The sequence below is a fragment of the Akebia trifoliata genome, chromosome 2, assembly GCF_017979445.1.
Source record: "Akebia trifoliata isolate Shusen 1 chromosome 2, ASM1797944v1, whole genome shotgun sequence".
In the NCBI taxonomy this organism is placed as follows: domain Eukaryota; kingdom Viridiplantae; phylum Streptophyta; class Magnoliopsida; order Ranunculales; family Lardizabalaceae; genus Akebia; species Akebia trifoliata.
Window position 1 is genome coordinate 3,298,894 of NC_141376.1, and position 141,911 is coordinate 3,440,804.

Below are 141,911 nucleotides of genomic sequence, written 5' to 3' on the forward strand. Positions count from 1 at the left end.
CATTAGGACAGTCTTAATTAGTGGTGCATGCACAAGTGTAAGGGAATTTCCCTTGGTCCAGACAAGCAGCTTGAACTGAAGTTCTAAGAACACCCAGCTCATAAATGATTGGATTTTAGTAACTGACAAGAGGAGCACTTGGTCTTGTTAAAACCAAATTTCAGAACTTTCTGTTCGACACTCCTACTTAACCTTGCTTCCTACTCAAGCTTGCTTTTATCAGAAAACATACCACCTTTAGGTCATGTTGTTGATGGATTGGTCCTAGTCAGACTGGTTGAATCACTTGTAAATAACACTTTATTGCATGAAGTTGATCTCGTAATGCTGAAACCTGTGTAGAGTTTTTTTTTTTTTTTTTTCCATCAGTATTACTCCATTTACTCGCATGTTGCTAAACTTTTTTTACTGACTTGTGCTATTATTCTGAAGTTAGTTTCTACACAGCAACTCCACTATCCTTTTTCAGCAATTGTGCATCAGAGGTGTTATACTTTGCAACTCATCAAGTAGCCGAGTTCATTGTTAAAGGTCGAGATAGAATGCCAATCATCGAGTTTGATTGGTGGGGATGTGTAAAGCCTCTTACAAAGCTTGGATGGTTTCAGTGGATTGGTTCAGCTATTTTTATTTGGGGTTGGATACATCAGCACCGTTGCCATGCAATTCTTGTAAGTGTTACTTGCTTGTAGTTCATGGCATAGTTACATGACTAACAAGTAGAATTGCAAAATATGTGTCTGCTTGGACCCTTTTTTTGGCTAGACACTGTTAAGAGATCGTGTTTCGACCCTTTTCACCAGCATTGCTGACTGAAATTCCAACTCTTGAGCAGGGTTTGCTGCGAGAACACAAGGAACAAACTGATGAATATGTAATCCCGCATGGTGACTGGTTCAAAGTTGTTTCATGCCCGCACTATCTGGCAGAGATTGTAAAATCTCTCACTCAACACATATACTAAACATCTTCATCTTCTATGCAACATACAAAATCAGCTTAATGCGAAGAAATTTTACTGCTGTCAAGGGCCAACTGTTCTCATGTTCTTAATTGTTTCTCTCCCGTTATGTAGGTTATATATGCTGGTATTCTGGTTGCTAGCGGAGGGTCAGATCTCACAATCTGGTTGCTTTTTGGATTTGTGGTATTTTCCCCTTCCCCTAATTCGGACCTTGTTTTGGAAGTTACTTCTATACAATCATACCCTGTTTCAATGAAAAACTCACCTTCCGGGTGATGGCAGGTGGCAAATCTCGTCTTTGCTGCAGCCGAAACGCAGAGGTGGTATCTTCATAAATTTGATAACTACCCACGTACTCGGCGTGCCATCCTCCCCTTCATTTATTAGGAATACTTCAACTTGAAATGTATGGTGGGAAATGCACCGAAGTGTGTATAAGATAGGTGCGTGTACTAAGTTACAAGGTTTCAATTTTTTCCTGAAATTGCTGGAGATCGTAAGTCTTCTGTATCAATCTGAGTTAATAAAGATGGTGAATCTATGATTTGCGCTGTTTTCAATGTAACATAGAAAATGAGGAACATTTATGAAAGATCACATTCGCGATGGGTCTAACAATGGAAGTTTCAGATTTCAGAAAGAAGTGTATGAGACTACAATAAAATGTAATATATTTCAGTTCTTCGTACTTTATAAGGATCCTTTGTGTGCTAACCGAGTTTTTAGTTTGCATTCATGGTTCTAAGAACAGGTTTTCGGGTTTGGATTGATATCCACTTGGTCTAGTTTAACTGGACGATCCAATGAGGCCTAGAAAAATCCTTCCTTATTGGTTCATAATAATAAATTAATATTTATAATTCAAAAATATGATTGGCTTTTTAGTGTTATTACATTCTTGATTAAGTGTGTACTCTATAATCACCAAATCTCATTTTGTATCAACGACTCAGCCCCGTTGCCTGAATCAAATGGATCTTGATTCAGTATGGCAAACTTGTCCAGTGTCGTTCCAACTCGTTTGTGAGGTGCTTCCATTGTACATAATTTGTACCACAACAAAGCTACGTCATACCATTGTGGTGATAGCTGCTGCCCAATGGATCCTTAGCCATCAATTTTGCTATTTAATTTTTGTACCACGAGATATTGTAGCAAAAATCATGCAATTTTGAGGTACTTTTGACATTGTCATATAAGAAATGAAAAATATAACAAAACAAATATGAGTCCCGCTGGCGTGGCCTCAAGATTGTACCTCATATCACACATGCTTTTTGATTCCATGGTTCCTACACACTTTCACGTCAAGATATGTGATATGAGGTACAATCTCGAGGTCATTTAATCCATCAAATCAAGATATAAATAGATTAATGCAGGAGTGGAGTGACCCCATTGAGGGATACATGGGGGATGTGGTGGCGTGCATGCTGGTAAATACATTTTCTCCGAGATACAAGTAAAACGCATCTATGGACATGAGCATGTCGCCACATTAAGGTGTCTCTGCTGAAGTCACTCCAACAGGATTCATATAAATAAGAACAACAATGCTAAAGTGACCTCAGGCTAGAACCTCATATCGCACTTCATGACGTGAAAGTATACCCATAGATGTTTTTCATTAAGATACAAGTGAAAAAGCATCTATGGTTCCTATCCACTTTCATGTCCAAGAAGTGCAATATGAGATTCTAACTTGAGGTCTCTTCAGCACAGACTCTATAAATAATTACCTTATAGCAAAGTAATTTTTAAGGGTCGTGGTAGAGTGACCTAAGGCTGGAACCTCATATCACACTTTTTGAAGTGAAAGTGATACTCAGTGAAAAAGCATTTATAGTTCTTATCCACTTTCACGTCAAGAAGTGTGATATGAGATTTATAGTTCTTATCCACTTTCACGTCAAGAAGTGTGATATGAGATTCCGACCTGTGGTCACTTAAGAATTATTCCATTTTCAATTCACTGATCCTATTTTGGAAATTATGCAACATCCCATGAAATTTACATTATTTTTACATAAAGAAACAGCTTTGTTGGCTAAGAAATATTTCATTGAGAAATCATTTGCTCAAGCCAAGCCCATTGAAAGCCAGGTTCAAACACAAAATCGACCATGTTAATGCATCAGAGCCATCCACAAATTTTCTTTCCATGGGAAATTCATTTTTTGAGGGGTCATGAGAAAATAGTTTCCACAATTATAGGAAAATCAGGTTTCAACAAGCAACCTATTTCTTAGCAAAAGGCCGACAAACTTTTTCCAACATACAAACAGACCATATGGAGAATGCATTAGCTGAAAATTATTGTTGATAAAATCCCTGTAAATTTTTTCAAACTTGGTCTGTTTCTTTTTCAAGGTGACATAACCTCATCATGAAATCAAAATTCCAAAGGCCTTGGGAGGGAATAGAGCCCAAGCATTGAGGAAATAAAGGTCTCAGTTTCCAAACATCGGTACAAACAGAGAGGCACCCTATTACTCTCATTTACATTTATTGTCCATTTTTTTTCTTCTTCGCAGAAATGTACCTTTTGCTTACCCAATTAAGACACACCCCTTATGCATAAAGATCAATGCCCCAAAACTTGGCCGGCTGATTGGTCCGATATTTCTGGTCCAAAGACTTAATCAGGTCCATGTCCTCCTTGCTTAATTCAAAATCAAACACTTCGAAATTCTTGTGTAACCTCTCCGATTTTGATGATTTTGGGATGACAACTGTGTTCCTCTGTATACCCCAGCGGAGAACAATCTGAGCCACGGTCATCTTATATTTCTCAGCCAGACCCTGATGTCATAAACACGGGCAAGATTAAATCATTTATGTAAAGCAAGGAAAATTCTCAACCATTAGTATCTTATTTACATAAAAATGTTAGGATTAACATACTTTGAGAACAGGGTCATCCAAACATGAGACTGAACCAAACCATTCAGTGTTAGCTGCAGCACCTCCAAGGGGGGTGTGGGCCGTAACACTGATTCCATGCTTTAGGCAGAACTTGACAAGAGAATCACGTTGGAAGTAAGGGTGTGTTTCGATCTGATTCACCGCAGGCTTCACCTTGGAGTAAGCTAAACAATCTCTGGTAAGGAAAATGTCGTAGTTGCTGCCACATAAACTCAAATCATTCAGAAATTACTATACTAATAAGTAACATAATAGTAAAATTTAAATTGGGCGGGGGAGGGGGGGCACTTAACAAGGAGACCTAGTTTCGAAGAACACTTTGTCGTAACCACTTGTTGGACGCATGCTGGCACACTTACTAAATAAATTCTTTTTTGTTCAAGTGCTCTGTTTTCAACAATTACGTCTAAATCAATTATGTGGCTTCAATCTATCTCAGCTAATTTAAAGTTTTAAACACATTATTCTTACATAGAATACTTAAAATAAAATGAAGTATTAAAGAAAAAATGTCCCACAACACATGAAATAACTGTATTGATGGATAAATTGGAGTATTGGGTCAGTGTGGGGCACTGACACACAGGCTGTTTCTTTGATAAATAAATGAAAACAATTCAATTCATCCACAGCTGCATAAGCCTGCATTATCCTTTTGACTGTCCAAAAGAATGAAACAACTTAGGATCAATGGATTGGTTCCTTCGTATTATTATTTTTTTCTGGAAATTAGTCTGTATTTTTCTTTTTCTACGAGTCACAAATTCCCTCCATAATAGGGGAGGAAGGCCTCATTCAGTCCGGCCACCCTTTTTTATTTATTTAAGTAAATAAAATTTTATTAAAGAAGAAAGGGGAGGTCAAGATGAAAAACCTGAATACAAGAACAAACAACGTAGCCTAGAAATACTATACACCATTTCCCTCCGAACTAGGAAGTCCTAAAAATAGACATCTTTAAATTCTTTAAAAATGTTACACCAAAAAAATAAAAGCCCAAGAACCGCTAAGAAGATCTCTGGACTAGTTTCCACTTTTCCTTAAAAAATTCTTGCATTCCTTTCCTTCCAAATGCCCCAACCAGCCTGACTCCATGTGTTATTCATCTAAATGACTTGTGACTATAAAGAGCAAAACATTTTAACAATGAGTATTTGCATCACATGGTACTGTCGAAAAATGAAGATCTTATGACATTATAACTGAATCCAGATGGAAGCAGTCATAATGTAGAAAGCAATCACTAAAATGAGCCGGATCCAACAAACAAACAAAAAAACAAAAACGGGCAGGTTTACCTTATTCCGATGCTCCGAACAATACCCTTGGAAACTAGATCTTCCATAGCATGCCAAGTAGTTTCAAGGGATATGGTTGTGTCTATGTCCAGTACACCGTCTTCATCAAGAGCACTGGAAGTTGTACCCACACCTAAATTTATGGGAAATGAGAGAATTTATGCCAAATAACCCATGGAATATAATTGTCGTGGATCAACTCTCAATCATCAAACCCATTGTAAACACAAAACAAAAGGATCTAAATCATGAACTAAATACTGAATGAGTGAAGCTACATTGGGGACCCAATATTTACCCTTCTAATTGCAACTTTAACCCCGTTCCATTACGATTTAGTTTCAAATAGCATGAGCTGCAAAGGTTAAGATCCTTCACTTAGTCTGATTTTCGGGATGTACCCTATCTATGAAGTAGACCTTGGATTGAACATTCAGTGGACCACATGTACAGTATATAGATATGGGAGTAGGTGCATTTTATAAGTTATTTGATAAGTGGGTTCATTACATACATCACCAACTACAAAAATACAGCAATTAACTCTCCAACCCCCCCCCCCCCCCCACACACACACACCCACACCCACACCCACACACCAAAAAAAAAAAAAAAAGAGGTATAAACTACTGCACATAATCATTTATACAAATAAAAAACATATGTGATGGCAAGTAGGAAATCACCAGTATGCCTCGTGGCTATAGGAAAGTGGATAAGGTATAAATCCAGATAGTCTAACTGAAGTTTCTTCAAACTGTCTTTACAGGCCTCTAGAACATGTCCATGGTCTGAATTCCAAAGCTACAATCAGAACAGAATGTAGGTAAGAATTTGATATTGGTTGGGATAATGTGAAGTAAGAGATACAACAAGACCAAAAGACCAAAGAAGATTGGAAACAAATTTGTAAAGCTTTAAACTAGCCTTGGTGGTAATGAAAAGGTCCTCTCTCTTCACAAGGCCAGACTGAAATGCTTCAGCAAGTGCTTCTCCAACTTCTACTTCGTTTTGGTAATCAGCTGTAAGTAGCAATAGTTTATCAGACTTGTTACGTCATGCAGATTACTCAAAATGTAAATGGAAGAAAGAAATTTATAAAACTATTAGATCAAAGGATCATCCATGCCCCAAGCTTCCTAAACTTTATTTTCTATAGCAGCTTCATTACAGCATGCGTATTTTTGATTTGTCAAGAAATTTTTGAGTTGATCAAAATAGGACAATAGAAGAGATGACAGTTCATGAGGATCCCTCCAATTCTTCCCCCCCACCTTTAATTTTTTGTTGATGACATTGCCTATTGACCGGGCCTTCTCATATAGTAATTGAAAATGACCTAAATATCCTTTTCTTCAACTTCTAATAAAAAACCTCTAAATTTCTCCCTAAAACCATTCATCTTCAAGTTCTCAACTATACAACTAACCATAGTTTGCCCTCACTAACAGAAAATCCTGGCTCCACCCCTGGGTACCACACCAGTGCTTTGGAACAAATTTTCCATGAAGGGTAGGTGTTTCCATGCATCTCCAGGTATAGGATAAGCCGGAAATTACCCTCACAGTGGCGATGGGTTAGTTTTCGATGATTCTCTTATGGAGAAAAATATTCTGACCATGTCAAAATAAAGAATGGTCTCCCTTCTTGAATGTTCAACAATGGGTGAAATCCCGATTCAGCAATATAGCATCAAGCATTCATAAAGCTCTCCAATCTAGTGTGTGATATTGACCTACGTTAAAGTATAATCTATATCTCTTGTCTCAAATATTAGGCTCAACAATATGAATCCCATTTATCCATTCAACTCTATTTCCTTACTACTTCCATCCATGTCATTTTTGGCGTTCTTTGCATATTTTCTTTAGAGATAAAACTTTAATCAAATCTCCCCGTCCCACTCCCCAATCCAAATAATCTCAATCGAATTTCCAATATTCTACCCATTATTTGGGTAATTGGTGGAAATGTGGAGTGCTCACCAAAAAATAAAAAATAAAATAAAATCTGAGAGTAGAATAAAATAAATATAAGAGTGCAAATATATACAAATTTCTAACAAACAAATAACAAAAGTTGAAAGTTGAAACCAGAGAAGTCTAGAGGTAAGTGGGTTATCAGTTACCAGCACAGTCAAAATGACGATAACCAATCTTGATGGCGTTGATGAGAAGGTCTCTGATGGATTTCCCTTCCATCCTCCATACACCCAACCCTATTATTGGCATCTTGAACCCATTGTTGAGTGTGATCGCCATTCTTGACTTCCACTACCACTACACAAGATTCTCTCTCTCAATCTCTCTCTCTCTCTCTCAGTCTCTGTGGAAATGGCCGAATGAAGAGATTATTATTGCTTTATAGGCTAAATATTTTCCTGGAGCTACAGTCCAGAATCTTAACTGTGGTCTGTACTTTATTTCGAGTGCTGAAGTGGCTGATCTAGACCGTCCATCAATAAAAAAAAAACACTCCGGGCTTAAATATTGGGATAGTTTTCTCTTTCACCCTACCTATGGTTTTAAACTCGATTTTGAGTCTCGTCTCATCCATGGTAGTTATCGAATTGTCTCGGATGAGTTTTTCGATGCGTTCGAGACGTCTCGTCCAAAAATTTTAAAAATAAACATGAAGTATTAAATCTCGTTCAAAAAATTAATTTGTTCATCCGTCTCGTTTATACCTGATATCGAAATAACTCGAATGATACGTTTCAGTTCAGACGAGTTTTGAAACTATGACTCTCCCCAAACGTTGGAACTCTAATGTTCAAAGCATGTGATGTGATGAGGTGGCAAAACTAATAGTCTCATTGGACCTCCATGTCAATTTCACCAGTAAAGAGAACCCACAACTTTTAAAAATCTTTGAGTGTAGATCCAAGAGACAAACCCCAAATCTTCATGCTCCATCATTTTATGGTATGAAAATTTTGCCTTGTCTCTATAGGATCAGGTTTTCAGAATTTTAAATAATTTCAAAACGATTTTGATATTGAAAATAAAAAATCGATTCAATTTCGAGATGAATTAAACTCAAACCTAACCCACCTCGGTGTCATCCCTATATCATCTGTGACTATGTAAGTGTTGATCATGAGTAGCGTAAAATAGGTCGAACCTAAGTTTTATTAAGTATATTTTTGAATAAAAAAATATGAATCAAACCCAATTTTAAATGCGAGTCTTCACTAAGATTATATCCAAATCTATCGGACCAGTTAGCCAAGTTGGATTGCATTGAATTATATTTTACATTAGAATTTCTAAATTTGGAGAAATCATCCCTAATTTTGGGTAAGGAAATTAAATCATATTTGACCAATTTTTTATTAGCATCTACTCTAAGCATCCAAACCCTTAAATTAGATTTTTGCATCACTCGGATTTCAGGTAAAGTTGGAGTTTTTATGTCCAATAGATGAGATACAGCCCATGGTGCAAAAGTGTGGTACCCACTCTTTATTGTATTGTAAAGCTGATCTTCAATTACTTGTGTGATGATCAAAACATACAAAATTTCTTATAGGCTGGTGGCAACACATACAGCCCCCCATGGATGGTATTCCAACTCCATACTTTATGACGACACCTGTGTGGCCAAAATGAAATGGACAACCTCTGAGCCCAACTCGATAGGGACCTTTGTCAAAATAATTAGTCTCTTTGGATTTTATGTGGCCGGCCTAGAGCATCTTTATGGGAATTATGCCATGTTTGTCATTGTTAAGGAAATATAAATCTGAAATGGAGCGGGTAAGATCCGAAAAATAGTTTTGTTCCGCATTTATTTTTCATTGATTTGGATCCCCCATATGTAGGGCTTAAAATGGGTTGGATTCAGTTCAGATCCAAGCATATCTATATTTTGATCAAAGGATACTCCCTGGGCTATTTTTATCCGAATTTCTTTTTTCAATTACAGAGATATTTTTATAATTTATATTTTAAAAATTAAATAAAGTGATTTTATGTAACGTTGGAGCATTTTTGGGAAAATATGAATTTGGTGTGTTGGCACCACTACTACACCTTCTCTTATACTAGTAATGTTTAAATTTAAAGTAATAATTAGAACGATTTAATGTTTTGTGGGTCGTAAAGATATGAATTTGGTGTCAACGCAACTCTACTTCACCTTCTCTTATTATAATATAATTATAAAAATAAAGATAATGTTGTATTTTTAGTAATGAGGAACATATTCACAAAGTAGGAGTACAGGTTTAAAACGAAAAGGGAAAATTTAGTATAAAAAAATAGATTTTTAAAAAAATATAAAAATTGTGTATATACAATATAACGTGTGCTTCCAGGTCATGTCTTTGATTCTCTACACGCCCCTCCACAGAAATGTGACTACTTAAATGTCATAACACACACACACACACACATATATATATATATATATATATATATATTAAACGTGTGCTCAAACATAATTATATATGTTATGATGCTAAAAAATATACTCATCAATATTTTCTTTTATCAAAATAATACAACATTGAGAAAATTAAAAATTATAAAATCAAAAGATTATCATCAAATCTTATATTTCTACATTTATGAATTATCAAATTCTATTATGTTTCAAATCCCACATTAAACAACATTCATGAATAAAATCACAAATAACCATGAGGTATAAAGAAGGTATTTCATTTTATTATTTTTTTATTTTAAACGAAAAAAATCCGACTTTTTCAAACAATAAAAAATGATTTTGTAAAAATTAAAAAAAAAACACTCATTTTATATCGTTTTAATTGTCAGAAGTATAAGACATGTGTTTAATTAAACACTAATCTTATTTTTTATTTTTCAAATAAGTGTCAGCTTTTTATTACCACAATGAAGAAGAAAGTCCTAAAGGACATGGATGTGGATGGAGGCAATAAAATCATACTAAACTTAAACTCAATAACGGAAGACATGAGACTAGACAAAGTGGAAATGAAGAATAAGATTCCCGTAACCAACTTCAAATCTTTGGGATGAGGCTTTGTTATATGTTGTCCTTCTGATAGATCCCACAAGTATTAAAAGTGTCTCAAAAAATTTAAATGGAGACTTCCCATAGAAGTTCTTAATTAGCCAATAAATAACTTGTATAGTTGAAAAATCAAAGTCGAGAGTACTCTTCTCACACATCACGCCACATCGACATAGGCTTGATTTCAAATTTGGGTCATGGAATGGGGGATGACTCCATTCATCATGCAGGATGAAAAAAAATTCGAGTATTTATTGACATTCTTCTTTCAATTTCCTTAAGTGAATTTACCTTAATTTTAATCATTGATCTAAGGTAAAAATTAGGACTGCAACTTGGGCGGATTGCCCTGAGCTCAATCTGTTCGATAGGCGAGCCTGGCCAAGTTATGTGGCACACGACTTAAGCCTGAGTTAGAATAACTTACTTGAACTTAATTCAAGTTGAGCTCGGGTTGAGTGTTCAAGCAACCTAGCTCAACCCAAAACCAATTATAAATATTTTTATGTTAACTGTATTTTGATTTATTTTTAGAGTATTTTTTATTTTTCTTATTTCTTAAGATATAAGAGATTTCTTTGTTAATAAAAAAAAGAATAAACTCATTCAACAGGTCCAACCTGTCCAAAACTATCCATCCCGGGCTAACCCAAATTCAACTTGAGTTTAGAAGTCCAGGCTTGGGATGAACTTGGGTTAATGAGCTCAAGTTCAATGATCAAGTTGAGTTGAGATCAGGTTGAGGGCTCAACCACTGAGTTAGCCTGGGTTTTTACCCTTCAACCCGCACAAGTTGCCTTTGAAGGGAATCCTAATTGGCAACGTTTGAAGGGTGGGAGGATGTTTTATAGCCTTCACCCTGGGTGCATAGGATCTGCACTCACAGTAAAACTAAGTTGCTAGTTGGAGCAGATCCTAGTGGTTGGAGTGTTACCTTCTTTTTGAGTCCCAAATACTATTGAATCACGGGGTAAAAATCCAAGAGCCTTGTAAGGCATCATCTTTCAGTGGAGGGGAGTTAATTGCGTTAGGTCCAGGTATTCAACACATACTCAATCTATAAATTTTCTAATAAAATAAGATTAATGATGGAGTGACCTCAGTAGGGGACAGATCGGGGACATTTTGATGTGGTGGCGCACACATGCCCATAGACACGTTTTCTCGAAGATATGAGTAAAACGCATCTATGTACTTGCACGCGCCACCACGTCAAGGTGTCCTGAAGTCACTCTAGCACGACTCATAAATTAAGTTGATTTCCTCCCTTATATTCACAAATCCATTTACTAATACTTGTTGGTAATGTTATGCATTGGGTTATGATATGGGAATAATGCCTATAAGATTTGCTTGTTATTTGTATTTGTCGAATTCATTGTGTGTAGTTTTTTTTATCAGTATGTAAATTTAATTTTTATTGTAACAATACCCACAATTCCAAAATTGAGAGTGTACGTTGTGTTTGCCACTTAATCCAATGTGAATTTCTGATCTACACTTGTTTATCGATACATTCAATTTAGTTCATTAGTGTTAAGAGATGGTGAAGTCTACAAAATTATTCATTTGAAAATTTCAAGACAATAGAAAAGATTTATTTAAATAAGATCTGATCTATATTTGGTCTTAGACTCATAGTTGGTTGACATACTGCAACCTCAACTTTGTAATCATGGGATAAAGTCCAATATAGTACTCCTTGGGATCACATACTTTTACTTACTTGAGTCTTGTTATCTAAGAGCATCTCCAACGACATCTCAATGCAAGTACAATATGATCTCTCAAAAATAGAATATATGAAAAGTAAGAATCGTACTGGAGTGACCTCAAGATTGTACCTCCTATCGCACATCCTGAAGTGAAAGTGTGTAGGCACCATAAATGTTTTTCATCAAGATACGTGTCGAAAAGCATCTATGTCCTACACACTTTCACGTTGGGATGTGCGATATGAGGTACAATCTTGAGGTGACTTCAACATTATTGTTAAAGTGGCTTTTGTGTTGAAAAAATATATTTTAGACAAATGATTAATTGACACACTAAAATGGACGTAGTGATAATGCGGTTGACGTGGCATGTGCACAGAGTCACATATCTTTTTTATTGTGTATCTCGAAGAAAAGATATTTGGTTATGTGCACATGCCACGTCAATCACTTTAGTTTATCATGAGTCTTATTCTTTTCTACCAAATTACCATTCAAAACATAAAAAAGTGTTATTTTAGATTATTATTAATTTATTAAATTACTATCTAAAACACATCAATATCATTTTATGAAGCATTGGAGATATATGTGTCAAATATGACATTTTTTCACTTTATTATATCAAAAAATGGAATCGAAAAAGGCAAATATAACATTGCCATTGCAGATGATCTAAGGCCTTAATTTATCTCATTTTTAGAAGTGATATACACATAGATGTGGATTTCCTTGAAATTCTAAATGAGTAATGTTAAAGGCACCCCACGTAATAATAATGGTAATCCCATATCATAGTCAAATTGTTCTCTTATATAAGTTAAAAGTTTCGGAATGAATTGATTTTTTGTGATGATGATCTCTATGGTGAGGAGATCATTCCAAAAAAAAATCAGTAAATTTCAAAACTTCTAACCTCATCAAAATAAGTTTAAGAATTGTAAATCATCCATTTTTTTTGTAAGAGAAGTTTCGGAATGGGATGATTTTAGGTGAGGACGATCTCCTCACTATAGACATCATTCTCACAAAAAATCATCTTATTATAAAACTTTTAACTCATGTATGACAAAAAATTTGGTTATGATAGGGGTGCCCTTGGTAGTAATTGGGGGTGCCTTTAACATTGCGCATTCTAAATTTATGTCTTTTCCTTTGTGCAAAATAAGTCCAAGCCTATCTTAAACGTTCGCTTTTGCGCGCATTATTCAGAATAAAACGGCCCAAGTGCCCAACAACAGTTCTAAGACTCTAACGTGCGCATCCCTGACTTCGATACTTCCATTAACAAGGCCAGACCAGAGCTTCAAACACAGTTAGCCAGGTACAGTTCTTCGCAATCCTTCTTCTTAAAATTATACTTTACGCTTCCCCCAATTTTTATAAAAAAGAAATGTTATTAAACTCGATGTAGAGCAGTAGAAGTGAAATCCTCAGGAGCACTTTGCATGAAAAACCTGTGATTAAGAGGATTAGTTTTTTGAGAAAATTTTGCTTATTAATTTATTTTCATGAAAGATACTGTCTTTCTTGTTTTTATTTGAATGAATTTCGTTCTTTAAAAAAAAAAATTGTTTTTGTATTTTCAAAGAACGATGGGGTTTATTTGTTTGGTAGTGAAGGTTTGCGTTATCAATCAGCTTAAAGCTTGAAACTTTACATGTTGAATCAGATAGTAATGCTGAATTAGGTTAGTAGCGCAGTTGTTTCATCAAAACCTAGGGCAGACGATGCGAAGATGGATGAGGAAGATAAGAAGTCTGGTTTTAATAAGAGGAGAAAACCAATTAAAATTCACGCTAATTCTGATGATGACGAACCTATAGGGTCTCTGTTCAAGTTGAAGAGAAAGAACCCTAAAAGGGTTAAGTCTAGATTAGATGATGGTAAGGTTGAAAGGGTCGAAGTTAGGGCAGAAAATTTGATGGTTAAAGATGAGGATTCGGGCGAGATGGACGATACCTTAGCCAGTTTGAGAAAGAAGTTGAAAGCTCCTAGGATTGGTAAAGATGGTGGATCTGTTACAAGAAAGGGAAAGGGTTCTGTGTTGAATGCGGCGGAGTTGCAGTTAAAGAAGGTGGAGGAAAGTCCAATTTGCGGTGGTGATGGCTCAGATTTGCTTTCCGATTGGGCATTAAAAGATAGGGCGAAAGACCGAGGTAAGAGATCTGGGCTTGATGTGTTGCCAAAGAAGATGGAGGGTCACACTGACTTCGATAATGGATCAGATCGACGTTCTTGTGGGTCTGGTGTTCGAAGATCTATTGGAACGCCCATGCAGAAACAGAAGGAGAGGGTGTTTTCAGTTGGGGAAAGCTCTAATAACTCTTTGGATGAAAATATGGACTCTTCGCTTTCTGCGTTTGTTCGGAAGTCACCTCTTCCAAGATCTCGTGTGGGTTCTATTACAAATTCAAGAGAGAAGTCTGCAACACCACACGATGAATTTGACAGACAGACCGAAATTCCTGAGGAACCCATAGTGGTGACCCATAATGGGTTGAATGAAACTTGTGATGGAGCTTCCAAGGATTTGCTTTCTCAACAGGTCCAGGAGTCCTGCTCTGCTTCCATTGAAAAGCTCACAGAAGAAACACAAAAGTTCAAGAATGGGTTAAAGCAGTGTTCCAAAGGGCAGGAAATTAAGATTTCTGAAAATGATGGGTCACATTTGGTTTCTCTGCCTTCAGATGTAGTTAAAATATCTGATTGTTATTCTCCCAAGAAGCTAAAGGAGGAATCAACAGCCACTATTGATGCCTCCAATCAATTTTCTTGTGAACGACTTCCAATGCACTCAATCACCTCAAAAATTGATGCTTTAAAAGCGGCATCTGTTTCAAATCAAGTTCCTCTCTTTGTTGAAGAAGTAGAGGCAACTTTTTCTCACTCTGTAACCTTGAATCCAAAAGAAACTTATCCTGAAGATGCAGAAAAAGCAATTAATATTGAAAACAAGGAAATTAAACTATCGGCAATGAATAAAGCTCGCAAGGTTAAAAAGCATAGGCTTGGGGACATGGCATATGAAGGGGATTCTGATTGGGATTTTCTTATGCATGAGAATGGGATTTTTGAAAATGACCGCTTTGTTGTTGGAGATCGACCTTCTAGATTGAAAGACAAATTTGATTACCCCATAAATATGGTTGTAGAGGCTGATAATGGTGGGGCAGCGGCAGTAACAGCTGGACTGAAAGCAAGTGCTGCTGGCCCTGTTGAGAAAATTAGATTCAAGGAGATCTTAAGGCGCAGAGGTGGGCTTCAAGAGTACCTGAAATGCAGGTTTGCTTCTGAAACCATGAACCTGTTTGCAGTTGTACATTTGCCTGCATTCTTGTTTGTTTTTTTTTTTTTTGCATCTTCAATTTTCCTGGTATAGATAATTTTTTATTCTTTTTAGACATGTATAAGTTTATTCTCTTAAAAAGAATTCAAGGGGAGCTGACTAAGTTCAGGCTTAAATTACCAATTATGACCTTATTCTGCACAAATGAGATCCAACTTGAACAAAAAGTTCTCAAAAAATATACCTTAAAACTCATGACACGTCTTGTTGCAAAAAACAAGGAGACATAGGAGCCAGAGAGACCAGTTTGGTGCGATAAATTGGATCCTCCAGACATTGAAATCTCTCCTAAAATCGAAATCCAAAGGCACTCCTTCCCCAGCATGAACCATAAAATTGATAACTCGCATCCTTTTTTTAGTAGACATGGAATACAACTATACAAGCTATGGAACTGCATTGGAAGAGGACGATTACCAACTCAACATTCACTAGTGATTATTAGCATTATGGGGATAATAATGTTATACTAACTCAAGCAATTTCATACTTTAAGGATTTTTTTTTTTGTTGTTGTTGTAGTTTTTCTTTTTAATTGGGACCTTGTTCTTTGTTCCTTTCATATTTTTTCGTGTTGCTCACTCTTTTGTTTTTGTTATGATCTGGATTATAGGTAGGTCTTCTCAAAACCTTTCTTTTGATTTTATATCTTTTGTTAATAATAATAGTAATAACAACAAAACAAAACAAAAAAATGATGTTTCAATGTGTTCAAACATGTCTTCTCCAAGAAGTTGTAGCTTGTATGAAGAATGGATTCACAAATTTCAGGGAATATGGACTCTTTCTGGTCTTAATTTTATAAATCATTGACTTGCCTGCTTGGAGACCAACAGAGTAAGCCGAACTTCCTTGGAATTTATTTTTCTGCTATGTAGGAATCTGATCTTAGGCCTTTGGAGTAAGGACGTGAGCCGTCTCTTGCCTCTTTTAGACTGTGGAGTCAGCAATGCTCCTTCTGACGATGAACCACCACGAGCATCGCTCATTCGGCAGATTTATGCGTTTCTTGACCGCAATGTAAGTTTTCTATTTTAAGATTAGTACACAAATATTGATTTGGATTCTTTGCTTTTTCCTCTTTTGTTTTATGGGTGTTTTCCTGTCAAAGTTATTTTTCTACACTGATCTTTTCTTGCGCTTAGATTAGTCTTTCAGCGACCTCAGATTATTGAACATGTTCTTCTTTTATGAGGGAATTGATTATCCTTCTTTATTCCCACCCCCCCAATTTTCCAATCCCTTATCCCTTACCGTCCTTCAAATTTTCAACAGGGTTATATAAATGTTGGCATTGCTTCTGAGAAGGAGAAAGCAGAACCTAATGCCAAGGCCTACTGTGAACTTTCTAAAGTAAGCACTACTGAGGAAAATTGTCTGTCCCTGGTTGCTGATTCAGAGGCTGGAGCCACTTTCATCCTTGGTCAAGTTAAGAGTTCTGAAAACCTCTCTGAGGTAAAAAATGATATCTTCTTCAATGATAGAAAACCAGTATCCGAAGCCACAGAAAACAAGAAACTTGTGCCAAACACAGGATCAGAGTTATCTGATTTGTCAGATTCTGACAAATGCCTTGTTGATAATAAGCAAGAAAACAGTGGGATTGATGCAAAACTGCCAAACAGAATTACTAATTTGGATGTTTTGGTCACTAATCCATCTAGCGAAGTAGTGGACCGTGGAGAAGATTCTGTCTTAGATCCAGAGCAGATAAAAAACCCATATGGGATTCAATACGCTGTAATCGATCCTGTTGAAGGGAATGGTTATACACAATGTGATTTGAAAGTTCAGAAAAGAATCATTGTCATAGGAGCTGGTCCTGCTGGCTTAACTGCAGCTCGTCATTTGCAGCGCCAGGGATTTTCTGCCACGGTGCTGGAGGCTCGGAATAGGTTGGGGGGTCGTGTACATACCGATCGTTCATCTCTTTCTGTTCCCGTGGATCTTGGTGCCAGCATTATTACGGGTGTGGAGGCCGATGTTGCAACTGAAAGAAGACCAGATCCTTCTTCTTTGGTTTGTGCTCAGTTAGGCCTTGAACTAACCATTTTAAACAGCGATTGCCCTCTCTATGATACTGTGACCTGTAAGAAAGTTCCAGCTGATTTGGACGAGGCATTGGAAGCTGAGTTTAACAGTCTCCTTGATGACATGGTGGTACTTGTTGCACAGAAGGGTGAATGTGCAAAGCAAATGTCTCTTGAGGATGGGTTAGAATTTGCATTGAAGAGGCGCAGTATGGCTCGGTTGATTTCAGATACTGAAGAATTTGAATTGGATACTGGATCAAATGGTCTTTATAAGAAGGTCCCCAATAGGATTAGTTCTGAGGAGATTTTGAGTCCTCTTGAGAGGAGAGTGATGGATTGGCACTTCACAAACTTGGAATATGGTTGTGCTGCTCCGCTTAAGGAGGTCTCTCTTCCTTATTGGAATCAGGATGATGCTTATGGAGGATTTGGAGGAGCCCATTGTATGATTAAAGGTGGTTATAGCACTGTGGTGGAATCTTTAGGAAAGGGGCTCTGTATTAACTTGAACCATGTGGTCACAGAAATCTCCTATGTCACGGGGGACTCCGGAGAAACAGGAGAACGGCAGAACAGAGTCAAAGTTTCCACGTCAAATGGTAGTGAATTTGTTGGAGATGCTGTTCTTATCACAGTGCCACTTGGGTGCCTAAAGGCAGATACCATAAAATTTTCTCCGGCTCTTCCAGAATGGAAACGTTCTTCTATCTGTCAACTTGGTTTTGGCATTCTGAATAAAGTAGTCTTGGAATTTCCAAACGTGTTTTGGGATGATTCAGTGGACTACTTTGGAGTGACTGCAGAGGAAACTGACTGGAGAGGCCGATGCTTTATGTTCTGGAACGTCAAGAAAATGGTGGGAGCTCCTGTTCTCATAGCACTAGTGGTTGGTAAGGCAGCCCTAGAGGGCCAAAGTATGAGCGCAGCTGATCATGTAAATCATGCCCTAAGGGTTCTCCGTAAACTTTTTGGGGATGCTTTTGTATCTGACCCAGTTGCGTCGGTTGTGACAAATTGGGGAAATGATCCTTTCAGCCGGGGAGCGTACTCATATATTGCTGTGGGAGCGTCAGGGGAGGACTATGATATCCTCGGGAGGCCTGTGGAGAACTGTTTATTTTTTGCTGGTGAAGCTACCTGCAAGGAGCATCCGGACACAGTTGGTGGTGCAATGATGAGTGGCCTCCGAGAGGCAGTTCGTATAATTGACATATTGAGTACAGGCATTGATTATACAGCTGAAGTGGAGGCAATGGAGGCTGCACAGAGACAGTTGGACAGTGAAAGGAATGAAGTTAGGGACATTATTAAGAGACTTGATGCGGTTGAACTCTCAAATGTGCTCCACAAGAACTCCTTGGATGGGGATCACGTGTTGACCAAAGAGGCTTTACTACGGGATATGTTCCATAATGCCAAGACTACTGCAGGTCGGCTACATCTGGCTAAAGAGTTACTGAATCTTCCTGTTGACGCTTTGAAGTCTTTTGCCGGAACCAAAGAAGGACTTGGCACACTCAATTCATGGATACGGGTACTTATTTGATCTTTTTTTAATTTTTTTTTAATATGTAGTTTAATTATGTTAGTAACAGCCTTGCACATGGTCTCCTCACTAGTATCCACTTTAAAACAGGATTCAATGGGGAAGGATGGGACTCAACTCTTGCGTCATTGTGTTCGTCTCCTTGTGCTAGTGTCGACCAATCTACTTGCTGTCCGTGCATCAGGTATCCATCTCTTTTTGTTTTTGGCTGCTGCTTTTTTTCCCGTACATTCAAAACCATGAATCTTGTTAGCATGTCAAGTTGTTCAAGAACAATTGGTAATTTTGTTTCGATGCCCTATCATCTTCTCTGGACGAGTTTTTTTTGCTTATTTTTCATGGCTTTTTGTGTGGCTGCACGGCTTTTTAAATGTCATGAAGTCAATTGTAGGGTGTGAAGAATCTTTTATTTGCATATTCTGAAAATGCACTTCTGATTTTTTTACTCACACTATTATCCAATTGGCCAGAGAGTCGATTCTTGACTTACTGATGTCCATCAAATCAACGGTTTTTTCAAGAGCCTTTCTTACACTATTCCTGTTGGTGTAGGTATAGGGAGGACAGTAAAGGAGAAAGTCTGTATGCATACTAGCCGTGATATTCGTGCTGTGGCAAGCCAGTTGGTCAGCATGTGGATTGAAGTATTTCGGAAGGAAAAAGCTGCTAATGGTGGCTTGAAATTACTGAGGCAATCAAATGTATCAGATTCATCAAAGAGCAAATCTTCTAGAGTCGTCCTAACCTCGGAAAAGCCATTAAGAACAAATTTTGGTCCAACATATGATGGCGGAAATGTGCAGGTTCCGTCTTTCCCTCAAAAGAGTTCACCATTAGATGCAAACCATAAGCAAGCAAACTGCAATCCGGTCAAGTTGGAAACTGTTATTGACCCGAAATCTGAGGCAAATTCATTATGCGACCCTGTTGTTGCACAGAGTGAGGCTTCTAAGTTGGAGGACAAGAATGTTGCCATGTCTAAAGAAGCTCCTGCTGCTTTTGTTGCTGCCGAAACAGCACGTGCTGCTGCTCTTGCAGTCACGGAGGTTTGTCTTTCTTTAGAACCATAAACATAATCACATATTTATGTTTGAGAAATATTATGGTAATTACCATATATTAATGGAATATCAGGATACATGGCATGCTTATGGATGCTTGTAACAACCATTTATTGGTCCCTAACATAGGAAATCAAAGCTTTAAAATGAGAAGGGCAAACATGGTAGATCTTGTTATTCACTGTTATGATGTCTCTTATAGCAACAGTGGGTTCTATAATTTTTCACTACTTTAATATATTTTTTTTAAATGATCCTTTGGTATATTGTTCTCAAGGAAAAGTAGACTAATAGAATAAGAATAAATTGGTTTTATATAAATCCTAAAACAGCAGGATAACCACAAGAATTAATAATGGCAATTATGTTAGGGGAATTTTGTAACATATAACTAGATGGGTTATGACTGGAAACTGTTGATATTATCATATAATGGTTGCTATTAAACCATGACAAATAGGTCAAGTAACAGCCTAACAGATGATTTCAACTTCATATTTATAGATCTCTTTTGGAAAATTCTTTGATCCTTTTTAGTGTCTAAAAGAATGCTTTAGATCGGATAATGGGTGTCATCTGATTGTTCATTTTTACTCCGAGATTTTCTTGTTGCGCCTGATTCCTTGCGTGTATGTGCCACTTTCATTTTATTTATACAATGTATGTTAGAAACAATGTACCATAAACAGTATATTGTTTGGTTCTTAATTCCTCTATAATTGTCCTCCCTCCCAACAATTGTCTTTTCTTCTGAATGTTTTGTGGTTGGATTGATATTTAAGACATTGGTGTTTATTTCCTGAAGGCATTCGCATCATCAGAAACATTACCTGAGCTTCCCAAGATACCATCATTTCACAAATTTGCCAGACGAGAGCAGTATGCACAAATGGACGAGTCCAATCATCGAAGAAGGTGGTTAGGAGGTATTTCGGGAAGGCAAGATTGTATTTCCGAAATAGACTCCAGGAATTGCAAGGTTAGGAATTGGTCTGTTGATTTTCCTGCCGCATCCGCCAACCCTGACAATTCAAGAATGTCAAGTGATAATTACATGCAGCAAAGCTACTCAAATGAGGCTGCAAACAACCTCAGAGAGCATTCAGGAGAAAGCGCGGCCACTGATGATATATTAACAAAAGCATGGGTTGACAGTCCCGGAAGTGGAGGGGTGAAGGACTATCATGCCATAGAGAGATGGCAATCCCAAGCGGCAGCAGCTGATCCTGATTTCTACTATCCAGTAATGCACTTAATGGATGTGGAGGATTCAAACACGACTTCAAAACAACTGACCAGGAAGTATGAGAGACGGGAAGAGGAAAGCTCCGCTTCACAAGCTGCAGAAAACACAGTGTCGATTGGAAATCAACCAAAAGGAGCTGATCGGATTAAAAGGGCCGTTGTGGATTATGTGGGATTGTTGCTCATGCCTCTGTATAAAGCTAGGAAGATTGATAAAGGAGGATACAAGTCAATAATGAAGAAAAGTGCGACTAAGGTATGTTCTGATTCTGTTCATGCCACTTTACATACCCATTAGCCATATGATTATAACTTGCTTTGGTTTGGCGAAGCAGGCGGTCTCAACTGTTACCTTCTTCTGTTTTTCTTTTGTTCCGGTTATATCAGGTCATGGAGCAGACCACAGATGCAGAGAAAGCGATGAATCCTCCCGAGTTTCTTGACTTCAAGCGGAAGAATAAGGTCTGTACTCAATCTATTTCCATGATTATTTTGAATTTTAAATGAGATTGTCTATGTTTCTGTCGACTTTCCATACTAAATACTATTTTGTACTTGGTGGTTTATAACTTTTCATTAAAAAAGTTTAACTAGTTTTCTCTGTATGGAAACCTTGACTGTATGTCATAGCAGATTCGTGCTTTTGTGGACAAGTTGATTGAGAAGCATATGGCAATGAACCCAGTTGTTAAACCTTGATACTTATCAGGATTATTGGCGATGCCCGTTGCTTTTTTGCTGTCCTGTATTAAACATACAGACATTGGCACCTTGACTGTCCCTGCAATAGTTCCTTCCATTGATTGAACCAGGCGTTGGGAAACAATCCATTACAGTCGGGTGACGGTTTGGTGGAAGTTCACAAGTGGGTAAACAGCCGATTCCTTGTTAGTAGTGAATGTGTTCAAGCTGTAGTGGTGGGACATTCATGTTGGTGACATTCTAAAGCTGTATATGGCTTCTTGGTACAAGTTATTCTTAAGAGAAGTCACATCGGATGCGGGCTGCTATGAAAATGTTTGCATTGGGATCTTCATTGCAAATAGGTCCAAAGAAAATGCTGGAATATTGTTCATCTGGTTGAAAAACACCCGTCTCAGCTAAATTTTAAGGCGAAATCAGATAGTCGGCATCATTTTATTTCTGTCAACCTCCGGTTTTATTCTTGACGCCACAAGATCAACCCTCTCCTCCCTCCATTTATTTTTGTTCAGAGATTCCCATTGGTGAGATACTAGATCAGCATTTTGCGTTCTCTTTCCTTTAATTTTTGTACAGGCCTGAATTGTTTTTGACATCAACAAATCAATGTAACATATTCTTTCTTCTTCTTCTTCTTCAAATTCATAGTGTCAACTGCATTGACAGCAGATTAAGCGTCGTACTTCTGACTACATTAACAGCAGCCGTTTGTTGGGGCTTATGGGAAGAAATGAATGAACGAATCTTCCAAAGAAAGGAGCAATCCATTCAGAGAATCATTTTTAGTGTTGTAGGCATCTTGTTTCATTGGTGTAAACAATTTAAAGATTTTAAGGTATATATTTTTTTTTCAGATTTGCATGGATGGTCAAATTTTTGGCATATTGATCTGTATTTGTGATTAATACAATATATTAAGGGAAATGTTCAACACCCTAAGCTTTACCCTACACTTTAACAAACGTGTTTTGTCCTACATGGGTTAGAAGTTTTGGAATGGGCCGATTTTTGGTGAGGATGATCTCTATATCATCCTCACCAAATATCATCCTCACCAAAAATCGGCCCATTCCAAAACTTCTAACCCGTGTAGGACAAAACTTAAAGGGTAGGGTAAAGCTTAGGGTGTTGAACATTTCCCATATATTAATGGTAGGATTTTATATCAACAGATATATGGAAATATATTGAAAATAAACAAGTTAATATTAATAATATGTATACCTTAATGCCAAAACTGTGGATGCGCACAAATAGACCCAGTTCAGAACTGTATGCCAAAGAAAAGTGACTCAATGACATGTATCTTATATTATAAGACTAATGATAAATCGATGTGTCAAAACATACGCGATTTGTATGTGGCAAGGGCACAAAATTGTTGATCTTATTCCTTGTGGATCCCGAAGAAAAAGATCTATGGTTCTGTACCCTTGCCACATCAGCTACGTATAGATTGGGTACATTTTGCCGTGTCAATTTATCACGGGTAATATATACGATATAATATTGTATTTTATATACCTAATAAAAAAAAATCTATTTACATGATAGCATATATCTTAGTTAATGACCAATAAAGTTATAATTAGAGTTTATGGGTTCTGTAAAAGAATAAAAAATAAATAAACATGAGTTAATCAGTGAACTAAGTGGGAACCACTGTTCCATTGTAAATCAGAAATAAATTATTAAAAAAATGTAATTAAATTCATAAAGCTTGAAACTTATGCCAATCACAATTTGGGCGTCTAACAGGCCTTCTTAGCCCATTAAAAGCGTGCAAACTATTTTTTTTTTTATGACTTTTACGACATAAGTGGGATGTACAACGTAATTTGACCCATGTAAAGTTACCCATTAAAGCCCATACACCATACAACCACCAAAAGCCACGTCGAGGGTAATAGTTGTGTGATTATAAAATGTGCAATGTGATTTTTTCCATACAGAGAGAGAGAGAGAGAGATCCGATTGAAGTCTCCAAATCTCTCTGCAAAGCAAGAAATCTCAGATCCGATCGAAGTCTCTGTAAATTTACACTCGAAAAATGTCTACGGCGTTCAGCGGTGATGAAACAGCTCCATTCTTCGGTTTCCTTGGTGCCGCAGCTGCCCTAGTTTTCTCATGTAATCAAACCCTAACCCTAGATCACTTCAATCTTCTTTTATTGATTCCTGGTATTGTATAGAAATCGATTCGATTGGATTTTCTAGGGTTTTTAATATGAATCTAGGGTTTTCGTTGGTGATGTTTCAGGTATGGGAGCTGCTTATGGAACAGCGAAGAGCGGTGTTGGTGTGGCCTCAATGGGTGTGATGAGGCCAGAGTTGGTGATGAAATCGATTGTTCCAGTCGTTATGGCTGGAGTTTTGGGTATTTATGGATTGATTATCGCTGTTATCATCAGTACTGGAATTAACCCTAAAGCCAAATCTTACTACCTTTTTGATGGTTATGCTCACCTTTCATCTGGTCTCTCCTGTGGTCTCGCTGGGCTTTCTGCTGGAATGGCGATTGGCATAGTTGGTGATGCCGGTGTTAGGTAATATTTGATTGGCATCGTTTGATACCTCTATTGTGTTGTTCATTTGTTTAATAATTGTCTTAGGGAAAGTGAGATCTAGTGTTGGATAGATCTATGGTTATTTGTTCTGTTTCAATTTGAGTTTTGGACACTTCGATTGTTGATTTTTGCGCATGATATTGGGTTATGTTTTTAATATGTCTAATTTACTATATTTGATTATCCTTGAATTTGGATATTTCACCTTTGTTTCGAGCCATTAATGGGTTTTAGTTTTGTGTTTGTTTCTACTTGAATTGTTTAATATTTGAGATTTGCTAGCATGGATATGCTTGATCATTTTCCGCTCTTTTTTGCTTGGATCCAAGTTCCTTTAGTTGCCTTGCTTCCTAGAGGATTTGACCTTTTTCTGTCTAATTTTATGCTCTTGTTATACTTTTGATGCCTTTCCATCTGTCTGCCATGGTAAGACCTTAATTAATCTGCAAGTATTTGGCTTGTTCTCTTGGAATTATTGTCACACATCAGTTGTTTTCAATTGAGATTGTGCTTTTGGTCTTTGAAGATTATGTGGTTGTCTTTTTTAGAATCCACACTAATTGGCAAAGAGAGGATATGCAATAGAAGATTTTCTTTTGGTTTATTTGTGTGCCTACAAATATGCTGTCTGGGTTCAGTTTTCTCCTCCGTCAGTTGTGCTCTAGGGGTGTCAACGAGATAGTTTTGTCTCCCATGTTAGTGTACCCATGACTGACTTTTTAATAACGTTGGACACGAAAAGGATAATTAAATTATCGCATTCTAATAAATTTTTTTTTGTTATTGGTCTCTAATTTTTTATTGCAAAGTGAATCTCATTTAATCAGGTTGTTTGTACATTTACCATTTGTGGAACCAAACATTCATATTCGTTGGGTCAATGAACCCTTATTTAACAATGATTCTAAGTTAAGGGCCAATGATCATTATGGATCTGTTATATCTATTAAGTTATTTTCGTTTTTTAATCATTGTATTGGTAAAATGCCGATGTGCCTCATCATCAACATTATGGGTCTGCTGCTACCTTTTTTTTCTCCCCCCTTTCATGCAAGAGGTTTGGGGTTACTTTCTTGAGGATTTATTATTTAGGTGAGATTCTAGTTTCTACGGAGTCATGGGATCTGTATCGTTGTTATTTTTTCCTTGGCTTTTGTGGGCTTTATTCTTCTTGTTGTGTTGCTTTTACTTGATTTTTTTTTTCCTTTTCTTGGATAGGTTTTTGAAACTCCTCCTATTTATAGTTCTCTTTTTTTCTAATTAATTTGCATTACCTATAAAAAGAAGAAGAAAAAATGCCTTCATGGTCTAGGAAAAATTTCATGCTTTCCCATCTAACTTGTCAATTTTGTCCTAGAACCAGCTCTAGGTGAAGTTTGCTTGAATTGTCAAACGCCTGTGCTTGTTTTCCAATTGTTTCCTGTGATTCCATATTATAATTTCACAATTTTGAGGATAAAACTTTCTGATTGTTGGATTATATTTTGCAGAGCGAATGCTCAGCAGCCAAAGCTCTTTGTTGGTATGATTCTCATCCTCATCTTTGCTGAAGCGCTGGCCTTGTATGGCCTTATCGTGGGTATCATCCTGTCGTCCCGAGCTGGTCAATCCAGAGCCGACTAAGAAAAGTGCTGCTTCCACTGGTCTTATGTCCAAAGCCTTTTGTCTTCAATTCTTCTTGAGTTCAGTAATTGGAGTCCAGAACTTGCAGTGTGCTTCATTCTGAACGCAATTATTCCATCACCCTCAGCGAGGGTGGTGGTTCTGTGCGAGTTGTAGAATTAGGATTGAGATTCACTCCAAAATAAAACTTAAGATGCTGTTTTCGGTTTGGACTTGTGTTGCTTATATTTTACATATTTAAGTTCTAGGTGGTGCGGAAACTGTCACTATGGAGCTTAGTGCGCTTGTATGTTTAATCCTTTTTGGTTCCTTCTCCCCTCTTCAATTGGGTATGATTCTTAGAATATTCACCTTAAGCTTGTGTTTACCTGAGTGTTACAGGCATGGTTTTAAATCTCGTCCAAGACCGAGATGACTCGTCCGCTACGTCTTGGTATCATACAGCAATGAGACGGATAGGCAAGGCAATGTATTAGACAATATTTAAAACCTTCATTTTTCTCATTGTTGAACGAGACGTGTCAAATATAAATATCTATTTCATTCCTTATATTTGTAAGGATGCGTATTAAATAGAAATAAAAATATATAAAATACAAAGACTACTAAATATTGAGTCAACACAATCCAAAAAATAGAGAGCCGCTATTGGCACTCCAACTTTTACTTATTACAGCCCAAGTAAATGTAAAGAAAATAGATGAATAATTGAGAATTAAGTAAAAGTTGGGGTGCCAATAGAAACTCTTTTATTTTATTTATTTTTGTTGTATTTCTGTTTTCCGGGTTTGGGATTTTATGAGCCTAAGAAGAATTCCGATGTGTACTAAAATCTCTTCCATTTCCTTCAACTGTTCTTTTGGTGTGTATAATTCATTAGAGGGTCCCAAACGCAGTCTTTTAAAATCTCTTTTACTTTGGAATTTTAAATTTTCAAACTCCAAAATGGAAGAGAGGTGGGGTGGTTCTATTTTTAGCTCCAATTTTTTTTTTTTTTTTTTGACTGTTGGGTGGGATTTTCATTAGATTGAATTAGAAAAAAAAAATTTAATATTTATGGATCACCATTTTAGAAGATAGGGTTGAAATGCAGACACCTTGAACATCCAAAAATTGATTCATAATACCCGCATCTTCCATTATGGAACATCAAAATGAAATTTTTCCTTGGAGTTGTTTTAATCATTGTTGTTAAAATTTATTATTATTATTATTATTTTGAGAAGTATAATATATTGAAAAAGAAGGGGGGAACAAAGTACAAATAGATCGAGGAAATCTCACGAAGAGCGACAAAATAAGAGAATTAAAACATCAAAGATTACAATCTCACAAACTCTATGTGTTGTTTTGACCAGAGATATAAGAAACCCAAGATCTCCAAATAACTTGCATGAGAATTTCTAACTTTATTGTTGAACACTCTGTTATTTCTCTTGTTCCACACCCCCCCAAGTAATCGTTGATGGAAGCATAGCTTACAAGAGTTTTTTTTTAGGTTGAAAATCATTTCTGACCCATTCTGTTAACTGAGAGGGGAACTTATGAGGAAGAACCCAACTAATTCGAAAAAAATCAAGAAAAATTGATCATATATTATTTTATAGTTGTTAAAAATTATTGAAAATGTGGAGAATTGAAATTATAATTTGAGTTAAACCTTTGTAATGTTTGAAGAGTGTTTTAATTTTTAATTGGGGTGTGATAAATAAGATGGACAGACGAGTCAAATTTCGGAATGAGATGTAGAACCCCATGTTCATTTTTCATTTTTTTGAATGAAACATATAAGAAATATCAAAAAACCTCATTCGAGATGACTCGAAATCTGGCATGGACGAGATGAGACACGAAACCAAATTTTAAAATCATAAGTGCCAATAGCAGAAATATCTTGAAATTACCAAAAATAAGGACATCTCAATACCCACTGTCCGAAAACACAAATTGGAGAAAGCCTTCTTGCCGATCTTGAAAGTAGGGGAAAAGCGTGATCCACCATCAAAAAAGCATATTTTTTTCATTTATAGAATAAATAAATTATTGTGGTCAGGAACAACTAAATAAAATTGGTAGTCTCCGAACGCCTAAAATTTTAGAAAGTTTGTCGTATTTCATGTAATGTAATTTGAATGTGAATTGTGAAATGCGTCTCAACCGGCAAATCAAAATGTTTGGTTTCCCAAACTCTTAAAAGAATAAAAAAAAGGAAGTAACGTTGAAATTCACATTGTTTCAAACATTGCTGACGTGGCTGTTGAAGAACTTGTGGTTTTGTTGATTTCATTGTGATCAGAGACCGTTCATTTGTATTTAATCCGACAGTTCACTTGTTATGTCTAACAGACCATTTAAATATATTTAGGGAAAAATAAATCTGGATTGTCCATTCTGATTCTATGAACAGTTAAACCTAGTGATTCATTTTGCTATTTGATTGTTTGTAATATCACGTTTTAAGGTAAATTGTGTAATTTTGAAAACTTTAGAATAACAGCCACGTTTTTTTAGTTGGTCTCGATCCTTGTTAGCAATCTTCCAGTAAATTCTTAAAAAATTCACAAATTTTCATTTTTTCCAATGAAAGTATTATTCTCTGGATCATTGAATTATTTTGAATAATTCACGGATTTTAAGTTTGAAACGAATAAAATATGTTTTTTTTCCTACTTTACGAATTTTTATAAAACTTAATGGAAAAAAATGCAACTATAACTTGTTGTATGTTGCAAAGTATAAACTTGTAAGTTGTGACATGTAAAGTTGACTTTGAAGCGGCCATGCTTTAAATTTTTGTAAGAATCCATCTTTTTATGTGACAAATATTCTTTTTATCTTTAAAAAAATAATGACATTACACTCTACACTTATTTGATATGGGTCCCGTTCAGCACCAAATATTTTGGCCAACATTTTAGCCAATTATTTTTGTCCTACATGGGTTAAAAGTTTTGGAATGGGCTGACTTTTGGTGAGGATGATCTCTACAGTGAGGAGATCATCCTCACCAAAAATCAGCCCATTCCAAAATTTCTAGCCCCATGTTTACAAGTTGAAAAATCGTGAACTGTCCATTTTTTGTAAATCATTTTTGATGAGGTTAGAAGTTTTGGAATGAGCTGATTTTTGGTGATGATGATCTCCTCACCGTAGAGATCATCCTCACCAAAAATCAGCCCATTCCAAAACTTTTAACCCCTGTTTTGAAAAATGTTTTGCCAAAATGTTTGGTGCTGAATATTTCCCATTTGATATTACACCTGAATTTTTCAAATTGATGATTCTTGATTTTAGTCTTTTTTTAAATCTCAATGTCCTCATTATCACTACCATCATTATTACCTTCACCATTAACATCACCAATTTCATAATCACCATCATTTGGCCGAATTTTTGGTCTTTGGATTTTTGAACTGAAACAGATAATACATGTATGAAGCATATGCCATATATTTTTGCAATAAAAAATCAAATAGAACTTGAATTTTTGCCGTATTCTGAATTGCTAACAAGGGTCTCGATAAGTAACACCGAAGTCAAAGTAAGTCTGTCATCGGTTTGAAGTTTAGTTTAAGAAACGCATGATAAGGATGAATTATTTCTGCGTGATTATTAGAGAAACATGTTATGCGTACATCTGTAATAGCCATGACTGATAAACATGGAGAGAGTTTGCATTATCGTCATTTTTTATATTATTATTTCTCTTGGCATCAAGTTAATGATAATTTTAATTTTATTAGGTATTAAGATATTGGATGAAACTCAAAAAACTCATTTTCATGATTTTGAATTTGAATTTTCTAAACAGACACCATTATGAATGAATCTTTTAAACTCAAAATACTCATTTTCAGGATCGGTCTCTTTATTCATCAGCTCATGGTGTTGATTAATGTTGAAAAAACTGTACATTGTTGAAAGTGAAAACGAAGAAGGTGGTTTTGATTAGATTTTCAAAGTTCATTATGTTGGAGACTAATTTGTCAAAATTAGAGATTTTTGGATTATCAAGATAAATAGAACTTAACTTCATTATGTTGGAAAGAAATTTTTTTGACTAATTTGTGAAAATTAGAGATTTTTGGATTGTCAAGAGAAATAGAACTTAACTTCATCATGGTCTCATCAATCAATTATGGCTTTTTCAAATTACTAAATAAAGGAAATGGTTTTACCTACAAAAGATTCCTAAATTCTAATTTCTATGTCTTGTATAATTATTAAAATTGAGAGAAGGGAATAGAGGAATGAGTGATGTTAACGCATTAAAATTTAGTAGTACTAGAAATTGAAGATTGTTATAAAAGAATTAAGATTCATATTAACTTCACCTCTTTTTAATTTTAATTTGACTTTTTTTATTCAAGGTATTATTGAATTATTTTAATGGTGTTTTAATAAATTTAAAAAAAAAAAAAAAAAAACAGAATACAGCATCCTATAATTTTAAAACTCATCAGAAATTTAGATAGTCTGATGCAAATTTAGCAATCAACTCGGGGGGTCGGTTGTCGACTCACCCAGGATCTAAAATAATCTCATCTGATATTTTGAAAATATCACAGGAATTAAATAAAAAGGCCATGTCAAAATGAATCTGAAGGTCGTTGATTTATCATCTGAGGATAAATGATGCCTGAGAAGTTCTCACTTCTTAAAGAAGTCTCTGTAGAAAAACGTAGGGAATGTTTGACGGAAAGCATTTCCAAGATTTGCTCCTTCTTCGGAAGTGTTGTCCTTGCTTTAATGGAAAAACCTGAATGAGAATATGATCTCTAGTCTCAATTAAACTGTAATTATGAAAACATACCTATCTGAAGTCATAAGCTGGTGAACTCTGCCCAAAATTCAATATTCCCTCAGATTGCCAGGCTAATTTCGCTTATATTTACTACCAAGCCTCAAGGCCATGCTTGAAAAGCTCCTTTTAACATAATGATGTAGAATTACACCAAGAGTATAATTGAGCAGAAACAGTTCTTCTTCAATTAATCATCGTAGTATATAAGATGCAAACAACATTACAATCAAGATAACTTGCTAACCTAGCAAATTTACAAGCCTTTCTAAAACTTGATTAAGATCAGATGAATCACAATCAGAAAACAGACAATGAACAGTTAAAAAAATAAAATAAAATCATTCATGTAAGTGAAATGGTAGCGATCCATTTGTTTCTATATGGTGCCTAAGTAAAAGCTTACAGGAGGGAGGACAAGCTTTGCTTCCAGATGTAGGATCTGCGGCTAGTACGCTGAGGAGTGAAGCTGAGGCCAAACATCTCCTTCAGGGCCTGCCCTGGTTCTAGGAGTCCAACCAGCTTTGCGACAAGGGAAGCGCTCTCCTTGATATGCTCCATGTCTTCTGTGTCAGTCCAAAGGCGACGGGCCAGCTGTAGCCTCCTTTGCTTCGTATCCAAATCAATACTCCATTTCTGGTAGAGGCCCTCTCTCTCTACTTCTGAGAACCTCTTCAACATTTTCTTGCTCAGCATCTCCCTCTCATGACGGATGGCCCTCATGCTGCGGCCCCAAAAGGAACATGTTAGTGTTCATTTATTTGATGAAGTGATACAAAACACACCCCAAAAAAACAACTCCTCACATTTGACAGATTAAGAGTAGGCTAAAAGTAACAGTCCTGTCTAAAAGTTTAAATTTTGGAGTAATACTATAATTTTGATCCGTTTATCATTGAAAGGTTTTACTTAGCAGTAACAATAGGCTCATCTAGTTGTAATTTCTACCAGCGAAAGAAAATAGAAGGGTGTGGCAGAAGAGAACAAAATAGTACCTTGAAGCTGGTGTGACAACACGGCCGTCTTCCACAGCCGGTTTATCAAGATGCCCCCGAGAGAATGAGTCCTTGAGAAAGGACAGTCTCCTAAGCTCTACCTCCATGTAAATGTGGTCCGTGGGATCACCTTTGAAGAGTAGGAAGAAGTAGGTTCTGTGAACCAATGAAACATTGCAGGTGTGCCAAAGTTCAATTATCTCTCTTTGCTGTCTGTTGAATTCCAAGAGCCAACTTGAAGGAGATTCCAGAGGATCATGCATTGGATCCAAACCCACATCCTTTACAGTCCTTTCAGATTCAATAGTCTTAGGTTCTGTTTCCTGAACCTAACATGTAAGAAACCATGTTTATCAAATAATAACTAGACGTAAGTTACACAAAATGATAAAAGTTAAATTGAATGGGATAGATTGAGGAATGAAAGTTATTTTTCTTGGCTTGAATGCTAGTTTCTCTTTGTGCGGTGAGACTCCATACTCCATAGTCCATATAGGTAGGTAAGAGGTGAGACTACTTGATTTTTCTATACCATTTTTTCTCTATTAAACCCAAATTCGTACTACCCCTTTAGCACCCAAATAGCACAAAAACTTCATTTTTTTCGTCCTACCCCATCACAAAACTTATCCCCAAACCCTCTTTTTAGACCAATAAATCTTAAAATTTAACACCCTGGACTTTTTTAATTAACCAAACTTAAGTCCCCAATCCCTTTTTCACCACTTTTGATCATACATGCCTATATGGTGAATAATTTATTGTAGGCTGTACATGGCAAGGGAAATGCATAACTTCTTTTTGCACTTCACATCTCATTTACACCCTTGTCGATGCATATCAACATGTTATGTATTTGCACTTTAAGGTAACATAGCACTTTGATTGTTCCCATCATATGTGGATGATGAGAATACCCTTGATCAAGTGCTAATTATATCAAAATAACAATCATAATGGAGTGTGGTCCTGCTTAACACGTTCTTTCCCAGCCATCCAGTTACTGCGATTATGCTAAATTTCAAACTTTAATAGCATCATAATAGATAACAATGAAAGACAAGTGAGAAACATAACTATTCTATAAAAAGGATTCAATATCTATGATAAAAGGACAAGTGCATACCTGGCTATCGACTAGTTGTTTATCATACTGAAGTTGAGCCATCTCCTTCAATCCTTCAACAAAACTACGGATGCTAGTAACATCATCTTCTGATGAGGTCTTGATGTTCTGTTCTTTTAGCGCATCCACCGAAGCACTCCGTTCAGAAGTTTGAGAATTTTCTCTTGATAATCTTTCAACATCGGCACGATAACTCAAAGCAGAAAACTTCCTTTGAAACCTTTCAGGTCTTCCAGGGAAATCTTTTTCAAACCCATTCGGTGGGGTGCACTCAATCATTTCTGCCTTCTCAAACCAGGGATAAGATGAGCTACTCCTGAGAGTCGCTCTACAACTTCTGCTCCTTGTTAACTGGAACCTTCTAGAGCTAGAAAAATCTGTTTCTAGGGGCCATGGAAATGGTTCATCAGGGTGTGGGGTGACAAGACAGTTAATTGTTTTTTGAACATCCTGGAGTTTCTTCTCTAATGCACCATATGTAAAATCTGTACTGGCATGACTCAACTCTCTCTCTCTCTTCTGTGGGGATGCTACCAATTCCTGATCAGTTGTACCTCCCATCCTGGACACTGTCGAAGGTAAAATTCGTTCACTTTCTTCGGGCAACAAGCCAATGTACTCTTTATTTCTCTTTGTGCTGGATTCTTCCATCTCGATACACTGAACTTCCTTGCAAAGTTCCTCAAAATTTTCTTCATGGCCTTGTGTGGTCTTGTAACCTTGACATGGATCAGGTCCAACAGATTTAGGAGTACTGATTGAGAATCGTGGAGAGGGACCATCAGACTGAAAATGATCTTCAAGGTTTTCTGGAAGCTGTAGGTAGTACTCACTGGAATTATTATGATTCTGTTCCTTAGAATACCTAGGTGGGTTGAATCTTGTGACACTCACATCTGGACAGTGATGATCAACCACACCTAATGACACTGATTTTGAGTCATAGGATTTAGGGGATTGATCTAACTCCGTCTGAACAAGGGGGAAGAAACAAGAATTATCAGTTAAAGCACACTAGTAAAGGTGAAACAGGATTTTCCAGTTAAATTAAGAATGGTAATTACCCATGGTCTTGAAACTTGATCGTCTCCAACAACTTGTAGCAGATCCTGAAGCCGAGATTGAGCGAGATCTCGTTGCTGCGTCAACTCTTTTATCTCTTTGTCCATCTGAATAAGAAAAACAACAATTTATCTATGTTTAGCCAAAAAGGGAATTTTTCACCTGCTGAATACATGATCAACTGTGTGGCATGTCCTCGCACACATGCATGAGCTTATGTTTCAATCGAAATTGGATAACTTCGCAGGTTAATTTTTTACAATGAAAGTCAAATCATATTTCAGTACTAATGAATCACAAAGTCAATTGGATCCTACTAGTTTAAAATGCCTCGACTAGATCAGGTTTTCATGAAATCTGAGTGACTTAGCCTAGTCATGGCAATGTCTTATAAAAGGTAACAGAATGACCAGCATCAGTTTATTTCTTAACCCCTTCTTTTAAAACATTTACTTTTTCTAAATAAATTTTACATCAATCCATTCACCAAGCCAACTCATCCTTTTCAAGTTTTCTATATGGCGTTGATTCCAGGTCACGTGTTTTCCAAGGTTTTCAAGACATGAATGTTTGCATGCGACAAGCAAGTATTTATTTATTTACATCTACTCTTGCGTACATAAGCATGCGAACTTATTTGTAAAAATTCAATTGAGCTAAGAAGCTATTTCTAACCTTTTCAATCTTACGATCTTTCTCTCTCAATAGTGCTGCAGTGTCAGATGTGGTTGTGGTAGATCCTGGAGCTCTCAATTCACTCTCCAGTCTAGCTAATTCTTTTTGCAAATGCTTCAACAATGCCTTATCGGACATTACTACATTGACCTGTGCATTGGTAGCCACTTCTTTTGCACAACTAGCAAATAATAAGGTGTTTCTTGATTGTTCAACATGGCTTCTTGCAGGGCTCATTGTGCAAATGATTGCAGTTCTTGCATTGCCTCCCAAGGAAGGTTGCAGTATGCGTGTAAGCTTAGAATCTCTATAAGGAATATGGCCATTTCTTCCCTTACTGCATCCAACAATAGCATTAAAGGAATAAACACACAACAATAAATTCATTATAATTACATTAATCTTCAAAATGAATTTCTAAAATATAGGATGAACTGATAGCATTCAATATTTAGTAGGATCAAATATGATCGTCTTTGAGGCAATGAGCTCCTCATAACCAAAGTATAAAATTATTCCAAGCTACCGTATACACATCATAACTGTCTGATGGAATGGAGGTAAACTCAGTATCAAGAAGTCTTGCCGACCACGGATAAGCACAAAACAGGAGATTATGCCCTATTTCCGTTTTATGAGACCTCTAGATCTTGAATAACTATATATTTTTTTCATTTTTCTCCTAATAGTCTTAAGTATAAGACCAACAATAACATGTTCATTGGCAAGTAGGAAGGGAAAGCTAGAGCCAGTTAGTGGGCGACCAAGATGACCAAATCCAAACCTTTGAAAGTGCCCTTTAAGGGCATGAGGTGAGTGACATGACAAGGACCATAGTCTGACAATTAAATTCTTGAATCTAGGAACTAACTTCATAAAATCCTTTCTTTGGAGGTAAAGGCCAAAGTCTGCAAACTATGAAAGAGGTCTAATGCCGAACTTGGAAAACATTGAAGGATGCTGATAAGGGAAACAAAATAGACCACACATCATGTGAGAATTTGTAATGGAGGAGCAAATAGTTAAAAAATTACTGCTAACTAAAATTCAGTCTATTAAATATGATAACGGCTAGAAATACAAAGTAAAATATGGAACAAAATCAAGCATACCATCTCACAGATTTAGAGTTTTGATATGATAGATTTGAGAAGCTAAAGATCAGCTATTGTTGGATGAGAATTCCTATAAATCACACCTAAATAAACAGATTCAATTTCAACTCCAACAGTGGGTTATGGAAAAAAAATAATGTAGTTGAAAGGTGCATAAAGGGAGGCTGGAAGTTTTGAAACTCTAACCATAGTACTGTGTAAGTAAAACAAAAGGAGTTGAACTTAATCAAAATCACTTCATAATCACATCCATGTACCTTAGCCATACCCAGGTCTACTAATCAAATCATGTCTAGCTGCCAACTGAAAGTTCACTTGATAGTGAAAAAAAGGCAAAAGAAAAAGGGGGGAAATTTTTTGAGAAATGTTAGCAACCTTAGCTTGCGAATAACAGTTCCTAGGGTGAGCAAACTGCGATTTATATGGCAACCTTCTTTCAATCTTGTACCAGCTGATAATGCTTGAGATGCACGCTCACTCCCAGCCAGATCAACAAAATTCTGTACACAAAACCAACCCAACTTACTCTTTGTTCGCCTTTTTTTATTTAGTTTTCATAATTATGAACCACCAGAAATGACTCACAGGAAAATATTCCTTGATTAAACCAGCAGATCAAAAATAATAATAATCATCATCATACCACACTAGCTGCAAGAGTGCTTGAATTGTCCTTGCCCAGAAACTCACGAGCAGAACTTTCAATTGTCTGCAGGAATCCATGACTCAAGCAAAAAATGTAAGTTCAAGATTTTTCAACTACTATACTGAAATCATTGTTCAGAATTACTTTCTCTAGTAAAAAAAAAAAGTCACACCAGTCTGAGAATTTGATGAGATCTGGAGCTTGTTTCATTCAATAATGTCTCCCCTATCTGCCTCTGAGCTGCAAGAAAGCAATGTGCATGTATAAGGATATGCAATCACCATGAAAAATCAGAATTACAACAAAATATCTTTACCTTCACACACCGAAAGAAGCTCCTGTAGATGGTTCCAATCCCTCAGTGTTTCCTCCGTAAGTTTCTCAATAATGGTCCCTCTCTAATGAAATAAGAAACCATTAACATCAGAAAAAATTCTAACCAGATGAAATTAAATAAGAAAAATGATATTTACCTCTGGATCATCTAGAATCCTAAGTGGAGTACCATCTCCACTAAGGAGGTCCCTAACGGCTTCATTGTAGATCTCCATTGCGGAGAACTTCAAAACAAATGCTCTTTCCTCATGCTACAAGAAAGAGCAAACCACTTTTTAAGAGGTTGGATTCCAAGAAAATGACACACTTCAAAATCGGAAGTTGGAAAACTAAGTGAGAATTGTTGTTTTGATTACCCTCTGGATATAGTCAAATATATCTGCTACTGTATATTCAGTAATTCCAGTCATGGTGTATGTTTTTCCACTGCTTGTTTGCCCATAAGCAAAAATGCTCGCTGAAATAAAACAATTTTGATGGGGAAAATTTTCTCTTGTCAATGGTGTTAAGTGAAGTTCAAATAACAGAAGAAAACGATTAGAAGACCATACTCACAGTTAATACCACTGACGACTGAAAGAGCGACTCCCTTAGCTGCTTCCTCGTACACATGCTTAGTGGTGCACTGGCACGGAAATACTCTGTCTATCAGAGAGAATGATGGAGAGATTAGAACAGCTTCTAAATAATAAGCCCTAAGAAAACATTGTTTCTGAAAATAGCTTCAAATCAAAAACTGCACTACATAAGCCACCCAATCATGTTTTTTACCCCTAAAACAGAGGATTTTAAAATTTGGAAACCTATATTCATGGGAAGAAGTTTCATAAAAAACAAAATTAATTAGCAGGAAGCAGACCTGGATTTGATTAACTAGTCTTTGAAGGAGAAAAAGGGAAAGAAAATGAAAATTGGTGATCATACGGACATCCAAAACCTCCCAAAAGCAAAGTTCAAGTAAACAATTGCTTCTGGTTTTCTATCTTGTAGCATGCTATGGATCTAACCCAAACATAGAAGTCTATACAGCATAAATTAAATCAATGACAAGTACATATTCATAACCAGATTTATGCCCGAAACATTTTATCGAAATGGGGGAGAGAAAGATTTCCTTACCAAATGTATAAGCAGTCGGGTAGTTGGATCGCTCGGCAAGACTGTTTCTGAATATGACGGTGTTATCATTGATACATTCCCAATCCGATACATCACTCCTTGTAATCTCCTTCTCATTCAAAGGTCTCAACCTCACCGAAACCTGAATCCTCTCTTCGTGGGCATTGGCTGCCTGTGTCTTCTCCCATTGCATCAACTCCTCCACACCGATCGCTCCCATTTCTTCCTAAATCAACAAGAATGGAAGAAAGACTATGAACCACATAACTTTAGATATTTCCCAGAACCAGAAAGGCAAAACCCATGAGTACTCACAGCTTTTACTTTGCTATCCAGAAATGAGAGACGGTTCAGATGTTAAAAGTAAGGTAGTTGAGCTCATAGACGACAATGGACCCCACCGCCATTATCTGTAACAACTCGCTAATGATGAATCAATGGCTTAGTGCTAATTAAGGCCGATTGTTTAGTATTTTGTCACAATCCTTCGCCAGAAAGGCTAAATTCTCTAATGCTTTATATTTTTCTTTACTTTGAAAATGACGGTTTGAATGTCAGAACAGATAACTTACCGAAATCGTCACTGTTTATGCTTCCAATCGAAGTTAAGTATGTTTTAGTATAATTTTTTTGTAATGGCCGGTAAAGATCGGATTTTTCTGCGATGGTCCCCGCAATCCAGGCTGTCTTGGTCTTGTTCTCTTTGTCTTTTTTGTTATTTTTCTCTACTTGAATTTTTCTGGATCTGAAATCTTCACCAGTTTCCAATAGAATGTTCTTGGAGAAGCTCAAACCGTCAGTAAGAGTTGCAGAACTTCGAGATTCTCAGTCGTTTTCCAAGGACTTTGCAAATTCGAGGAGAGTTCGTATTGATTCGTTTGGAAATGTTGCTGGATTTCCGGAATAAATTAATCGTTTTTTACAGCCACTTTGTCGCATCCAAGCCTTCTTCAATTCTAAGTTCGCCTCCCTGAAACACCAAATTGAGAATTTCTTGTTATGATATTGCAACATTCATCGATAAACTTAATTGCTACAAAACTACTATTATTTGATTGAACTTTTAACATTAACATTCAAGTTTAGAACTATAACGTTTTATGTTTCATTCAAAGTTGCACCAATTTGGTGCATATTTATCTCCTGCTCTGATGCAGTAGGAATTTGTTCAAAGCTTACAGAATCCCCACCAAATTTAAAGTCCTCCCACATTTCCCTCCAAATAGAACATTTTTTTAACCTCTTCAACTCCAATAGCTAGTTGTTGGACCTTAGATCTCGCACATTCAACAACTCTCCTTCAAAATTGCAAGTTTTCTTCTTCTATAATTTCCATCAACCCTAATTTCACAAAACAATCGATTCGATTTTCAGATCTCGCAAAATCAAGAGCAACCTACTTCTACATTCGACTTCTTCTCAAAAATCTAAATGTATGCCTCACAGAAACCCAGATTTCCCCAAAAATTAAAATAAATAAATAAATAAATAAAAAGGATGAATTCTGACTTCCTGTAGCTCCAAACTCGCCATAAAACCAGAGAGCTTCAAAAGCTAATCCGAATTACTGAATTAGAGAGGAATTAATCTGGAAATGAAAAACATAGATGGATCTTTACGCATTGAACGTGTACGAATGTGGAGAAAGGCAAGAGAAAATCGGCGAAATTTGAGTCACGATCTTCAAACTTAAAAGGATCTTTCAAAAAAAAAAAACGAGGGAACTAAAATGGAGAGAAAAAGAACAAAACCGCTATTCTCCACTCACACGCACATTCCCTCTCAAATCTCGATCTCTTGTCGACTATTTCCTAGTTTATTTTAGGGTTTGTTAACTTTATTTTTATCTCTAATTCGTCTCCTTGTTTTTCTTTTTCTGTTTTGTTGCTCTTGGAGATGCTCTGGTTTCAACATCTGGCTTTTGGAAGTTTGTCTATTTTTTCGTCTTGTTATTAATATAATAGAGACACATCAGCCACCCACCAACAAACCGCCTTATCAACGGGGGAGGAGAGAGGAGACTAAAAGATTGAATAATCTAAATATCAAATTACTATTTTATCCCATCCGTATTGTTCTTCATCCAAATCGACGAGAATAAGATGGGTATGTCGACAACGCAAATAACCACACAAGGTTAGTCAATTTGGTAATGCGGATTGGGATTACTGTCCATCTCATGCTTTGGAAATTCTATATGCACTTCTACCAAAGCGTGATTATTTAATATTATATATATATGGGGGGCGTTCAAGGGCCAACTTTTTAGCAAACTTTTTGGCAAAACATTTTTCAAAACATGGGTTAGAGGTTTTGGAATGGGCTGATTTTTGGTGAGGATGATCTCCACGGTGAGGAGATCATCCTCACCAAAAATCAGCCCATTCCAAAACTTCTAACCCCATCAAAACCAGTTTATAAAAAATGGACGGTCCACGATTTTTCAACTTGTAAACATGGGTTAGAAGTTTTGGAATGGGCTGATTTTTTGTGAGGATGATCTCCTCACCGTAGAGATCATCCTCACCAAAAATCAGCCCATTCCAAAACCTCTAACCCATGTTTTGAAAAATGTTTTGCCAAAAAATTTGCTAAAAAGTTGGCCCTTGAATGTCACCCTATATATATATATATATATGGGGATGATTTTTCAACTAGTAAACATGGGTTAGAAGTTTTGAAATGGGCTGATTTTTGGTGAAGATGATCTACTCACCGTAGAGATCATCCTCACCAAAAATCAGCTCATTCCAAAACCTCTAACCCATGTTTTGAAAAATATTTTGCCAAAAAGTTTGCTAAAAAGTTTGCCCTTGAACGCTACCCTATATATATATAGGATGGCGTTATTACTACAACCCCTATTACGACTCACATTACGACTCATCATTTGTCTTATATGGGTAAAAATGTTTGGAATGGGCTGATTTTTTGTAAAAATGATTTCTGTGATAAGGGGATTATCTTGGCAAAAAATCATCCCATTCCAAAACTTCTAACCCCATCAAAATTGATTTACAAAAATTGGACGGTCTAAAATTTTTCAACTTGTAAACATAGGGCTAGAGGTTTCATAATGAGCTGATTTTTGGCAAGGATGATCTCCTCACCATAGAGATCATCCTCACAAAAAATCAGTCCATTCCAAATATTTTTGCCCATATAAGACAAAACGGTGTGTCGTAATATGAGTCATAATAGGGGCATACGGAACCTGACCCATATATATATATATATATATATATATATATATATATATTGAAGACGCAAATCAACTTAATTAATAATTTTAAATTAGAAAAAAATCTTATCACTCAATCGAGTTGACTCAATCACATTTGAACTCAAGTTTCACGAGTTTTAAAATTACGATGTGAAGTATGATGGTCTATAATAAATTGAAAAAATTACTTAATAGACCTTGTGGGATGATCTTTTTACATAGTGACTAATTTTTTAGTTATAATTTAAAAGTTCATTTAGTAAAAAAAAAAAATTCTTATTGACCCCTCGACCTCATTTATGATTATAATGTTTTTGAAATACTCAAAACATCGTTCTTCTCATCTTCTTCACATACTTAATTTTTTCAATGACAACTACTCTGAAGTTTTCTGATAGTGAATGACGAATGGAAAATGATATATTCTTAAAATTTGAATATGTATATTTTTTTATTTGTTTTAATAATTTAAAAAAAATGAAGAATGAAGTTGAGATTGTAAATTTTTTTTACATAATGTCATAATTTTTTATTCGAGTGTCTGTGTCATGGTTTCAAAACTTGTCTAAGACCTTGATATATCGCCCAACAATTAAACGAACAGACAAATCAATGTATTGGACGAGAATTAAAACATATATTCATTTTTCTCATTGTTGAACGAGATGGATGTCTCAAAAGAATCAGAAAACTTGTATGAGATGAGTTGGTCTCATTCACAAATAAGACGAGATGTCAAAATTAGTTTTAAAACCATGGTCTACGTCGCAACTATAATATATGCATTTTAGATTTTTCAAAAAGATTTATCTAGTATCGAAGTTGAAAAATATGAAGAAAAAAAAAATGAATCACATTGCAATGTCGAGTTCACAACTTCACCACTTTTTATTGTCAAGATCAACATTTTATTCTTGAGTTCAACACATTTTAAAAATCCTTAGGCAAGCTATTGCGACGGATATATCCGTTGTTTTAGTTGATGCACACGCAACAATAGTTATTATTGTCAAGTTTGCCAAAAAAAATTTTTTGTTTTTTTTCATTTATGAGAGCTTTTGCATTGGATACATCAACTGCAATAATAGATACATCTATTGCAATAACTTGAAATCATTTTTTTAAAAAAATTATTGAAATCATTTATTAAGGGTTGTGAGCTCGACAATGTAAATGTGATCCGTATATTTTCATCTTGAGTCATGATAATTTGACTCCCCCACCTGGCATACTAAAAAAAATACTCTTTGGACATGGCATGTGTTAGAACCATAGATTTTATGCCCCGTGATACACGTTTGCACATCCCCATAAATATGTTTAGTTTGAATCCCAAGGAAAAAAGATCTATGATTCTAGCACATGATACATTAGGAATAATTTGAGTATGCCACATGGAGGAGTTAGAAAATATTATTCTTTTTTATTTTATTATATATATATTGAAGACGCAAATCAACTTAATTAATAATTTTAAATTAGAAAAAAATCTTATCACTCAATCGAGTTGACTCAATCACATTTGAACTCAAGTTTCACGAGTTTTAAAATTACGATGTGAAGTATGATGGTCTATAATAAATTGAAAAAATTACTTAATAGACCTTGTGGGATGATCTTTTTACATAGTGACTAATTTTTTAGTTATAATTTAAAAGTTCATTTAGTAAAAAAAAAAAATTCTTATTGACCCCTCGACCTCATTTATGATTATAATGTTTTTGAAATACTCAAAACATCGTTCTTCTCATCTTCTTCACATACTTAATTTTTTCAATGACAACTACTCTGAAGTTTTCTGATAGTGAATGACGAATGGAAAATGATATATTCTTAAAATTTGAATATGTATATTTTTTTATTTGTTTTAATAATTTAAAAAAAATGAAGAATGAAGTTGAGATTGTAAATTTTTTTTACATAATGTCATAATTTTTTATTCGAGTGTCTGTGTCATGGTTTCAAAACTTGTCTAAGACCTTGATATATCGCCCAACAATTAAACGAACAGACAAATCAATGTATTGGACGAGAATTAAAACATATATTCATTTTTCTCATTGTTGAACGAGATGGATGTCTCAAAAGAATCAGAAAACTTGTATGAGATGAGTTGGTCTCATTCACAGATAAGACGAGATGTCAAAATTAGTTTTAAAACCATGGTCTACGTCGCAACTATAATATATGCATTTTAGATTTTTCAAAAAGATTTATCTAGTATCGAAGTTGAAAAATATGAAGAAAAAAAAAATGAATCACATTGCAATGTCGAGTTCACAACTTCACCACTTTTTATTGTCAAGATCAACATTTTATTCTTGAGTTCAACACATTTTAAAAATCCTTAGGCAAGCTATTGCGACGGATATATCCGTTGTTTTAGTTGATGCACACGCAACAATAGTTATTATTGTCAAGTTTGCCAAAAAAAATTTTTTGTTTTTTTTCATTTATGAGAGCTTTTGCATTGGATACATCAACTGCAATAATAGATACATCTATTGCAATAACTTGAAATCATTTTTTTAAAAAAATTATTGAAATCATTTATTAAGGGTTGTGAGCTCGACAATGTAAATGTGATCCGTATATTTTCATCTTGAGTCATGATAATTTGACTCCCCCACCTGGCATACTAAAAAAAATACTCTTTGGACATGGCATGTGTTAGAACCATAGATTTTATGCCCCGTGATACACGTTTGCACATCCCCATAAATATGTTTAGTTTGAATCCCAAGGAAAAAAGATCTATGATTCTAGCACATGATACATTAGGAATAATTTGAGTATGCCACATGGAGGAGTTAGAAAATATTATTCTTTTTTATTTTATTATATATATATATTATTTTTGACTTCGATACTATATAAATTTTTTGTTAAAAAAACAGAAGAAAAGGAAGAATTTTGAAGTATGACCAAATTTTAATATGTTTTATGGAATTCATTTGCTTGTTATTTTAGGCATTTGATTTCTTGTCTCAATTAAGAGAAATTGTGAAAAGAACAAATTCCAAATCACAATCAATTCCTTTTTTAAATCACGATCATGAGATACTTAAGATGCATATATCATAGTAGTGAAACTGACACTTAATTCTAAAGTTACGACGTAATCTTCAAAAAACATAAGACCTCACCTCCGTTCTTCATTTTTTTTAATATATAAATCGTTGAAATAAATAAATAAAATATATATTCAAATTAGGAATACATCATTTTCCATTCATCATTCACGATTAAAAGTCGTTTGAAATGATCATAATCCTCGTTGAAAAATTGAAGTATGTGAAGAAGATGAAAACAAAGGGTAGTTTGAGTATTTCAAGAATATTATAATGGGAGATGAAGTTAGCATACCAGTAACAAATAAAATGTTTACCAATAAAATATCAAGCTATGCCAAAAAGTTAGGTGTTATTTTTTTTTATTGGATGTGGTCGGTGGATTTTTTTCAAAAACGCAAGAAAGATTCCTCCCTAGAGGTGCTTCCACACCCGCATACCTAATCTATGTTTTAAAATTGCAACATTCCAATGTCTATCAAATTAAGTTGACTTAACTAAGACAAGTCAAATACATTTTATACTAAAATTTTCAAATATTTATTAATATATAGTTGGAATGATAATCATTTGACTTCACATTCATTGCCTTGCAATTTTTTATTTATTTTTAATTCTTTTTATAAAAGTTCGTTCATCATCTATCTTGATCTTGAGTTTTGAAGGTTAGAAAAATAGAATCCCGAGATTGAAGATGAGTGTAAAAAAAATCCACAGGACCAACTAAAAAGGCCGGGTATTTGCAAAAAAAAAAAAAAAAGAACTTTTTTGACAACAAATTAAAAATTATGGCATCTAAATCATTTTTTACTACTTTCGAATAAAAAAGCACATAACTCGAAAGATTATCAGTAATTTCTAATTTTTTTACATTAATCATTAAATGGTTGTAATTATGTAATTGAGTTTCATAAAAAAATAAAAAATAAAAAATAAAAAATAAAAAAACTTGATCGTTTGGCACTCTTGAGATACAGACGAGAAGTTGCGTGTAGGAGTCAAGTAACTTATGGAAATGTGTCATGTTATTTTATACTGAGAGATTTTGTTGCCACATCAAATTTAGTTAACATCACCCCAATTCATATATAAATCATTAAAGAATTAGTACACATTTGGGGTGGTGTTAATAAAAGTTAGTGGGAGGATTAGAAGTTCTCTTTTTGTATTATGAACCATCATCATCATTGTTGAATGATACTAATTATATAATTAAGTTTGATAAAAAAATAAAAAATTGATTGATCGGGACTGTTGAGGGAGATATGAGACAATGAATAAGGTTGGAATCGAATAACAATTTGCAAATATGTCACAGCAGATTGATGTTTACAAACCATTCATTTGAATTTGTTAATAGAATGATGATTTTCTAACTCCCCCTCTACTCTCTCGACATGACATGTGATAGAACCGTAGATTTTCTTTCTCGACATACACAATTGTATATGTTTATGGATATGTACAATTATGCATCCCGAGAAAATACAATCTACAATTCTATTACATGCCACCTTAGCAGGGGAGTTAGAAAATTTAGATGATTAATGCAACTGAAAAATTACTAAATATCCGTAATTTTTTTTTTTGTATAAAACTGTTGGATTTACAAATTTGCGGCGACGGTGGTGATCAACTGTGTATATATCTTGAAGAAATATTGTGTACACTCTATCTTACCTAATCTTGAGACGTGTGGTGGAATCTGTTTCGTCTGCAATAAGAATGATGGGCCCCGCAAAAGCTGCTGGACGTTTGACGTGGAGGATCTTTTTGACCACAAAAAAGTAAATCAAGACTCAACAAGTTTTCGTACCACACAACATAGGGTGGGATGGGTACCATATTAGATTTATTTCTATTAAAGAATGGATTCTTCGATGTCTTATACGAGACATCATCTAAAAGGCTGTTCCTTACACACAGGTCCATTGTGATCCTATTTTAAATCGGTGTAAGCCAGAAACTTTACTTTTGAGGGCATGTGATGTGGCACGTGTACCAGTGGACCCACTTCCACGTGCTTAAAGCGTAAGGAATAAAACTTAGATCTTACTCTTATCAGCTTTCAAGGATAAAGGATTCACTTACAATGTCAAGAAATTATATTAAATCCTTAAAATTAGACAGATAATCGATAAAAAAATCATGATTTTCTGACATAATTTTTTTTTCACTCGATTTGTAATTGTTAGGATTACATGTTCGTGTCGGTCTCTTCTAATTTTATGACTCCATGAATCTGCATCAAACGTATGACTAAGATTTGGAGACATTCCTTCCTTAAATATAAATAAATAAATAAATAAATAAATAAATAATCAAATCCGATAAAGACAGATGCCATTGTTTACGGAGAAAAGTGTCCTAATTACCCCCATAGTCAAACGACTTTACGACATGAGATATAATGACAGTGCAGAAGTTTCGATATCAAATCATGAACTTAAAATCAAAATTTGTCTTAAATTTTTGTTAGAAAATTAGGCCACTGGAACCCCGTAATTCTTCAATATTCTTTCAATGGATTGATTTTCCAAGGGAAGAATTTTGACACCACAATAACAAGACACGTGGATGTGAGAAAGACAGATATAGCAAATAAATACTTAGTGGTTTACAATTAAGACGACTACTGATTACTCAAGTGACGATTGGTGAGATACATAATTAGTGGACTTTTCCTATTTTTAATGGCAGTTGACACAACATGTCCATCGAAGAAGATGAGTTTGGAGGAGAGTGCCACGTGTTTTGATATTTTTTGGTACGGACATTATTGATTTTCAAGGCTTGGGCCGCGTCTTGATCTTTCATTGGTGGGGTCCACTTCTAGTTTTTTGCTCTGTAAGAATAAATTATTGGGTAATTTCCATTGCTCCATTACTTAGGTCTCAGGCCCCATTAAAATTAACATAAGGCATTCAGATTTGGGCCCACTTGCCCAGCTATTTGGACATTAGAAAAGCCCAATGGTTATGCATTATTATATGTTAATGTGAAATTAAATATTGTGTTAGGTAATGATATTGTGGGTGTTAGGTTAGCCTCACATCATCACATTTGTTACTCTCGATTCTTGATCGAAACCGACACAGGCATCGATATCTTGGGTACCTTAGTTATGTAGACAATAATTAGTTGAGCAGGTAAATATGAGATAAGATTTAACAAGTGATGCAAGTAAGCTTCTGCTTATAAAATAATTCTCCAACAGACTTTTTCAAAACTTGAGGAAACTTCCATTAGTTGCTTTGGATTAGTTGATTTTCCTTTAACAATAATGGTAAAATGTGATTGATTGATTGTAATAAGATTAAATATATTTCTATTCAAATATTTATCAAAAAGTCGTTGTAGTATAGTGGTGAGTATTCCCGCCTGTCACGCGGGTGACCCGGGTTCGATCCCCGGCAGCGGCGTTATATTTTTCCCTTTTTACCGAAATCGGACTCTCACTAGATGGGAAAAATGGAGTAACAAATTTCGATCGTCTAACCCAAAAATATTTAATAAGAGTAAATATTTATAAAAATGCAACACATTTAACATGAATCAATAGTGAAGTTACACAAAATCATTTGGGCTTGGGCTCTTTTAACTAAAATAAAACGCATACATTTAACTCAATTTTCTACCATGGGCTACGATGGTACAACCCGGCCCGTGGAGGAATCATTCCCTGGGTTAAGAATCAACACAATCATGAGATATTCTGCCTTTTTTCTTCATAAGATTCTATTGCTTTTTCTGTTAGAATTTCAGACTTGGAAGCGAAAATTTTACTTAGCAACTTTTGATAAGTTAACCATTGAGTGTTGAACATAGTTGCCAAGGTGTCTCTTCAAAATAAGAGAGGTCTTGAATTCAAGCCCCCTCATTAGGCATCCAGAGGAATTTAATCCGGCTTATCTGATATGTGTGGTTTGTGAGTTATTGTATTCTTGGGGGGATTTGAGAGAGATATGATGCTCTAAGAGATCAGTTGCCTCTCCACTATTAGTTGGGCCTACGGTCCGGACATTCGTCATAAAAAATAAATAAATAAAAACTTAAGATAAGGTTAATACCATAAATGCTGTTTATTCATGGAAAGTACTCTGGTGCTTAGCCTTAGAAAGATGGCTAAAGATACCATTGTTTTGTTAAAAAAAATTGTTGAAATAAATTCAAATTTTCTCCATTGAAGAATACAATTTATTCTTTTATTTGGAACACTGTTTTTCGGTTGTATTCCACCTAATGATACTTGCTGGTCCAAACTATCACAAGCATATGAACCAAGCAGATTTCTAGCCATTGGTTCTGAACCAAAAAAATAAAATTTAAGTCAATTTTTTTAAAAATATCTAACATTTTTCAAAAGCTTACAACTTTTAGTAAATAATTATGTTTATTAACTCCAAGGGGTTGGCTCAATGGCAATTTTAGACCAATAAGCGATTAATGTATGTAGGTCGTGAGTTCAATATCTAATATGAGCATTAATTCTTTAGTGGTCACTTGCGATGGTGCACCCTCACTTATTGGATGTGCGGACGTTGCACGTACTCTGAGACTAGTCCTTGGATAAAACCATGGTTTATAAATTGGGCAAAGCCTAGATACATGCTCAATCCTTTATCTACATAGATATCTGGTTATCGAAAAAAAATTATGTTAAGAGTCTTGAAATATGACTCACCATGTGGCAAACTCAAATGACTCCATGCCATGGACAAGTTCGGGAACCATAGATCTTTATGCCTTGGGATACACTTATTATAGGGAAGTGTAATCATGTATCTTGAGGTGTAGAGATCTACAGTTCTTAACCTTGTCCACGTCATGGAGTCATTAGGGTATGCTACTTGGCAAGTCATATTATCACGAGTCTAATATTTATTATAAAATTGATCCATTTGAGACTTCTCTTCAAGATCTTTTAAATGATTGTTTTTTTAATAATTATTTAATGTAAGGCAATGGAATTTATACGTAAAGTCTCTACAAGAATTTTACTTGTAATGACTTATAATAAATAAATGAAATTAAATGAATATGTTTATAGTTTTCGTGAAGTTTATATCTACAATTCAGATTACTCACTATAATCATGCTTTTATACGAAAGGGCACGTTACCAAATTACATAAATTCTGTGTTTTATGTGATCGGTTTTGTTTTTCTTTCAGTTTAGATATAAATAACTTTCTCAAATTTCATAAAAATCATTTCGATGTCTACCATGAGTGATACTTACATTATCACCAATTCACTACCGTTTGAAAGAGAAGAAACATCAAAGAAACTTCTCAAGTTTTGAAATTTTTATCATTTAATAACAACCTCAATTCTTATAAGTCAAAAATAACTAACCAATCAATCAATCAAGAGAATTCGACACAGACCATTGATTTGCCTAATTCTTGTATGTGGGGTCATTGCGTGAATTTCAAACTAAAACCAAACCTTCATTTATGTGATGGAGGGTAAATTTTTGTATGCTTATTCTACAAGCAGAAGTTACTGAGTAGAAAAAAAAATCTTACTTGCTCAATGATGGACCTTATTGTACGACATTGCCAATTTCTTCTTCTTTGTACTATATTGGTCCCAGCTTTGGCCGTTCTAGGCAGTTTTTGAGCAATGTATTTCACAAATTTCATCATTGTCTGTCATGATTTTTCATCATTCTGCCATCACAAAAATTGCTCAATTATGGTAGCCACTGTATATCTTTTTATGCTTGGTTATTATGGCTCATATTTTGTTAGTAAAATTGGGAGTTTCAAACAATCAAAATATGAAATATATATATATATATAGGGTCCCGTTCGGCACCTAACAATTTGCCCAACATGTTTTGTCGTACGTGGGTTAGAAGTTTTGGAATAAACTGATTTTTGGTAAGGATGATCTCTATGGTGAGGAGATCATTCTCACAAAAAAACAGCCCATTCCAAAACTTCTAACACTATCACAAATGATTTACAAAAAATGGACGGTCCACGATTTTTCAACTTGTAAACATGGGGTTAGAAGTTTTGGAATGGGCTGATTTTTTGTGATGATGATCTCCTCACCATAGAGATCATCCTCACCAAAAATTAGCCCATTCTAAAACTTCTAATCCATATAGGACAAAACATGTTGAGTAAATTGTTGGGTGCTGAACATTTCCCATATATATATAGTAATTCAATTTCAGGGATGCGAAATATTATTGTCTTCTATTCAAATACGGTATCTCATTACCTGGGTTGAACCATCAACATGTTGTGCGAAAGCATGCAACAAATAAAATGAACTATAAGTAAGAAATTAAAAGCAAAATAAAATAGAGAAAGCAGAAACAAGAGACACGATTTACGTGATTCGACAAGATGCTTACGTTCACAAGCAATGATGATCAATCCACTATATGCAATGAAATTTTTACAAAGTTCATCAGAAAATCATAATCCCCATTACACCCATTCTCAATTCTTTCGGGTCATACAGGTCGTTAACGGATCATTGAGAATCCAGGTTGAATTCATGACATTTTTCCAACACAACATTCATAGAAAAAAAAATTATTATCTTCTCTCCAACCTCCCCCCCCCCCCCCCCCCCCCCCCAACCAAAAAAAAACCCTTTAAACCAGATTATTCAGTCAAAATTTACAAAACATCAAACGAATAAATTCTGCTGATGAGTTTTAAAACCATGGTTGGGCTAGAGCCGCACTAAGAATCTCCAGCATTGATGTGCTAGGAAACATGAGACACAACCAAAATTAAAGAATTTTGGGGGCTAAATTATGGTTGGTATTTTGGATGTAAATTAAAAAAAGTTTTTGATGGTTCACAAGTCCTTATAAATCTTTTATAACAATCTTGTACATGTGATCATTTATTATGTTTTCCTATCCAAATATGTAAGAGGGAGGAAATTTCTTGGAAGGTTCGTCCAAAATTATTCTCACGCAATGAATACGATTTTTATCAGCAAATTTGAGTAAAAATAAAGATATTATGGGAAATCTAGTTTATAAAAAGGGCCATAGACGAATAAGAGAAGGCAATTAATAATGGAGACAATAATGGAGATAGAGGAAATAAACGATTGTCCTCCTTTGCCCATACTTTCTTTGAATCATATATCCTTGTTGTGCAAATCAGTGAAGGTTTCAGTGAGGTTTTATGAAGATGTCTTAGGCTTTGTTCTCATCAAACGGCCTTCATCTTTCAATTTTGATGGAGCTTGGTTAGTCATCTTGTTTTTCTTTCTACTTTCTTCTTTTCTTTTAGAGAGTTACTATTGCCACACCAACTGTGTGCAATTCTGTGGGGAGTTTACATGGGAATTAGTGTGGCATTAGTAAAAGTCGCTGTGGAAATGGGTTGCCCATTGGATCATAATCTAGCTAAACTAAACCAAGTTCTACTAATTTTGAGTTTGGGTCTCGAAGTTTTGATTTGCATTAAGCGATGACTATTTCTAGTTTTTAAGCTTTATGGGATTTGGGTTGAGGTGATAAGATTCTAATTCATCTAAATCACCTTGGCATGTATTAATGGTGTAGAAAGATAAGCCTTTATCTCTTGGCGTTGTAATAGTCTGCTCTGTGATGGCTTTCACTTAGTCGGTGATGGCTTTCACTTAGTACCTATCTCAGGTCTCCCAATAGTCTTTTCCCCATCTTACCTCTTCGAAGGCTCGAATTTGAGATGCCGCGCTTGTTTTGATACCATTTGATAATAATTTAACTATACACTAAAACTACCTTTATGTCGTTTGTGTCGTAGTAACCCTACCCATTGCCCACATTTTTTTAAAACATGTAGATTATACTTATTTGTAAATACATACATTACATATTCTTAATGAAAATGGTTGATTATGTGAATTTTATCTAGGTTGTTCAATTACGGGGTCGGGATACACTTGCTCAAGATCACTTCGATTAACACCGAGGACACACCTACAAAAACACGACCCATTAACCCAAAGGATAACCACATTTCCTTCCAAGTGAGAAATGTTATTTTGAGATTAATCTTTTTGATTCTTGTAACTAGTAATTATAATCTTGTGACATTGCTAACAATTTTTTTTTTTTTTTTTGGCATTTAAATTATGTAGTGCACGGACATCCAACTTGTTAAGAAGAGATTAGAAGAGATGGGGATCAAGTATGTGACGGCAATAGTCAAGGAAGGAGGGATAAGGGTGGATCAAGTGTTCTTCCATGACCCAGATGGGTACATGATCGAGATCTGCAACTGCGATAACATCCCTATTCTTCCTCTCTCTTCTTGCCCAATCAGTATGAAGCCGAGTACTTGCAAGAAGGCTTTGGCTGATCATTGTGGATTAGTGGAGACCGCCATGATGGAGAGCTTGAGCTTGGAGATGATTAATATCTCATTTTAAGCTTTGAAGTCTTCTATGGAAACTTAATATATGTTACTAGAACAATTTCCAAGGCAATCGTATTGTATTACTGAGTCACTCTTCTATATCTTGATTTGGAGTTCAGATCAAGATTCTGTTTAGTTTTATCTGCCAAGAATAATCATATAATAAGATCTTGCCTTTTATGTTAAATAATTTCTTTTTCCGAGTTTTTTCTTACACGTTTTATATATTTCTTTTGTGGCAATTTTTCTTTTGAGAGAATTACAATAACGGTTACCAAACTCTCAAAAATTATATGACCAGGGATTTTAATAATTACAAAATTTCAACTAAATGAACCATCTATTATTTATTTATTTATTTTTATTATTATTATTATTTATTTATTTTTATTTTTTTTGGGGGGTGGGGGGGAGAGAGAGAGAGAGAGAGAGAGAATTTAAATGAAGGGCATATCCATAATTTTGGTAAGCTTTTTGTGCACACAGCATAACCATATTGTAAAAATTAATTTAAAAAATAATGATTATGTATATGTTTTTGTAATTATTTTAAAAACATACTTAATTTTGTAATTCTTACAAATCCCTTCTTCATGTAGGTAAAGGGAAATCATTAATGAGAAAAGCCTGACAACATAAGTGAGGTGGTCCAGAAGAAGCTCATTCACTGAACCGGTACCTCCAAGAAAGGAACACTAGTAGGAGGGAAAAAAGACAACACGATAGAAAATAGATTCATCAACAATGTTAAGATTTCTTAATAATATGATTGTACATATAGGTAAAATTAAATTATCTCACCTTGAAACTCTTATCCCGACAATGATGTTCTTCCTATTTTTGCAAAAAAATAAATTTGAGAATGATTCTCAGATTAAGATTTTTTAACGATCAAATTAACAAGAGAATCAAATAATTGAGTTAGAACACTAGTGAAAAAAGTCATTTACCTGTGTGTTGATAATTTTATTATAGATTTCCAAAGTCATTCTCACATTGGTAACTTACTTATTTGAAAATCTTACACATGTTCTAAAAATCATATTTGAATTGAGATCTTTCTATCTTTGTCTTGTTGATTTCGTGATAAATCTTTTTTATTTTATTTTATTTTTTTTTAATGTTGGTCTCTTTCTAATATGACCTAAAAATTTAACTCTAATTAGGATTCTATAAGTTGTAGAAAATCTTTCATTTAGAGTTCCTTTATTAAGTTCGTGATGTTGAGTTTAGTCTCACATTAGATATTCATTGTCTTGTCTCTCTCCTTATAAGTCTTTAGGCCTCTCCATTTATTGTCAATTGATTTTGAGTTAGATCCGCAAATTTATCACCTATCACGGCAAATTTTCTCATCTACAATATATTTAGATGTTATCATTTATTCTTGATATACTTAGTGATGGTCTCATGAACCTACATTTGTCATTTTAATTAATTTTGTAAATTTAATTGAAAATTAATTTGAGGTAGGCCCATGAACAGCTAGTTTCAAACCCACGAAGAAAAGTCCTCAAAAGCTGCGGCTATAAATCTCCCATGGGTCTTGTTAACGTGTGTCCTTAAAAGTGCAATAAATATACTTTGAAAATTATATTTTATATCGAAAAGACCCTTAAAAGATTATTAGAATTTTTTTTATTTGTCCAGTACAAGCATTTGGTAAGCCAATGCTCATTTGATCACTGGTGAGAAGTTTCCAAGATGTTTCCTTCTAAACAAATTAGGGAAGAGACATGTTTGGGCTATTCGAACAAAATGTTGTCTTCTGTTGTCAGGCTCTCATGTCGGGCCATGTTAGAAGATTTTGTTCCTTTCTTTCATCACTTTGTTTATTATGAAGGCAGTAGAAATGGTTCTCATGAAAAATACCCCTCATTACGATTAAATTTAATATAATCATAATTATTTTGATAAAAAATCAAGAAAATTATAATCTCACGTGACTGAACTCATATTGGTTAATTTTCAAAATTATAAAAATATAAATTTTACTATGTAATCTTTAAAATCAACTTTCAATTAATATTTTAAATTAAAAATAGACCCTTCAGATACATGTGTGTTTGCGCATGCCACCTTTTAATTTTAGATAAAAAAAATATTTGTTTGAAAAATCAAATTTGTATATGGAGTTGTGGATGGCATTATGTCATAAAAAATAATAGAACTGTTTAACCAACTAAAGATAGTATGCGCCTTCTACCTATTATTAGACTTATAAACGAAATAAATCCATTCATTTAGTAATCTTTACTGCTAGACATTTTCAACAAGATGTCAAACTAATTGTTAAAAAAAAAAAAACAATAATTAATTTAAGCATCTCATGACATGTTAGATTATTTACAACAAGTTCTTCCTTCCTCTGGCCTTATGAAATTCAAGGAGAGAGTTAGCGTTATTGATCCTTACTTTGAACTTGAGAGACATTTTTCTATTTTAGGGGAAAAAATTAATTACCGTGTGAGATTGATTTCTTTCTAAATTTCCTTTTATTTTGGGCGTGATCTCTAGGTTGTCTAGCAATTAAGAAGATTTAGATGAAAACTTCAAATCCTTACTAGCTTACTGAGGTTTTAAGTCTTACTAAGGATCATTTTGCTCTAATGGATTACCACATTGGCAATCTAGTACCACAACCCTTTAGATTTCAAGGAAAAACTCAAGATGGTAAAAATAAATAAAAAATCAAGCTTCATTCAAGGTTTTCAAAATAGACGACTACCATACTTTTACGGAACTCCCAAATTTAAAATTAAAATTCAATTTTCAAAGTCTAGAGAATTTTGTCTTCTACAACCTTGTGGGATCGGATTGTGTTTTTGGATGCCACAAGATGAAGTCAACAACCCATAGTAAGAGTTGAAATCTTCTAAGTTAGTAAGGCTAGTTGGACTTGTCTATAAATAAGAAATCATACCATTGTTTTAAAACTCGACATTTGGTCCCATTTCAGGCAAGTCAAACACTTGAACTCGATTTACAAATATTTATTTGATAATAATTATAATTTTTTTATATATAAAATAAGGTGAGACTATAATACTATTAGTCAGAAGTTCATATTTTTATTTAAAAAATTAATATTTAAATTACAAAAAATATAAAAACTAGTTGATTCTATTGAGTTTTATTGACTCGTTCAAGATTTTCAAAAATATTACTTGAGTCATCTCGTTTGTCAAATGAGACATGGTGTGAGATAATTCATACTGTATTTCTCTCTCTCTTTCTAGAATGATATCGAGATGACACTTAAACAAGTAATCTTGGTATCAAATGTGATTTGAAACTATTGTAAACAAATAAACTTGATCAAACCAAAAGGTCAGTCTATTGGATTTTAAGGTTAGCTCAGTTCCATTTTTACAAGGGCCCATTGGGCTGATCATTCAAAACACCAGACAATCCCATTTTAAGTGTTGGCCTTGAAGCAAGCCCAAATCTATCTCCATAAGCCTAAAAGAGAACAAAATCCCAACCCATTGTCAGTCTTGCGACCTTGCCCATCTCAAACGTGTGCAAACTAAATACTTGATTGATTTTTATCTTAAATTGAGCCAGTCCCATCTCAGATCCCTCTACGTATGGTCAAAAACTTTAGATTTGCATGGAAAATGATTTGCTAGCACTTGGCAAATCAAACTAAATTAATATTTGTTTTATAAATAAAGTTACACAAAATAAAGGACACAAAAAATAAAATCATAATTTTATTTATGAAATAAATAATTAAATTATTAAAAATTAATTTTTTTTAAAATGATCTAAATCAATACGTTTTTTTTTTATTTATAAATTTCTGATTGAAAAATTAATTTTAAATTATATTAATATTTATTTTATAAATAAAGTCAGAGAGTTACTATTATCATCCCAAATCTTATTGATTACACACCAAATAAAAAATAATAATAAGTACAAGTTGGGGTGTCAAAAGAAACTATCTCATTATTTGTTAAATTTGATTTATTTTTTAGTTTAGGATTTTATATAAGTCTAATCATAATTATAAACAACTATTAAAATTGTTTGAACGAGTGTTTTAATGTTGAGATTATAATTTGAGCCAAACCTTTGCAATGTTTTAAGAATGTATTTTAATCATTAATTGGGGCGTGGTAAATAATTTAAGAAATTAGGGCCCAATAATTAAAACGCAAGGTACCAATAGTAGCTCTTAAAAAAATTTGGGGGGCCAATAATAATTTTCTAGTACTTTTAGAAATTGGGTTGCAATAATTCAAATCTTTCCCCAAAAAATGATTTTATCATTATTTTTTATATAATTATCACAAAAGTCAAATGAAAATAATATATATTTTAAAATTTTTTATGCAATTCAAACAACAAAAATAATTTTTTGAAATAGCAAAAGATGATTTGCCAACTAATTTTTATTTCCCTCTATCTTAACCCAATTAATTGCACTATTTTTTGTGAAACAAACAAATACTTGTTTGAGTAATTGCATCATTAATAAATCAATAAGCGTAGAAGATTGAAAACAAATGCAAGAATTATGTACACATACAACTTGGTGTCATATTGAATTGGAATAGGCTCGAGATTTGATAAGATCTCTTGTTCCTATAATATAGATTAGGTGTTTAGTTGGTGTTTAAACAGGTAGTTCACGCAATCCAACGTGTTTGAATTTCAAACAAAACATGCCATATAGACACCTAACATTATTATTGGAACAGGACACTCTTCTAAATCACAACTCATTGGAATAAGCTTTAGCTAATGAATGTCACCTATGGAACTTTTGGAGAACATCAATAAGATGACAATTCGAAGATATATATAGGAGTGGATCATGGGACATATGTAAAAACATTGATTTTTCAAAATATGGGATAGAGGTTTTGGATTGAATTGATTTTTTTATAAGGATAGTCTCTATGTTGAGAAGATCATCATCACAAAAAATCAATTCAATCTGAAACTTCTAAGTTTATCAAAAGTAATTTACAAATTATTGATAAAAAGTCGACGAAAGTTTCAGATTAGATTCATATTTTTTTTAGGATGATCTTCTTATCATAGAGATCATCCTCACAAAAAATCAACTTAATCCAAAACTGCTAACCCATATTTTAAAATTTTATTATTATTATTACATCGTTTTTACATATGTCCCATGATCCGTCGTCCCATATATACATACACGAACTGTTTTAATTTTTATACATCCATGAACAATGGTCTCAATTTCAATTTTCTTTTTATCGAGATAGGTTCTATTATTTTTCTTTCACTTTAAGCATCTTGTGGAAGCTGCGAGAGAGAGAGAGAGAGAGAGAGAATATAGGTTGGGGCGTTGGGCCCGGTCAGATATTGAAACCAGTGGGCGAGAAGAGTTTTGAAAACGTCATTCGCACCACCTTTGAAGTTTGTGGCTGAGAGACGATGAGTAAAAGAGAAGCGTAAGAATTTCTTCTCACTTCTTTTCCTCGCCACATTAAGCCTCTCTATAATTCAACTAGTATAAGAAAACAAAACATAGTAACAAACAACTGACGTTTCTTTTAATCTAAACTAATAAACATAATAAAAACCCTAATTTCTGTGTTTTTTGTTTTTCTCCATTGTTTTACTACTCTCTCTCTCTCTCTCTCTCTCTCTCTCTCTCTCAGTGATGATAATTGTGTTGAAGCAGATAAGAGAGAAATGAAAGTGAGATAAAATTATGCGAACACTTTGTGACGTTTGCGAGGGTGCAGCAGCCACCCTTTTCTGTGCAGCGGATGAAGCCGCTCTCTGCTGCTCCTGTGACGAGAAGGTATTAATTGATTCAATTTATCTTCTGATTTTGATTTTTAGTTAAGTTTCTCTGCCACACTTTCTAATTCAATTAATTTGGTAATTTGTGTATAATTTCTTGTTTAATCATAATTCATGGATTGGAAAGTTTGGAATTCTATATGTTATTATAGATGTTTTGAATCTAGTTTGTGATTGATCACTAGGGAATAGGGATGCATGTACACTTTGTATATCCAAATTAGTATATAATCTCCAAAGATCTGATTATAATCTCCTAACTTTGTGATAAAGATCTTATTCGAGGTAGATTGGACATTATCTTGAAAATCCAATTAAGGACTGCAGATATTTCTGTACATAGTTTAATTGAAGCTAACAAACAATTTAAATACAAGAAAAAATAACTACACATGACCACTACTCTAAACTGCCCACCTTCCTACTCATTCAAGGAACTACCCTATATAATCTATGTACTCTTAACGGCTCAACCTATCCTCGACAAGGTTATGATCCCATGCATCCCACCTATTTTAAATATTATGCCCCTACAAGGATTTGATACAATGCACCTCATGCACCATAAACAACTCTACTTTCACCCCCACAAATAGGTACATGTCACATATCATTTGTGAAAGTAGGCCTTAAACACTAACGAACCACGTAAATCTTGGTGTGTTGTGTGAGTGCTTTTTTTTTTGTCTTTGTTATTTTATTTGGGATGACATTCACACTATATGCACCTAATGATGCTTGTAAGGAAATTGTGTTTTTGGGCTTATAATTCACTACTAACTCATTTGGTGTCCCTATATTTACAAAGGAGCACAATGTCCTAAATTAATTGAGTCAATACTTGAATTTCTACCAGGAAACATCCATTGAACAAGTTGATCATGATCTACATTGTTGAAACCAATTTGAGTTTCCGTTAACCAGATTATGCTCCAACTGAATTTTTTGTGTACTAAAATGGGAAAAAAAATTTAAGTATTTCAATGGAAAGGGTAATTTCACTAGTGTGATTACTATTATCATAATGACTTAAATGAATTGGGTGAGAATCAAATTTGAAGATAACTTAATCGTTTGTGTTCAATAGGTAATAATAATATGAATGTGACCGTGGGATTAGTCTCACCCGAAGGGTGAGGTTACCCATGATAAGCAAAAATAATTAAATAATAATATGAATGTTGATAATCTATTGTGCTTGTATCAAAAGCTACTAAGCTGAGCTACTCTCTTCCAATCAATTTCCATGCCGTTTGTTTTCTTCTTCTTTTTTACGTTCCCACTCACTTTGATACCAAATATTAAACTTCGAATTTATATTTAACAAAATTAAAAATGAACGCATTAGTGAAAAGTTGGAGTACCCCAATAATTGATAAACTAAGCAAAAGTTGATTGAGATGATTTGTTACATGCAATGAAGACTGTTGACAGCTTTATTTAGGAGTTTACTAATTGAAGGTCCTAAACAAGTGAGTGGAAGTCAAAAAGGACATTGATTGACATGGTGAGAAGAGGTATGAATACACTTGAATTAATAAAATACATGGATTTAGACATAATTGAATGGAGAACAAGATGTGTCCAACCTCAAATTTTGGGATAAAGCTTTGATGGTGAGAATGACGACACCTTCTGTATCACACAAGCACTCAATTTGTCAAATGTTACACTAGATTGAGTAGCTCAAATTTTGCTGATGTTCCTGTACCATTAGAGTATTGTTATAGGCTATTTTCGTTTTATGAAAACTGCACTCTTCGTATTTCCCTGGCAGCATTGTTCATTACTTCTACAAATTGAACTGATAGGTCCACATGTGCAACAAACTTGCTAGCCGACATGTACGGGTCGGGCTTGCTGACCCCAGTGATGTTCCTCGTTGTGATATATGTGAAAATGCACCTGGTATGCCTGATTATTTTTTCACGACAAGATGGTTATTTTCCTCTTTTATTGGAGGGACTGATACTTCTCTTCTTCTTTTTTCTCCTCTGGAATTTGTTGTAGCTTTCTTTTACTGTGAGGTAGATGGAAGTTCCCTTTGCTTGCAATGTGATATGATTGTCCATGTTGGAGGGAAACGGACCCATGGAAGATATCTCTTGTTGAGACAGAGGGTTGAGGTTTGTAACTGTACTTGAGAGACTTGGTCAGATTCTTGTATTTATTATGTAAGAGGGCCTCGCAGAATTTATACCCTTTCTGCTTATTCTGTAGTTTCCACGGGATGAATCTAGCCCTTTTGAGGACCAGGCCTTGCAACCCATGGATCCAGGCATGAATAGAAGGGATCGAAACAAACTACCTAAAATGAAAACGAGAGAGAATCTGCAAAACCATGGGGTTTCTCCCGTTCCAATGTTAGATGCTAGAGACGATGATGATGGCATGATGGACACCAAAATGATTGATCTCAACACTAGGCCAAACCGGATACATGGGCAAACTTCAAACCAGGTATGCATGTTTTAGTTGGAAGTCCCTAACATTAGAGGTCTAGATTTTGTGGATCCACTAGTTATGTATTTATTATGCTTGTTTGTAAATGTGAGAAACAGGGGATAGATGTTCTAAGTGGCTGTAATCTTGATTCTGCAAGTGTGGTTCCTGTTGGATCTTTCGAAAGAATACCCGAGAAGTGAACAAGGTATTATTTTGACTTTAGTTAACATATCCCATGTTTTCACCATTTTTATTTTTATAAAATGGACATTCTGGTCATCGAGGTTTTCAGGAGTAGTTGTAGAGTATCAACAACCCACATTGTAGTGCATGGGATTGTTGTAGAAATCAGCTCTTAAATATTAGGGAATGCAAACATGTGTTGAAATTTTCTGAAGTGATTTGTATAGTCAGACCTCCCCTTGAATTGAAATAGCAAGGTATACAAGCTGCCTTGTTATGTTTCTTGATATATTTGGAGATCTTATTAAAATTCTCTATGCAAACATCTTGTACGGTTTTATTTCAATTGTCAATATCTTTCTTATCTTGATCTTGGATTGAGAAAAAAAAACGAAGAAAAGAAAAAGATTCAAGGTTTAGAATGTGCACTTGAAATACATGTGTGATCCATGGCTTTGAAAATTGTCTGAGACATGATGTCTGGCTCGATTCACTCGGTATCATTCATGAACAAGACAGACACCATGATTGAGATTGGCCTTCTTCTTCATAAAACTCAGAAAAAACCTTTATCTTGTCGGAGATGAGTGGATGACGAGAGTACGAGATGATTTGTTTGAGCCATCTTGGTATCATGAATGAATGAATGAGACAAATATTGGAGTTTAAAACCATGGTGTCATATGAGGTTTGCTGATCTCTCTTATAAGGTTTGAGCATATTTCCCCTCGCCAACAGAGAAATTTACCTCTTTGAATATGTGCATTGTGTATGCCGTTTTCTCTGTGGCCTGAGCTACCATCCAAGCTGATGGACAATCAGAAGGAATAAAAGCACAAATATATGTGAATCACATAATGTGACCACGTGTGTAAATTAGCTTCTCCAACAGTCTACCATCACCAAATATCTTCCCTTGTGTAAAACATTTTGTTTTTACAAAAAAATTCCTTTAATGACAGTTTTCAAAAATGTTTAGTAGAATAACTTTTTATTGGTAATTTTGTTTGTTAAAACAAAATGGCTGTTCTGATGCACGTTTGCGATACTCAGTGATACTGTAGATTAATATAAAATGACTTAAATGCCTTCACCTTCAATATCTACCAAAAGAAATCTTGATATTTTCCCAAAGTTCTGTTGGCTTAGAGCTCTTCAGCCGGAGGGAAACCATTTTTGATCTTTTGGACCTATTTTGTTTTAAATTAGACTGAGACTTGGATGATTTAGGTGAGTCATCTCGATCTCGAAGGCATTTGGGCAAGATATAATTTATTTGAATCATCCGTAACCTTGGACCAATGAGATGACTCATCTGATATTTTTGTGGAGACCAATTGTTCGATCACTTTCAATTAATGGCATGTATCTCCTTTGGATTATAAGAATCATTATTAACCTTGGTACTTATAAAAGAAATACTCAAAAACATCTCTGTTCAAATTCAGTTATGTTCCAAGGACACATAAGAAATTTATTTCCCAAAGAAACCTAAATATTTTCTTTACATGTGTGTAAAATCAAGTAAATTACTTGGTTATTAAAGACATTTTTGTGTTTCGTACAAAATACCTCGATAAATTATAAGATCCAAGCATAAACATACTTCAAATAATTAATTAATTCAGGAATTGTCACAAATTCTCTATTTCAATTCTTCTTGATTTGGTTTTGAATCTATAAATTTGCGATGCCTAAGAAGAAATAATTTTTGAGTCCAGAGACTCTATACAAAGATAGATATCAAAGATCTAACCCATAGTTTAACAAGTAAGAGAAATAATAAACTGCTTAAACAGGGAAAAAGAAAAGAAAAGAAAAGAAAAGAAAAAAAAGGAGATACTTTGATATGCTACGTTCAAATGAATTTCCCATTGGGATAGGCAGTTGCCAGAGGCTTGAAGCTGACTTTTATGGGCAACACTTCCTCATAGGGCGGGTCGGTCAATTGCATTAGGTAGGAGATGCAGGACCTGTCTTAATCGCAAGTGCATTCGCTATTCGATTCCTCCCTGATTCCTATCCTTGCCTCTTTTTTTTTTTGGTATGCTGCTCCGTGGTTATCTTCCTCTGTCGCCCAAGTGCTTCATTTTGTTTTCATTGGCATTTTAATTATGTATGTGGGCGTTTCTTTAGGCTCAGTTTCACCTTGGGAGCTGTGGTAGCAAACTAGAATGAGTTGCATAATTGCAATTTTTCCGAGCTGCGTTAAGTATCTCAATGCTAAAAATTTGATCAGACGGGAAAGACAAATTAAACCGGCTCACTCCGAACCTGTAGCTCAAACAGCCAAGGTTGGTGGAAAATGAGTAGTTATGCTTGTTTGGATAAAGGAAGCATTCATACCATACCCGCGTCCCTGTAGCTCAAACAGCCAAGGTTGGTGGAAAATGAGTAGTTATGCTTGTTTGGATAAAGGAAGCATTCATACCATACCCGCGTCTGGACACCGCCATCGGGCTCATGTTCGCTCTCCTTCCTATATTCTTCAACAAAATCTAATTAGATTCTTAGTTCTACTTTCAATTCAAAAGAGAAAGAAAAACTAAAAAAAAAAAAAAGAATTCTTGCTGTCAGATATTTAAATGAAAATATTGTTCCAATTATCCATGAATTCCCATAGAGTGAAATTCAATTGGCTGAATGATTTTAAAAAAAAAAAAAAATCTATGGTTTCTGCACTTTCAAGTCAAGATGTGCGACATGAAGTCACTTCTACACCACTCTAAAATGACTCGTAGAAGCTCTTTCAAGTAAGATTTGTTTTATGCGTAATGATTTGTAATTCAACTCGTCTGGTAACTCAAAAACTCAACTGAACCGTAGATTTTTTTTCCTCAAGATACACAACTGCTCATGTTTTATTGTTGAAAAAAAATCTGCAGTTATTCCACCCGTCACGTTAGTGAGTTTTTAAGTTATCGTCTTAGGTTGAATAACAAAATCAGCGCTCTTGTTTTATATGCACCAATCATGCTCAGTGCACCCTTTTTTTCATCCCACCTAAAGTATGTCTTGTCTGGGGGTGGCTGTTAGCACAAATGGTGGGTACAAATTGACGGTGTGCGTGCAATAATGTAAAAAACGACTCTCCAACCAAAATATGCCACGTAGACACCGTTCCAAGGGCCACCTTACTTGATACTGATTCTTCAATTAAACGATCTACGAAGGCGTATTTTAGCATTCCCGCGGAAAAAAAATGCTAGACAAATGCACAAATGAGTCAAGGATGTCGATTGTCAAATAAAACCCTCGAAAGTTGAAACCAGTCGGAGGTGCGTATGTTAGCGAAAAACCTAGAATAGAAAGGCGAGAAGAAGAAGATGAGATTAATCTTGCTTTTGCCACTCTTGTCCTTGCTCTTCCATGGCGTCGTTGAATCTCGGATGCATCAACAGATGAAACTTGGCAGCAAATACTTGACACAGCAAGAACTCTGGTTTAATCAGACGCTCGACCACTTTTCCCCAATTGTAATTCTATTAATTCTCTTAAATTTCTCGTTTTTGTCAAACAAATGAAACTTAATTAAACAAAATAGCCCAACTGGAAGAATTGTCGCTGTTTGCTATCATGAATGCGCAATTGTGCTTTTGTTAGGTTTAACTATCCAATTTGCAACTTTACTCACGTAATTTCTTACAAAATTACGCAAATTCAAGATCAAAACCGTTAATTTTATTTATTGGTTGTGCTAATATTTACTTTGATTGAACTGGAACTTCCAGGATCATCGTCAATTTGGGCAGCGTTACTATGAATTTCTCGATCACTTTCGATTACCCGATGGACCCATATTTTTGACAATATGTGGTGAATCTTCATGTGATGGAATTCCCAATGATTATATCGGTGTAAGTCCTAATTTTCTAACTATTATTGCATTTTCTCGTATGGAAAGTTTTCAAGTGGAAGATTTTCTTGATGCTTTATACTCGTGTACTCGTGATAGTTCAATGCAGTTTAATTTTGTATGTCCCCTTTAACAGACCCACCCAATGAGATTGCTGAAACTAGTCGATGATTCGTTCCACAACTTCAAGTTATTATTATATTCCCCAAAACTAGTAGTTTTAGGTAAGCAATTATTTCTCCTATGAAGATTATTTTCAGAACTTGTGATGTCAAACAGGTTTTGGCGAAGAAATTCAGTGCTGCTTTGGTTTCTCTTGAGCATCGCTACTATGGGAAGAGTTCGCCTTTTAAGTCATTGAAAACAGAAAATCTGAAATATCTTTCCTCTAAGCAAGCTCTTTTCGATTTGGCTATTTTCCGTCAGTATTATCAGGTGATTTATTACTTAGTCTGTTATAATGTGATGTTGCATTTGGAATATCTGACATCGACTCACACTGTCACACACATGCTAAGTAGGAAGGAAAGTCGTCGAATGCATTTTACCTTTCCTATGTTCATGTACAAGATCCTTCGGTCAAAGTATGTTGGTTTTTTTAGAAGTTTATAGCTTATCGGTAGTACTTCGCTGATTTATCTTTTACTAAAGTTTGTTCCCTTAGCTTTGAATTTTGGGAGGCACCCTGCAAATTTTGATGGCCTAACTTGAAATTCTGCTCTTTAGAATCGTTTTCCAAGAGTTTAGTGTTCATATCTGCTGGCTGCTCTTGAATGGCTAATTTGATGTCCTTTTATTGGCTAAAAGAGGTTTTACTAGCTAATATTATATAAATATAATAGTAGGCCTCTTATTTTTACTATATACTGTATAAAACTAACTCATTTTCATTTATATTAAAAGGTAAGAATGAATATACATGTATCAATTTGTTGTTGGCTGACCATCTTTATTTTCTACCCAACTTCTTTAAGCTTCTACTGATGTTCAAGCCTATGGTGAAATTAAAGACTATCCAAAGTTAGGATACTTATGTATTTGCGACTTGCGGGAAACGAAAGACTTTGACGTTTCATATTCTCATGGATATGCTTGAATTTTGTGATACATCTTTTAAACCAATACTTCCTACTTGATTATTGGAATGCATAAGAACACTTTCTTTGGTGGCCTCCTTCAGTTGATCTTAAATCTGTTGCTTTGGACCTCCATCATTATTAGTTTATACTTCAAATATAGAGGTGAAGCATGAAAATTTTATTACAAGGAATGAGAAGTTTAAGGAAACTAATGAAGGTTGCCCTCGCCACCATCAAAATAATTGTATCTGCTTCTCATCTTAAAATACTGCCTCTCTTTTCATCTTATTTAACGCTCTTAATCTGTCATTGAGTCTAATTAGTCATAGTTAATTGTTCCACAGGAATCCTTGAATGCAAAGCTTAACCGATCAAATGTTGAGAATCCCTGGTTTGTTTTTGGTGTTTCTTACTCTGGAGCACTTAGTGCGTGGTTTCGTCTAAAATTCCCACATTTAACATGTGGAAGCCTTGCTAGTTCTGCAGTTGTTCTTGCTGTCTACAACTTCACTGAATTTGACAAGCAGGTGATTAAGGATAACAATTCATGGCAATCCACTTGTAGGGCGATTGGTCTTGTTAACCGTGGAGCCAAATTTCGTATGCTTAGCTTCAGTTTTAATATTTGATTGATCCTTATGGTTGCACTTGGGGAAAATCACCCTTTACGTATCTACCTCTTATAAAGTTTCTGTTTGATCGTCTGATGGCAGGTTGGAGAGTCTGCTGGTCCTGAGTGTAAAGCCACGTTACAAGAAATTACCAAACTTGTTGAATCCGAACTTGTATCAGATGGAAAAGCAGTAAAGGCTTTGTTCGGTGCAGCTGAGGTACCGATCTTCTGTTCTTGTATAGGTTGATTTTGATAAATCCATGAAAACACGGGTTGAAAGGTGATTAGAGATACCCTCTGGTTGGTATTGGTTTTCTGCCCATCATAATACATGATGATGCTATTTTGCTTGTAATTCTTCTTGGTTGATTGAACTACTTTTCTATTTGATCAGGATAAACTGTCTCTCAGTTTCTGGTTGTTTTGATATTCCTATGATGAATTTTACAGCTATTTTTCATTGACCTAGCTTCTCCCAAGAAGAAGAGAGGTGACGGTATCGCTCAATTTGGAGGGATGATAACCATTAAAAATCTCTCCCCCTTAAATAGACTTTTTTAATTTTTAATTTTTATTTTTAATTTTTTTTTTTTTTGGGGGGGGGGGGTTGTGTTAGGATTCGAACAGCTAGGATTAAGCCAAATGGCAATAAAGCAATGGCAGTGGAACCTTTCCAAAAACTCCATTAAACTTTACACTTCCAGAATTTTCCTAGGGACCTATGTAGGAAGCCCCTACTCAACAAACTGCCCATGGTATTGATTTCCTGCCATAATACATAAAGATGCTATTTAGCTGCGAAAAGGATCCTATGGGTTATAATCCTATTTGGAGTGCATTGGGGCTTATCGAAGAGAGGAACTATCGCATTTTTGAAGGGCGAGAGCAGTCAATTCAAGAAATTATCATTTCTATTATGGGTTTCCTTTTCTTTTGGAGCTAAGTCTTCAAAGAGTTTAAGGGGGTGTTTTTTGAAGAGTTTCTATTTAAATGGCAGAGGATATGCAATATCATTGAGTTGTAGCCTGTTCTGTGGATTGTATGATATCTATTGTTAGGTTTTTTTCTTCTTCTTTGTGGTTTTGCTCCCCTCTCTTCCATCTTAATAGAATTTGTACTAAAAAAAAAAACAAAAAAATATTATATGTGTTTTTGGTTTACTTCACTACTTCCTTACCACGTAGTCAAGGTAAACGTCTTTCAGTTTCTGGCTGTTTTGATGTTTCCACAATGACTTCTACAACTATTGCTAATGAGTGCTGGCTTTAGTGACATTTTCCTGTTTGTGGGATTTTTTATATTGTCGGAATTCTTTTCGTAGTCCAACTAAAAAGAAATTGCAAGTTCATAAAAAGCAAAATGTAGTGCAAATAACCTTCACAATGACCTTGTTTTATTCTAATGGTTTTTCCCCTTAAGCATGATCCACTTCTTGATTAACTGGTGTTCTTTCCTCTTTTATGTATGTCCTTATCATTTGGAGTATCGTCACTCATGCACACCATGGGAAAATTCTCCTGGGTAGTAATTTGTGGGATTGTTCCTCATGATCTTGTGGTGAATATAGTGTCTTGGTTCCTTCATAATTTAAGGGGATCTTGAGGCAGCTAGCTAAGCAACCAGAGTTTCCATTTCTCTACACCTCTTGCAAAGTCAATGGAGGATTACCTGTTAGGCTGGATGCATCAACTTTTGGGTTGAGTAGCCATCAAGGATGGTTTATTATATGTGGTTTCCCCAGTTTGATTTTTTTCAAGCACTTTCCTTATCTTCCTTTTTTTTTTGTGTGTGTGTGGGGGTGGTATACACATTCTATGTATGCTATCTCATATTTATGGGTTTTTTTTTTTTTCCGTTTGAAGTTATCTGCTCAAATTCTCATTGTGCATCTGTATCCTTCATGTGTGTTTGCAGCTTAAGAATGATGGTGATTTCCTGTACTTTCTGGCTGATGCTGCAGTTGTAGCGGTATGCATGATCTATCAATGAAAGTCGTTTATGTATGTTTTCCAATCTTTAAACAAAAGATCAATATGTTTTCACTGTTTGCAGTTCCAATATGGGAATCCAGATAGACTTTGTTCTCCTCTTGTTGAAGCAAAGAAAACTGGAAACAATTTACTGGTATGCTCCTCTTTCGAGCCACTTAGTTGCCTTCTATTAGCACCTATATCAAAGGCCATGAGGAAGTGAACAGTTTCCCAATTAAGTTTTATACCTTGTTCTGTGTTGGTCTAAATCATCGACAAAATTATCATCAAGATTTTTGTTATGGTGTTATTAGATTTGATGTGGTTGGGTTATGTAATGAAGTGCAACGAGTCTTTGTTGGTGTCAGTTGTGGATTGAAAACCCAAGCTGCACTTGGAACCTAGTTAAGGATACTTCCATAACCGTGTGCCCCATCCATCACACATTGACTTATGCCGACTCTAAAATTGCTGTTTTTTTTTTTTATTCCAAAAAATATATATTTTTCATTGCATTTATATTAATATATTATGGTCATCATCTCAATGGCTTATTCAATTATTTGGGTCAACAACTTGTATCTATTCTGGCATTCAGTTCTATCTAGATTTATATCCTTTTTGGGGGAATGCGTCTTTGGATATTCTCTTACTAACTCCACACCATTTCTCTCTTCCTGTAGTCCTATTAGAGATTTGCAATGCCTTAAAGCACTTGTTGTCATTAGTCTTTGTTATACGTCCAAACCATGTGCTCATTTCTGCTTGGTCTTTCCTATTCTGTTTATCTATTTCGCTGTCCTCATCTCTGCATCACTCATTCTATGAACATGTTGATTCTTGATTGCTACGTTCTACTTGATTATGCATGGCTGGTCTTCGTGTTGTTTTGTAAAATTACCTTTCATTTTAATGGTATGCAGTATGCACCAATCACAAAATACTCTAGAAGCACTTCTTCACTTTAGCCACCCTCGTATCTAAGATATCCTTCCATAACTCTACCTTTATAATTATTCCTCTAGTTTATCTACTAAACTACATTATCACAAAAACATACTCTGATGGATCTTCCCTTAAGTGCAATCCTGCTGTAATTTATCTACCAAGCTACATTATCACAAAAACATACTTTGATCGATCTTCCCTTAAGTGCAAACCTGCTGTAATTGAGAACCCTTTTTGTTTTTTTCTGAGCACTGTAGTTGAGAACTCACTATGTAGTACAATCGTAAAGGTTGGTGATGGGCTATGATATACAAGATGCAAACCTGAATATGTGTGCACCATTTCTCAGTTGATTATTTAGTTTTTTTTTTTTCTGAAATTTGTGGTGTATATATGACTCTGATGAATAATCTTTGGTGCAGGATGCATATGCCAGCTATGTGAAAGATTATTACTTGGGGAGTTTTGGTTCTGACGTTCAAACATATGATCAACAACATTTAAAGAGCACTACTCTCAGCAAAGACAGTGGTGGTCGGTTATGGTGGTTCCAAGTTTGTACTGAGGTTGCTTATTTCCAGGTTGCACCCTCAAATGATAGCATCCGCTCTTTAATGGTTGACACAAGGCATGTTTATCAAATTTTATCTGCTTTTCCATTAGGTGGATATTGTGGATTTTTATATCTATTTCTAATAGATAAACAATCCATTAAATATAGTATTTAGTTTTGCTACTCTTACAAATCTGATATGCATATTTCGTAGATACCATTTGGACCTCTGCAAGAATGTTTTTGGAGAAGGCATCTATCCTGATGTGGATGCGACAAATATATACTATGGAGGCACAAATATCGCTGGTCAACACTGTATCCCTTTAGTGTTTCTGATTCTAGATATTTCTCTTCTCTTGCAAACTACATGGAAGTCATTGGCCCACATTTTAGCCTCTTTGTCTCTTTTAGATTATCGTCTTCTTTTTTCCCCCCATATTCAAGAGAATTTTCAGGTTCTTGTGTGTTCAGGACCTTATTCTGAAATACTGAATCTCAAAGGTCAACGTAAGGCACCTTTTTTTTTTCATTTTCAACACTCACCACAAGAATAAGAAATACATCTAGGACAGTCATCACCCACAGACCCAGTATATTGGACTGAATAAGGTGAGATATGACAATTTCTGTAATTGGTATCACACATGTATGGATGTTACAACTATGTGGAACAAAAATCTAAAGTTCACCTTGATGGTTTGATAAAGCATCAAGCACATAGTACTAAATTTTGGTAAGAGTGTTTATTTCAGCCAGCTTGGATATAGAAATATTTGATCAGTGTGGAAATTATCACAATTTTCATGCAACTTATGTAAATTTTGGGGAAATGACGAAAATATTAAGGAAATTTTCATTGAAACTATAAGAAATGATAAACTGAACATTAAAATACAGTCATAAGTCATTAAAATCCAATTAACAACCATATGGACCGTGGAAATAAAGAACAACAACGTTCACTACAAGTTGGTGCAAGTATTTGAGAGCCTGACAATGAAAAACAGTTGTGTGCTACATGGAATTGAGTATAATAATGTTATAGAACTGTTGGTCAGGTAATTACTAGGTGAAGGCAAGATTTGTGTACTATATTAATTGTAGTTAAAATAAGATGATAATTGATACAGATACTACCAATGAAATATTATTGTGTAAGTTTTTATTAGTGAATTTTATTATAACATGTAATTTACAAGTCCTTTCTACGAGAAAATTTTAATTTCTGTTACTATTCTACATTTTGGTCAATTTTTTAGATTTTTTCAGCAAAGGATAGTTCGGTTGAATTTTTGTGTTAATAAGTATTTCTACCGAAATCTTGCATTTTCATACCTAAATTTTTGTTGTTGTTGAAATTCATTGTTCATTGAAATATTGCGCATATTGAATAGCGATTTTCACCAAAATATACGCAAAAGAAACCATCCGTCAAATTAAATGTTGATCCTTGTGGAAATGAAAATATTTTTGGAAATAAATCAAAATTAATACTATGAGTATTAATATTGTTTTATTTTTCTCACGTGAAGTAGTGTTATTTTGCTGTGCTCTTCTTTCTGCAATGCATTGCCAGCATCAGTTAGTGAGTGGCTTAGTCTTATAATTCAGATTGGACCAGATGCTTGATTGAATTGGTTGATTCAGGATCTGGACCCGTGTGTCATCTTCTTGCACCCCTCCCCACCCCCCTCCCAACCCACCCACCCACCCACCCACACACACTCACACATTGAAGCTATTGGCTTCCATTGTATTAACCCTGAAAAGCCCCTGTTTGACTGCTTCTAGTGTTATCTCGTTGGTGAGAGGAGAAAGCTCAGGTTTAGGGGCATAAGGTTTGATTTAAAAAAAAAAAAAAAAATACAACATTGAAATTTATAAACAAAAAATTAAACGGAAAATAACTTTTTTGGATAAATCTGGGTCAATTTGCTGGACCAACCAGATCGACTCACCACTTTGCTTAGTCAACCTCTTGGTTTGTTTTCAGAACTATGGTGAGTCCTAAAGTATTGGAAGTGCAGTTTGTCTTGTCTCATTATTAAAAGCCTTGTTAATGCAATGGGTAAAGTTAAGATTTGCGTGGATCTTATCAATCACTGTGGTATGTGTTGAAAATTGACCTTTCTAATGCATCCTGTTGAGATTCTTGTTTGTGAGATATGATTTTTATTTGATGTCACTATTATTATATTTCCACAAATATGAAGGGTTGGAATGGAATATTTTCAGCAGAATTGCTCTTGTGAAAGTAGTGCATATCATGGTTATGAAGAAGTTCATACCTTGGATAGTAACTGTATCCATGGTTGAAGTGCTTTTATGGACTTACTTTACGATTAAATGCACAGGTACGAAGATAATTTTCGCAAATGGTTCGCAGGACCCCTGGCGCCATGCATCCAAGCAGACTTCATCTCCAGATAGTAAGTTCTTAAATACTTTGAGAGCTGCTATTGGCACCCTAACTCGTACTTATTACACCCCAATTAAAGATTAAAACACACTCTTCAAACATTACAAAGGTTTGGCTCATATTATGATCTCATCATTACAAAACATTCTAATACTCGTTTAAACAATTTCAGTTGTTTACAATTATGATTAGGCTCATATAAAATCCAAAACCCAAAAACTAGAAATCTAGCAATAAAAAAAAAAAAAAACCAAGAGAGGTTCCATTGGTATCCCAACTTCTACTTATTCTCAACCATTCACTTATTTTCTTTATTTTTTATTGGGGTGTAATAATTAAAATTTGGGGGTGATGCCTAGTGATGCAGAGAACCACGTGTTGCCTTCATCTCATACCATCCATCAGCCTGCTTTTGTGTCAAGCCATTCTGTTTAATGATAGGCCATAGCCCCAAAATCACAATGATCTCACTCTAGAACCTGCCAATGTAGACCAATATAGAAATAGAATCCCTTCTTCATTGTGCTTGTGACAGGCATTACTAGAAATGCTATTTTAGTGAAGTTAGCACTGCATTCTTTAACTTGGCCAAGTGTTAATTGAATACCCTTTTTATTATATTACTGTTGCTTACATTATTTATTCCCCTGAAATTGTTCTTGTACCTTTACAAGCAAATAGTGCTTAGTGTTGTTCAGAATCACAAATCAACTACAAATAGAGAGCTGGAAGGATTAAAATAAATCATGGAAACCTTGTAATTGCATAACTACGTTCTGTACAATCTATGAAGCCCGGATACTTCAATATGCCCAGCAAACTCATATAACATTTACCAATACTAGATACCGCATGAATACTTCCATGCCATAATTCTCATTTCATATTGCACTATTAGTTATTTTTAAACTCCTTACAATGTGCATGTTTATCTAGTAAAAAAATGTGTAAATAGTATATTGAACAAGTCTCACCATAGAAACTACTCCATATTATGAATATTGCTGCATTTGGTATGTAAACATACACACAAAAAGGGGGGAAAAAAATTATACTTGCCTAAGAAAAGCTAAAAATAAAGCTGGTGTCTCGAATTAGGTAAAAAAATACCTGTCCATATCCGTGTCCTGGATTTTTTAGAACGAGAAACTGTATTGCTGTTTCTTTTGCGGATATTTGCATCTTAGGGTACAAACTTACACGAATGACTTCTGTCTTTGTATGCTACTACTTCTATTTGGCCATCCAAAATTTTTCTGGATACAAGTTCACTGTCAAGTTTCTTATTGTTGTTACTAAGACTTGACTTTATCCTGAAACTTTCCAGTGCCGTCCTACCTCATCTCGTGCCATAATTGTGGCCATGGAACTGATGTGAGAGGGTGTCCCCAATCTCCTTTATCCCCTGAAGGTATAATATTTATCTCATTATGTTATTTCTATCTGTGGCCTCAATGGGATTTCTTTTTAATATTCTGAGAAGTTTGGAATTGAGACTATCTAAATTGGGATGTCTAAAGTCCTAGTATGATCTATCTATCAAGGACATGCACATGCAAGGGTGTGTGGGTTCACTATCAGAAGACATTCAATATGACGCATTATTCTTTTATGCTGGGCAAAATGTAACATTCGTTTGGATGATTGAATATATATATATATATATATGGTGGCAGAAACAATCCACCTACTGCATTGTTACATTTCACCTATGAAAAGATGATTGAATATATATATATATATATATATATATGGGAAATGTTCAGCAACGAACATTTTGGCAAAACATTTATCAAAATATGGGTTAGAGGTTTTGGAATGGGCTGATTTTTGGTGAGGATGATCTCTACGGTGAGGAGATCATCATCACCAAAAATCAGCCCATTCCAAAACTTCTAACCCCATCAAAAATAGTTTACAAAAAATGGACGGTCCACAATTTTTCAACTTGTAAACATGGGGCTAGAAGTTTTGGAATGGGCTGATTTTTGGTGAGGATGATCTCCTCACCGAAGAGATCATCCTCACCAAAAATCAGCCCAATCCAAAACCTTTAACCCATGTTTTGAAAAATGTTTTGCCAAAATATTTGTTGCTGAAAGGGACCCATATATATATATATATGGTGGCAGAAACAATCCACATACTGCATTGTTACATTTCACCTATGAAAATATGGTTCTGTATAACGAGTAGTCGTTCCATTGAACATTATAAATTTTGTGCAGATAGCTCCCCTTGTCGCTTATTAGTCACTTGTTGTAAATAGTTGATAAAATCATATTTATAAATTGTGATTTTTGTAGGCAATGCTGAAAAGTGCAGCTCTCCTGATGCAGTGCAGAAAGTGAGGCAGAAAATTATAGAACACATTGATTTGTGGCTCTCTCAGTGCCAAACCACTGGTAGGAATTATATCTGACAGATTTATGAGGCATAACATGAAGCTGGTTCTTAACTAATCCTGATATCCATTTGTTACTCTCTCAGCAGATAGGTAATTGCTCATCTATGAACAATATGACCTCTATTTTTGATCTTTTTTTTTTCTCTTGTACACTGAAGTGAATGTATATTATGATGCAATGGTGTAGTGGGCCTGAAGTGCTCGGTATGATGAATAGGACTTACTTACCCTTATGACGTTGTGATCTTTTCTTTTTCTTTTTCTCGTTTTGTTACAATATGTACCGGAGAGCATAATTGAACTCGTTGCGTCCTTGCCAAAGTGAGCTAGGGAGCCACCCAGATATAAAACGGAAAACAAAACAGAGAAAAAAGATCAACAAATTGCAAGCATCACAAAGTGAATCCCATCTAAACATAAAGTCCTTAAAAAGAACTCCTTTTGAGAATTGAGTTTATAGGCTCTTAAGCAATTTCAGTACTAAAATTGCTTGGGCCTGTGAGTCGCAAAAAATGATATAATTAACTTATTGCATGTTCTGCAGTTGAAATTTCTGATCTTTTTTATGAGTAAAATTTCTGATTTTTTTTTTAACAAGAGAGGCTTGAAAGAAACTCGAAAACTTTGAAACAACATTAAATATTAGGAAACCAAATCAAGCATTTGAACTGTGAAATTTATTAAAGGGTTAATATCACTCCTTTTGATATTTATAAAAAATTTATACTTATAAAAAAAAAATATTAGTGAAAGTAAACTGATAAGGTTGTGAAGGCTTATGTAATACAAAGTTTGTTGATGGAATAACTGCATAATTCAAAGTTGTTAAACGATGCCATTATCCTAATATGCCTTTATTAAATGGCAGACACGGTCATGTTTCTGAAGCCAACCCAAAAATAGTAAAAGTCCTAATATAGTGGATCAAACCGATTTCAGTCTTGCAGATCATGATGGGTCAGATCCTTTGAACTACACAATCTGAAGACTAAACTGAGGTTCACTCCATTAGCAACCAAACATGAACAAGTACTGGATGCAACTATCAGCAAGCAACTACAATAAAAACAAGCGAAGTTGAAGCTATTTCAAGTGTGCAAATTACTGAGCTAAAGCATGATAGTATATGATACTACACACTAAGTAATCTCACCGGCAAGAAACTTATTTAAGTAGCTAAAAATTACAAAGTAATCAACAAAAATAGTCTCCATGGTGATGAGCATAACACAGAGAGCATTCCTTTGGTGCTTCGTTCATCTTCATCTGTAGATTCGGTATGGCAGCTTAGTAAGTGTAGCCCTTGACAAACATTCCTTGTTTTGATTCCTCGGACTCTCCCTCTCCGGTGTATTTCCCAAGTTGAGCAAGAGAGTTGGCTTTTGCACGAATAAGCAAGGCCTCCTGAGCCTCCTTCACGTTTTCGGGCCTTCCTCCCCATTTCTTCAGGCAAGTGTTTTGAAGGGCTCTTGCGTATGAGAACGATACGTGCCATGGGTTGGGAGCTTGGTTCATCGCGTTCAAGTTCTGCGTAGCTTCTATTTCGGATTGCCCTCCAGACAAAAACTGTTCCGCAAAATAAATAACAAATTAGCAAATTGAGTACATAATCTTTTTTCTTTTTTTTCACATAGAATGAATGAGAGACGAATTTGTTGAAGTTACCATGATTCCAGGGACAGATGGGGGGATTCTTCGGTGGAGGAGTTTGAGGGTGTAATCAGCTACTTTTTCAGCTGTCGCCCTCTCCTTGCATTCGGCTCCAGGAGTAACCATGCTGGGCTTGAGGAGGATACCTTCAAACATGACATTGTTCTCTGCAAGGTAGAAGAAAACCTCGGCCCACACCTTCTGGGCCACCTCGAAGGTTCTATCAATCCCATGTTCACCATCAAGCAAGATCTCTGGCTCCACAATTGGGACCAAGCCGTTGTCCTAAAGATCAAACACCAAATTATTTCAATCAATAAACATGATGGGGTTGAAAAATTAGTAGTTATTTTTAATTTTCTTACTTGAGAAATTGCAGCATAGCGAGCAAGACCCCAGGCTGCTTCCTTCACTGCCAGTTCCGATGGGCCATTGGGAATGCTCACAACTGTGCGCCTGGTTCATCAAAAGCAATTTAAATTACATATAGAAGAAAGTAGAGTTCGATGTTTGTATCTCACAAGTTGTTTTGAGAAGTATTGTACCATTTGGCAAAACGAGCTCCTTGTTGGTAGTAAGCGGCTGTGCGTGAGGCGAGGCCATCGAGACCTTGGCACCACGACTCGTCATTGGAACCCACCAAGGGCACTAAACCCTATTCCATTCAACCAACCCAAGTATTAGTAGACATACTCTTACATAGATGATAAGTGATAAAATTTGAAGAATTCAAAGAGTTGATCAATGCAAAGCTATGTGAAGGCTGTCTTACCTTGTCGACCTTGATTCCAGGGACAATTTTTTGCTTGACAAGTACGTCAACAATCTTCTCACCATCGACAGTGGACTGGTAGAGTGTCTCCTCGAAGAGGATTGCACCGGAGATATAGTTTCCTAGGCCAGGAGCAGACACTAGGAGTGTTCGATATGCTTGGCGGTTGGCCTCAGTGTTCTCAAGCCCAATAGAGGCAAGACGCTTCCCACACGTCGCGTTTGACTCATCCATGGCCAAGATTCCACGCCCGGGAGATGCAATTATTTTCTACCCATTCAACAATTTTAGTATAAGAAAGAGTGCTAAGTAGTCTCAGTTTAATGTGAGGACTTGAAAGAACATATTATTGATTCTAAGGTCCAAAGAATTGAAATAATGGAATTTAACTACAATTCGTACCGCAGTCTTGACAAGCTCATCGGCGTATGAACCAGCTCTGATGGTGAGAGCCGAGGGTGCAATTGGGTTGCATCGAACAACAGAGGTCGATGGCTGGCGAAGGGCCTGACCCTTAACCCACTCAGACTTGTTGACAATGGGAGATGACTTCATGAGAGATGCTGAGGCCATTTTTCAAGTGAGGTTGAATTGCAATAGCTCTCCTCTTATCTCTCTAACAAGCTCTCTCAGCCTCTCTTTAGCACCCAATCTTGCTCTCTTCACTGTATTTATAATTCTATTTGGTATCACTCACAAAGATGTCACGTTTGAGGCTGAAAAACATTCATGAATGAATGAATGCCACATGGATGATAACTTCTTGATTTGGCAGGTTGTAGACATGGTTCATATGGAGACTGGGTTTTGTTAAATTTGTAAAACCAGAAAAAATGGGATAAAATAAAATAAAATTCTGATTTTTCTTTTTTTCGATGTCACTTGGTAGAAATAGACAAATAAAAGAAACAGCATCTTTGAGTCCAAATTGTAGTATTTTGGAATTATCCCAGCTTAAATGAAATGTGTGGTTGTGATCTTTCTCTATTTTTTCATCTATTATTATTAACCAATGGTGTTGGTTAAAGAACAAGATTTGATGAGATTGTGATTGCCTCGTCGACGGTGGAGAATTCACCACCTACAGGTCCACAGGAGCAATTTGCCACTGTAACATCACATTGCGCCACTCCTCAACTCCATAGACCAACTGTTGCACAGATCTTTCATTCCTAATACTGGTAAGTAATGTGACAAGTGTGTACCATAGGTTTCCAATAAGATGGCTGAGAGGCCAAATCCCTGATTATTGATGGGCTGCCTCTTAGAAGAGAGTGAGACACGATCTTAACCATCTGATCAAGAGCTACATTAGGTGGGGTAATCAGTACAAAATTTTCAGACCAATGGTTGGTTTGGCTAACCTCATGGAGAGTTTCGGGATGATCAAAATATGGGGCCTGGTCACAACATATTTACTGAAAATGATGAATATTATTCAAATAACTTCAAAGAATACATTAGCTTTGCCACCAAACAAATTGCAGTGGTGGCAATCAAAACAGTTAATATTCAGACTTGAAAGAGCAATGGGAATGACCAACCACCATCACTCCCAATGTTACTCAAATCCACCAAAAATTCATTAATTATACCTATTGTAACCAAAATTCCGTAGTGCACCTCATCGATGATAGTTATAAAACCCTAATTTGATGCTGTGACGAAGAATCAAAAAATGCAATTTCAGTTGATTAATCCTTAAAATTCCCCAGACTCAGTGATCTTCAGAAATCCAACAAACCCATCTTGGTAGGTCATCCAAAACAAAAATCCATCGATCACCTCTGTTGTAGGCCACAGTAAAACCCATCCTTAGACCACCTCAAAATTTGTTTTTTATTCCCCTCAAATCACTCTGCTCACCAGTAATTGCCACAAGAACATTCACCATCCTTAAAATGGTGAAACCGCCTCCCATCTCTCACAATAATCTCTCTTTCAACTACTTTCGACATGAACTTGAACGCAGTGTGACAATCCCCACAGATCCTCAGGTTCTTGAGAACTCTAATTGTGGCTCCACGAGGCAACCTTAGCAGCCCATAACCAACTGCGAGCCTCTCGCTGTGAGTAGATAATGCATGCTCTTTATGCTCAGACCCCACATCATGCAACACAAACTTGGTGTCGGGAATGTACCCCAACTTCCTCATCTTAACTCCCAATTCCTCAAGAAAATCATACACTACTTGAACCTCGGGATGCACCATATCATCCACCAAGAACACATGAACCTTGTTGGCTACTTCAATCCAACTGCAACCAGGCTCCTTCTTCACCCCTCGATCCCTCATCACCTTCCGCACTTTGGCCACATCATCCCACCGACCCACGGCTGCGTACATGTTTGACAACAAGACATAGGTCCCATCATGCTGTGGCATAAGCTCAAAGAGCCGTTCCGCAGCTCGAATCCCTAGGTCCATATTGCCATGAATTCGACAACCAGCAAGAAGTGCTTCCCATACAGGTGTACCAGGTTCAAAAGGCATTCTTTCGATCAAATCTTTTGCTTCAGAGATTTTCCCAGCTCGACACAACAAATCGATCAAACGGGCATAATGATCTTCATCAGGGCTTATACCGTAAACACGATCCATTGACTCGAAATACCGACAACCTTCTTTTATTAAACCCGCATGGCTACAAGCAGAGAGAACTGTAAGGAAAGTGATTCGGTCAGGTAATATGTCTTCCTTTAACATCTGGTCAAAGAACTGGAGTGCTTGAGCTCCGTGTCCATGCTGGCCAAAAGCCGCGATCATGGCGTTCCATGACACGGAGTCCACATAAGGCATTGAAAGGAACATTTGATGGGCTGCCTCCACAACCCCGCATCTTGCATACATTGTCACCAATGCATTCCCTGCGGAGAGACTCGATTCAAACCCAAAGCGTATAAGCTGTGCATGGAGTTGTCGCCCATGCTCCAATGCTCCAAGTCCAGCACAAGCAATGATTGCACCCGTAAATGCGTAATCACAAGGTTCGAGGACTTCCGTTCGCATTCGATTAAACAACTTCAACCCTTCTTCTCCAAACCTGTTTTGTGCAAATCCTGAAATCATCACCGTCCATGTCAAAAGATTCTTCTCCGGCATCTCGTCAAACAATCTTTTCCCATCATCGATACACCCCAAATTGACATATCCCGATAAGATAGCATTCCATGAAACAACATCTCTCTCTATCATCCTATCAAAAATTTGACGTGCTTGATCTACTTCACCGCATTTTGAGTACAATGTGACCAACGCATTGTTAACGGGCAATGGAAATTTGTATGAGGAGTTCCAATACGAACGAAGAATATAACCATGCACTTGCTTTCCATGTTGGAACAATCCCGAATTTGCACAAGCACTAAGAACACTCGTGTAAGTGAACTCATCGAGCTGAATTCTCTCCAAATACATCCTTCGAAACATTTCTAATGCCTCTACAAAGCACCCATAGTGCACGTAACCGGAAATCATCGCATTCCATGCAACCTCCAGCTTGTTGTCCTTCATCCCATCAAAAAGCCGACGTGCGGAATCAATATCACCATTCCTAACATACCCCGTGATCATCGTCGTCCATGACAACTCATCTCTGCACGGCATTTCATCAAATATTCTCCTAGCACGTCCCATCAATGATGACGATGATGACGAACACTTCACATAAAGAGATACAAGTGCATTCAACACGGAAACAACTGACTCCACTCCCGACTTCACCATGGCGCAATGTAGTTGCTCACATTGCTTTCCCTCAACAGCTATAAGCGCCAAAGCACTAAGAACACTACTAAACGTGAAGGCATCAGGTTGGAAACGGTCCCGCCTCACCTCATTGAAAAGCTTAACGGCGTTATAACCGTCACCATTATGCGAATACCCAGTAATCATGGCGTTATAAGAAACGGTGTCTCGGACACTTAACGGCGTTCTGTCAAATATATCTCGTGCATGCTTTGGCTTTCCTGCCTCGGAGTACGCAGCGATGAGGGTCGTCGTTGCGACGATTTCTGGTTGGGGAATTGCATCGAACAGGTGGCGGGCGTAGACGAGGTCATGAGATTTACAGTATATATGGATCAGACGGTTGAGGATGTGGCCACGTGGCTTGAATCCGGAGGTGATCATGTGGGCGTGGACGGTACGCGCGAGTGAGTAGGAAATAACGCTGTGAGGGCAACATAGTTGGAGTTGAGCTGCGTAATGGTTGGCGATTGTACGGATGTCGGTTTGACGAATGAGTTGGATGAGAGGAGAGGATGCAATGGCAGCATTCGTCATGAGTGAGATTATCTGTTATCATGGTTTTTTTTAAACGGTTGAGTTTTGTTTGATGGAGATTGTACGGTCAGAGATGAACTGAGATCTGTAGAAGATTGGTTACATACAAGGAAGAGAAGAAACATCTATTCAAGTAACGAAGTCTGCCTCTTTGGGGACGACGGTCGTGCTGGAGGGAAAATATTTAAAAATAAATTAAAAAAAAGGGACTTAATTCTTATTGAGGAGCTTTGATTGTTGATAATTTGGTTCCATGATGATAATATAAGAAAGCTTCCATTGGCACTCCAACTTTTACTTATGAATCGTGATAAAATGATTTACTAACACATACGCAGTTGATGTGGCAAGTGTGTAGACCATAGATCTTTTTCTTTGGGATATTCAAGGAAAAAGATCTACGGTTTTATGCACTTGCCATGTCAATCATGTACAAACCGTGAATGTGTCAGTGCCTCATTTTATCATAAGTCTTTACTTATGACATCCCAATTAAAAATAAAGAATATAAGTACCCGTGAAGAGATATTTTTCAAAATGTGTGCTTATGACAAATTTTGGTTCTGGTACACTTTTCTTTTTTATTTCTAAAACATGTGTTTTTTAGTGAATCTGTCACTTTTATAATCAATGAATTTATTGATAAAATACCAACGAGATTCCAAGTAACGACGAGTTTGTTGGTATTTTATCAATGAATTCGTTGATTATAAAAATGACGAATTCACGAAAAAATTGTATTTTGAAAATTAAAATGAATAGTGTGTTGAAATCGGAATTTCACCATATTCAACGTATGAAATGGGAACTCCCCCATGAATGAATGGTTGATAATAAGTAAAAGTCAGAGTGAAAATATAACCTCTCTTATTTTTTGTTAAATTTTTATTTTTTAGTTTTAAGATTTTATATGAACCTAATTTAATTGTAAACAACTTTAGAAATTGTTTGAATGAGTGTTTTATTACTAAGATTAACTCAAGCCAAACCTATGTGATGTTTGAAGAGCATGTTTTAATCTTTAATTGGGGGTGTGATAAGTAATTTAAAATATTGGTGTGTAACAAGTAAAAGTTGGGGTGTTAACAACAGCTCTTTATTATAATATGCCTTGATTCATGCCATGTTTGTCTTTAGATTGAAGGGATCCACATTAATTTGACCAATCATGGCCCCTAGGGTTCCTTAAATTCACAATTATCTTTTTCTTTTTCGAATGCTGTTGAGTTGAGCAGTTTTGGACCATTGTTAAGGGTGTGAGGGATCTTGACCACCGATCCATGATTCATCAAATTTCTCATCAGTTGGAAAGAGAGAGGTGACTCCTGTGATGTGAGATCTAATATAGGTCCAAATTTCTCTCTTTTCATTCGTGAGATCAAAGCGATTATGATTTCTCTCTTCTCAACGATTCGAACAACTTTTCCATTAATTTGTTTGATACATAAATTATTGAAGAATTTATTATTACAACTTTATAGTATGTGAGTATGAGAGAATCTTACTCTTTGGAGCACAAAATATATATATATATTTTTTGATTAGGTGGTTATTAAGTGATTGATGTGTGTCCCTTTTTTAATCTATTTCTACTTTAAATTCGAATTTTTAATAATAATTTCAACTTCATTAATAAATAAAGTGTTTTATTGTATAAATTTTCAAATCATCACTAACAGTAAAAAAATAAATAAATTGTAAAGCCTCCATCAATCCAAGCTTTTCCAAGTTAGGGCAAGAGGGATTATATTAGTGAAAATAATTCAAAAGATGAACCACTTTCAAGGGGGGTGAAAAGTAAAATTCATGTGAACCAATCCATTTATGACCCTACCAACTGACCAACAACAATCAACACGCTATTACCTTTAGCGAAACAATGAATTAAGGGAATATAACTTTTGCAAAATCAAAATAACAAAGAAGACAAGAAACAAATAAACACAAAGATTTACGTGTTTCAAAAGTGTGACTATGTCCACAGAATATAACAGTAACAATCATTATTTTCTTACAAGAAAAATACCTTAGAGATCTCTATTTACTAAAAAATGTTTATCTCTTTAAAAAAAAAAATCTTTAAGAAAATATTATACGATTGTACTTGTCGCATTCTTAAAAACCGTAGCACAACAGAATACAAGACATACCACAACATAACTTATGTTTAATTATTTTATGTTGAGGAGGTTAAGAAAAGAACATATACTCATGCTAGAGTAAGGGCTCTTAACAATTAATGTGAATTTTGCTTAGGGACCATAACAATGAGGGACTATTTAATGAAAATATGTACCGATTAGTCCCTTCAAAAAGAATACGGATCATTTAAGTCCCACTTAATAAAATATTCACCTATTAAAAATATTTTCAAGACCTTTTAAAAAAAAATATCTGAAATACCCTTTTAACAATTTTACAAAGTGATTTAATCTAAAAATATATTGAGTCATATAAAATATGTGACCAATTTATTTGTTATTAATATTTTTGTGAAAATAAAATAAAATATTTTTATTTATTTATTTATCTATTTATATTTATATTTGTTATTAATTATCTATTTCTAAATTCAATATAATTTTATTTGACTCCTTTAAGTAGAGTTGTTAATTTTTTAGTTGAATCAATTCGATGAACATTCAAATTGAATTTTAAAATAATGTTATAATTTTTTTTAATAAATGTAATAGACTTAGATCAAATTAATTTGATGATGGTAATAACCATACTCATCTCCATCTTCATCATTATCTATGTGAGTTAAAAATCACTAATTTTGGGAAGAGAAAATAAGGAATTTTTTTTTCATAGTTATATAAGAGATGTTCATAGTTAAGAGTCATAATTTTAAAACATAGGATCACTTCAAATATTCTCAAATAAACATGTTTCTTTAAATTTCAAAATTCGTTGAAAGGGTAATTATGACATTTTTACTTCAAAAATCTTTTTTAGACAAATATTTAATAAAACGAATACTAAAGAGTTCATATTTTTTCATAAGGGACTTTTTCGTACATATTTTCAAAAAATAAGTCTTTGGGGTTATTGTCGCTAATAATTGATACTCATCATTCTCTCATTATAATTATGCATTTACAAACCTAAGTCAAGAAATTAAAGGTTCACCAATCAATAGCTTAATATGCACCCTACATTGAAATTTACCTTCTTTTAAAGTTATTTGATCAATTAAATGGACATTATAATCCATATTATTTGTTGATTAAATAAGTTTAATAACCCCGTCAAACAATGATAATGCATTTACTACCAATAGGTGGCAATTATTTCTTATCTCATGTCCTCGTTGTTTATTAACTAAACCCGAAGGGCCCAGATAAATATTTCTTTTACAGTTGACTCTTCTCCTTGAAATAGTCAACTGCCCCAGGCACTCTATTACCATAATTTCTATTCGAAATTATTTAACGATGTGATGTCTTATTATAAAATCACTTATAATATTTATTCATAACGTAATGATGTATTAATATCATTACCCTTAACATTTGTCAAATTTATCACAATTCCAAATTAGGTATATAGTAGATTTAGGGTATTTAGTTATTAAATTTCATGTCAAACCTGTAGAGAATGAGGTAATCATGATCCCCACTAAAAGTTGTCTTGAAATGTATATAAGTAAACCAGACCAACAAATTGAGAAACAAATTATCTATTCATATATTCGATCCTCCGTGCTAGAGGAAAACTCGTGGTCTATTAACCGATCAGGAGTTCTTTGTTGTATATATTTTATTTTTAAAATAACTTTCATTTATTTTATTTTTGAATGGGTAAGATAGACTTGAATCCACGACCTTAATGTGGCGTTGCTACTTTGCAATGTGTCAAACAAATTAAGCTATGGGTCTAAGCCCAACTTCCAATTATTTTCATAAAAAAATAACATTCACAAAAACCTATGATTCACTAACCAATCGATCTAAAGTTTGATCCACTTTCCTTTCTAAATCGAAATTATTCAAGGGTGGTGGTGTAGCAAACCCTTTGATACGTCACATTATAGTTGGACTTGAAGGCTTTACAAGTACAACTTAGGATTCCACCATTTTTTTCCCCTCAAAGACAATTAATTAGCTAACCAAACATGAAACATGTCTTCCACTCTCCGCAATTTTTTGCCGAAAGTGTAAACCATGATGAACACTTAAATCCCGGAGTTGGGTGGGGCCATCACCACCTTGTCATTTGGAAAATAATAATGCACGTACACACACACATACACCACACCCACCATTGACCAATCACAATTGATTGATTTTGTTTTGAAATATAGTACTAATTAGCTAATCTAAGAAGCACACATACATGAATAATAAAAATTATAACGCAAAGAAGTTAAGATCTTCTAGTAAATACATATATGCAACACAACCCTTCAAAGTTATACTGATTTGGCCATGTGATGCCGTTTACCTTTAGACCACAAAGATCTCCAAAGAGTGGGACCCCACTAATATTTTGGTGATTCATGTTCATAGTATACTGTCTCACATGACCCTAATAATGTCCATTTTTTTTAATCTACAATCATCACTATGTAAACATCAAATGCAAGGCTAGCCCTTCGAGAAGAGATTTGTCACAGTAACTTGAAATGACACTCGAAATAGCATTGCGCATGTAAAGAACCATTGATTTTTCTTGAATGTATAACATTCATATCTCGAGAAAAGCATTTATGATTTTCTACACACTCAGGACACTTTCTATTCTACTTTTGAGTGTTATTTTAACTTTTTTTCCTTCCGGAATTATGGGTTGCACAATTCAACTTAAGATTTAACCCACCAATAACCAGTCTGAGCTATTGATTAAAAGTTAATGTCTCAAAAATCATTGTACATCATCAATAATGCTAAACCCCTTTTTATATGAAATAATTTCGTCGACAAAATCTTGTCATAAATATTTGAGTTCTAATAAATGAATCTTGTTCCGCCACTTAATTTTATCAAGGGTCATATCTTCTACTTCATTAGAAAATATGAAGCTATATGTACTACCTCTGTGCCACTCCATTGTAAAGTTATTTATATGTATTTGTTCATCCTTTATTATCATACAAGGGCTCTCCAATAATTTTCTCAGGGTTATTACTGAAACCACACTGAAATGTTATATATTCTATACAAAAGTCTAGGATTTGGATCAAATATTTGGGATCTAGTAGGGATCCAATTCGATAAGACTCAATATGTTATGTTATCATTTATGTCCTAATCAAATAAGAATATGATATAACATAAATTGTATTGTATATTACTTGGGGGTAGATGGTAATCATCGTGCGTTCGTGTCACATACTAGTTGGAGATCTATCAAGAACAACATGCCAATAATTATATAATTCCAAAAGAAGTCTATCAAGTGTAAACTCGAGATCTTGTGAATAGAATTGGCGGTGGACTCAATCCCCAGACAAACAACCTCAATTGTAGAATGGTTGCATGCATACATCTCTCAAGTATGCACGTCCTGATTTTAAAATTTGTTCAAGATCGAGACGTATCGTCTAAGTTAATTTGGTATCGGAACTGAATGAGACCAACTCACAAAATCATTTGTTTGACCGAGATTTAGGACTCACGTTCAATTTTTTTTATTTTATTTTATTTTATTTTTGAATGAGACGTCTCAAACGTATTGAAAAACTCATCCGAGATGACTCGATATCGGACTTGGACAAGACGAGATGTGAAATCGAATTTTAAAATTATGATGCAGTCACACCAAGTCACCACATCTTCAGTGTATTATGTTGATTTATGAGATCAAGGGATTAACATGTATCAGCATCCCTAAGAATATTATAGCTAAGACTTCATTTGTTTACTAGAATAAAAAAATTGAGAATCTTAGGAGGAAAAAAAAAAAAAAAAAACTAGTGAATGTAAAAATAATCTAAACTAATTAATCTTTATACCATATTTGAAATTAACTTGATCTTGGAAAAATATTTACGATCACATCATCAATGATATCAAGCAACATCAACCGCAGAAGATCGGCCCACATATTATATTTAAAAATATGATGTATTTCCATCTCTCTCTCTCGTAAAGCCTTTTAAAAAAAAAAAAGCGAGAAAAAACGGAAACAAAACAACACACACATCTGTAACCCACGAAAAGTACAGCGGTTTACCTTACTATATTATCTACTAAGAAATAGATTTCCAATCCAGCCAAGGCTCTTACCCCCACACCAATGGGGCTCACAAGCCCCACCTTTTCTGAGCCAAAAGACCCTCTAATCTCCTCTTTAACTCCCTCCCAAAAAGCAGAAAAAAGAAAAGAAACCTCTCCCTCGTCCACACCACCACCACCACTACCACTCTTCTTCTCTCACTCTCTCCACAGATCTGAACGTTGAGAGCTGAAACCTCCTCACGCCCACCCATAACAAAATGAAGAACCAAAGATAATTTTTTTTTTTTCAAACAAAAACCCCCCAAAATAAATTTCAGATCTTTCTTCTCTCCTGTTGTCCAGAAACAAAAAAAATCCCTAGCAAATGGCTTCAAGGGGCAGCAGAGCAGAGAAGGTGAAGAGAATTTTTCAGCAATTCGATGTGAACAGAGATGGAGGGCTCAACAGAGAAGAAATGGCTGCTCTCGTTGTCGCTGTAAACCCTAAGGTTAAGTTTAGCGATGAACAGATTAGTGCTATCCTTGATGAAGTCTTCAAAACCTACGCTGAGTTCATCGATGGAGAAAAGGGTCTCACCTATGAAGGTCTCCTTCGGACTTATGATGATGGTGCTGGTGATGTCGATCGAGATTTCGATGCATTAGGGCTTGAACTCAATCCAGACTCCTCCACCTTAGCCATCTCCATGGTTTCTGAAGCTTCTTCTTCTTCAATTGCGGATGAACGTGTCGTGGAGTCGCAAAAGAAGCAGAGGATTGCTGCTTGGGCGGCTTCTCCGAATCATGGAATCATCTTTGATGATACATGGAAGATTGTGGATGATTTGGAGATTTTGATTAAACGTTTGAAGGCAAAGCAAGCGAAAGATGGAAGATTGAAGGGAGATAACATCGATGTCTATTCGGACCCAGGTTGGTCGAGGGAATTGGGACCATCTTCGGAGATTTCTGATAAAAGGATCTTCTGGGAAGAATCTGGACACGATTACGCTACCTTTGTGAAGGAATTGGGGGTGTTGCGAAGTAGAGCTGACAAAGCCAGGTCGAGGGAAGAGGCATTCGACGGGCACATTGCGATTGGTAGGGTTTTGCATGACCATCAATTGTTTAAGGAGGCTTTGGTGAGCTTCAAGCGGGCGTGTGAGCTTCAACCGACTGATATTAGGCCACATTTCAGGGCTGGAAACTGTCTTTATGTTCTTGGGAGATTTGGAGAGGCAAAGGAGGAGTTTTTATTGGCTCTTGAAGCTGCCGAGGCTGGTGGGAACCAATGGGCTTACCTTCTTCCCCAAATTCATGTTAATCTTGGAATTTCGCTCGAAGGGGAAGGTATGGTTTTAAGTGCTTGTGAGCATTATAGAGAGGCTGCAATTCTTTGTCCAACACATTTTAGGGCTTTGAAGCTTCTGGGTAGTGCTCTTTTCGGAGTAGGAGAGTATAGGGCAGCTGAGAAAGCCTTGGAGGAGGCGATTTTCTTGAAGTCTGATTATGCTGATGCACATTGTGATCTGGCATCTGCTTTACATGCCATGGGAGAGGACGAGAAGGCGATTCAGGAGTTTCAAAAGGCTATTGATTTGAAACCCGGGCATGTAGATGCTTTGTACAATTTAGGTGGTCTTTACATGGATATGGGTAGGTACCAGAGAGCTTCAGAGATGTATACTAGGGTTCTAACTGTGTGGCCGAACAATTGGCGAGCACAGCTCAACAAAGCTGTTGCCTTGTTGGGGGCTGGGGAAGCTGAGGAAGCAAGGAAAGCCCTGAAAGAGGCTTTTAAGATGACCAACAGAGTTGAATTGCACGATGCAATTGCCCATATGAAGCAATTACAGAAGAAGAGACCCAAGGGGAATGGGGGCACTGATGGGGACGGGGCTTTTCTAGTTGTGGAGTTGTCGAAATTTAAGAGGGTTGGTCGGAGGACTGCTGTCAGACAAGACTTGGCCAATGCTCTTGAAATTAGGGCTTTTCAGAGGCTCACTAGGTTGAGTCACTGTGATGTGGATCTTCTAAAGAAGGAAATGAATGAAACTGATGTACCAGTGTCCTACTCCGGCAGTGGAGTTCCTGAGAAATCCATTCGCAAGGCCGCATTGGAGGGAATTCTTCGCAGGTTGTTTCATTTCCTTAAGCCCGAGACATTTCAAGGGGCCGTCAAAGCTATCAACGAGAGGATTTTGTCCATCTTGGATACCTTGGGTTCGGGTAGGGTGGATTTGGGCATGTTCTATGCTGTTCTCGCCCCCATTTGCAACGGCCCTTCTGACAAGCGCAAACGAATTGCTTTCGATGCCCTCGTGTGGCGGCCAGTGAATGAAGGTGGTGCACAGATCAGGAGAGTCGATGCGCTGACATACATCAAGATGTTGAGGGCCATTTATATTCCTTCACAAGGGGCCAGCGAAATGTTAGAGGTTCATGGGGAAGTCGATGTTTCAACCGTCTCTTTTCCTGAGTTCCTTGTGATGTTTGACGATCAAGATTGGGGTTTTGGGATTATGACCACTCTGGTGAAGCTTGAAACTGGAGACAGGACCCGCCATGGTCATCATGCTTGCTCCGTGTGTCACTACCCCATTATCGGATCCCGCTTCAGGGAGGTGAAATCTCATTTCAGCCTTTGTAACCAATGCTATAGTGAAGGAAAGGTGCCACCCATGTACAAGCAAGAAGAGTATAAGTTCAAAGAATATGGGAGTGAGGCTAAAGCTATGAAAGATAAGTGCATGTTCTTTAGTTTGCATTCTAAGAGTTCCTCGCAAAACGATCCATAGCTAGGATGCATTAAGTGTTTGATCATCCTGTAATATCCCACCCAAACTGTTCTAATTGTTCAGTGTGAAATGTAGACCGTAGATGTGTTTGATCACCCATCTTATGCCCTTGTATAATAAATGTCCGTGGAATTTTCTGTCCAGAATTCTTTCTTTAGTAACTGTTTGAGTTTTTCTTGTTTAGTTTTTTTTTATGCTTGACTAGGAGAAATTAATGAGGTATATAATTTCATATCCTCTAAATTTAGAGTTGTGCTCCATGGTAGTAGGTCTCCTTGACCTCCATTTGGACCTCCCCTTTTCTTTGTACTGTTCTTTTACTTCAATGAAATTTCTATAATTTGTGTAAGAATAAAATTGGAGACCCAAAGACTAGAACCCTAGAGCTCCAATTCCATGGCATTAGACCCATTGGTAAAGCATTCACTTTGGCATTCCTATATAGATTACAATCCCAAGTAGTTGGTCATCTAGTTAGGGTTTTACTTTTGGTTCAATAGATCCCATTGGCGGAACCAATACAACATCATTCCTTTGGATGTGTGCCATGTGTCCTTTGGATGATATGAAAATGACTTCTTATCCTCTCATTACATTTGTGAATATTTTGCTTTACACATTTGCATGGGCTTTAAATATCAGGTATTTTGCGGTTGGTCAAGTACATCAACACCCCCTCGTTGTCGATATTATATACATGATCATATCATCATCATCATCTATGCCTTAGCCCAAATATTTAGGTCAGCAGTATGTATTTACTTTCGTCATTCAATTCTATCAAGTGATTCATTTTAATGCAAGAGTTCATCTGATATATAAAACACCCACTCATTAGGAGCTCTTGCTATGTCTTGAAAATGGGCTTCCCAAGATTTCTCCAACAAATCTACTCCTTTGGATAACTTAGGTAGCTATAAAGAAAATACAGTCTACTAGACAAATTACAGGCCATGAAGTGAAATGAGATTACTGAAATCTTGATAACAGATGCCATGTTAAAATGGAGATTTGGGGTTTTGACAGGTTTCAAAGACTTGAAAAAGACAAGGATCACTGGAGATTTACCAAAATTTTTCAACAGCTTGTAATCTCAACTAGTTCAACAGGAGTCTCATTATGCTCTATAGATAAACTAAGAGGAACCTTTTGGACAGATAAGATTTAAGTTTTTTGTCTAGGAACATTTTCCATTGAAAGCAAGTAGGAAATGCACTACGATTGGTTGTGGGAAAAAGCGAAAAGGTTTTTGGAGCCTCCTCTTAGTGCAGAGGAAAATTCCTGGAAGACAACATGTGAGCTTTTCACTGTAGGTGATAGAATGGTGGGGCCAAATAACTCCTAGAAATTCCTCGAAAGGAATACAGGCTTTCATTAGTTACTGACTCGATGGAATTGTTTGAAAGATGCAACGCAGACAAGATGGATTCCTTCAGTCGAGTTTGAGGAGCTCATCACTTGTCAGGTAAAGACTTTCACAGTCTCTCTCGCTTAGGATGAGCTTTCTTTCATAACTCTTACTGGAAATAAGTAAGCATGCAGTTTAGTGACTGTTCAAAACAGCTTATAAACTTGAATGCAGACCTTGTTAGTATATAACAACCACCTTCATAGTCGATTCATTAGGGTCATTACCTTCTCCCCGGATTTCATTGATAAGAATAACGAGGAGGTCAAGAAGACCAATCTACTGTAGAAAGAGATTTTTTGGTTCTTGTTTTCTATTGCAGTAGTTCTTATCGCACAGTAAAATGTTTGTTGTGGTGATTCTAAGTGACTAATGCGGGAATGTAGGTGTGTGTGCTATGATCGAAAATATCTTAGGGCATGAAGTGCTTCAAACAGTATATTAGTGTGTTATTTTTTTTTCTTTGATAAATATAAAATTTTATTAGAATGAAGGAGAAAAAAGGGAATGACGAAGAAAGCAAAAGAAGAAAATCAGTGAGAAAAGTTTTGTAACTAACGAAGAAAATTAGTATGTTATGTCTGCTTATTAAAGTATTAGATTATGGAGTATCATATTAAGATGAACAACAAAGCATGGAATTGTTATTTCGATGCAGTCATGGTAGTTGTGATTCATTGTATTAGGGTGCATTGTGAAACATTGAATCATGTGATGTTCTAACTAGGTTAGTTATGTACTCTAATGCAATGTTTTTTTTTTTTCCTTGCTGGGGTTAGTGCCTTAGTGGTTACCAGTTAAACATTAGTATAAGAAGGGGTTTGAACCCAAGACCTTGGAACAACCTCCACAACAATACAATGTATGATAATTTCTGTAACTACATCGAGATAACAATCACATGCTTCGTTGTTCACCTTAATATGATACTCCATAATCTAATACTATATTCTTATCAGGAGGTTTTTGAGCCTATTCAAATATTAATTTGATCATTATTTGGATTCATTCATCATTGGATGGCAAAGTTCTCACTTGGGTTGAGACCCAGACATAACTAAGGGTGTTAATCGGTCGGGTTTCAAATGGGCTGAGCTAATGGTCAAACCCTGTCTAAAACATTGCACCAAAAAATAAATCCAACCAGGTATGAACCCAAAGTATCAAAATCTCAAATATTTTAAGCCTAAGCTTGGCCCAATGGTTGGTTTAATGGACAGATACAGTATATTTAAGCCAGAATGATAATCTTTTTTCTTTTGGTAAAAACAAAACCCAAACCAAGTACACCTAGTTAACAGGCCTTAAAAATTAAGTCTGATTGCAGTTACTGGATCTATAATAAATGTAGCTCACTTCTGAGCCCAAATATTTTGGACCTGAAAGTGTATCTAATCATTCTGGTCAGTAGGCTAGTCATTGGATCGCGTTCTTATTGGGGTTAATCTACTACCCAAACCCAATCAAATCTATCATTTTATGTTCTGGAACCGATCCAGTATAGTATTTGATGTTCCAGATCTGGTTTGAAAATTCAATAATTTCGGATTGGACCAAAATCTAACTCAGATTCGATTTTTGATAAAAAAATAATAAATTATAATCTATATAAGAAAGTCATATATTTACATACGAACTCATTGAGTCCCTACTGGATTGGGGATATGATTGATCCAAGTTATCAAAATGGATCCTTATCGGAACATTTCTTTATTGGAACACAAATCCTCAATCCAAACCCAGAGTTTTCGGATTGGAACAAATGAGATATCCATTTCAGGAGAAGCGGAAGTTATGGATAACTGCCATTATTTTTTAAACTTTATAAGAAAAAATTGGACATGCAGTTGCATGTAACCACAAATTCATAGACTAGAATGTATATCAGTATTTTCTTTTTGCTATAAGGTGCTTCTTTGTTTTTTTTCTTTTTTTGAACTATAAAATCTCTGTAATTTTCAATCTTATAGTTGATTTGCATATATATATATATATATAGTACATTATAATTTTTGTGGAGATTTTTATAATGTTCGTGTTGAAGTGAGCTCAAGATTGTACCTCATATCGCACATCCTGAGTCTTGATGTGAAAGTGTAGATGCTTTTTTACTTGAATATCTATGGTTCCTACACACTTTCACGTCACGATGTGCAATATTAGGTATAATCTTGAGGTCACTTCACATTATTCATAATGTTATCCATATTAAATATTTTATTTAAATATAAATTATTATTTTATTTAAAATTAAAAGTTTTCTACATTATCCTTTAAAATTTGTTTTTGTGATGAAAAATGATTATATAGAGGTAATATGATAATTTTATCTCCTCATTTATCTTTCTATTGAACTACTAACACTTTTATCTTAAAACAATATTAGTACTTGAAAAAAGATAAAAAGCTAATAATGTTACCAAAGCAACATGTGCATATTCATGTGGGCTCTTCACTTTCTCCTTGGTATTAATTAAGAAAACACTAATCTCAACTCTGAAGTCTTAATCCATAGTTGAAATGCTAGGGATTTCCAAGAAAAATGTATCTATAAAAATCTATATTATTTAATCTCTATAAAACAATAATTGATTTCTAAGAAAACTTGGATTTTTTTCCCTTTTATCCCAATTTGATGAAAACTCTTTACTTATGGTTGACTAGAGTAGAAGATGTTTTCCCCTCCCCCAAAATTTAAACTAGGTTTGGAACTTGGACCATACCTGATAATTTCTACTAACTGAATCAATCTAAAAAATTTGAATTTAAAAATAATCAATTGACCCATTTAGTTCAACCAATTTGACCGATGACTCGGCCAGGTTTTTGAAAGGATCTGTCCAATTTTTAAGTGATTTTTAACATACCCTTCCTTGATTTGATGAATATTTGAGATGTCCCTTATAAGTTTTTACCGCTATTTTATATTATATTATTCAATATTTACATACATTTTTTTTTAAAGTATTTTCATCTTATGTGGTTATGACTTATTTCCATGACAACTTTTTTCTTTTTTTTTGGTGCTCGCTCAATAATGAATATGGTTCCACTCTTAAAACATTGGTTTCACATACATCCATGTAATCGAAAATAAGTATATTACTGCTATTTTATATTATATTATTTAGTATTTATAAAATAAAACATAGGTCAATTTACTAAATAAGAATCAGAACTGAACCGAAATGCCAATAGAACCAAACCAATCCAAATCAAACTAAGGTCAGTTTGGTTTGGATCGATACTATGGGTTGCCAATATTCGATAAACATTCTTGGAAGTAAAATATTTTAATTGATAAACATTTTGGCAAAACATTTTTCAAAACATGGGTTAGAAGTTTTGGAATGGGCCGATTTTTGGTGAGGATGATCTCTACGGTGAGGAGATCATCCTCACCAAAAATCAGCCCATACCAAAACTTCTAACCCCATCAAAAATGGTTTACAAAAAATGGATGGTCCACGGTTTTTCAACTTGTAAACATGGGGTTAGAAGTTTTGGAATGGGCTGATTTTTGGTGAGGATGATCTCCTCACCCTAGAGATCATCCTCACCAAAAATCAGCTTATTCCAAAACTTATAACCCATGTAGGACAAAAATGATTGGCTAAAATGTTGGCCAAAATGTTTGGTGCTGAACGGGACCCATATATATATATGGGAAATATTCAACACCCCTACACTTTACTTTACGCTTTACCAAACATGTTTTGTCCTACATGGGTTAGAAGTTTTGGAATGGGCTGATTTTTGGTGAGGATGATCTCTACGATTAGAAGATCCTCCTCACAAAAAATCAGCCCATTCCAAAATTTCTAATCCCATGTTTACAAGTTGAAAAATTGTGGACTGTCCATTTTTTGTAAACCATTTTTTATGGGGTTAGAAGTTTTGGAATGGGCTGATTTTTGGTGAGGATGATCTCCTCACCATAGAGATCATCCTCACCAAAAATCAGCCTATTTCAAAACTTCTAACACATGTAGGACAAAACACATTTGGTAAAGCATAGGGTGGCAAACGGGACTCTATATATAGAAAGGATGGCGTTCAAATGCCCTAAAGAAAGTCAAACATTGTGCCAAACATTTTTTCAAAATATGGGTTAGAAATTTCAGAATAGGTTGATTTTTTGTGAGTATGATCTCTATGATGAGGAGATCATCCTTACCAAAAACCAACCAATTCCGAAACTTATAACCCCATTGAAAGTTTGTTTGCAAAAATCGGACTGTCCACGATACTTCAACTTGTAAACTATGGTTAGAAGTTTCGGAATGAGCTGATTTTTTGTGAGGATAATCTCTTCATCATAGAGATCACCCTAATAAAAAATCAGCCCATTCCAAAACTTCTAACCCCTATTTTAAAAAGTGTTTAGTACAATGTTTGGCTTTGTATAAGGCTTCCGAACGAATATATGCTTATTTATTGTGAGTTTGGTTTTTAGCTCTATACAAGTCTTGAACCTAACTGTAACTTATTCCAAACCAAATCTAACCAATCCAAAGCTATCTATTTGATTCAGTCCTGGCCTGAACCGGATCAAGTTGCACTCCTAATTATGACTTATGATACCGTGACAACATTTGTTTTCTTCCATTCCTTGTTATGGGTCAGCATACCATCACTGCTAGAATTTCCCACACCATAAACGGTCCACTTATTTACCTTACCCCCTTTTGAAAAGTGTAATGATTTTGTAATTCAGCGGAAAAGGACGACTTAAAATCTCAACTGACGTGTACATTGAAGAATTGAAGTTTTTTCCCTCGGTATGCATAATTGTACATCCCTACAAAACATGCGCAGTTGATTTCTCAAGGAAAAAATCTACAGCTGTTGCACCTGCCACGTCAGGAAGTTTTTGAGTTACAATGTCAGGTTGAATTACAAAATAAGCCCTCTTTTGAAAATCAAGAAGATGCTGCCATCATCAGAAATTTTTTTTTTCTCTTTTCATGGACAAGCTTTCAAAGCATGATTTTAAATCTTGGCTTTTTTATAGTTTATATATAAAAATATAAATACCTATTGACTCAACCAAGTTTTGTTGACTCATCTCATATTTTCAAAATATCACCCAAGTCGCCTTGTTTATCAAACGAGATGTTGTACCGTATGAGACATATGATGAAGCCGTATCCTTAGTTAAATAAGAGGTGAGTCATCTTGGTCTCTGATGAGATTTAAAATGATTAATGCTGGAGTGACCATAGTGGAGGACATCTTGATGTGGTGGGCGCATTCTCGTAAATGAGTTTTCCCCGAGATACAAGTAAAATGTATCTACTAACATTCACGCACGAACATGTCAAGGTGTCCCCATGTGTCCCTGCTGCGGAGGTCACTCTAGCACGACTCGTTTAAAATATTTTTCAAAAGAGAACATTACTTATTTGTGTGTTGTCCAAAGTTGTCAACAATTTACTTTTAATAAAGTATATGTACAGACTATCCTGCCTTAGAGAGAAAGTAAAGTAAAGCACATGATTTATACTCTTTATAGAATTCTTCTTTATAGAAATCATAAGATGCTCCTATGAGCATCAATTATTTATTATTATTATTATTTTTTATGCTACTTATTATGTAATAGATGATATGCATTTAATTTGATCCATTAGAAAGGCTTTCCATCCACGGCAACCCCTGAAGATGATTCAAGGCTTCAACACTTACTATTACTCTTTATTCTTCTTTCTTTTCCAACTCTAATGAGAATCAGAATCATAGAAATCTCAAGCATCAAGGAAATAAGGAAGGAAATAATCCACTTTACTTACTTTACTTGTTAATGTTAGAGAGATAAAGAAGAAGTATGCTTGAGACTTAAGCAAGATAGGAAACCACATTGTATTCTATTGGCAGAGCTCTAGTATCTGTAACCTTAGTCCTTTGGTAAGCTAATTTGAAGAAGATAAAGTTGTTATTTTCGTTCTTTCACTTGTGAGAGAGAAGAAGATAGAAAATAAACAAATGGCGGAGGCAGTTGTTTCCTTTGCTGTAGAAAGGCTCAGTGACTTACTCATTCAAGAAGCAGTTTTCTTGTTGGGGGTGAATGACAAAGTTCAGGAGATGAAAGATGAACTAACAGCGATGCAATGTTTCCTAAAAGATGCAGATTCAAAGTTGCAAGAAGGAGGCGAGGAGGGCGTTCGCAATTGGGTTGCACAAATCAGAGACGTTGCTTATGATGCGGAGGATGTCATCGACAAATTCATCATCAAAGTTGCATCGAAGAGGAGATGGGGTATCGTCAAGAGGTTCTTTTGCATCTTTGACGAGGGCAAAGATCTTCACATGGTTGGTAAGGATATTGAAATGATCCAAAGCAGGATAACCAGTATCTCTCTCCGTCGGGAAAATTTTGGCATTAGAAACATTGGAGAAGCGAGTAGTTCCACTTCAACAAGCATGAGCCTGCAGCAGCTGAGACGGTCCTATACTCATGTTGAGGACGAGGACATCATTGGCCTTGAGAAGGACATAGAGACTTTAGTACCAGAGTTACTCAAAGAAGAAGAACGGCTTCGTATGGTTTCTATTGTGGGAATGGGAGGTCTGGGTAAGACCACCCTCGCTAAGAAGGTTTACAAGCATTATGATGTTAAACATCATTTTGATTGCTATGCTTGGACTTTTATATCCCAACAATGCAGAACGAGAGATGTTTTGCTGGAGATAATAAAACAAGTTAGCACTCCCACTGACAAGGAGATGAAAAAAATCAAAGAAATGAACGAAACAGAATTGGTGAAGCAGCTTCCCAAATGCTTGGAAGGAAAGAAATACTTGGTGGTTCTTGATGATTTATGGAGGAATGAGGACTGGGATAATCTAAAACCTGCCTTTCCAAATGGGACGCTAGGAAGTAAAATAATGCTCACCACCCGTAATAAAGAAGTTGCTTTGCACATGGATGCACGAGGTTTTCTTCATGAACCACGGTTTTTAACAGAAGATCTGAGTTGGGAGTTACTTCGTAAGAAAGCGTTCTATGGAAATGTAAATACAACTGTCTCTCCAGCTTTGGAGAAGATAGGAAGAGATATGGTGAGAAGATGTGGTGGTTTACCTCTGGCGGTTGCTGTGCTTGGCGGGTTATTAGCGGCGAAGGAGTCAGCGAATGAGTGGGAGAGTGTGCTTGCACACATTACTTTGCACTTGAGTAAAGGCCAACTTGGAGTGAATGGGATATTAGCTCTAAGCTATATTGATTTGCCCTATCGACTAAAGCCATGCTTTCTCTATTTAGGCCTTTTTCCGGAGGATTCTCAGATCCGTACAAAGAAATTGATTAAATTATGGGTTGCGGAAGGTTTCATAAGAAAAGAATCAGGAGAAACAATGGAGGAGATGGGAGAAGAATACTTGGCTGAGCTGATTAATAGGTGTATGGTTCAGATGGGTGAAAGGGGTATCACTGGAGGAGTTAAGACAATCCAGGTACATGACCTTATGCGAGATATATGCATAAGAAAGGCGAGGGAAGAAAATTTCCTCGATATCTTCGATGAGAATTCCATTGAACTATCATCCAATGATAAATTGCATAGAGGAGCAATCCATTCTGGTTCTGGGATGGAAAGGTGCACTTCCTTACAGCACTCATCTTCGTCATTCCTCCGTACTTTATTATTCTTTAATACAGAAATACCTTATCCAAAAATAAATTTGGAATTTGTCTGCAAAAATTTGGAAATACTCAGAGTCTTAGATATCAGTGGCACGTATTTCAGACAAGCTATTAAATTACCCAGAGAAATAGGAAAACTAATTCACTTAAGGTACTTGGGGCTAAGGGATAGTGACACAAGAATGCCTCGGAGAACATCTATAGGCAATCTACAAAGTCTTCAAACCCTAGATACAAGGGGGGTGTACAGAGTATCACCTATAACCAATGAGATATGGAAAATAAAACAATTGAGGCATCTATACTTGGAATTCGGTAGTGACTTCAGAATAGACACTTTGGTAAATCTCCAAACCCTTTGGCGCGTGCAGGCAGGGAGTCAGATAGTACAAGGTCTGGCCAACTTGAGTAATCTGCGAAAATTGGGGATAATTCATCTAACAAAATCACAAGTACAGGTAGTACTCAATTTTGTTGCCACGTTGAAATGCCCTTTTCGAAGATTGTATTTGCAGACAGAAGAAACATTTTCCGATCTGGAACCACTTTCTCGTTGTCATCATGTGCGCAAACTATTATTAGATGGCTGTATAGAGAATCTGCCCCAATGGCCGCCAAACCTCGTCAAGTTGGAGTTGTGGAATAGCTACCTTCTTCTAGAAGACCAGGTGGCAACATTGCAGGATCTACCAAACCTGATTTTCCTCTACTTACGTCCTCACTCATACGAAGGGGAGAAAATGGTTTTCTCTATTAAAGGGTTTCCTCAACTCCAATTTCTACATCTTGCTGGACTGGGCAATTTAGAGGACTGGACATTGGAGGAAGGATCGATGCCATATCTTAAGCGTTTAGAGATTTCTCTGTGCAACGAAATGAAGATGGTTCCAGAAGGATTAAGATTCATCACTACCCTCAAGGAGTTGGATATCAATTATATGCCAAAAACATTCACCGACAGGATTCAAGAAGGAGGAGAGGATTGGTACAAAGTCCAACACATACCCTCTATCAAGATTTAAGTTTCGATACAATAAGTCATCCATCAGTTCTCGGTGAGTTTTTATTTGGTTTCTCAAGCCAACATTGATTTTGCAATAAAAGCCATTTTAATTCACTTCTCTGTCAATTTCTCTCTTTTATTTATTTTTACAATGTTCTTACCTTTTACTTTTGTGCCGCCTAGTTTTTATTTATTCATTACCTACCAGTTAAAGAACATAGACTCCTCAAAACTATTGGATCTTACATTTCTTTTATTTCTTTTCTTGTTAGGAGAATTTTAAATCATTGTAAATATATTTTTGATGCTAACAATTTTTATTTTCTATTTTCTATTTTAAAAATACGAATTAATGAAAATTCTGTATTTTAAAAATATAAATGAATTTAAATTCCTGTCAACATTACACACCCACCTCTTACTTTGTTGAGTTTACTCTCACATCCGTCATAAATTGTCTTGTTTCTCTTCTTAGAAACACATGGCCCTCTGCACTCATTGCCAATTGGTTTTGAGTTAGACCCCCAAATTTATTATCCTTGTTGTCAAGAGAATTAAAAAATAATTAAAATAAGGTGGATTTGGGTCAACAATACTAACCATTTGGACACAATGCCATACACCCAATTTATTTTCTCTATTGTATATAGCTATGCAATTACCTCAATTCTACCAATAATGTAGAAACTTGAAGGTGCTTTTGTTTTATATTGTTAGATTCTGCTTCTAGCTTCTTATTTTAGATTGTCAGAGTTACGGTATGTTTGGTCATACTTCTGAAGTCTGAAGTCTGAATTTTAATTTCTGTTTTCTGAAATCTAGAATCTAAAGTCTTGTTTTGAAAAAGTTGTTTGTTTATCATTTTTAAAACCTTCTGGTTACAAACAGAATTTTAAAACATAATAGTCATTTTGACAAGATTACCCTTTTGTAATTCTAATAAATTGTTAACCGAAAAACATAACATGTTATGCATAATGAAACCATCTACACATTTAATTTCAATTTCTAATAAATCAGAGACCCAAAAGTATTGTTTTCAAATTGATTTCATATTTGAAAAATTATATTCTAACAAGGTAATACTCAAACAATAAACAATCATCCATTTTTAAATTCAATTGCAATTTGATCACGTAAAGTGATGTGAACTACCTATAAATTTAGCAAATAAAATCAAAAGGAAAAGTGGATTGAGATGTGAACTACCTAATCAAAAGGAAAAGTGGAGAGACCTTAACAGCACAATTGTAGAGGAAGAAGGGGTAGAAGAAAAAAGAAAAATAGAAAAGTTAAAAATAAGGGTTTTAGGGTTTATATAAAGAAGAGATAAGTGATAGAAATCAGTGTTTTGAGGAGGGTATTTTAGGAAAAAATAATAATTCAGAATTCAGAAGTTTCATCCAGCATCCCCCCATTGCTTAATCAAAAGTTCTGAATTTTAATTCTTAAGACTAAAATCTGAAACGAAACAAACAACAATAAAACTTTTGAAGTCTGAATTTTAAAAGTGGACCACCTCTTTTAAGACTTCAGAAATGTTACCAAGCACATGCTTAGATTTGGGGAAATGGTTTTAGTATCTAGAACTATAGCACCATTTTTCGGACCGACTTCTACAGTTGGGATATGAAATACTGTATCCCAGATAGCTATGATGGACAATCAAAACGAATATAACACACTTTTTCACGATCTTAGTAGGAAAGAGGTCCGTACTCCTCAAATGTATGATATATTATAAGATATATTGTATGTGTCATAGTCCATTATCATATCTTGATCAATTGACATTTACCAATTAAATAGGTTCCACCTGCATTACTCATTTCTTTGACACTTCCTGAATTTCACATATTTGTGGCCATTTGGTTGATTTATCAGAAACTGAATTTTTCCTTCACACTTGTTTCTTTGTTCATGGTGGTTGTGGTGATGATCATTGCTTTGATGAAGCAACAGTGATGATGATTGTGGTGATGGGAATGGTTATGGAGGGAGTGGGAGTGGCAGTCGATGGTGGTGCTGTGTTGATAGTGGTGGCAAATGCTGTGAGGATTTCTTTTTTTCCCCACCAAATGGACCTCTTTTATGAACCATAGTTTCTTTTATTTAAAAAAAAATTGTGTCATGTCAAATGATTGCCATCATTTAATAATGTAGATTTTTGATTAGTTTGATTGGATTGCTAAACTACGCCATGGGTTACTTAACCATGATTTGATTGTATTTATGTGCGTGTGTATGTGTGTGTTTCTCATATCTCAAATATGGGATTTATCCCCATTTACCTTGAGAAAAAAGGCCAAATAGTTGTTAATCCATTCTCATATCATTAACGTAGTTAACTGAATATGTATATTTATTCATGCAGATTTAAGCTTTGCTTTTTTAGTGACAGGTCATTTTCATGTTAATATACTTTCATAAATTAACTTTTCTCATTAATAATGATCTTCAAATTGGTAACCAAGTTGATTTGACAATTATTCGATGGGGTTCAATTTAATTCGGGAAGGATTTAAAACATTCAAGACTATAAGATTGATAGTTTTAATAAATAAAATAGGTGGATTATGAAGTTAAGATTTTGAAAGATGTGGAGGTTACAAATGATTCGGCTGATGCATCCGTGTGGTGCCCTTATTGTGTTTATTATCACAAAAAATTATTTATACTAATTGAGATACATGTAATAATCATGAATGTCATTCCCCTGGTGTGACAGAGGAGACTCAATTTCATTAAAATATCCCATCTTGTTAAACAACATTAAGCATCATAAATTAAATATATATATCTAAAAAAATGAGTATTCATGAAAGAAATGTGATTAAGAGTCAGTTACAAAAGTTTATAAAGTAGCTTAAGTATCAAGGACGAGCCATGTACAAGTTGGTTTGTGGATGGAGAAGCATGTGTTGTGTGTGATAGCAACTATAATACTCAGTCACGACATCGTCATCTGCATCTCTTCTCCATTGGTTAAAACGGTTCGAGGATCACAAGCAAGGAGGATCTTCAGAATATGGGATTAAATCTGAATTTCTAGAGGAAGAAGACTACGTGATCTACAACCCTACACCTATAACGTTTCCCGGTGGTGATGCAGGGCCCATTCCACATGTTTCTACTCAGTTTACACCTTATATCAATGCTACTGTCTCTAACTCAAAAGAAACATGAGTATGGTTGTCTTCTCTACTGGTGTTCTTGTACATGGAATTAGATCCAAAATTTGGTTTCTATGATACAGTAGTTAACATGATTTGTTGTACTATCATCTCTTGCTTTTTGTATCTCTCTACAAGTTAATTTTTAAAACCATGTGCAGCACACATACAGAAGAAAGTAGGCCATCTTAGGTTCTACACAACAAGGATCCTACTCACTATTGCAAACCCTAACAGATCAAAAAGATGATGAACCATATGGAAATTCACACCATGCCAAAATGTATAAGCTTCGAGTCATACATCTTAAGGTTCTTATAGTAAAACTTAAAAACAAAATTCACAGTTTAATGATCTCTCTAGATACTAAAATTTATTACCCAATACCTCAAAAAAAAAATAATAATAATAATAAAATAAAATCATTAACCAACAATTATATCTAAAGTAGTGAACTCGCCGGTAATTAAAAAATGTCGAGTTCAACAACAATTAAAAAGTGGTGAACTCGACAGTAATAGTGGTGAGTTCGACAGTAAAAATTGTGAACTTGACACTAAATAAAAAAGTGTCGAATTCGACAATAATAAAAAGTGGTGAACTCTACCGTACATAAAAAAAACGATGAGTTTGCCAGTAAGGAGGGACTACTAAGAAAGAAAGAAAAAGTTTACTAAAGGTCCTATCAAGTTACCACACAAAACTAAAGGACTATTTAGAAAGAAGCCCTTCCGTGAGGGTCCTTTAAGTAAGTTTCCCTTAAAACTAATTTAAACAGACTCTTTTGGTAAATTGGAGAATCATCACCATCAAAGCCTTACCCCAAATCTGGCAAAGATTTGGGTTCGGCTAAATTATTCCTCCATTCAATTCTATCAAGTCATGTCTTCTCTTTATTTGATCCGATTATCTCAGGATGAAATTTGAAATTAGAATACTACTTTCATTTGACGAGTTGACGCTTTTGCGTTTGGAGTTCTTAGCTTTATCACTAAAATATTAATTCAGCCGGATAACAAACTGTCTTTTACCTAATTCTTAGGTGATGGTGAGTAGGTAATTGGTTTATTAGTTTCTGGAATCTAACAGAAATCAGTTTTTTTTTAAAGGAGATAATTGTTGGAGTATAAAAGGAAATAGATCAAACCAAGTTCTATTCATTCTTCACCTTCATCTTGGTTGGTTATTGGTTACATCTTTTTGTTTTATATCCATTATATTCTTGTTCTTCACTTAGACTGATCAAGTGGACTTATTGGAAAGCCCATGTTGGTCGCAAGGCCTTCATATGTGTATCAGAGTGACAGCTCTGCTATAATTCTTCATCCCTCATCTCCAGAGATTATCGGGAAACAATAGCATATTCTCTAAAAGATGAAATTGATTTCTAGTTAAAAAAAACCAATTCTTCAATCCAATTGAAGCTGCTGCTTACACAATTTGTTTTGTTGGTTGTTTATTGATTTCTAGTTTTTGCTTTCCGAATTCTCAAATTGGGAATTTCTTTTGATACATATATAATGACTGGTGCCAATTTCATCATTGAAGCACTCCATTATCCTACTATTAAAGTGTCTCAATTAATCTATTTCTCACTTAGTCTAATGTAGAAGTCTATTTCAGGTTTTTTTATTATTTCCAAGACATCTTGCCTTGTTCAATCCCTCAGTCATCCCTAAATGCATTGACAAGCATTGAATGGAAAAGTTATTGTTTGAGCTTGAGAGGTCCTTTATACTAATACCACCTTATATCTTAAATTTGAAGGGAAGTTCACTATGTGAAAATTAAAAATTTTGACAAGAAAATTTGATGGGCTGAAGCCCACAAATTTTAAAAAGTGAATTTTGAGGGCTTATGGCCCGTGAAATTTTTTATGATCCCCAATTTGACGGCTTAAAGTGATCAAATTTCTCCCATCTTCCATTAATTTAATGATTTCGGTCCGTTGAAAAAAAAAATTTGACAATGAAAATTTTGACACCTTGGTCCATCAAATTTTATGAATTTCGACGGTTTTGGGCCATCAAATATAGGCCTTTTTCACATTGTGGTTATTGGAAGTTAATGATTTTAAATTTATTATATCTTGCTTCATTCAGGCACACACCTCTACCTCTCCTTGTGCCTTAGGCTCCACGATGCCTTAGCACCTCAAGTCGCCTTATGTGCTTAAACTACATCGTAACACATGTTTGAATCACACAAGTAACCCTTTAAGGACTATATGAACATCGTCCAATAACAATGTTCTATGGACTGAAATTGAGCAGAGCCTCAATTTTCTGTTTCTAGCTCCTATGGTACTTGGCATGAATGTGTGATTTAAATGGATCAAAGAAAATGCTTTCTACACCTGTGGATGTCTGAGATCCTACATAATAGAATCAAAGAAAATCCACATACGACAACTACTGTAGCAAACTACAAAAAATAGTGATTTCTATACATCAATAAAGAATAAAAAGGGAGATAATAAGCAGCTTGACTATTGTAAGTACTTGTGACTTGCGATAGCTTATGATAAAGTGTCTCAAACTCATTGATTGGTGTATAATAATGTGGCTTTTCCTCTTTTTGATGTGACATGGTCTATTTACTCAATGATGTCAATCTTATCTTTTATATTTCATTCTCTATAATTATTTATTAAAATAAGGATTGAAATTGATGGGAATAAATTTCCTTCACAGATTTAATTCCTTATCATGTGTTGCTATACAAACTGGAGAACTTGTTCTAATTGAAATTATGTTCAAACATTTCACTTCTTTATTATATAACATTTCTCAAAGGGTATGGCCATGGTACAACGACCAATTGGATCTCCTTGGTATCGTGCAGTTCAAAATGCCTCAAACCTGTAGAATGTGGTCTGCTCATAGATGTCAGACGGAGATATTGCTATGAATTTTTCTGAGAATATGCTTCACAAATGGTACGATCTTGTTAGAAAAGACGATACTATTCGAAATTTTAAGTAATGCTTTCTTGTTCAGCAATGTTTGTCAATTCTGTTTTTTGTGCAAGTTTTGGAGGACATGCTTGTTTGACAGGAGGAGCTTCTAGCTTACATAGATTTTCAAGTCAAATTTAAACTAAGCAAATTATTCCAACTCAAAATAGGTTGGATTTAATGCCTTGTCAAAAAAGTTTCTCCCTTGTAGATTTTCCTATGTCCTTAGTCTTTTTGGGTACTATTTATTAGGTCCAAATCAAATTCCAATTTTTTAGACGTATAATGGGTTCATAGGTTAGGCCTCCCATTAGACCAATTTTGGGTGTATTGGCTTGTGGTAAAATGACCTCGTATGGTTTCTGATGAACTCACTTGCATCTTGTCTCTTGGATAATAGGAAATAGATGAACGACAAGACTACGAGAATAGGAGCTATTACTTTCAATGACAGAGATTGAGCTCGAAGTACGGAATTGGTGGGAGTTGTTATTGTTATTGTTGTTGATTTTGGATTCTTCATCAAGGGTGATGCTTCCTGTAGAGGTCGAGTCTACAATGAAGTTTGACTATCACTCCAGTTGAGCAATGTCTTCATACTGAGAAAAATGTTAAGGAAAGTGAAACATCAGAAAAATGTCCTCGAAGATATTTATTTATTTTTCTATTTTTAGGTTTAAGATTTTATATGAACCTGATCATAATTGTAATCAACTATGTAAATTGTTTGAGCGAGCATTATATTGTTTTGTAATTGCTAGAAATTATTTGATTCAAACCTTTGTAATGTTGGAATGGTGTGTTTTAATCTTTAAATGAGGTGTGATAAATAATTTAAGAAATTGGAGTGCCAATAGCAGCTAATAAAAAATAGTTGATTTTCTTTTTTTAGTTACAAATTTGGAACGGTTATCAGCTATTCCAAACTCCGATATTTCCGTTTCTAACACGTTTAGGAACGATTTTCGACTGTTCCTAATTTCCAATTTTTGGTGTGATGTCCTCTTCAATTTTTCCAAAAAAATTTATCTTGTTCTAATTGGTTCAAGGCTGAAAAGGGAATATTGAGCTTGAACTGTTTCATACTGTAGTCTAAGATGCAAACTCATTGGTTTTTCCCCTCCAAAGTGACAATCTCGTTGGTTTGTAAAGAGATGATCCCAGCAAAAGTACCTTAACCTATAAGATAGTCACTTCATATTTGAGAGATTGACTTTAAATCTGCGAAATTATCAGTTTAATACCTCTCATATTAGTTCTTTTCATGTCTTGGTATTTAAAATGAATAGTGAGCCTGAATTGTAATTTCATCAAAATTTGGTCACATTGTCATAAATATCTTTAATATCCCCTTCACTTGATATTTGAGAGATTCACTTTAAACCTACAAAATTATCAATTTAATACCTCTCATGTTGTTACCGTTCATGTTTTGGTAATTAAAATGAACAGTGAGCCCGAATCGTAATTTTGTCAAAATTTGGTCACATTTTCGTAAATATTTCAAATACAAGGCCTAGTAATAGAATAAAACATTGAAGAAATCTCCATACCCTTAACAGTTTTGATTGAGTAGGATGAATGAACAAGCTTTCAAGTTTCAACTGTAACTAATGTTTAGGAAGAGGAGAGACTTATGTGATGGGTGTTTTGCTTCATATCATTTAACTTCCAACTAAGCATCAAAGTTTGACTTTTTAGTTGACTCGACTCAAATGTTCATGAAGTCAAATCAATTTGGTGGCTTGTGAGTCAACTCGGATAAGTTTATTAAAATATTTATAAATATTTTAAATTATTAATAGTTAAAAAAATATTTATTACTTTTGTCTCCAAGAAAATGTTAAATATAATCCCCTGAATTCTAGTTAATTTTTCTAAACCAAATCGGTTCCAACTGACTCAATCAAGTTATTGAGTTCACTCTACTTTACCAAGTTGGTTCTACAAGTTAGTTAGAATGAATTTTTAGCCAAATCGCCTCGAAATCCAAACAAGTCTGAGTCGGCTCGATGAATTTTAAAACTATATAATAGTATAGCTTCATACCAAGAGGGGATGGTATTTTTTCAACTTAATTATTCAAATGTGCCTCCACCAAATACAGACACTACTGGTGTTTATTATATATAATAACCACAAAAACCAGCCAGGAGGATATTAATATAAATATCATCTTTGATCCAAACTATTAGATAATTCTCAAATTTTGAATTTAGAGTCTCGAGAATTACCTAGTCAACTTGAAAACAATAAGAATCTTATTGAACGATTAGGTTCCACCGACAAAACATAGATTATAGAATTATAATTGAAGTAGGTGAGCAATCAACGTAGCAAGTGGCAATAAATAAATAAAAGAATAATTTACCAAAACGGTAGAGTTTTCAAAATTAATTCCGAAAATGGTACACTGCAGCAATTAATTCCGAAAACAGTAAATATACCGTTTTCAGAATTAATATTTTTTACCAAAACGGTAAAAACAGTAAAAAAAAAAAAAAAAATATACCGAAAATACCCTTTTTTTGTTTTACATATATATTTACAATTTTAACCTTAAAAAAATGAAAATCCAACTAAAAAGATTCACTCTCTTTCGGTAATCCAACAATCATATGTATTTATAATTTTTTTTTACCGAAATCAATTTTATTTTTGTAATTTCAGTCAAAAAATAAAAAGGGTATTTTCGGTATAAAAAAATACATTTTACTGTTTTTACCGTTTTGGTAAAAAAATTAATTCCGAAAATGGTAAATTTACCGTTTTTGGAATTAATTGCTATAGTGTACCGTTTTGGTAAATAAACGAAAAGTTGTGCATGTTTTGGTAAATCTGCCTAAATAAAATTAGGGGTGTATTTTTTATTATCTCCATAATATTTCTTCCATTTAAAAAAAATAAAAAATTTGAATACTTGACCTAGGGCCTTGAATTTGATCCAATTGATAGTAAAATAATCTATTTAATTGGACCCTACGAACCAAGGAGTTGGACTGCTATGGATTGGACCTAGTCGATCAGAATCAGCAGTTGGACCCAAGACCAATTTGAGAAAGGAATATAATTATTACTTTTCAGTGCAATAGACATTATTCAAATAAGGTCATTTACATATTTTCTTAAAATTATTTATGGTAGAAAAATTATTATTTTGAAAAACTTTTATTTGTGTTAATGGAACTAATTCTATTTCTGCTTTGAATGTTTACGCCTTCCCTACAAATGTAATCATCATTACTATTATTTTCGCCATCGCTTGAAATGTAACTATCAATACTGATTTCAGAACGAAGATAAATGTCAATGCAATCATTAATGTGATTATTCCAACTATATTTAATATCATACATGTTACGATCGATCATAGTAGTTGCCACTCTTAGATCCATTATTAAGACAACCAGAAAAAACACTTTCTAATTCACTCATAAAAGACCAATCATTATCAATCTCAAAAATCTAATTTTCAATATCAAAATATATGAAATAATTGTAATCATTACTATCGCTAACTAAAAAAAATGTCATCAGAGATGGAACTGAAAATTAGTTAGTGACCAAACCATTTTTATAAATGTTTTCTAAACTTCGCTGGGATGGTAACTAAAACATCTTTCTCTACTTGACTTTGTATAATAATAGGTATAATGAAGTTACTAGGGGTGGCTTACGCAGTGTGTATTGAGGTGTGGGAGGAGGGTTTCAATCCTCCTTTGTTATGGAACGCAGCTCTTACTATATTTGTGGGTTCTCCGAAGTTGTCAACAATTTCCTTTACTTTTAATAAAGAATGAAGTATAACGCATGCTTATAGTCTATTGTAGAATATTTATTCTTTATAGAAATCATGATGTTCCTACGAGTATCATTTTTTTAAAACAAGGCTAGCCTTACGAAATTAGTAAGATTTCAAATCTTACTAAGGTTTGCTGAGCTCACATTGTGGTATCCAAAAACATGATCTGAAGCCAAATAGTCATAGAGGGCAAAAATGTATGAACTTTTAAAAAAAATTCAGAAAAAAAAAAAAGAAGTTAATTTTTAACGTTGAATTACAATTTTAAATTTGGAAGTTCGTTTGCCGTCAATTTTTCAAAACCTTGGAACAACCTCAAACAAGGACCCTTACTAAGTTATTAAGGAAAGTGTTTTTCCTTTATTTTTATTTTTGTATGTAACTTATGATGTAGTGGATGATAGTATACATACGTGGCAAGATTATTTATGGCTTCGACACTTACTACTATTCTTTGTTCTTCTTTTCTTTTCCATCTCTAATGAGAATCAGAATCATAGAAATCTCAATCCTCGCTAGGCGCAATTTGGAATACGACAATAATTTGATATGGGAAAACTTTGAGTTTTATTCCATTTTGAATTGCAAAAATCTGGGCAAATATTCGTTAAACGTTAAACATGCGGCATATGATTTATGCGCGTATTATACTTCACATAAAAAATTGGGAAAACAAAAAAATTGCTATTACTTATTTAATCACGAGTTGTCGTTTTTCTGTTAATATAAAATTTGGAGTTTGCCTTCATCAAATAAGACAATTCAAAATCCATTGATATGGAAGTCATTTCGCCAATTTGAAATCTGAAATCTAAGACATTCATACAAACACATATCTCAATCTAGATAGAAAGAACTCACATACATGGGTAGAATTAATTCCTTTCAAATAATAACAAGGATAAAAAAAATATGGAGAAAATACAAAACACATAATGAATCCACAAATCATATTATTTGGTCCATGCCAGATTCACATGGGGAGAAGTTTTAAAATTATAAGGATACTCAACTCTTATAGAATATGTGGTATAAGCTAGAAACAAGGGGGGTTGATGGTCAAAGTTTGATAAAAGACGAGTAAAGTACAACTCTTGGAACTTCTCTCATAAAGCTTAAAAAGGAAGAGAACTAGTGAAAATCGATGAGAAAACTGAGAGATGGAAGCAAAGAAGTTTCCTTCCCCTCAATTATTAGAGATGGAAGTAAACAATGAAAACCAATAAGGAAGCTTTCCTTCAAAGTCTGTTGCTATAGAGATGGAACAAAGAAGAAGTTGTTGTGTTTTTAGGTAAAAATTACAAATCTTTAGGGTAAAAATTGGTAAGAGATATGAGAAATGTTAAAGGCACCCCACATATTAATGATGGCACCATAGCTAAATTGTTTTGTCTTATCTAAGTTAAAAGTTTCGGAATTAGCTGATTTTTTGTGAGGGTGATTTTTATGGTGAGGAGATCATCCTCACAAAAAATCAGCCTATTCTGAAAGTTCTAACCTCATCAAAACAAGTTCAAGAATCGTAAATCATCATTATAAACTAGTTTTGAGGGGGTTAGAAGTTTCAAAATGGGTTGATTTTTTATGAAGATGGTCTTCTCATCATAGAGATTATCCTCACCAAAACTCAACTCATTCTAAAACTTTTAACCCATATAAGACAGAAAAATTGGTTATGGTGGGGATGAACATGATAATCATTTGGGGTGCCTTTAACACTACTCAAGAGATATTTAGATTTGTGTTTGTACACTTTTACCTAGCATTTTTTTGGGATGAATTTTAGAAAAATTCTTTAAAATCCGTTTAATTCTTGAGTAATGTTAAATGCACCTAATGAGAGCCTAAAAAGTCGTTTCTTGAACCCTTATTACATGAACTTTACAAATAAATTGCACATTAAATCCCCTCATTAAAAATAGTTCATGGTTAGTCCATAATAATTCTTGTTTTCAATTTAATTATGCATTTTGAAATTAATTATTGTTATTTGCGTGTAACAGAAATTATTTGCGAAGTGTCAAGACGAATCGAAAAATTCGAAAGTTACCACTCTGATTCAAGATCCAAAAAAAAAAATCGAGGACCAAAAGTCAAGTCAATTGACCAAAACTTTACCACGGTGTCAGGGTCAACAGCGGCGGCGGGGTCAACGAAAAAGGTCAAACCTTGAATTTCGCATTGAAGCTTGGCGGCTGGATATCATTCGCAATAAATTATTTTTAGTATTTTTTGTAAATACAGAATGTCTTCGAAACCCTAATTATCATAAGAAAATCATAATCTGGTCTCTCTATAAATAGAAGACCAGACTACGAGTTGAGGAGGCTAGATTTTAGAAAATTAGTTTAATTTTTATTTTCTTTTTTTTCTGAATTTTATGAAAGTTGTAAGGAGACTCTGTTAATTTCAAGTCAAGTAATAAAGATAACTTCTTTCTGTCATCTTTTTTTTCTCTCCATGTTTTCTTATTTTATTTTTTACTTTATTGTTCTTGCGATGACTATTGGTTAAATTTCTGGTAGATCGATTGAGGAAGCCTAAGCAAGATTTGTTAGTGTTTTACTATTCTCGTGATGATTTAATAGTTTTTATTATGATAACGTAGATATTTATTATTAGGTTGAATATTAAGTATTTTCAAAGTTTTTATGGTCTCTTTCTTTGATAAGTTCAAGAAGAACTATGCTTTACAGAGAATAGTTAATATTTACCTAATAATCTCAGTCTAAATTATTGCATACTTTTGATCTTGTTTACAGTTTAACTATTTGATTTTTTCGATCTACAAACATTAGTTTTGTTTAGTAAATCGAGATAAATAGAGAACCAGAATTCACTAATAAAATTTGTGATGGTGGATCCAATTGATCTGCACTTCCTTCTCATATTTTTAAGTTTATTTTATTTTAGTAATTTATTTTAGATAAATCATCTCTTGCAAACTATTTTTAAATCATTTCTATATACCTGAATCGGATTAGAAGTAAAAAATTCGTTGGATTAACGTTGTCTTTGTGGTTCAACCTTTGTTTGCCAAGGTTTTCCTTTGTTCTTTATTTTATCATCATCTACAGTTCGAACAACACCCTACCATAGCCAATTTTTTTTGTCTTATATAGGTTAAAAGTTTTGGAATGAGCTTTTTTTTTAGGATGATCTCTATGGTGAAGAGACCATCATCACCAAAAATCATGTCATTTCGAAACTTCTAATCCCATCAAAATTGATTTACAAAAAAATGGACGATTTACGATTCTTGAATTTTTTTTTAATGTGATTAAAATTTTTAAAATGGACTAATTTTTTATGAGGATGATCTACTCACAATGGAGATCATCTTCACAAAAAAACAAAAAAAACAATTTGGCTTGGTATAGGTTGCCTTTATTAATAAGTGGGGTGCTTTAAACATCACTATTAATTATTTTCATCATTTAAAACTTCGACTTTTTATTAACCATTCAAAGATACGATGGAATAATACTTCTTCTTAAAAAAATGAATAGTCTACTAATTTATAACGAAGAGTATGGATCCAGAATGGTGTTCCATTACTAACCAAGGTCAAGTGTGTCACTCCCCCAATTTAGGATCTATATTTTCTCAAATCTGGAGGGTGAAGCAAAAAATATAAAAATAAATGTAGATGTCCAGTTTTTAGTGTGGTGCCATTTTCCGTTGGTTCAAGGTTGAAAATGGAATATTAAGTTTGAACCGGTCCATACTATTGTCTAAAATAACAAACTCATTGATTTTTCCCCCCAAAGTGACAATCTCGTTGGTTTGTAAAGTGATGATCGTGTTAAAAGTAGATTAACCTACAAGATAGTAACTTCAAATTTGAGAGATTAACTTTAAACCTACGAAATTACCAATGTAATGCCTTTCATGTTAGTTGCTTTCGGAAAGAACTATCGATTAATCGTATAGGCATTCATTATCCCTTTAATCAATAATAAAAAATAATAATTATATTTTTTAAAATTCATTTGAAATAAATTAAAACAAATTTGCAAGTGTAATGATAGCCCCAAGTATTCTAGAATTATAAACATGTAGTAGTATATCGAAAGTGGTAAATATGCAGATATACCGTCTCACGGTTATTATCCTAATTGCATCCAATGTTCTATTACACAATACTTAAAAGTATTCTAAACCTAAAAATTTCTCAACGCAAGCACGTACAGTCGAAAATCTTATTCTCGATTCCAACCAATCAAAATTCTCATTCTCGATTATTAAACAATTGAGACTTTCATTCTCGATTTCAAATTTAAATTTAAATATTTCATTTTTTTTTATAGATAATCATCTAATGAAAATACATTTTCAAAATAAGGCGTCTTAATAGTTTTTAAAACAAACTCTCTACAAAAATTACTATGAAGATCAATTTGTTAAATAAATTGATTTCTGATTACACTTACCCAAATTTATTTATTTTTTACTTCACGATATTTAAATATTATAGAAAATATATAAAATGAATTATTCTACAATTCGGTACATGAATTTTGAATTTAAATCATAATAAATTTGAAATTAACTATTAAAATTGAAATAAAACAGATTTCATTAAAAATTATACTACGAATTTGAAATTATAAGTTTCTTATCTTTGCAACTGGGTTTTACGCGTCCCTAGAACATTAAAATGATTTTTCTAACTAATGCCCTCGACGATTCGACCAAATAATCCGATGACTAAGTAAATTTCGAAGTGCTGGATATTTTGTTTTTCAGTGCCAGATCTTAATTCACATCTTAAACGCGTTTAAATCTCGATTGAAGGTGACGTACATGAATCTATTATTAAACCCACTCATCTTTGTTTTCAGTTATGTTTATGTTTCTCGCAATTTGAACGAAAATGAGCTTATCGGGTTATCTAATCTCTTTAACACATTATAACTTATAATATAATATAACAATATTTATATTTATATTAATTACACGTTATCCTTTAACACTTCAATAATTTCAAATCTATCCCTCTTATATAAATAATAATAATTAAATTCAATTTTATAAAAATAATTTATTTTAATATTTTAATAATATAAAAATAATAAAATAATATTATTTTTTTCCATATATTTTTCCTTTTTTTATTATATCTTTTGCATTAGACCAATTTTAACTGTGTATCTCGAATATCCAAAAAAAATTATTAATTTTTCTTTATTGATCAAAATACCCCTTACGTCTTAAGTTTTCTTGATAAAATTAATATTTTCATAACTTATCATATTAAACTCGGATTTAAGCATGTTGACAATCTAAAATATGTTTTTCGATACTTTTGAATTTAACAATAATATCCGTTTGACCAAAAGAGTTTTTTTTTATAAAATTTTGAATTTTATCTACATCGACTAAATATTCTAATTCTTCGATCATAATCATGATAAAGTTTCTCGAATTATACATTTTATTTGTGAAATTCTCTTTTTAACAAATTCTTATTTTAAATTGATAATAACATGATTTATTTTTAATAAATTTTAAAAAAAATTAATAAAAAAATAAGTCAATATAATTGACTTAATTTCGCGATATACACAATAAATTTTCATGGCATTACAAGATACCATGTGATATTTTTGGGTAGTCTAACCATATGGATATGTTGTCCATCCCTTAGTGAACGTACATACCAAAAATCAATGTTTGATTACTTGTATCCACTAGATCTAAGTTCTTGGTAAAGACTTTCAATCTAACTATTAGAAATCGTTCTTAAGGTGATGCTATAAGCAAAAGATTCACATCACCAATCAAACTGATCTTCAGTGGGTCACCAAAAAAATGCCACCTTTGTCAGGAACGGACACCGTAGGATAACTACTCTTCAACGAACATAACAGCGGATTGCTAAGAATATTCTCAAGCATCAAGTTAAAGAGCGTAGGTTTGTAAATTAAGGAAGCATTCAATACACGCAAGCTCATATGATTGGTGGATCCCGGATTCCTCTGATCGGTGGATTCCAGGCTCCTGTGATTGGTGGATCCTGGATTCCAGGCTCATGTGGTTGGTGGATCCCGGATAAGGAACTAGTAAACAATCCAGTTGACTAGTTAGAGAGAGAAAGAAGTATGTCTGAGATTTAAGCAAGAGAGGAAACCTAAGTCCTTTGTAAGCTAATTTGAAGAAGAGAGAGAGAGTGTGTGTTTATTTTCATTCTTTCACTTGTAAGAGAGAAGAAGAGAAAACAAACAAATGGCGGAGGCAGTTGTTTCCTTTGCTGTAGAAAGACTCGGTGACTTACTCATTCAAGAAGCAGTTTTCTTGTCGGGGGTGAATAACAAAGTTCGGGAGATGAAAGATGAACTAACAGCGATGCAATGTTTCCTAAAAGATGCAGATTCAAAGTTGCAAGAAGGAGGCGAGGAGGGCGTTCGCAATTGGGTTGCACAAATCAGAGACGTTGCTTATGATGCGGAGGATGTCATCGACAAATTCATCATCAAAGTTGCATCAAAGAGGAGATGGGGTATCGTCAAGAGGTTCGCTTGCATTTTCTACAAGTGCAAATATCTTCACATGGTTGGTAAGGAGATTGAAGTGATCCAAAGCAGGATAAAAAGTATCTCTCTCCGTCGGGAAAATTTTGGCATTAGAAATATTGGAGAAGCGAGTAGTTCCACTACAACAAGCATGAGACTGCAGGAACAGCAGCTGAGACAATCCTACCCTCACGTTGTGGACGAGGACATCGTTGGCCTGGAGAATGACATTGAGACATTGGTAGCGGAGTTGCTAAAAAACCAAGAACGACTTCACGTGGTTTCTATCGTGGGAATGGGTGGTCTGGGTAAGACCACTCTCGCCAAGAAAGTTTACAAGCATAATGCCGTTAAACGTCATTTCAATTGCTATGCTTGGACTTTTATATCCCAACAATGCAAACCAAGGGATGTTTTGCTGGAGATTATGAAACAACTTAGCATTCTCACTGCCGATGATATGAGAGAAATGAACAATACAGACTTGGTCTTGAAGCTTCACAATTTCTTGGAAGGAAAGATGTTCTTGATTGTTCTTGATGATTTATGGACGAATGGGGACTGGGATATTCTAAAACATGCCTTTCCAAATGGGACGCTAGGAAGTAAAATAATGCTCACCACCCGTAATAAAGAAGTTGCTTTGCACATGGATGCACGAGGTTTTCTTCATGAACCACAGTGTTTTACAGAAGATCAGAGTTGGGAGTTACTTTGTAAGAAAGCGTTCTATGGAAATGTAAATACAACTGTCTCTCCAGCTTTGGAGAAGATAGGAAGAGATATGGTGAGAAAATGTGGTGGTTTGCCTCTGGCGGTTGCTGTGCTTGGCGGGTTATTAGCGGCGAAGGAGTCAGCGAATGAGTGGGAGAATGTGCTTGCAGACATTACTTTGCACTTGAGTAAAGGCCAACTTGGAGTGAATGGGATATTAGCTCTAAGCTATATTGATTTGCCCTATCGACTAAAGCCATGCTTTCTCTATTTAGGCCTTTTTCCGGAGGATTCTCGGATCCGTACAAAGAAATTGATTAAATTATGGGTTGCGGAAGGTTTCATTAGAAAAGAATCAGGAAAAACAATGGAGGAGATGGGAGAAAAATACTTGGCTGAGCTGATTAGTAGGTGTATGGTTCAGATGGGTGAAAGGGGTATCACTGGAGGAGTTAAGACAATCCAGGTACATGACCTTATGCGAGATCTATGCATAAGAAAGGCGAGGGAAGAAAATTTCCTTGATATCTTCGATGAGAATTCCATTGAACTATCATTCAATGATAAATTGCGTAGACGAGCAATCCATTCTGGTTCTGGGATGGAAAGGTACTCTTCCTTACAGCACTCATCTCCGTCATTCCTCCGTACTTTATTATTCTTTAATACAGAAAAATTTTACCCAGAAAAAAGTTTGGAATTTGTCTGCAAAAATTTGGAATTACTTAGGGTCTTAGATATCAGTAACACGGATTTCGAAAGAATAATTACATTACCCAGAGAAATAGCAAAACTAATTCACTTAAGGTACTTGGGGCTAGGGAGTAGAGCCATAAGAATGACTCCGAGAACATTTATAGGCAATCTACAAAGTCTGCAAACCCTAGATACAAGGGGGGTGTACGAAGTATCATCTTTAGCCAATGAGATATGGAAAATAGAACAATTGAGGCATCTATACTTGGAATTCAGTAGTGACTTCAGAATAGACACTTTGGTAAATATCCAAACCCTTTGGCGCGTGAAGGCAGGGAGTCAGGTAGTACAAGGTTTGGCCAAGTTGAGAAATCTGCGAAAATTGGGGATATCTTTTCTAACAAACTCACAAGCACAGGTGGTACTCAACTTTGTTGCCACGTTGAAATGCCCTTTTCGAAGATTGTATTTGTACACAGAAGAAACATTTTCCGATCTGGAACCACTTTCTCGTTGTCATCATTTGCGCATACTAGATTTATATGGCCGCATAGAGAATCAGCCCCAATGGCCGCCAAACCTCGTCGAGTTGGAGTTGAGGAATAGCTACCTTCTTCTAGAAGACCAGGTGGCAACATTGCAGGATCTACCAAACCTGATTTTCCTCAAATTAGCTACTCGCTCATACGAAGGGAAGAAAATGGTTTTCTCTACTAAAGGGTTTCCTCAACTCCAATTTCTAAAGCTTTATAATCTGAAAAATTTAGAGGACTGGACAGTGGAGAAAGGATCGATGCCATATCTTAAGCATTTAACGATTTATGGGTGCTACAAATTGAAGATGGTTCCAGAAGGATTAAGATTCATCACTACCCTCAAGGAGTTGTATATCAATTATATGCAAATTACATTAATTGACAGGATTCGAGAAGGAGGAGAGGATTGGTACAAAGTCCAACACATACCCTCTATATACCCTCTACGATGATTCTCAGGTGATTAGACGATACAATAAGTCATCCATCAGTTCAATTCTCGGTGAGTTTTTATTTGGTTTCTCAAGCCAACATTGATTTTGCAGTAAAAGCCATTTTAATTCACTTCTCTGTCAATTTCTCTCTTTTATTCTTTTTTACAATGTTGTTACCTTTTACTTTTATGCGGCTTAGTTTTTATTTATTCATTACCTACTAGTTAAACAACAGAGACTCTGCAAAACTATTAGATCTTACATTTTTTTTTCCTTTTCTTGTTAGGAGAATTTTAAATCATTGTAAATATATTTTTGAAGCTAGCAATTTTCTATTTTCTATTTTAAAAATACAAAGTAATGAAAATTCTGTATTTTAAAAATATAAATGAATTTAAATTCCTGTCAACATTACACACCAACCCCTTACTTTGTTGAGTTTAGTTCCGCATTGGTGACAAATTGCCTTGTCTCTCTTCTTTGAAACACATGGCCCTCTGCACTCATTGCCAATTGGTTTTGAGTTAAACCCCAAATTTAACATACTTATTGTCGAGAGAATTAAAAAATAAATTAAAATAAGGTGGATTTGGATCAACAATACTAACCATTTGGACACAATGCCATACACCCAATTTATTTTCTCTATTGTATATAGCTATGCAATTACCTCAATTCTACCAATAATGTAGAGACTTGAAGGTGCTTTTGTTTTATATTGTTAGATTCTGCTTCTAGCTTCTTATTTTAGATTGTCAAAGTTACGGTATGTTTGGTCATACTTTTGAAGTCTGAATTCTAATTTTTGTTTTTTGAAATCTGGAATTTGAAGTCTTGTTCTGAAAAAGTTGTTTGTTTATCATTTTTAAAATCTTCTAGTTACAAACAGAATTTTAAAACATAATGGTCATTTTGACAAGATTACCCTTTTGTAATTCTAATAAATTGTTAACCGAAAAACATAACATGTTATGCATAATGAAACCATCTACACATTTAATTTCAATTTCTAATAAATCAGAGACCCAAAAGTATTGTTTTCAAATTGATTTCATATTTGAAAAATTATATTCTAACAAGGTAATACTCAAACAATAAACCCATTTTTAAATTCAATTGCAATCTGATCACGTAAAGTGATGTGAACTACCTACAAATTTAGCAAATAAAATCAAAAGGAAAAGTGGATTGAGATGTGAACTACCTAATCAAAAGGAAAAGTGGAGAGACCTTAACAGCACAATTGTAGAGGAAGAAGGGGTAGAAGAAAAAGGAAAAGTAGAAAAGTTAAAAATAAGGGTTTTAGGGTTTATATAAAGAAGAGATAAGTGATAGAAATCAGTGTTTTGAGGAGGGTATTTTAGGAAAAAATAATAATTCAGAATTCAGAAGTTTCATCCAGCATCCCCCCATTGCTTAATCAAAAGTTCTGAATTTTGATTCTTAAGACTAAAATCTGAAACAAAACAAGCAACAATAAAGCTTCTGAAGTCTGAATTTTAAAGGTGGACCACCTCTTTTCAGACTTTAGAAGTGTTACCAAACACATACTTAGATTTGGGGAAATGGTTTTAGTATCTAGAACTATAGCACCATTTTTCGGACCGACTTCTACAGTTGGGATATGAAATACTGTATCCCAAATAGCTATGATGGACAATCAAAACGAATATAACACACTTTTTCACGATTTTAGTAGGAAAGAGGTCCGTACTCCTCAAATGTATGATATATTATAAGATATATTGTATGTGTCATAGTCCATTATCATATCTTGATCAATTGACATTTACCAATTAAATAGGTTCCACCTGCATTACTCATTTCTTTGACACTTCCTGAATTTCACATATTTGTGGCCATTTGGTTGATTTATCAGAAACTGAATTTTTCCTTCACACTTGTTTCTTTGATCATGGTGGTTGTGGTGATGATCATTGCTTTGATGAAGCAACAGTGATGATGATTGTGGTGATGGGAATGGTTATGGAGGGAGTGGGAGTGGCAGTGGCAGTCGGTGGTGGTGCTGTGTTGATAGTGGCGACAAATGCTGTGAGGATTTCTTTTTTTACCCACCAAATGGACCTCTTTTATGATCCATAGTTTCTTTTATTTTTTAAAAAAAATTTGTGTCATGTCAAATGATTGCTATCATTTAATAATGTAGATTTTTTATTAGTTTGATTGGATTGCTAAACTAAGCCATGGGTTTCTTAACCATGATTTGATTGTATTTATGTGCGTTTGTATGTGTGTGTTTTTCATATCTCAAATATGGGATTTATCCCCATTTACCTTGAGAAAAAAGCCAAATAGTTGTTAATCCATTCTCATATCATTAACGTAATTAACTGAATATGTATATATATTCATGCAGATTTAAGCTTTGCTTTTTTAGTGGCAGGTCATTTTCATGTTAATATACTTTCATAAATTAAATTTTCTAATTAATAATGGTCTTCAAATTGGTAACCAAGTTGATTTGACAATTATTCGAAGGGGTTCAATTTAATTCAGGAAGGATTTAAAACATTCAAGACTATAAGATTGATAGTTTTAATAAATAAAATAGGTGGATTATGAAGTTAAGATTTCGAAAGATGTGGAGGTTACAAATGATTCAGCTGATGCATCCGTGTGGTGTGCTTATTGTGTTTATTATCGCAAAAAATTAGTTATACTAATTGAGATGCATGTAATAATCATGAATGTCATTCCCCTGGTGTGACAGAGGAGACTCAATTTCATTAAAACATCCCATCTTGTTAAACAACATTAAGCATCATAAATTAAAGATATATATCTAAAAAAATGAGTATTCATGAAACAAACGTGATTAAGAGTCAGTTACAAAAATTTATAAAGTAGCTTAAGTATCAAGGACGAGCCATGTACAAGTTGGTTTGTGGATGGAGAAGCATGTGTTGTGTGTGATAACAACTATAATACTCATAGTCACGACATCGTCATCTGCATCTCTTCTCCCTCAGTTAAAAGGGTTCGAGGATCACAAGCAAGGAGGATCTTCAGAATATGAGATTAAATCTGAATTTCTGGAGGAAGAAGACTACGTGATCTACAACCCTACACCTATAACGTTTCCCGGTGGTGAAGCAGGGCCCATTCCACATGTTTCTACTCAATTTACACCTGATATCAATGCTACTGTTTCTAACTCAAAAGAAACATAGAGTATGGTTGTCTTCTCTACTGGTGTTCTTGTACATGGAATTAGATCCAAAATTTGGTTTCTAAGATACAATAGTAAACATAATATGTTCTACTACCATCTCTTGCTATGTTCCTCTACAAGTTAATTTTTAAAACCATGTGCAGCACACGTACAGAATAAAGTAGGCCATCTTAGGTTCTACACAACAAGGATCCTACCCACTATTGCAAACCCTAACAGATCAAAAAGATGACGAGCCATATAAATATGCTGCAAAGAGTTTTTAAGATATACAAATAATCAAAGCATATTGCAGCCAAACCAAGATCATCTGGTGTGATGGAAATTCACACCATGCCAAAATGTATAAGCTTCGAGTCATACAGCTTAAGGTTCTTATAGTAAAACTTAAAAGCAAAGATATCTCTAGATACTAAAATTTATAACCCAATTCCTCAAAAAAAAAAAAAAAAAAAAAAAAATTCATTAGCAACAATTATATCAAAAGTAGAGAACTCGGCTGTGAATAAAAAGCGTAAAGTTCAACAATAATTAAAAAGTGGTGAACTCAACTGTAAATAGTGGTGAGCTCAATAGTAAAAATTGTGAACTCAACACTAAATAAAAAAGTGTCAAATTCGACAGTAATAAAAAGTGTTGAACTCAACAGTTAGTAAAAAAGTGGTGAGTTTGCCAGTAACAAAGGACCGTTAAGAAATAAAAAGTTTACTAAATATCCTATCAAGCTACCCCACAAAACTAAACGACTATTTAGAAAGAAATCCTTCCACGAGGGTCCTTTAAGTAATTTTCCCTTAAAACTAATTTAAACAGACCCTTTGGGTAAATTTACAATCATCACCATTAAAGCCTTCCCCAAATCTTCACGCAAAGATTTGGGATCGGCTAAATGAATATCATTCCTCCATTCAATTCTATCAAGTCATGTCTTCTCTTATTAAAAGGGATTCTCTTAATCATAATTCTCAATCAAAACTTTATTTGGGTCTGTCATACACCTCACCTCGCTCTTTCATCGTCTTGACTTGCATACTCCAATTGGGATTGTGATCAGCTTTCGTGAAACATGTCCAAACCATCAAAATGGAAATTGAACCAGACAGGACACAACTCGATCCAAACTGCTCAGGTTGCACCCCTACCTGTGTGGCGAGATGAATAGGTGGGACTTGAGCTGAGAATTCCATGCCTTACCTTAAGTCAGGTGGTTAACCTTGAATCCGTTTTACTAGATGTTTTATTCTATTGTGCTCTTCTTCAAGAACTAACTGGAGGATTGAGAAGTTGAATCACTCATAAAATTATAGGAGCAAGTTAAATTCTTCCATTAAAAAAATATAAATCAAAGAAGATATCTAGTTAATTACATATGGATCCAACTGTACACATTATTTTTACATTGCCATACAATTTCACCATTTGCTTCCGGCAGTGCCACAGTGGCGATGGATCAGAGGCAGCACGATATGCTTTAATTCCAATTTGACCGTACAAAACGAAGCATTTCCTGTGAGATATGTATCCCCAGCCACATTAGTTACAGATAACAGCAAAGTGAGCACGTCAACAGCAATACCTAGATTTAAGCCATAGAAAGGGGGAAAGAAATGAAACGAATGGAGCCAAGCAAAGTCCTTCGAAAAAGTTAGTTGTATTCTTCATTTGAGGGGAGCACTCTCGCATGAGCCACCATTACTTAAAACTATCAAGTTTGAGTAATGGTTAGGAAGAAATCAATATGGAAAACCCTACAGGGACTTTGTTTCACACTGCATTGATGTGGAGGCCATAGATGTGGTTCCTCGAGATACGAGTGAAAAGCATCTATGGTTATGTGCACACCTCCTCATTAGTGCAGCGTGAAACACTGAAAAATGAAGTTCCCTCAGCACGACTAAATCTATATATATGCCAGGAAATAAGAGTATGATTCCAGTCATTTTCCTTTGCTTTAAAAGTAGGGGAGATGTTCAAAACTGAGACGGGGGGTGGGTTCAAAGGGCAAACTGAAAAGTGGATAAGGTGTTTTTGGAGGAAAAAAATGGGCTACAACATGGATGATTCCTAAAAAAAAAACTAAATTGTCACACAAGTAGTTCCTGGGTTTTTCTAATGGTGTTGCAAACGAATTGTATATGAAAAGAACCAAGAAAAAACAAAAAAAATATTCAGCACAAAATTTTCCAATTGGCCAAGACACGAGTAAATACCGAGAAAGACAAAAGCTACATACCCAATAAAATGACATTATGACTGGAAGAGCGTAACGGTGGCAATATAGCCATTCTTCATGACCTGAGAATGTTACAACAATAAAGTTAACAACCCCTTTCACCATTCATAATGTACTGAAAATTTCAAAGATTGCTCCATTTCGAAACATAATTAACATCAGATAATTATATCTGTGGAATTTAAGATTGGCATTCAACAATGCTGAGGATTAGGCTAATTCTCACCTCAAATGCAACATTGTGATAGCCATACACAAATGTCGATCCAAAAGGATTGTTTGTGGATCCTTGCGTCTGAATCGCAGCTCGCCCACAATCCCCGAGTATCTCCTATTAAGAGAGGATAGAGTGAAGCGTGAAAATGCAAATAGAAAAGACGAGTGGATATGGCTATACAGTAAATAAAAGTAAACGAGAACACAAAAAATGCCCTAATCATAGAACATAAAGTAGATGACTTAACATCAAGACTGGTGTAAGAGAATAGTCTGAAATACATGAGGAATTAGTAATACATGCATCTAGACTATAAGAGTCATTGTCAATGTCCAAATATGGTACTTGCCTTACCTCAAAGATTTGGGGTCGGCATAGAACTGGCGCATATTTCTTCTAGAACCTTCAACTTGCACATTTTGTTTAACTAGGACTGTAATCGCCCTTCATTGAACATGCACAAACAATCTCAATGGACTTTCTCTTAGTTTATTGCCAACTGGAGATGGTTATCGCATGTTATAGGAAATTCATCAGGTGATTGTGTAACATTAACGAGTCATATCCCATTAAGATAACCTTTTTTCCTCCAATAAGTCAACTAAGACAACTTTCTTTGCACCGACAAAGGCAACAACAATATTCTCTAAGAATTTCTTGCAACTTGGGTAACAAAATAGATGCATTTGTAGAATAATTATCCTTCTGGTGTACGAAGTAACATATCGTAAAACTGATCTCATTAAAGCAGGCTTTACAAATCGGGGGACAAAAAAGAGAGATAACACACTGTAAAAGAGATTTAAAATGGCAAATGAGTCGTCTTCAATCTATAAAAGTACAAACACGGGTGAAGAGTAGAAAGCTGCATGAAAGGCTCTCCTACGGAACATAAAAGATTTTTTCTTCGTTTTTTTTACCAGGCATAATGAGAAATAAGATGATTTTGAGAAAAGGGAGATAAAAAACTACATTGGCTCACTGGAATAGAATAATAAAATCACATTTATGTGGTAGGAAGAAGAAGAAAAAAGCTCAAAGAAATGATATGTAAGCCAGACATCCAAACAAAAAATACTACCTTGGAGGAAACACGATGAGCCCCAATTGCCAAAGTTGGAAAAATAGATCAAGAATTGGAAACCATGGATTGATAAAATGATTTGACTGATAACCTTCTATCCGGACTCCATGAACAGCTTAGACCTATGGTCAGGTATTTGTCATCAAATCATAGGTAAGATTGTCCATTTCCAAAATAGGATGAAAACCAACACCCCTTCATGGAGCAAATCTAGTAAGGTTACTAAATACTCAAACATCACTTAACCTTCTACACTTTACAATGGGGATCCACCCTTCAATAAATCATTCTCATATTTTACATGCATAAATAAGAATTTCCAGGAAAGAATCTACATATTACCTTTACTTGCTCCCACTTTGTGCTCGGTGTAATGCATTGCTTAGTAGCATTTCCTTCCTGAAATGGTCCCCCAACTGCAGGGGGAAAAGGTATCGTATAAATAGAACCATTTTGTATTTTTAAGAAGTGTAAAGAAAAAATAACAACAACAACAGCAACAACAATAATAATAATAATAATATAATAACGGATTTCATAAAAACTTGCCATCAGAACCATAGAGAGCAAAGTTGCATTTTATGTATGAATTGAAGTCTGCGTGTCCAGGAAAGTTGGTATGCAGAACAAACTTCTTGATCTTATGAGTCTACACATTCAACAAGGTAAGCTGAAAACTTCACAAAGTAAACTAAGATACATGATATCATGGCAATGAAAACTGTCACTGGAAAAAGAAACAATAGTACCTGTCCATCAAATAATATGTCCAGACCACGACTGAAATAATTATAAAAGTAATCACCACAGAGAGTTGTTCGGGGCCGAGGGTCTGAAGCAGAGTGAATCACCATTTGGTCAACCTGCACGACAAACAAAAGTAACCTCCCTTGGGGACATGAAATCCAGGATCTTTTACATTACCTACTGATTCAAAGTCATATGAACACAAAGCAACAAATATGTATATATTTCATATGACCATAAATCCACCTTTTAAATAACAATGTATGGATGTACTAATTTGGATTTATAGCAACTCCTACATGAACAAGACCCTTTTGGGGGAAAATGGCTATGGACGTTAGTTAGAAGCATGAAAGCCTGTTGAAGAAGGTTACAGACCGCAAATTTGGTAACATACTTAGGATGGGAACAATTCCTCCACTCTGTTCGGGACATGGTATGGGAACAATAGGTTTCTCTTAAGGTGGATTCATGCAACTCAGTCGAGGTTTTGGGAGGGCTGATGGTGTGATGTGTCCTCATTAAACGAAGATTTTCTACTATTTATGAAATTTTCAAATTTCAAAGGTGTCCTAATCAAAGATTGTACTGTCTCCAACAAAATTAATGTAGGATGGAATTTGGGTTTTAAGAGAAACCTAAATGATTGGGAGGTCGATATAGTTGCAAGTCGTTTGGGCTTACTGAACTCAAAGTTCAAGCACAAGAAGGAAAGGAGAATATGGACCAAGGGCCCGAGTGGTAACTTCTTTGTTAAATCGTTCTTCATGAGATTATTTATAGTATTGTGGGTTGCTTTCCTTTTAAAGATGATATGGGGATCACAAGCTCTCCAAGGTGGCATTTTCTTAGGACTGCATTGTTAAACAAGATTCTTACAATATCCATATCATAAACGAAGGCTCTACAATCCCCACTATGTACTAGCAAGGAAATGATCTTTGCATCGTTCATTCTGCACAGGTTACTTTCTTTCAGTTGTCCTACGTTAGATAGATCATTTCCAAGTTGGTTCATGACCCGAAGTGCCAACTTAGCTAAGTGGTGTTGACAAACCATTTACTCCAAAAGACCGATCTGATGGGAAAGGCGCAACTATGAATATAAGAGAAATAAAGTTACAAATGTCCAAAATTCATGAGGTGCACAGATTTTCTTTTCAAGAAAAATACAATAATTTTCTATAAATTAATCATCATAGAAATAAATAAATAAATGACTAAAATAAGCATGTTAGCTCTTTTGTTGTGATTATTTACCTTAATAAGGTACATTTTAGAGCCAAACACCTGCTATATAATGTCATCAATGCATCAACAACATGACTCAACATTTTTAAAAGCATATATAATAAACTAAATTAGGTACTTTTGAGCCAAACACCTGAAATATAGTGTCATCAATGCATCATTAACATCGTTCAACACTTAAAAAAAACTCATAAACCAAATTAAGGCTTGAATCATTAAATTTGTGGTAAATTCCTAGGCTTACCACTAATTCAATTGTCAGGGCAGTGACCAGTGACCAGTGAGAAATCAGTAAACTCAGCAGGCTTAGCGAGGATTTGCCACCTCACACTTTAGTTGCTCAGGTATTTGACGTAAACTCCAGATTTTCATTAACAAATTTTGAACTACTTGACTCCTTCCAAATTTTTTTTTTTTTTTTTTTTTTGGGGGGGGGGGGGGGCGCAAAGGACTATCAGAGCAGGATTTCAGGTTATTGTCAGGGAAAACATTTCAAGATGACTAAGGAAATACACATGACCATGGGGTATCTCAAATTCAAATATAACTGAACTGAAGAGTGCAGTTTTTTCCAGGGGTAAGTAATTGGGTACTTGCAAAGGCAACATGGAATCTACACCTGGGAAGGTCACATGGTGCACATTTGACAAACTTCTATAAAAAAGACCAAAAGATCTAATACATAACAAGTTCTTAATTAATTATAGAAATCACAAATTTTTAGTTCCCAGGACCATAAAAAAAATTAACTAAATGGTTATCCAAGTTCCAGAATCTCATAGTCTAAGTTCATGAGGGATTAAACAACATCATTTGCAACTAACTAAGAATAGTTTATAAAAAAATCTCAGAGTTTAGTTGCCAAAACTGGCATACACAATTTACCTGCTTCTGGTGGATTCCACAAGGACGACCTAATTCTGTCCACACATCCTACAGAATAACAAGTAAACATGTGGTTACAGAGGCACTGGAATAGTGACTAATCCCTTGTGGAAACTACATCAGATAAAAAATATACAGAATTGGACAGGGAAAAAAAAAAAAAAGGAGTCCAACAGATCACAGGAAAAAAAATATGTATTATCTAACACTTGGATATTCCCAGAAAGAACCAGAAAAAACTAAGAAAATGGAGGAAAGCGATTCTAATTTGACACTTTTTTCTTATATAGGATAGTATGTAAGGATCACAAAGTTACAATTTACGGATGATATTCAAGAAAGCAGCATAAAGTTACACCAAGGAAACAGAACCCTTTTACAATAATAAGACATGGTCATATAAGCTCTGTTATGTCCTCAATCTTTTCAACCTAAGAGTCATGATACATGAAGGCAAGATTTAAGCACGTTTTAATTACAGATGGCATGATTTTTATGACAGAAATGGACTAATTGAAGGGGAACAGTAGTCATAGAATAGTTTTTTATTTTTTTTTCGTTTTTTTTTTTTGCTGTCTTGAACTTTTAAAATGGGAGGAACAATATGGTTATGGTTTACAAGGTGGGCTTCCAGAAAATCAAGGTCCATGTCTATGACAACCCTAACCACATATTAAGCCCCATTTTGTTGCCAAGGAGGATTAGATAAAAATTCAAACAAATTTAAATTCATCTTGATGGCCTTGACTACCATTTAAACTACCCATCTCCATGACCCATTCCTGGAAAAAGAGAAAAAGAAAAGAAAAAAGTGAGACAGTTATGAAGGCATCTATTTTATCATGTCAAGGAATGTCACCATGGATGGTTTGTTTAGGCGAAATGCTTGATGCTAGATTATATGGTATGCCTTATTGGATCTCGCAGCCAGCTTAGACTAATTCTCACTTGGTTCTACTTCATGTGATCATGCATCAATATCAGATTGGTCCAATGCAGTCTGCAGGACATAGTCAGTCTAGCAACAAGATTTTCAAAGGCCATTTCCTTGTTCGGGTGCCTCACGAGTAAATTTTAGATGCACAATCTCAGTTCTGGCAATGCAGTTTCGCTGCCAACATGCGACTCCTTTCTTATTTGAAAATTAATGTGAATTCTCAAGCATAAGCGGAAAAATAATTGTACATATTTTCATAGGTAGTATATGTGAAAAACTTCAACTCCTCCACAAAACAAAGAGATTAAGGCATCAATCAGCAACACACACTAGATAACAATAGAAAGGAAATTATTGAGCAATTGAAAGGGAGGAATAATTATAAAAAAATTAAAACATAATCTAATACAAGAGTGCTTTCAATTTAAAACTATACTGACCTGTGGTGACGCACCAAAGGGAATATGTTGACCACCCACGGTAAACCATAATTCCTCCCCAAGCTGCATGGAAGATCAGATCAAAATGATATGGTTCTACATTTTTATACAATTTATACACTATTCATGCCGCTTCCATACTTTCTCCTAGCAACACTGTGGCTATAGCTTTACTGCCAAAGAACTACTTCTCCAACACAAGCCAATGGATACAAGTAAAATCTATACATCAAACGTAATGAGCATATTTCTTTGAACAAGAATACAAACATAAATTAGTTGTCAAAAGGAAGAAAACAGAAGTAGGTAGACAACCACTAAAATATAGAAGGAAAATTCACATCAGAGATGGTATCAAACTAAGGGCACAGTCGTAAAGGAAAGAGATCATACCTTAGCCCGCACCTCTTCCATGTAGAAACTACCAGAAGGCAACGGAGGAGCTAAAGCCTTATCCATAAGGTATCCTACGCCAACCTTACTATCCTTAGAATTATCATATATTGAGACACGACAAGCAACAGGAGTAGTCCCGTCTGGAAACTCAAGCGGTAACTCAGCTGTCGCAATGAGAGAAAGAGGAATTTAAAAGAAATGTCAATTTAACAATATTTAAGCAGATGCATGCAAGTGGTTAAAAATATAACTGAGACACATACCCTCTCCATCATGGCAGCACTCCGTATACTGTGTAGGAATAGGAAAAGCAAAGGATAACCCCTAAAATACAGAAACCAAGTAAAACATTAAGAATAAGACTAAAATGGGGGGAGAGAGAGAGAGTATTGTGCTAACAGGGTAAAATAGAGTGTAAACCCCTCTGTCCTTGTCATAAATTCCAGGGAATGTTGGCCCAAATAGTGCATAAACAGCTACAAAAGTAGCCAATGTTGATGGTCCCCTACAAGTATGAAACTAGCATAATCAATGAATTGAGATTGGGATATGAAGAAAACCAAAGCTGAAATTATGATTTGTGACCCACCCAATCAGAGATGTGGCATATCGCATTTGAAGCCGTTTGACATCAAAAATTTCAATAAGTCGCAGCCTCTGACAAAGAAGTTAAACTTAACGTTAAATTGATCCACAATTTATCTAGATAATGAATTAAAAACAGAAATCCTTAGATTAAGTGCTCAACTTAATAACAAATCAGGTAAAATGCGTGTCCACATTCGTGGAGTCATGCATCCTAAACAGATGTAAGGCACTCAACAATTTTTGGACAGCTGTCTAAAAGTTTTTTGAGTGAAACAGAAATGAAGATTGGTCCCCTTTATACATACATATATAATATCTATCATCAAAAGTTTCAAATTTGAGATTCTTATATGGTTTCCAAGCTTGACCAAACACCTCGACTTCAGTGCATACAATTTGTCAAAAGTAAAGGCATTCCGTACCTACAAATAAGGCCTCATATCACAAGATGGACAATGGCACAGAGAAAACAGAATAAACACAAGATCATAAAATTGTTTTTTTTTTTTTTTTTAACAGAACAAATCTCTCTCTCTCATTTTCCAGCAGAAACAAGTTTATAGTCTCAAAAATCCAGAAAATTTATTTTTTAGTTTCCCATCTTAATTCAAATAGGAAAATCATATGGTCAAATGTAGGTTTTTCTACTTAATTGTATTTTTATTATTTATTCTTTTATTTACATTTATTAAACTTAAAAACACTACAACCAACCCAGCAACAGGTCTCAAAAACTTTAATCATTAAACTCATTGAGGAGCACCCGCGATTATTTCTCTGCCTCCATTAGTTGCATTTACCAATAATGATCTCTGCAGTTTGTACCGCCATGTCCCACTATAACTGCCCAAGACCATCAATCTCTCTTCCTTTGGCAGGTTACAATATCTTCCTTTTGTCATTGTTTACATCAATGTTGGCATTTCAGCAAGGATTTGCTTCGCCCTTTACAACAGATAAAGATGGCAAACTAGACGGAAAAAAAAAATGCTGGAAAGAGATCAGTGTAGTGCAAAAAGCATACCTGTGACCAAGGATCAAAGCGAAGATGAAAACCATGATCAGGAAAGGTAATAACAATGTCCAATTTTAGGGGTTCCTGCAGGGCACAAGGAATAATAATCAGCTGTCCCCCCCAAATAGTACGATCCAAATGTATTTTCTCAGATGTACAAAAAAAAAATGGAGTAAATAATGCTTTTTTAACACATATGGGGGAGACTCAATCACACCCTTGTGGGGAGCAACCTAGGGCGTTGAACCACTGCTCCGCCACTTGGAGTAAATAATGCTAACAACAACTAACAACCATAAATTAACAATTTTCAATGCAATCAAATGGAGGATAACTATAATTACCGCCAAGGAAAGATCTCAGATCGATTAAATTTAACACACTTGACAAGATAATAAAATTAATTTTGACTAAATTACTACAATTTTCTATGCAATCAAAGGGAGGATAACTAGACTTACCACTAAGGAAAGATTTCAAAACAATTAAATTTCACACAAGTGACAATATAATTAAATTAATTTCAACTAAAGTAGAGATAAACGTACATACAGAATTAACACAAACCTCGTCAAGGTACTTCACATGGACTACATCATATATGTTTGGTTGTTGCTCTATCTGAACAAATGCTTCACATATCGGCATCCCTGCATCATAGAAGAAAGAAAACGTATTTCATAAACACACACACACACACACACACACACACAAAAAACTAAATTCTAATATAAACTCATATGAATCAAACGATTTCGTCTCCATGATTATTGGGGGGCAATTTATCGATCAAAATTATGTAATTAAGCGACGATCAAGTAATTCGAATTGAAGTATATATCCATCTTAATCTGACCTAATTTGTTTTCAGAGAATTGTACCTATTGGGTATCGTTGACAATACGGAATTTAAACTCGAGAACAAATAAGAAATAGAAGAGAAATGTTACCGAGAGTAAAAGGTCCGATTCCAACACCAGGGCGGAGATCGAGAACGATAGCTCCCATGGCTGTGCCCTCGCACCTTCTTCTAGTTCTCTGCATCTTCTCTTCTCCCTTTCTTCGATTTCTTACACGCGGTGATCTTGCAGGGATTGGTTGTTTAAACACGCACTATGTTTATACCGAAACGTGGACTCCAGAGATGGCTCGACAGGCACGAAAGCTGGAGGAAAAAAAAAGGGGAAATGGGAATCGTGTTCGAGCTTCGACGTCAAACTGGGTTGTTGTCTGACTCGCTCGTTCTACAGAATCAAGGGCAAGTCATTTGTTTTTTTTAAGAGGAATGCAACGAGTCACCACTCACCAAATAAAGCTCCACAGGCTTTGTTTCTCCCTCTCTCTCTCTCTCTCTATTTCCTACTCTTCTTTTTTACTTCTTTTATTAACTCTTGACTGATGTGTTCCTATGAGATAATGACGTAAATGACTTTAATACCCTCTCCATCATCTTGAGTTTCTTCAAAGTACGATGATAAGATAGATTTTGTTTTCTTGAATAGAACGAAAATTGAATTTTGAGAAATGCCAAATTTTTCATGCACATGCAAGTGCCAACTAATTTAATTGATAAAGTCTTTAGATGATGATATCATAGACTTGGGTCAAAGTACCTTCAACACCAAGATACTAAACTCATTAAAAGTAGATTTACCGATATAAAAAATGTCATGTACATGACATTGAGTCTAAAAAGGTCACCATGTCAGATTCGCCCAACCAGCCATGTACCTATGATTTGTGTGGATAGATATTCTAGTCTTACTTGTAGGTCATGCTGCAAGTGTTGTTGTGGTTTTAAAACTCAATTTTGCTTCTCATTTTGTCCATGTCAAATACCAAGTCATCTCAAACGAGTTTTCTAATACGTTTGAGACGTCTCGTTCAAAAATTATAATATGGAGTTGTAAATCTCGTCTGAAAAATTGACTTGTCGGTCCATCCCATCCATGTCTAATATCAAGACAACTCGGGTGATACGTCTCGATCTCGAACAAGTTTTGAAACCATGAGTGTTGTGCAACTAGACATAAACCCATAGCATGAGTATAGTATTCACCAACACTTGGGGGGTTACATCCAAATCACTGTTTTTATAACATCACCAATAGTTTGGTGATCTAGTTCATTCATTACATACATTATGCATGTCTATGAGACGAATGCTTGCCCAACTTTTGATGTCTAGTGGATACCTATCCTTCATTGAATATACTTCACTCATCTCAACCAGTTTTTTCTTTATTTTATCATATATTGGAGTTACTTTCACTTTTTTTTTCAAGTGTTCATTTCTAATTTTATTATTCGCTTTACACTCATCCGTCTAAACATCGTTATATTTGGTATGCTTAATTTATTGGCATGATCTTCATTGACCATGCACCATTCAACTTAGTAGAGTATGTACAATTGTATCATTGCATATCTCTTGGAATATTTCCACATGTAGATTTGCTTTGACTATTTTATGTAACACTCATCTTTATTAAGGGATCTTCATCTACTTAGTTAGTTGTACATAGTCATTGTAACTCTATTTAAACACAGAGTTTATGAATAAGTGAAACTATTTGGATTCAAAAAATTGCATCAAACTAAGTGACGATCTAATTTTTTCTTTGATTTTTTCCCTAACTTTTCAATCTTTTGATATTTTTTTTCCCATCATGATGACCTTACAAGATCAAATTGAAGCAACCATTCCCCATTTTTTTTTTTTTTTTTTTTGCACTCATTTGGTAGTCTTGGTATTGTTCTTATTTCTCTGGAAGTCGAAGGAGATAACTATCACTTGGTTTCATGCTAGGACTACAACCTGGGCGGGTTGTAGGGTTAATTTAGGTTCAACCCAAGTTGTAGAACTCTCGACCCTCCCATTGGGATAGAGCTTATCAACCCAAACTCAACCAGAGATCGAGCTTCTAAAATTGGTTTGTGCTCGGGTTAACCCAAGTTAAGTAATTTTGGACAAGTTGGGCTCATGGAGCAAGGCTAATTTCATTTTGGTCAACACATAAATTTTATTTTATATATTAAAAAATAAATATAATATCAAAAATAAAATCATTAGTAAATAAATTTGCATACAACTTCCAAATCCATTAATTTTTATATTATATATTTTTTTACTTTGATTTTACAAATATATTTAGGAAGAGAAAACTAATATTTTTTTCAAAAATTAAATAAAAAATATTTATATGTAAATATATAGCATCGGATTCATGTTGAGTCGGGTTTGCCTGGAGCCTCAACCCGAGCTCAATCCAAATTCAATTCGGGTTGAGATTTCCTAGCCCAAGCTCAACTCATTTTCCATATAACCCAACACAGGCTCACCCATCAATCAGGTTGAGCTTAGGTTCAGTTTGGGTTAGTTCACCCAAGTTGCTACCCTATTTCACGCTATGTGTATGCTTCTCATAGCCAAAAACACCCTCATGTTAACTCCTCAACCTCTTGTAGAAATCCTCATTTTTAAAATCCAAAATTGCTTATCTTCTACATTATTTGAAAACATATGTAGTTTGTGAGGTTCGAATGATGAGAGAGAGATAATTTTGAGGTTGAATAGCAGAGTAAAATGATACCCCAACATTGAAGATAACAAGGTTGAAGACAATAGATTTTGGGAAAGAAAATTGTGGATTTTTTAAATTAAGAAAGAAGATCGTGGCAATGTGGTATCTATAGGTCATTTTCTCTTAGCACATAATATAAGACTAGATTGGGGACATGTCATCATATTGGAATAAAATGGATTTTACCCAATGGGTATCAATGCATACCCATATAAATAGAATTGAACTCAATAGGATGGTTCTGAATCAATTTCTATTGGAATCGATTGGAGTTGGGTCTCTTGGAACTAAGTTAACTGAGAACCAAACCGATAGAGGGCCGAAAAGAACCAAATGCACCCATGCTCACATTTACACTTAATAATTAAGGTCACTTTAGTCAAAAATCAAGAAAATTGGAATCCAAATCATGTTGGTTAGTTTTAAAAATAGTAAAATACTCTCTTACCCTTTTTTAGCAATATCTCCACAATCGTATTGTCTTTCTCTTTTACTCCCTTAATCCCAAAGAGGATGGGGGGTAAAAACCATAAGGGCATTTTAGTTATTTTTGAAAATTATTAGCCATGGATAGATAGACTTTCCAAGGTGTTTCTAATTCTATTATGAGTATGGCTAGTTGGACTCACCTCATGATTTCTAAAAACATAATCCGATGCTTCAGGGTTGTAAAGGACACAATTCTATGAGTTTTGAAAAAAAAAATCTGAAAAAAAAAGTTATTTTTCACCGTTGAATTTAATTTTAAATTTGGAAGTTAGGTGGAAGTCTAGTAGCATTTCATGTTCAAAACCTTAGATAAGTTCAAAAGAAATAGTTTTTTTGATTTATTTATTTTCTAGAGGGCTGTGTGTTAGATTGCTTCTGATGTGGTAATCATTTGAGGAAAACAACCCCTAGCAAGGCATAAAATAAGATCTTACCATGTCAGTAAGGAAAGTGTTTCACTTCCAACCACGACGAATTGGCTCAATGGCAATTTTGGACTTAGAAGCGGTTAATGCCCATAGGTCGTGAATTCAATACCCAGTACAAGCAATAATTCCTCAAGGGCCACCTGTGAGGGCACACTCTCACTTATCCGGTGCGTGTGATGTGGGGGCATGTCCCGGGACTAGTCCTTGGAGAAGGCCGTGGTCTATGGACTGGGGCAAAGCCCAGATACGGGACCGGTCCGCTGTCTGCAGGTTAAACGGTTATAAAAAGTAAAAATAATGTTTCACTTCCTATTTCTAGCAATTACAAAACACGTGCAATGCACGTGATATCCACTTGTATTTACGAACATTGGAAAACAATCGATAGCTTCGCAAGATCCTCATTCATAGTGTTTTATTGGATAAAGCACCGAGAAACGAAAGCGAATCCTTCTACATTAGTGGTTAGTAAACCCTAAACCTAATTTTACTTTTCTCATAGAATTTGGAGGATTTCGATCTCTGAAACATCCCTCTCATCACCTAATGTATCGTTAACTGTCTGCTATGCGATCTATCTATGTTACACAGATCGATTTGTCTGGACCTGTTTTTTTAATTATTATTTTTCTCTGATTTGATTTGGTTGGATCCTTTTTATTTTCTTCTGATTTAGGGTTTTACTAGACATCTATGGAAAATTAGGGTTTTCTTCTGTATCACCTTCAGGGTTCATACGCAGTCGTACATGCGCACATTCACATAAGTATGTAGGCGTATCTGTATTTCATTCTATTTTCATCTAGAATATATTTTGTAGTACAATTAAATGTGCACGAAAACATGAATCTGTTTGCGGAGGATGCGTGCATGGTTGGTGTTGGGATGGACAGGTGGAGGGGAGGGCATAACGAGAGCCCAAGGTAGGAAGGGGACGAGATTGGTGTTGGAATTTGGTTTTTTGGACAGTAGGTGTTTGATTGAGTAGTGTGGCAATGATTCAAATGGAGCAGAATTTTTTTTTTTTTTTGGGCTTGGTACCGATTTGATTTTTTGAAGTTTGGATAATATTGTATATGCTTACAACGGTGGTTGAGTTACCTTTCGAATGAAATAACATCCGAAATCAATTACAACTGTTCATCATACTTTCACTTGTGCTATTTACATGGTATGGTCGGTCTATTTCCGTACACATTGAGCACTCCCCTTGATATTTTTTTACTGCTTTTTTTTTTTTTTTAATTTATCAGGAAGTATTTTTTTTTTGCCTTCCTGGTCTGTGAAGATGCGTTGTTAGGTGTTCCATTTTATTTTCCCGTTGAGGCCGAACCTAAACCTGTGCTAGAGAGATAGCTGTCCATACACTGATAAGCGATGTATGGATTCTTGAGAAGAGAGGAGCCGTGATGTATCCCCCCCCCCCCCCCCCCCCCGCCTAGATCCCACGAGCTAACAGAAAGTTAGATCTACAATGGATCTCACCTGAATCGCCCCATCCATCCTCTTGTGGAGAAGTTTAGTTTCAAACTCCGGTTTGAACAGGTTGGCTACGCCATGATAATTTGCATTGGATGATCCACATCTCCGAGTCAGGTGCTGATGAGCACATTGAAGGGGTTGGGGTTGTAGGGAACAATTTCAGATATTTTGTTCTCGTTTTGTTTTATCTTTTTTTTTTTAAAGTGAGTTTAGGTGATATGGTTTTTTCATTATTTTTTTATGCATAGCTTCCGGGTTCATTGTGGATTTAGTAAGCTTGAGAATGTAGATTAAATTGAAAGGGGACATGTTTGTAAAATAAAGAGAATGCCTTTTCTTTTACTGGATGTTTTGTGGTTGATTCGGCATTGGGTCTGTTATGCACATATTACCTTGGCTAGGTTCAATGTTTCTTTTGGGCTTTTGTGCTTATTTCACGACATAAGCATTTTATTTGGAGAAATGATCGGTTTTGGGTTGACAAAGCATTGGTGTGAGATATACCAACTTGTAACAGTGAAGAGGTGGTTTACTTATTGGTTAGGGATACTGTTGTAGACTTGTAGTGTTGGAATTCAATATTTTCTATTTTGAAGGGAAAAGTGAGTTTTTGATGTGGACTTATGGAGGTGGTTTTGGGTCTATGGTTGTAATTGTCGACAGGGAGGTGGCAGCAGCTGTAGTCTTGGTGTTGGTGGTGGGTGTGAATAAGGGGAGGTTTCAAGATGAGTCAGCGCAACAGAAGTCCTATGAGGGATCGGAGGATCCGCACTGAACGCTTTTCCTATCGTGATGCACCTTACAGGAGAGAGCCACGTCGGGGCTTCAGGTTTTCTATTTTCTAACACTTATATTGGTTCCTTTTTTTGGTGTCAAAAAGGGAAGAAGTGAAAATAAAGAACTTTACATATGTGGTTAGTTAGATATGGGCATTGAATTTGATGATTGCCTCATTTATGTTGAACAAAATTTTTGTTTGAATATTCACCCGAGCTAGTAAGTGTTATTTCATTGATTCAATTTAGTTTAGTTTTTTTTTTCAATGAATATTGGCAAGTGAAATTTTATTATGAAGAAAGGGAAAGATCAGTCGAGGTGACCAGCCAAGACAGAAAACTGCCCAAACATTTATTCAGTTTTGGGTTTTTTTAAGTGCTAATGATGGTAGTCTCTAAATGATGATGAATGCTTAGGCAAATGTTAAGAATTTAGATCATGATTGCAACATGTTAATTGCTGCATAGTTTATGTAGAGTACATTAATTGTTAAGATGAGGTACTTTATTCCAACGTGTCTTAACTTGGGTGTCATAATTGTTGACCTGTGTTTATTTTGTGATTTGGGTAGAAAATAGATGATGCCACGGGTCTCTAATACAGGAAAATATTGAATTATATGTTGTAACTTACATTTTTTTACTTGAATCCCACATTGGATGATTGGAAAATCTCTCAATCCAATTTTACAAATTCATAATCTTTCATTTGACCCACTTTGAACACATTTTTATGCACAACTTTGGCGTTTGACATAGATGAATTAACGTAGGACATGGGTTCAAACAAAATTGAATGGAGGAACACGATTCATGCAGCTGATCCAGATTTTTTGGGATTAGGATTTTATGACGATGAGTTTTGGCATTTGGTAACAATAATAAGTGGTAGAGGAGGACAGAAGCAAGATGGTTGAAACATATTTTCATTTATGCGCTTGGGTATTAGAGTCTGACACAAGTATGAAGTGTTGTATCTTGAGAGCCCTGAAAAGACAAGTTGTGGTTATGGTATCAACACCCTATTTGAAACAATATTAAATAATACCGCTTATTTCGAAGATTGATGCAACATAAATTGAAGCTGTACGCTCTTTAATGTGGAAATGCATGTATGTATGTGTACAAAATGATATCAACTAACTTAGCTAAGTGATAAGAAGTGTGGAGTGTTGTTCCCACATCCTAGGTTCTAAACCTCCTTGAACCCAACTTCATTTGCGAACCACTAACCATATAGCTATAAAAAATAATAATATTATTGATAGGACATGTTCATAGATTGAGTATAGGGATGGGGATGCTAAGATGGATGTGTGCGAAGACTAAGAAAGAAAAAATTAGAAATGAATGCATTCTTGAAAATGTGGGGGCAGTCCTAATAAGTGATAAACCAAGGAAAATCTGAACAAGGTGGTTTACTCATGTGCAACAAAGACAGATACCAGCCTTGGTTAAAAGGAAAAGAAGACTGAGGCTTGTTGCTTACAAATGTTGGATTATTTTAACTTGATCTCAGAAGAAGGTACAAGGTTAGGAAGTGTACCTGGTGTCCAAAGTGAGGGAGTAGCCTCACATCAGCTGATCTTGGGATCCTCAACTCTTGTGATGAATATTGGTCTTATCTTTTAGTTCATGTTTTCGTTGAATTCTTTTTATCACTAATAAGGCCCATATTTCTTTCTTTTTTCCCTTTTTCCTCCCTGATATGGATAAGTTATCCACACTTTCTAAGAGGAAATTTATTTTTTTCTTGAGCTTTTGCACTGGAGATCTCAGTGAACAAATAGTAGAGTAAGACGTAAATGCAAAATGACAGGCTTGCATCAATTGATTTTGGATGTAAATGCTTAGTATTATCATACATTTTTTTCCTGGCCATACATTAACTTTGTTGCAATTGTGTGTCTCCAGTCAAGGCAATCTGTGTAAAAATTGCAAGCGGTCTGGACATTATGCAAGGGACTGCCCTAATGTGTCAGTTTGCAACAACTGTGGCCTTCCTGGGTAATGAAACACTATCCCATCTAGCACATATAACTACCTTCCATTGATTTGTAGTTTTGTACACACACACACACACACGCACGTATGAAGATGGGCACATACACAAGTAAACATAATCATGGCAGAATAAGATTTCATGAACTTTTTTCTTAATATTGGCATCTTGTTCTTCTTTATGCATCAAACTTCTTTACCAGACACATTGCAGCGGAGTGTACCACCAAGTCATTATGTTGGAATTGTCGTGAGCCTGGCCACATGGCTAGTGACTGTCCGAACGAGGGCATCTGCCACAAGTGTGGGAAGGCTGGCCATCTTGCCAAAGATTGTTCCGCCCCTTCGCTTCCGCCTGGTGACCTGAGGCTTTGCAACAACTGTTACAAGCAGGGCCATATTGCTGTCGATTGTACAAATGACAAGGCATGCAAAAACTGCAGGAAGACGGGCCACCTGGCACGTGACTGTCAGAACGAGCCTGTCTGCAACTTGTGCAATATCTCTGGACACGTCGCCAGACAGTGCCCAAAAGGTGAATTTCTCGGAGATAGGGGTGGTGGTGCTGGTCGTGACAGCGGTTTCCGAGATGTGGTCTGCCGAAACTGCAACCAGTTGGGGCATATTAGCAGGGATTGTATGGGTCCCTTGATGATATGTCACAACTGCGGTGGTCGAGGACATCTGGCATTCGAATGCCCATCTGGGAGGTTTATGGACCGTGGGCCCCGAAGGTACTGAAGGGAGAAGCTTGGTATCTGATGTTTCA

The 141,911-nt window shown here is 35.1% G+C and overlaps 14 protein-coding genes, 1 non-coding gene and 1 pseudogene across 38 annotated transcripts in view; 11 read left to right on the plus strand and 5 right to left on the minus strand.

Moving 5' to 3' along the window:
- The window catches only part of LOC147408831 (polyprenal reductase 2-like), a 3,655-nt gene extending 2,003 nt beyond the window's left edge, over positions 1-1,652 (plus strand). The window contains exons 3-6 of one of the 2 annotated variants that reach the window (XM_086422423.1): positions 470-671; positions 836-934; positions 1,076-1,147; positions 1,247-1,652. In XM_086422423.1, the coding sequence (XP_086278549.1) occupies positions 470-671; positions 836-934; positions 1,076-1,147; positions 1,247-1,351 (478 nt within the window). In that variant the 3' untranslated portion in view covers positions 1,352-1,652. Of the gene's footprint in view, positions 1-436; positions 672-835; positions 935-1,075; positions 1,148-1,246 lie in introns of both variants that reach the window. The other variant, XM_086422413.1, reaches the window with a different exon arrangement.
- A 1,614-nt stretch (positions 1,653-3,266) lies between these two features.
- Positions 3,267-7,531, minus strand: LOC147408832 (NADP-dependent D-sorbitol-6-phosphate dehydrogenase-like). The gene is made up of 6 exons (XM_086422437.1): positions 7,316-7,531; positions 6,115-6,209; positions 5,874-5,991; positions 5,188-5,320; positions 3,869-4,088; positions 3,267-3,766 (listed from the first exon to the last, which is right to left on the minus strand). The coding sequence occupies exons 1-6, from the start codon at positions 7,446-7,448 to the stop codon at positions 3,536-3,538; spliced, it is 930 nt and encodes a 309-aa protein (XP_086278563.1). The 5' UTR covers positions 7,449-7,531; the 3' UTR covers positions 3,267-3,535.
- A 5,534-nt stretch (positions 7,532-13,065) lies between these two features.
- LOC147408833 (lysine-specific histone demethylase 1 homolog 3-like) lies at positions 13,066-22,693 on the plus strand. Of its 2 annotated transcripts, XR_015171735.1 has the most exons (10): positions 13,066-13,224; positions 13,573-15,185; positions 16,128-16,269; positions 16,525-18,816; positions 18,919-19,012; positions 19,381-19,874; positions 20,695-21,390; positions 21,522-21,596; positions 21,768-22,360; positions 22,485-22,693. XR_015171735.1 is itself a non-coding variant. In XM_086422449.1 (9 exons), the coding sequence occupies exons 2-9, from the start codon at positions 13,639-13,641 to the stop codon at positions 21,831-21,833; spliced, it is 5,406 nt and encodes a 1,801-aa protein (XP_086278575.1). In that variant the 5' UTR covers positions 13,066-13,224; positions 13,573-13,638; the 3' UTR covers positions 21,834-22,693. The 2 variants fall into 2 exon arrangements, 1 of the variants encoding a protein (XP_086278575.1); XM_086422449.1 differs by having other exon boundaries at positions 21,768-22,693.
- A 1,070-nt stretch (positions 22,694-23,763) lies between these two features.
- On the plus strand, positions 23,764-26,334 carry LOC147408834 (V-type proton ATPase 16 kDa proteolipid subunit-like). The gene is made up of 3 exons (XM_086422465.1): positions 23,764-23,965; positions 24,096-24,381; positions 25,893-26,334. Exons 1-3 carry the CDS (start codon positions 23,887-23,889, stop codon positions 26,023-26,025), a joined length of 498 nt encoding a protein of 165 aa, XP_086278591.1. The 5' UTR covers positions 23,764-23,886; the 3' UTR covers positions 26,026-26,334.
- Positions 26,335-30,991: 4,657 nt separating this feature from the next.
- LOC147408835 (kinesin-like protein KIN-7C) lies at positions 30,992-39,818 on the minus strand. 8 transcript variants are annotated; one of them, XM_086422532.1, is made up of 16 exons: positions 39,410-39,818; positions 38,473-38,870; positions 38,216-38,310; positions 37,901-38,126; positions 37,337-37,426; positions 37,138-37,238; positions 36,919-37,032; positions 36,762-36,843; positions 36,618-36,685; positions 36,443-36,508; positions 36,175-36,299; positions 34,685-35,021; positions 34,012-34,116; positions 32,948-33,919; positions 31,822-32,144; positions 30,992-31,550 (listed from the first exon to the last, which is right to left on the minus strand). In XM_086422532.1, exons 4-16 carry the CDS (start codon positions 38,118-38,120, stop codon positions 31,229-31,231), a joined length of 2,925 nt encoding a protein of 974 aa, XP_086278658.1. In that variant the 5' UTR covers positions 38,121-38,126; positions 38,216-38,310; positions 38,473-38,870; positions 39,410-39,818; the 3' UTR covers positions 30,992-31,228. The 8 variants fall into 8 exon arrangements, with proteins under 8 accessions (XP_086278658.1, XP_086278614.1, XP_086278606.1 ...); XM_086422488.1 differs by having other exon boundaries at positions 31,822-32,150; positions 39,520-39,815; XM_086422480.1 differs by having other exon boundaries at positions 31,822-32,150; positions 37,901-38,122; positions 39,410-39,815.
- Positions 39,819-47,544: 7,726 nt separating this feature from the next.
- On the plus strand, positions 47,545-47,616 carry TRNAD-GUC (transfer RNA aspartic acid (anticodon GUC)). Its single transcript has one exon. It is a non-coding gene; the product is annotated as a tRNA-Asp (tRNA).
- Positions 47,617-51,224: 3,608 nt separating this feature from the next.
- Positions 51,225-52,789, plus strand: LOC147408837 (glyoxylase I 4-like). Its single transcript, XM_086422544.1, has 3 exons — positions 51,225-51,423; positions 52,077-52,191; positions 52,303-52,789. The coding sequence occupies exons 1-3, from the start codon at positions 51,248-51,250 to the stop codon at positions 52,591-52,593; spliced, it is 582 nt and encodes a 193-aa protein (XP_086278670.1). The 5' UTR covers positions 51,225-51,247; the 3' UTR covers positions 52,594-52,789.
- A 5,049-nt stretch (positions 52,790-57,838) lies between these two features.
- LOC147408838 (B-box zinc finger protein 19-like) lies at positions 57,839-61,375 on the plus strand. 3 transcript variants are annotated; one of them, XM_086422566.1, is made up of 6 exons: positions 57,839-58,015; positions 58,226-58,371; positions 60,185-60,281; positions 60,384-60,499; positions 60,594-60,833; positions 60,935-61,375. In XM_086422566.1, exons 2-6 carry the CDS (start codon positions 58,279-58,281, stop codon positions 61,016-61,018), a joined length of 630 nt encoding a protein of 209 aa, XP_086278692.1. In that variant the 5' UTR covers positions 57,839-58,015; positions 58,226-58,278; the 3' UTR covers positions 61,019-61,375. The 3 variants fall into 3 exon arrangements, with proteins under 3 accessions (XP_086278692.1, XP_086278684.1, XP_086278700.1); XM_086422558.1 differs by having other exon boundaries at positions 58,249-58,371; XM_086422574.1 differs by lacking the exon at positions 57,839-58,015 and having other exon boundaries at positions 58,235-58,371; positions 60,151-60,281.
- A 2,804-nt stretch (positions 61,376-64,179) lies between these two features.
- On the plus strand, positions 64,180-75,082 carry LOC147408839 (putative serine protease EDA2). 2 transcript variants are annotated; one of them, XM_086422599.1, is made up of 12 exons: positions 64,181-64,477; positions 64,733-64,858; positions 65,137-65,292; positions 66,281-66,463; positions 66,650-66,766; positions 68,464-68,517; positions 68,602-68,673; positions 69,890-70,095; positions 70,235-70,329; positions 72,378-72,452; positions 73,770-73,853; positions 74,749-75,082. In XM_086422599.1, exons 1-12 carry the CDS (start codon positions 64,328-64,330, stop codon positions 74,862-74,864), a joined length of 1,434 nt encoding a protein of 477 aa, XP_086278725.1. In that variant the 5' UTR covers positions 64,181-64,327; the 3' UTR covers positions 74,865-75,082. The 2 variants fall into 2 exon arrangements, 1 of the variants encoding a protein (XP_086278725.1); XR_015171759.1 differs by lacking the exon at positions 70,235-70,329 and having other exon boundaries at positions 64,180-64,477.
- Positions 75,083-75,926: 844 nt separating this feature from the next.
- Positions 75,927-77,923, minus strand: LOC147408840 (fructose-bisphosphate aldolase 1, chloroplastic-like). Its single transcript, XM_086422615.1, has 6 exons — positions 77,674-77,923; positions 77,272-77,541; positions 77,045-77,154; positions 76,865-76,955; positions 76,515-76,784; positions 75,927-76,415 (listed from the first exon to the last, which is right to left on the minus strand). Exons 1-6 carry the CDS (start codon positions 77,842-77,844, stop codon positions 76,137-76,139), a joined length of 1,191 nt encoding a protein of 396 aa, XP_086278741.1. The 5' UTR covers positions 77,845-77,923; the 3' UTR covers positions 75,927-76,136.
- A 1,022-nt stretch (positions 77,924-78,945) lies between these two features.
- On the minus strand, positions 78,946-81,810 carry LOC147408841 (Pentatricopeptide repeat (PPR) superfamily protein). Its single transcript, XM_086422586.1, has one exon. It carries the CDS (start codon positions 81,555-81,557, stop codon positions 79,134-79,136), a length of 2,424 nt encoding a protein of 807 aa, XP_086278712.1. The 5' UTR covers positions 81,558-81,810; the 3' UTR covers positions 78,946-79,133.
- A 5,960-nt stretch (positions 81,811-87,770) lies between these two features.
- Positions 87,771-90,676, plus strand: LOC147408842 (putative TPR repeat-containing protein At1g05150). The gene has a single exon (XM_086422626.1). The coding sequence runs from the start codon at positions 88,104-88,106 to the stop codon at positions 90,513-90,515; it is 2,412 nt and encodes an 803-aa protein (XP_086278752.1). The 5' UTR covers positions 87,771-88,103; the 3' UTR covers positions 90,516-90,676.
- A 6,876-nt stretch (positions 90,677-97,552) lies between these two features.
- LOC147408843 (putative disease resistance protein At1g50180 pseudogene) lies at positions 97,553-102,787 on the plus strand (annotated as a pseudogene). 2 transcript variants are annotated; one of them, XR_015171762.1, is made up of 2 exons: positions 97,553-100,623; positions 102,528-102,787. The product of XR_015171762.1 is annotated as a putative disease resistance protein At1g50180 pseudogene, transcript variant X1 (transcript). The 2 variants fall into 2 exon arrangements; XR_015171763.1 differs by having other exon boundaries at positions 102,534-102,787.
- Positions 102,788-116,452: 13,665 nt separating this feature from the next.
- Positions 116,453-121,630, plus strand: LOC147408844 (putative disease resistance protein At1g50180). Its single transcript, XM_086422658.1, has 2 exons — positions 116,453-118,340; positions 121,349-121,630. The coding sequence occupies exons 1-2, from the start codon at positions 116,731-116,733 to the stop codon at positions 121,491-121,493; spliced, it is 1,755 nt and encodes a 584-aa protein (XP_086278784.1). The 5' UTR covers positions 116,453-116,730; the 3' UTR covers positions 121,494-121,630.
- A 2,261-nt stretch (positions 121,631-123,891) lies between these two features.
- On the minus strand, positions 123,892-133,641 carry LOC147408845 (PHAF1 protein At3g51130). 8 transcript variants are annotated; one of them, XM_086422681.1, is made up of 16 exons: positions 133,333-133,641; positions 132,935-133,032; positions 132,392-132,466; positions 131,369-131,436; positions 131,179-131,284; positions 131,043-131,103; positions 130,777-130,943; positions 130,384-130,446; positions 129,007-129,054; positions 128,131-128,160; positions 126,874-126,987; positions 126,674-126,773; positions 126,467-126,540; positions 125,050-125,154; positions 124,827-124,885; positions 123,892-124,100 (listed from the first exon to the last, which is right to left on the minus strand). In XM_086422681.1, exons 1-15 carry the CDS (start codon positions 133,424-133,426, stop codon positions 124,838-124,840), a joined length of 1,251 nt encoding a protein of 416 aa, XP_086278807.1. In that variant the 5' UTR covers positions 133,427-133,641; the 3' UTR covers positions 123,892-124,100; positions 124,827-124,837. The 8 variants fall into 8 exon arrangements, with proteins under 8 accessions (XP_086278807.1, XP_086278793.1, XP_086278799.1 ...); XM_086422667.1 differs by having other exon boundaries at positions 123,892-124,166; positions 124,824-124,885; XM_086422673.1 differs by having other exon boundaries at positions 123,892-124,097; positions 124,824-124,885; positions 133,333-133,640.
- Positions 133,642-137,189: 3,548 nt separating this feature from the next.
- Positions 137,190-141,911, plus strand: part of LOC147408846 (zinc knuckle (CCHC-type) family protein) — a 4,904-nt gene continuing 182 nt past the window's right edge. The window contains exons 1-4 of one of the 3 annotated variants that reach the window (XM_086422753.1): positions 137,190-137,347; positions 139,029-139,194; positions 141,056-141,148; positions 141,346-141,911. The exon at positions 141,346-141,911 is cut by the window's right edge and continues 182 nt beyond it. In XM_086422753.1, the coding sequence (XP_086278879.1) occupies positions 139,091-139,194; positions 141,056-141,148; positions 141,346-141,883 (735 nt within the window). In that variant the 5' untranslated portion in view covers positions 137,190-137,347; positions 139,029-139,090 and the 3' untranslated portion in view covers positions 141,884-141,911. The other 2 variants (XM_086422772.1, XM_086422764.1) reach the window with 2 other exon arrangements.

Bases quoted from the DNA above. Each gene is read 5' to 3' on its own strand.
- LOC147408832 (XM_086422437.1), bottom strand. From the start codon at position 7,448: ATGGCGATCACACTCAACAATGGGTTCAAGATGCCAATAATAGGGTTG. The intron at 4,089-5,187 runs GTAAACCTGCCC...TTTATGTGGCAG, and splicing joins GTTCGGAGCATCGGAATAAG to CAACTACGACATTTTCCTTA. The intron at 3,767-3,868 runs GTATGTTAATCC...TTATGACATCAG, and splicing joins TGGATGACCCTGTTCTCAAA to GGTCTGGCTGAGAAATATAA.
- LOC147408833 (XM_086422449.1), top strand. From the start codon at position 13,639: ATGGATGAGGAAGATAAGAAGTCTGGTTTTAATAAGAGGAGAAAACCA. The intron at 18,817-18,918 runs GTACTTATTTGA...ACTTTAAAACAG, and splicing joins CACTCAATTCATGGATACGG to GATTCAATGGGGAAGGATGG. The intron at 19,013-19,380 runs GTATCCATCTCT...CTGTTGGTGTAG, and splicing joins ACTTGCTGTCCGTGCATCAG to GTATAGGGAGGACAGTAAAG.
- LOC147408834 (XM_086422465.1), top strand. From the start codon at position 23,887: ATGTCTACGGCGTTCAGCGGTGATGAAACAGCTCCATTCTTCGGTTTC. The intron at 23,966-24,095 runs GTAATCAAACCC...GTGATGTTTCAG, and splicing joins AGCTGCCCTAGTTTTCTCAT to GTATGGGAGCTGCTTATGGA. The intron at 24,382-25,892 runs GTAATATTTGAT...TATATTTTGCAG, and splicing joins GTTGGTGATGCCGGTGTTAG to AGCGAATGCTCAGCAGCCAA.
- LOC147408835 (XM_086422488.1), bottom strand. From the start codon at position 38,120: ATGGGAGCGATCGGTGTGGAGGAGTTGATGCAATGGGAGAAGACACAG. The intron at 36,686-36,761 runs GTAAAGATATTT...GCTTTCTTGCAG, and splicing joins GCTTCTTTCGGTGTGTGAAG to CTCAGAGGCAGATAGGGGAG. The intron at 31,551-31,821 runs GTACTATTTTGT...TTGGGGCCGCAG, and splicing joins GTTGTCACACCAGCTTCAAG to CATGAGGGCCATCCGTCATG.
- LOC147408837 (XM_086422544.1), top strand. From the start codon at position 51,248: ATGGAGACAATAATGGAGATAGAGGAAATAAACGATTGTCCTCCTTTG. The intron at 51,424-52,076 runs GTTAGTCATCTT...AATTTTATCTAG, and splicing joins TTCAATTTTGATGGAGCTTG to GTTGTTCAATTACGGGGTCG. The intron at 52,192-52,302 runs GTGAGAAATGTT...TAAATTATGTAG, and splicing joins ATAACCACATTTCCTTCCAA to TGCACGGACATCCAACTTGT.
- LOC147408838 (XM_086422566.1), top strand. From the start codon at position 58,279: ATGCGAACACTTTGTGACGTTTGCGAGGGTGCAGCAGCCACCCTTTTC. The intron at 60,500-60,593 runs GTTTGTAACTGT...CTTATTCTGTAG, and splicing joins TGTTGAGACAGAGGGTTGAG to TTTCCACGGGATGAATCTAG. The intron at 60,834-60,934 runs GTATGCATGTTT...TGTGAGAAACAG, and splicing joins ATGGGCAAACTTCAAACCAG to GGGATAGATGTTCTAAGTGG.
- LOC147408839 (XM_086422599.1), top strand. From the start codon at position 64,328: ATGAGATTAATCTTGCTTTTGCCACTCTTGTCCTTGCTCTTCCATGGC. The intron at 64,478-64,732 runs GTAATTCTATTA...TGGAACTTCCAG, and splicing joins TCGACCACTTTTCCCCAATT to GATCATCGTCAATTTGGGCA. The intron at 68,674-69,889 runs GTATGCTCCTCT...TCTTTGGTGCAG, and splicing joins AAACTGGAAACAATTTACTG to GATGCATATGCCAGCTATGT.
- LOC147408840 (XM_086422615.1), bottom strand. From the start codon at position 77,844: ATGGCCTCAGCATCTCTCATGAAGTCATCTCCCATTGTCAACAAGTCT. The intron at 76,956-77,044 runs GTACAATACTTC...TTGATGAACCAG, and splicing joins GGAGCTCGTTTTGCCAAATG to GCGCACAGTTGTGAGCATTC. The intron at 76,785-76,864 runs GTAAGAAAATTA...TTTGATCTTTAG, and splicing joins GCTATGCTGCAATTTCTCAA to GACAACGGCTTGGTCCCAAT.
- LOC147408841 (XM_086422586.1), bottom strand. From the start codon at position 81,557: ATGACGAATGCTGCCATTGCATCCTCTCCTCTCATCCAACTCATTCGT.
- LOC147408842 (XM_086422626.1), top strand. From the start codon at position 88,104: ATGGCTTCAAGGGGCAGCAGAGCAGAGAAGGTGAAGAGAATTTTTCAG.
- LOC147408844 (XM_086422658.1), top strand. From the start codon at position 116,731: ATGGCGGAGGCAGTTGTTTCCTTTGCTGTAGAAAGACTCGGTGACTTA. The intron at 118,341-121,348 runs GTACTCTTCCTT...GCTTTGATGAAG, and splicing joins TCTGGTTCTGGGATGGAAAG to CAACAGTGATGATGATTGTG.
- LOC147408845 (XM_086422681.1), bottom strand. From the start codon at position 133,426: ATGCAGAGAACTAGAAGAAGGTGCGAGGGCACAGCCATGGGAGCTATC. The intron at 130,944-131,042 runs GTATGTGTCTCA...TCATTGCGACAG, and splicing joins GTGCTGCCATGATGGAGAGG to CTGAGTTACCGCTTGAGTTT. The intron at 126,541-126,673 runs GCAAGTTTTTAT...TTCCCCCTGCAG, and splicing joins TGCTCTCTATGGTTCTGATG to TTGGGGGACCATTTCAGGAA.